The 138,336-nt window shown below is 51.7% G+C and overlaps 7 protein-coding genes across 10 annotated transcripts; 4 read left to right on the top strand and 3 right to left on the bottom strand.

The window, feature by feature from the left end:
• Positions 1 to 32,556: 32,556 nt before the first annotated feature.
• Positions 32,557 to 43,202, bottom strand: MFNG (MFNG O-fucosylpeptide 3-beta-N-acetylglucosaminyltransferase). 2 transcript variants are annotated; one of them, XM_039384901.1, is made up of 8 exons: positions 42,314 to 43,202; positions 37,212 to 37,260; positions 36,590 to 36,692; positions 36,342 to 36,495; positions 35,786 to 35,871; positions 34,290 to 34,455; positions 33,690 to 33,775; positions 32,557 to 32,855 (listed from the first exon to the last, which is right to left on the bottom strand). In XM_039384901.1, the coding sequence occupies exons 1-8, from the start codon at positions 42,650 to 42,652 to the stop codon at positions 32,786 to 32,788; spliced, it is 1,053 nt and encodes a 350-aa protein (XP_039240835.1). In that variant the 5' UTR covers positions 42,653 to 43,202; the 3' UTR covers positions 32,557 to 32,785. The 2 variants fall into 2 exon arrangements, with proteins under 2 accessions (XP_039240835.1, XP_027570861.1); XM_027715060.2 differs by having other exon boundaries at positions 32,557 to 32,852.
• A 4,332-nt stretch (positions 43,203 to 47,534) lies between these two features.
• On the bottom strand, positions 47,535 to 79,962 carry CARD10 (caspase recruitment domain family member 10). Its single transcript, XM_039384900.1, has 22 exons — positions 79,942 to 79,962; positions 78,666 to 78,729; positions 61,304 to 61,522; positions 60,798 to 60,935; positions 60,138 to 60,463; positions 58,133 to 58,315; positions 57,619 to 57,774; positions 57,352 to 57,477; positions 57,028 to 57,222; positions 56,792 to 56,929; positions 55,914 to 56,029; positions 55,620 to 55,660; positions 54,822 to 54,942; positions 54,158 to 54,338; positions 53,229 to 53,352; positions 52,648 to 52,888; positions 52,295 to 52,364; positions 51,797 to 51,896; positions 51,169 to 51,327; positions 49,394 to 49,515; positions 48,638 to 48,753; positions 47,535 to 48,391 (listed from the first exon to the last, which is right to left on the bottom strand). Exons 1-22 carry the CDS (start codon positions 79,960 to 79,962, stop codon positions 48,184 to 48,186), a joined length of 3,165 nt encoding a protein of 1,054 aa, XP_039240834.1. The 3' UTR covers positions 47,535 to 48,183.
• Positions 77,681 to 85,763, top strand: CDC42EP1 (CDC42 effector protein 1). 2 transcript variants are annotated; one of them, XM_027715059.2, is made up of 4 exons: positions 77,681 to 77,858; positions 79,145 to 79,306; positions 81,366 to 82,254; positions 83,311 to 85,763. In XM_027715059.2, exons 3-4 carry the CDS (start codon positions 81,813 to 81,815, stop codon positions 84,105 to 84,107), a joined length of 1,239 nt encoding a protein of 412 aa, XP_027570860.1. In that variant the 5' UTR covers positions 77,681 to 77,858; positions 79,145 to 79,306; positions 81,366 to 81,812; the 3' UTR covers positions 84,108 to 85,763. The 2 variants fall into 2 exon arrangements, with proteins under 2 accessions (XP_027570860.1, XP_027570859.1); XM_027715058.2 differs by lacking the exon at positions 79,145 to 79,306.
• A 1,244-nt stretch (positions 85,764 to 87,007) lies between these two features.
• Positions 87,008 to 104,156, bottom strand: LGALS2 (galectin 2). 2 transcript variants are annotated; one of them, XM_039384895.1, is made up of 7 exons: positions 103,680 to 104,156; positions 100,484 to 100,585; positions 100,181 to 100,251; positions 94,679 to 94,786; positions 88,688 to 88,770; positions 88,294 to 88,453; positions 87,008 to 87,189 (listed from the first exon to the last, which is right to left on the bottom strand). In XM_039384895.1, the coding sequence occupies exons 4-7, from the start codon at positions 94,682 to 94,684 to the stop codon at positions 87,043 to 87,045; spliced, it is 396 nt and encodes a 131-aa protein (XP_039240829.1). In that variant the 5' UTR covers positions 94,685 to 94,786; positions 100,181 to 100,251; positions 100,484 to 100,585; positions 103,680 to 104,156; the 3' UTR covers positions 87,008 to 87,042. The 2 variants fall into 2 exon arrangements, with proteins under 2 accessions (XP_039240829.1, XP_027570907.1); XM_027715106.2 differs by lacking the exon at positions 103,680 to 104,156 and having other exon boundaries at positions 100,484 to 100,804.
• A 3,641-nt stretch (positions 104,157 to 107,797) lies between these two features.
• Positions 107,798 to 116,770, top strand: GGA1 (golgi associated, gamma adaptin ear containing, ARF binding protein 1). The gene is made up of 17 exons (XM_027715102.2): positions 107,798 to 108,063; positions 108,446 to 108,530; positions 108,826 to 108,901; positions 109,491 to 109,589; positions 110,860 to 110,983; positions 111,467 to 111,567; positions 112,525 to 112,605; positions 113,007 to 113,144; positions 113,284 to 113,365; positions 113,578 to 113,685; positions 113,986 to 114,141; positions 114,907 to 114,971; positions 115,113 to 115,291; positions 115,399 to 115,682; positions 115,884 to 116,053; positions 116,299 to 116,409; positions 116,581 to 116,770. The coding sequence occupies exons 1-17, from the start codon at positions 108,033 to 108,035 to the stop codon at positions 116,689 to 116,691; spliced, it is 2,001 nt and encodes a 666-aa protein (XP_027570903.1). The 5' UTR covers positions 107,798 to 108,032; the 3' UTR covers positions 116,692 to 116,770.
• Positions 116,771 to 120,344: 3,574 nt separating this feature from the next.
• On the top strand, positions 120,345 to 128,918 carry SH3BP1 (SH3 domain binding protein 1). Its single transcript, XM_027715103.2, has 18 exons — positions 120,345 to 120,500; positions 122,278 to 122,320; positions 122,693 to 122,797; positions 123,185 to 123,261; positions 123,544 to 123,655; positions 123,747 to 123,823; positions 124,200 to 124,335; positions 124,959 to 125,027; positions 125,418 to 125,508; positions 125,800 to 125,942; positions 126,038 to 126,149; positions 126,240 to 126,321; positions 126,624 to 126,704; positions 126,826 to 126,942; positions 127,381 to 127,472; positions 127,654 to 127,783; positions 127,952 to 128,067; positions 128,521 to 128,918. The coding sequence occupies exons 1-18, from the start codon at positions 120,439 to 120,441 to the stop codon at positions 128,853 to 128,855; spliced, it is 1,980 nt and encodes a 659-aa protein (XP_027570904.2). The 5' UTR covers positions 120,345 to 120,438; the 3' UTR covers positions 128,856 to 128,918.
• Positions 128,919 to 130,095: 1,177 nt separating this feature from the next.
• On the top strand, positions 130,096 to 132,490 carry LOC113984789 (pyridoxal phosphatase). The gene is made up of 2 exons (XM_027715104.2): positions 130,096 to 130,710; positions 130,966 to 132,490. Exons 1-2 carry the CDS (start codon positions 130,134 to 130,136, stop codon positions 131,289 to 131,291), a joined length of 903 nt encoding a protein of 300 aa, XP_027570905.1. The 5' UTR covers positions 130,096 to 130,133; the 3' UTR covers positions 131,292 to 132,490.
• The last annotated feature ends 5,846 nt before the right edge of the window (positions 132,491 to 138,336 follow it).

The raw sequence follows: 138,336 nt of genomic DNA, 5'->3' as shown, positions 1-138,336 counted from the left end.
GCCCGCCACAAAAAGCACAGAGCCAGTCTCAAAGCCTGTTTGGGGCTCTCCGCTGTGCAGCACCACAGCACTGCTACTTTATTCACCCCAGTTCTTCCCTCACATTGAGGTCTTTCCCTCCAGCCCTCTTCAGCTTCATGAGCAGCTCCTGCCGATGCCTTTCCTGCATCCTGCCCTGCAGCTCCGCTAGCTTTCCAGGCCCCACCAGGCATGCAGAGAGTGAGCCCCTGATTACGATTCAAGCTGGATTCTCATTAGGCAGAAATGCCCCTCCAGGAGATCCATTAACAGTCCATAAGGTTAACTTAATCCAGCCAGTCTTGTGTGGTCTCTGCCCAAATTCCCTATTACATTAACAATCTTGAGCTTTAATTAGCATGTGAGGCAGAGGTGGCATTATTAATGGAGATAATATGGAGCATTAGGAATAAACAGGCCAGGCTGTCTCTCCCCCACCATGCATGCAAATCCTCTTCTGTGCAGAAACAGCATGAGCTTCCCCCATTGGCAGCACGTGCTGAGGAGCTGGGGTGCCCCACACTGGAGACAAACCCTCCGGCGTACGGTTAGGCTGGGACAGGAGGATGATGGAAAGGAAACGAGATCCCAGAGAGACCATTCATCTGCTTGGGAGAAGAGGGGCTGCTAATGGGAAGACTACAGTGTGGCAAGTCCTGTAAGGGAAATTCTTTCACTGGGAAGGAGCAGTCACGTCTCTGGCTAATCCAGCCATCCCATCTTTCTGGTAGGCTTGGGAAAGCAAGGGCAAGGTTATGTGAATCTCTGTTCCCTTGCATGCTAGATTCACGCTGCTGTATGTGTGCACATAGGATAACACAATGGGTGTATGCACTTGAACACTGCATGTAAGGAGGGGCTGCCTGTCTGATGGGGAACAGGCTGTAGGAACTGACTGCAGCTGGGAAAGATGCTCCTCTTGAATCTGCTTTCTGACCACTGAGTCCCAGTACGCTGAGAATACAGGACTGGACAGAGGGAGTTCAGGTGAAGGAGAGAAGCAGTCACTTGTGGGACCAAAGAACAAATGGATGGGGGCTCCCACTTGGTGCAGATTGACCATGTGGTAGGGAAGGGACAAGTCCCTTCTGGGACAGGCTTGTGGCTGGCTGCACGGGTAGCTGGTCAAATCAGCTTGGTCATCACAGGTGAAGGGGCAGCCTGCCGCAAACCCTCTCCAGGGAGAGGCAGCTGTTCCCTGGGGAGAAGACACCCTGGGTAGAGGAGGGGAAGACTGATGCTGCCAGCAGCACCGAGGGGCTGGGGGAGCAAAGGGCACAAACTGGTCAGGGATGCACTGTGCGTCAGCTGTGCAAGGAGAGATTGCAAGCCTGACACTTCCTTCTAATACATGAACTTCAAAACCATAAGACAAAACAGGGGAGGAGGGAAGCAGAAAAAGCCAAGCCAAGGAAGCAGAGCCTAATGACAGGACCTCTGGACTGCTAATTCACACCCCCAGCAGCAGTCAGCAGGCTGGGGGTGAAGAGAGAAGCTTGCCTTGGGGACCTGCAACAGCATGGAATGGCATCCTGGCTTGTTCCTGAGGCCTGACCTGTTCTATTCCAGCTGTACATACCTCCACTGTGATCAGTGTGTCCCTCCAGGCTTTGCAGAAGGGCTTGCACTGAGGGCAACCATCCCTGAAGCACAGGGTGATATCCCTGTGCCTGGGCCCTGGAGCACCAGACCAGTGCTAAGTATCCTTGCTTAGTGCAGAGCAGTGCCTCAGGCCAGGCTGCTCTCTCCCAGGACTGCACTCAGCATCAGCCCAGCTGCCTTCACATGCCCAGAGGCGCAGCAGGCAAAGATGGAGGCCCTGAGCAGAGCCCAGCTCTTCCACTTTGCAGCACAGCAAGCTCCCACTCCCCCAGGCCCACCAGCCAGCCCCTGCCAAATCCATTTGTCCAATCTTGCGCTTTCTACTAATCCTGTTGAGCCATCCTTTAAGTTGCTCTGAGGCAGAGATAGAAAATAAAAAGATGCCTTAAGAAGCTTCCCCTGACCTTGCTCAATTCAAGATAAAGGGCTTTGATTTAAAAAATTACAGTGAGGGTCTGTCACTGATCCATTGCGTGGATTAAAGGAAAACAGAGACACAGGATGCAGCAGGTGTTAGGTGAACAGACAGAGGTGGGAAGAAAGGTTACAGCCAGCATGGGGGAGGAGGCAAAACAAAAGAAAGGACTGAAAGTGAGAGGGGAGGAAGAAAAAATAACTTCTCCCTCACCATCTCCACACTTGAGTATTGGTGGAAAAGCTTTGTACACATACAATGTTATATAACGTGTCCCACCACTTTCCTTGGTCTGTAAAGAAGAGCAAGGCAGCAGCACATTCCCATAGTGTGACCAGGCTGGGAGCAGGGGACTGGGACTGGGGGAGAGCTCCTTGCTCTGTGAGAGGCTCACAACGGGGGACTTGACTGAAATCTCAAATTATAAGTGCCTGCTACAGAGCTCGTCATTACTATCTCTCCATCTGATGTTGTTCAGGCCTTTCTGCCTTCACCCCTTAACCCTTCCTTCACACCAGACCTCTCCGCTCATCTCCTCCCCTTCTTGTCAGTGCTGTCCCTCACTCTCTCTGTGGCCTGTCCTCGCCCAGGTCACATTTGACTGCATGTGAAGAGTCTTCCCACCACTTCCCTCAATCCCGTACAGCCACTAGTTCGAAGGTTACTCAGAACAGTTTTCCTTCGTAGGAAATGTCATAAGGACTACTGAGGGCACCTTCTTCTTTCCCTGTACCCTCCAATATTTGTTGCACCCCACCAGGGCCTTTTACTCCTTGGCATGAGCCTGTTTTCTCTTTCTGAACCTATTCAGTTTGAAGACCACTCACAAGATGGCTGATGTTCATTTTCATTCATCTTTTACAGGTATCTTAACCAGAAAAGGAAGGTTAGAGATAAACAATGATAAACAATGCTGGAAAAATGGTAACAACAAATGAGGAGAAGGCTGAGGTACTCAACACCCTTTTTTGTCTCAGTCTTCAATTGCAACATCTCTTCCCACACCTCTTGAGTGGATGGACAGCAGGATGGGGACTGGGGAAGCAAAGTGCCTCCCACTGTAAGTAAAGTTCAGGTTCATGACCCCCTGAACACACATAAGTCTGTGAAGCCTGACAAGATGCATCCCAGAGTCCTGAAGGAATTGGCTGATATAGTTGCCAAGCTATTCTCCATGACATTTGAAAAGTCATGGCACTAAGATGAAGTGCCAGGTGACTAGAAAAAAGGGAAACATTGTACCCATCTTTATAAAGGGTAGAAAGGAGAACCCTGGAAACTAACAAACTGTCAGCATCACCTCTGTGCCTGGGAAGATCATGGAAGATCCCCTTCCTCTTTTTCAAGCCTCCTAAGAGCCTGCCCAGTTCTGCCTTGATGGCCAAGGGCACCCTCAACTGGTTTCAGAATTTTTGCCCAGCTTCTTCATCTCCTCCTACCCCATGCCAGTGCAGCTGACTGAAACGTTTTCCCCTGCGTGGGAACCTGGGTGCAACTCATTGCTGTGATGTGCTTCCCACCTAGGAATGCCCCATGTCCTGTTCTAAAAGCTACACCACTGTAGCCAAGAAAGAGGCAGCTGACAGATGCAGAAAGATGAAAGGTGAAGGGATGCTGGAAAAGAGACAGCAGAGACCATAAAGTGAGACAGGTCTATAAAACCACAGATGACACAGGAAGAGTAGAGGAGAGAGGTGTTAACTGTATGTTCCCACTCAAAAATCAAGGGTCAGGAAATTAAATCAGAAAGTTAGAGATTCAAGACAAATTGCATGTTTATGCTGCAGAAGTTCCTACCATGAGATTCTGAGGACCCTAACTTTACCCAATTCCAAAAATTAGCTGGAAAAATTCAGGGAAGAAACAAATCCATTGACAACTATGAAGTGTACAACAAATCTTCTAGCACCAGGTCCCTCAGACACACATCACTAGAGACTGAAAGACTGTTCAGAGGAAGTGATGTTACGTGGTTGTCCTGTCTGTATGCCCTTCCCTCTTCAACCCACAGTTGGAGATACTGCACTGGAAGGATCTCAGACCTGGCTCACTAGAGTCCTTTTGATATTCCTGTGGCTTTCCAAAGCCAGACTGACCCATAAGTCATGGACAAAGAGTAGCTCTGAGTAACAGCATCATTTTGGTGCATTACATCGTTTTGGAGATGGACAGACAAAGGAGCAAACCACGGAGCCCATTCCAAGAAGGATTTGTTTTCCTTCGACCTAAAGCTTGAAGGATGTCTGAGGTCATTTAAACCAGTCATTCCATACAGATCCTTGCTAGGAATAACATCTCTGCTTGAGCCCTAGCCCAGTTGATGCCTCATTCCAGACTTTTCTAAGACCAAATCCCCTTTGCCTGTTGATAAACACAGAGCTTTTTCAGCAAACCATCTGTAACAGGTCTAACCCCCTTGAATTCCCTTCCATTTCCATGACCTGTCTATCACACTATTCATGGCAGCCTCTCCACACTAATCCTTTTATTGTGATCTCACTCAATTTTCCTGGCCTATGACTGCAATGAGGAAAAAAAGGAGGGGTATTAATCCTTCTGACCTTGTTGTCCCAATTCTGGACCATCTGTGACTAGGAATTTAGAGGAGGGAAGTCTGATCCTTCTGACCCCACTGTCAACCCCTTGCTTTGAGAGGTTCAGTCTGTACTGTCCTAAAAATTTGTTGTAGCAAAGCCCCTTTTCACCCACAGGCACTTCCTACAAGACTGCTTCCTAGACTATCTCTTGAGCCAGAGGTGGAGAGATAGAGGGGAATAATGTCCTCCACCTTCATCAGACTTTGTTTGCTCATTCCTCCTGTATCACCTCTCTGCTCCCTCAACAACAGTGTCTGCAGGTTCTTCCCAGCCATGAGATAGAGAATCAATAAAAGGTGAAAGACAATCAAACATGTCTCAAAATTTCCCTGGTAATGCTGCATATGAAGAAGAGGCCTTGTAGATCACTCCACTTCCACCATTGGCAGAGCCTAGCTTGTTCCTTTCACCCCTTTTCACCACCACGTTTCCTTGCAACAAGCAGTTGTGCCTCCATAAACCTGCCACACTATTTCATAGTTGGTCTGAGCACTCACAACAGGAAGCTTGCATGTATCCCTAAGAGACAGACAAATATTCTCCTCTTCTCTCAGCTTCATCCCATACCTCTGACTTTGCCCCTTTTTTGCCATCTTAAACCATGTCTTCCTTTCCTTGGTGTTTACAGTCCTCAAATATATCTTAACTGTTACTTATCATCATTTACTCAAGCTCTACATATTTTGTTCTTTTATTGTCTCCTCATAAATAAGTACTTTCAGCCCTTTCATAACTTTCATTGCTTTTCTCTGAATTCCCTCCAGTTTGTCACCCTCCTTCAGCTAGTATAGCACTCAGGTTTGAATGCCAGGTTTTCCAGACTGGTCTCACTAAAGCCTTGGGAAAACATGAATTTGGTCTCCCTTGTGCTTCAAGGCTTGATATTTCTGGATGTACTTGAGTACATGGATTTCAGGAAAGCTAGCTCACCTCATATATGTGGCACCAGGTAATACAACTCAAGGCTATCTCCCCAGGGAGAGGAAGAAGCAGATTCATGAGGGATGGGGAGAAGAAGATACATGGGCAGGAAGGACAGATATCCTGCAGCTGAATAAGGAGCACAACTACAAACACACCTATATACTCAAGAAAAGACATCAAGCCCAAGAGATGGAACGGTGAATACACACCCACACACATGTACGCACCTGTTCACTCCACGAATAAACCCACATACAATTACCTGCATCACGCACAGGCACGTACACAAGTGCACACGGGAACACATGGATAATACAGATGAGGCAGGAATGACATACATGTGCACACAGACTTTGGGCAAGCACACACGATCTGTGCATACAAAAGGATGGGACAGATCAAGTCTAGCACAAAATGGTGCTTTCCTGTTCACAAACATACGTGTTCTCATGCATAAACCAACGCTCCCAGAGGAAAGATAGCTCATGGAGTCTCATAGTAACCTAAAAATACACAGGCAGTTCTGACCCATCTGGTCTACAGATTGAGCCCATGAGCCATGGGAAGAATGAATACAAACATATGACACCTTGCTTTAAGACAACTGGTATCACATACATCATACTGAGGCAGAGTCTTCATATCTACAGCACCCTCCATGGTGATTACCTTGTCACCAAAACTATTCAGAAGTGAGGTGAGAGCTGAGGAGCACAGAGGGGAAGAAAGGGACTCCCCACAGGGTTGTTGTGGCAGAGCTAGGGATCCCTCCTCCTACTTTCTGACTCCCTCCCTGTCCCTGTCACTGATGATCCTTCCTCACAACTGTATTTGCTCCATCTCTCTGCTATCAGACTGACTGCTATAAGGCACCTTGTAGCCACTGAGACTACCCAAAACAGTGCTGCCCAGGAACCTTTAAAGACTCCCCTGCAAGAAACAACATCTGGGGATGAAATCCATTGTCATTCATCTCAACCTGACTCCTGGTAGCTTGTTTCCCACCTCTTAAATACCATGGAAAGAGTGACAACTGCCTTTTCCTCCTTCTGTACCTCAGCTGGTCAGCTGGAACTGGGTTTCCTTTTGGCTTATGAGTGTTGAGAAAATGAGGTCATTTCTCCTCAGTGACAGAAAATTATTCGGTGAGGAAAACAGTTCATTTCAGGCAATGACTAGGTACCCCTGAGGTACCCAGGAGACCTTAAAGAGGAGGTCAGGGAATGGCAAAGAAAGGCACCAGCTGGGGAGCACAGGAAAGCCAGGGCACAAATGCAGCTCTGATAAAGTGAAGCTGTAGCTGCTGCCAGACCATCTCACTGCTGAAGCAAACACAACAGCAGTCCCACAGTCATTGTCACCTCCGAAGTGCCAAGTTTGACTCATTTAGGGCTTTAAATACAGCATTCATCTGGTTCACAGCTGTGAGAAACCCATCCTGACCCAGCACAGAGAAAGGGCTGGAGGTGGGTCACAGCCCCTTTATCTGCTCCCTGAGCTTTGCACCCTCCTCTTCCAGCCCATAAAAAGGATTTCAACACCCCTCCCTGGTGAGGGAAGTGGCTCCCATGTGTTCAGTGTTCTCTCCATGCTCTCCTTCACTCCTCTTCCCACATGGAAAGGCATTGGGGTACACTGAGCTCTCCCCCTTCAGAACTGCTCAAGCACCCACTGTAACAGCATCGGGACCAGCCTGGACAATACCCACTGGCAGAACCTGCAAAGCTATCAAGGAAACTCCAGCCTTCCCCATAGCTGCCGGCAGCCCGGGGATCCGTCACTGTTCAGGAAGCTCTGCCCTTCCATGGAGGAGAAAAGCAAAAGCTCCCCTGTTCCAAGAAAAAGGGGAAATTTTGAGGGAGCATATTTGCTCTTCACCTAATCTGCTCTGTCCTACTCTGGTGCCCAGGCATGGGCGAGGACTGCAAGTGTTTTTTATGGTCATCACATCCCTTTACCAGAGCAGGGCACCCCTCATCAGTTCACAAGAGTGTGAGGACACAGGTGTTCCCTGCATGTCCTCTGCCCTACCTCACACTAATAAAAGGAACAACTTAGCCCAGGCCCACGCACAGGACCAAGGGGAAAAAACCATTGTATTTGGGACGAAGGAGAGAGCAGCCAGGTCTCTCTCCTGCAGCAAATGTGCTGATATTTTCTGACACAACTGATAACAGCACTGGAAGGTTTCAACAGGCCTTGATATGACCACTAACTTTTTTCCCAGGTGGGCAGTGCTCTCCACCACTCTTCAGCAGGGTCAGATGAGGCAGCTGCACTCTGCCTGGAGCTGCATCTGGCTTCTAACATGACCCAGGTAAGAACAAACATCACAGACATCATCACAGCTATGCTTCCCTCCCTTCTGCCTTCCCTGTGATTTTCACCTTTCCGATTTTAACTGCAAGCTGCCCCCTCCAGCAAAAACTACACCTTCCAATGCCCCCCTTTCCCAAACACTCCCTCTACCCTCCAAGTGGCTTCTGCTCCACAGCTTAGCTTTGCACCGATGCAGCAGATCAGACAGCATATTCCCAAATACACACTTTTCTTGGAGCTGGATGAAGAGAGGGAAATGCCACACATCCACAGTTCTTCCCTTGGTGTCGTAGTTTTTGATGGGGGGGGAAGAGAAATTAAGGTAGCTTGCTTCATACCTACAAATCTGCATGCTTGTGGGTTGGGTGCCCTGAAACCCAACCACCTCCCAAAGGAAAATAATGGGGTGAGGAGGGTGGCAGGTGGGGAAGGGGTTGGGAGTGGGGGTGGGTATCTGGGTTGGAGAATTGAGTAGGATTAAAGTAGCTGCTTCTCACCCCTGGCACTGCATCGGCACCCCTCCACTCCCTGCAGCTTCCTCACTGCTGCTAGTACCGTCTGCACAGAGGGGGGAGGCGAGAGGGGGGCTGTATTTAAATATATTAATAATGCATGTTCCATGCAAATGAAGCTTCTTTTGAATATTACATTAGCGATGCTGTCAGGCTGCGCTTCTCGGGACCCAGGAGTGACGGGATGTGTGGGGACCCGGGAGGGCGGGTGTGGGGAGGTAAGGCTCCAGAAATCCCCTCATACCTCAACACAGCCCCCTTTCTCCCCCTCCATCCCAGCTCCCCCACATTACACACGCTCCCACTCCCTCCAGGCTCCCAGTGCATGACAAATTCCTTGGCTCGCAGCGTGAAATGCAGCCAGGTTTCCTAGTCCCCTAGGCCCCCTCCAGGGAGATGGACCCCCCTCCTTCTCCCCACTCCCTACGTAATCTTTACCCCCCCTGCAATTTCAGCCATCCTCTCCCTGCTCCACACCTTGGTTTATAGCTCCCTACCTCCAGAGTGGAGAGAAGGGTCCTGCTCTCCAGACTTTAGTGAAAAGGAAGGGGAGCAGCTCCTAAGTCTGGCCTGCACGTGCGCACCCCCTTTGTGTGGACCCACTGTGCTTGCATGAGCCCAGAGTTGGTGCCACTGGACCACGAGCTGTGCACGGCTGCAGGATGTACGCGCCTGCAGCACACGAGCAATGCTCTCCTCCCCACCGACACCTCCTTCCCTGGGTGCTTGCGAGGATGTTTGCGAGCATATTGTTTATGCACAGCCACCCCCGCCCCCGTGCACACACACACATGGAATGCACACGCGTGTGCTCGCAATGCATGCGTGCAGAGGTGGGGGGCACACCAGCACACAGACGAGATGGCATTACGCACAGCAGCTCACGAATATGCTGCCTGCTGCAGCATTAGCAGATTTATGCTGCCTTTCCCCAGCCAGATCCAAACTCTGGAATGGGAACAGCAGGAGCTGTACACTCCTGCCTGTCCTGGGATGAGAATAGGATGCGTCTGTTCGTCTCTCTCCCCACCCCCCCTCTCCTCCTTCCCCCTCCTTTTGCTCCCATTCATTCATTCAGCTTCTCCTCCCCCCATCCCATGCCCCAAAGCAGGAAGATCCTTATGCATAAAAATGTGGGCATGCTTTCTCTGGTGGAATAAATGGGCACGCAGACACCCTGCAGGCAATACATATACACTTATATATGCATTCGAGTAGCTGTCCTGGGCCCCTACGTAAACACCCAGCTCCCACCACCACCACAGACACATTCACACACCCGACAGACACCACGCAATGACTTTTCTGCAGCCAGTCAGCCTCCCAGCAGAGCAGTGTAAGAGCAGAGATTTACTCACTCCCCTGCATGCTAACCAGGCGAATATTCACACACCACACACGGACAGTCACACAGACACACACATCACTGCCCGCAAAGGCTCCCCAACAAAGTTTGCGAAGAGGCAGGGACCAGGGGGCTGTGGGATGAGGCTGTCTCTTTCTCATCCCATAACTGCAGACAATATACATAGAGGTCTATCTGTGTATCTATCTGCACATGCATGTATGTGGGGGGTATATACATTTACCTATAGCTATACCTATATGTATATATGTATACACACACAAAGACACACACACACACATATATATGCACATATACACAAGTCCCCTCTTCTTGCAAGGTCTGAATAGATGCAGATGGGTCAAACCCAGCTGTGTGCAGCAAGCCCTGAACCTATTCAGCATCCTGATCATAAGCAAGAGCACACACTCACACACCCACACACACTGAAAGGGAGACAAACCTGTCTCCAAGCCTCTCTCCCTCCCTCCCATCACCCCATGTAGGCATAATCTCCCCCCTCCCCGCCCCCCCGGACCACTTCCCCATCTCCCTTGCACTCACCCCTCGCCTTCATCCTCAGATCAGAGACATCCACCCCCCAGGGAGAGCGTGCACGAGCTGGAGGAAAAGGGCAATCCATGCATCCTGCCCTTCTCCCCCCTTTCCAATCTCAGCCGCTTCTTCGAGAGGCAACACAGATGACAGCCAGGAGCCGAGGACACCCGAGGCAGCTGCACAAGGACTGCACACAAAAACGTGTCACACATACACATGCACGTACCTGCTTCTGGAGGGGCGATTGCTCCCTGCTTCCATATGGGGCATGACAGAGATGAAGCGGAGGCACAAAAGACCCCTGTCTTCAAGCAACTTGCAGCCCTGCAGATGTGTGTGTGGAGGGGGGGTATCCCCCACTTGTGTCACCCCTTGGAGCTGTACTGTTCCGTGCCCCACAGCTGTCTCATTCCTGGCCGCACCTAGGCAGCACTCCCAGCCGTGCACACGCGCGAGCACGACGGGCGGGGATGGAGCAGCAGTCCGGGGAGGGCACGCACAGCCGGAGGATTTGCTGCCTTCGCCGCATCCGCATCACTGGGGGAAGAAGGCAGAAAGGGCTGTATTGGCATTTAAAACGCAAGTGATTAATTCACCACAGGCTCGGCTGATAGGGCTCTGGGACCAGAGCCGACGGCACTGCTTCTCCCAGCTGGGAAGGTTCTGACAGCAGAAGGACCCTCTCCCATGGAGTCAGTTCCTAGCTCTCCTCGTCTGCACAGCCACTGCTCCGGTGCAGGCGGAAAGGGGTGGGCCTCCACCGGAGACATGAGCACACGCATGCAACAGCTGCTGGGGAACTGCACACACACACGCACACACGCACACGCACACACACAGTTTCCCTACAACAGCTGCTTAAGAGCTACACACAACACACAACAGCTTCCCAGGAAGCAACAGCTGTTGGGGAATCACACACACAGACACAGAGGCTACAGCTTCTTAGGATCAGGTCATCCACATGAAAATACAACAACTTCTAGGAACCACACAGTTACAAGCAACAGCTCCTGGGGAGCTACACACACACACATATATGCATGCCACAGCCATATACCTACTGACACAGGTATGGCAACAGCTGTGGGAAACTACACCTTGGTACATGCCCCCGAGGTATTTGGTAAAAAAACTGACACGTAAAAATATAACAGGAGGTGGGAGAAACGTTTCATCCATACATAAACACATGCGTGTGACTGCTCTGTGTAGACTGTCTTTCATACACCTTCTCAAATCACCACCACAGAAATGCAACAGCTCCTCGGAAACCACCCAGAGCCATATACCCTTATGTACATGCAACAGCTTACAGGAAGACCTTCCACCTCCCTCTCCCCACACATGCCATCACCAATGGATATCTTGCTCACAGTCAGAAACAAGCATCCATGTGCACCAGTGCTGGGGAATCAACCACATCTTGGCCCCCAAATACTGCACACGGGCAAACCTGCTAGGAAACCACCTTACCAAACACAAAGTGACTCTTAAGAAATTACTCCCCAGTCCCTTCACAAAAAGCAGAAGCGCACATGACACACATAAATAATCCCTGCACAGACATGCAAGACCACAATGGGAAGGACATGATGCATCTCTCTCACTCACCACAGCAGTGGAGAGATTGCCTTTCTCAACTTAGACACATGTACACATTCAACAGCTGAAAAAACTTGGGAACATTGGATGAGAGCTGGCTTCCTGGGATGTGTAATCCAGTCTCCTGCTATTCTGGGCAACCACATTATACAGTCTTGCTCACAAATGTCTCGAGGTCCATCTGAGTACTGTGAGACTATTTGCATCCTGCTCAGAAGCTGTTCTGGCCCCTGGCCACCTTGATGTTAGAAGCCTGCCCCAACATCTGCATTTATTAATGTCCAATTCAAACCCATACGTTCCTGTGCCAGCTGACCACATTCTTCACATGGGCATTCATAGAGGTTGCTCTGAAACCTCCACTTCCACCTGAACAGACACCATCTGCAACCCTGCCTCACACAAACATACACAAAAGCAACAGCTGGATGAAGACATTCCTCTCAGCATAAATATCAAACATGCTTGCAACAGCTTTTAAGTAAATAGACACCTAGCCCTACCACCCATAGCCCTCATGTGCACACAGGTACAGATATACAAACATGTAAAACCTCTAATGGGAAACTAATTACTTTCTTCATGCAGTCTAAAAACTAAAGAGGAATTAATCTGACACACACACCCCACTGCAAGCAGCACTGTTATTAAATGTGTTATATTAATGACATTTAGCCGCATCAGGGGAGATTTAGGTTGGATATCAGGAAAAAGTTTTTCATCCATATGGTGGTCAGGCACTGGAACAGGCTCCCTAGGGAAGTGGTCATGGCACCAAGCCTCACAGAGTTCAAGAAGCATTTGGACAATACTCTCAGGCACATGGTGTGATTTTGGGAGTTGTTTTGTGCAGAGCCAGGAACTAGACTTGATGTTTCTTGTGGATCCCTTTTAACTCAGGATATTCTATTCTATTCTATTCTATTCTATTCTATTCTATTCTATTCTATTCTATTCTATTCTATTCGTGGCACCCGTTGCATCTAAAGGAACTCACCTGTGGCCTACCTCTCATCATGCTAGTTAATATTAAGATACAGAACAATGTAGTTGCCCCATCTCCCTCACTCCTGCAGCTCTACAGAAGGAAGGTGAGTTCCTTTGACTGCCCTGTGCATTTTTTTCTCTGTTGGAAGAGAAATAATCTCATGTAAATCCAATCCCCGTAAGGAGAGGACTGCTCCTAGCCTTCTGACTTGCATACAGCAGACTCATGGACAGGACACCAAACCCACAAACACTGTACATGGGGAGGGAAACAATAAATAGCCCTATGGGGATGAGTTGCCTCCCTCGAAATACAGGCAAGTGCAAAGGACCCATCTACAAAACTAACTCCAGGTGTCATACACACACAAAGAAACAAGCTGGTCCACCAGGTACAAATGCACAAGGTCATCAGTGCTATTTGACACATAGGAAGCTTGTTGTGCCCTCTTGTACTCCAAACCTGCAACCCCAAGTGGGAAAACACACACACACACACACACACACAGGCTCCTCAGAAAGACAGATGTGCAGAGCTGAGGACATGCCTGGGCCATCTGTAGATGTCTGTTCCCAGTGGATTAAATGCCAGCGCTAGTCACTCCTCCTGGAATCAGAGGAGAAGGAAGCTTGTCTTGGAAACTATAGGCTCCAGTTTCCTTACCTTTATCACTTTGGGGAGTTATGACTGTGGGGTTTTTCCTCCAAGTTCTTTTGAAGCTAAAAGCTAAAGGAACAGAGACTTGTTCCATATCCCTCTACTTCCTCCAAGGACAGACATTATCTAATTTTGGAGGGTGTTGAAGTAGGAGAAAAGGTTTCCAACTCCAAATTAATGCAGGATTTGTTCCTGCTTGAGTTCCTCCAGGATCATCTTGCAGTCTGTTCGTGATGAGTCTCCCAGAGGCTCTCCTGCTGGCCTACATCCCTTCAGGACTCAGAATTGTTGGGGCAGGATCCCCCAGCAGAGCCTGTGGGGGTCAAATGGTACTTGCTCATACTCCCACTGACCCAGGAACAACACTTAACTCCAGCAGAATAGAAGTGCCCCAAGAGACAAGCAGAAGCAAACACCACATTACCAGTGGTGTGGGACATTTGGGTCCTTGATCTGATTCAAATGCTTATTTGTCCCATTACAGATGATCTAGAGGCTCACCCTCATGTTTGCTTTGCAGAGGCTCTGTCCTTGCCAAAAGCCCTGGAAAGACTCTGTTGTTTTTTCCTTCACAAAAAAAAAAAATCACTAAGAGAAAAAAAAAAAAACTCCTAAGGACGTCATAGATACTTTCAGTCAGCTGCAGAGGTGCCTCATTCCCTATGTCCAGGCATACAGAAAAATAATCACCTTCTAATTCTTTTGTACCTATGTCTCTGAGACCACACCACCTTCCAGTCATGCCTTACCACTCTGCCCCCTTACTGGGGAAGGAAATAGCCCCAAAACCTACTTTGGTTTACACCTTTCTGCTCAGCTGCTGCTCTGTTGGGCTGCTACATCTTCTAAGACTGGAGATGCTGTTAGGGGTGAACAAGGGAGCTGACCTTATTAGAGTAATTCCCTAGTGTTATTCCAACATATGCCAGGGAGCTGTTAAATCCCAGAATAGCCCAGAATCTGGGAGACACAAGATGACAAAACCAATTTTTTAACCCTCTGTGCCCAACCTGGGAAATATCAGAGGAAATGTTCAACGTGGACCTTTGGTACCTGTAGGGAGCAGGGTCTGGGAGTGCAGACAGCCATTCACCCCCTCACTCGTCACCTGGCTCTTGTGCCATTTACCCACACAAGGAAGAGTCAGGCAGGGAAGGCAGCCACACAGTCTGCCTGCACTGCCTTTATTGTGTGCTGCCAGGGAAGGGAGTCTCACTGGGAGCACTTCCAGCTCACAGAGCTGGCGAGTCAGCCTTTCTCCCTCTCTACCTCTTCCCCTGCCCATCTGCCTGTCTCCCACTAGAGTACAACTGGGTCCCACGGCTAGGGAAAACGGGCCGAGGGAGAAGGCTGGGCTCTGCCCTCGTTGCAGTCAGAATCTCTCCACTGATCTATACTGCGGTGAGCAGTGACAGATTGATTTTACAGCTCTGCTTGGAGCCGGCCGCTGGCCCTGGGCTGTGGATGAATCAGCTTTCTCTGGTCCTTGGCTTTTATTTCATTATTTTACTGCAACCTCGCTCACAGGCAGCTAAAGAGGGAGCGACAGGGAGAAAGATGAAGTTGGCAGATTTCCTTCCCTGCTCGTGTGCTCCCAGACTCCCAGCTTGGCTTTGGGACTCCAGGAGGAGGGAGGGAAGGGATTGTTTTCCAGGGACAGACATTTGTCAGGAATAAAGACATGAGGCTCCTTCTACATGCGTAAATGCATGTTGCAGTGGCTGTGAGAGACAGCAAGGGCTGCGGAGGCACACATAGCATGAACAATTCCTGCACTGTTATGCCAACACCTTGATCTTTGCCAAATGGAGGGGGGCCCATTTTTCAATACAAGGGGCAGCATATTTGGAAATAACATGCCACGAGTGCACTGGACACAAAGCTGCTTACAGATTCCAGGGTGGAAGTGGTTCCAGGTTCTCCTCTTATAGCTGTGGATGTAGAGGAGAGGGCAAGGGCTGTGTGCTGCTGTCTCTGTCAGGCTGAGAGGTGAGCATGCTACAGACAGAAGGTTCTCCTAGGACAAGGTAGCACCTCCTGGCCCAGAGTTGACCTTCTTCCCTCTCTTGGATGTGGATATTGTAGACATTGCTCAGGGGGACCCAGACTTAGTTGTAACTCTGTTGGTTCTTGTGCCATCAAGAAGAGCAACAGTGAACTCAGGCAAGGATGGAGCAACAAAATCAAAGGACAGAAAGGTGTTGGATTTTTCCAGACCTGATCTGGAACTACAGTGGGACAGTTCAAGCCCTCAAAGGCCCCATTAGCAGAAGGCACTCTGGAGGCAAAAGAGCAGAGAACAGAGGGACCAACTCAAAGTGCAACAAACATTGGTCTCTACATCCCCTACAACTCAGGAGTGAACAGGAGCAAATATCAGACTTGCTGCTGAAACTCTTTGTCAGAGCTGAAGATCTACTCAGGGGGTCCCTCACCTATGCTGGCACCTGCTCTGCAAGAGGAGGAGTAGCCAAGGAAACCCGACACCAGTTTGATCTGCTTTTTTCCACACACTTACCTCCCAAGGGGGCCTTCACATCACCACGGGTGGTACCTTCATCAAAATGGGTTCAAGATGCCTTGGACCTTTTTCCTGCCTTATCCCAGAGCTCTCCAACAAAAATTACTGGGAAAGGAGGATTCCTCAGAGAAGAAATGCTAGAGTTACTGAAGATGGACAGCTGAGGCATTGTGTCAGTGGCTCCCCCAAGCTCACACATATCCTTTCTCTCCACCTGCCCCTGAGCAAGCATCAGAGAGTGGCCTCGAAGGTGGCCAGCACGGCTAAAACTATCAGAAGGCAAGGGCCTTTTGATCTGCAAAGATGAAGGCGTGGGAGGGGAAGGGAGGGGAAGGAAGACCAAAAAAGCAGGAGAGAGAGGTTTCCCAGTGGTCTGTCCCAGCAAGAGGGAGGGAGGCAGCAAAGTCCATCTCATCCACTTTGTGTAATCTTTTAATCTCTTGGTTTTTAATCTTTCACATCAGGAATGAGACACTTCATTAAGAGTAGAAGAAATCCCAGTTGGAAGGGAGATGGGGATGGTGAAGGAGATAAAAAGTCCTCTTACTTCTAAGCCTTCTGCCTTGTTCCCTTTCTCTATGCCTCTCTCTCCTCTCCTTCCTTTTTCCTCTCTGCTTACAAGCAATAATATAGGTAGTGACCTGACAGACACAGAAAAACACCAGGGGCCTCAGCACCTGGAGAAAGGGCAGTGCCATGGCCTATGTGCAGTGCAGGTCAAGCCCTCCCATGGTGACAGTCCGTGGTGGCACAGATGGACAAGGCCCAGTGCCCCAGTTCCTCTTGAAAGGCTCTTCTGCAGCCAGAGTCAAACAGCAAACATTGCCAGCCAGGTTTCCTTTTATCAGACACAGGGTGACCTGTAGAAGCCAGGCCACCCCTCACCAGAAGAGAAGAGACAAGTTCTTGGAGGGCAAAGGAGGACCTGGTGGCACTGACTGACTTGTCCCACAGCCTCAGGCTGGGCACTCCACATCTCAGCTTCTTCCATCTGTCCAATCCTGTGGATAACAATCCTCACCTCAGAGGGTGATTTCAAGAGGTTAATGAATTAACATTCGTAAAAGCTTTAGATAAAGGGCTAAGGATTATTACTGTTGTTATGCATGGAAGCAACTCCTAACGAGCATTTCCCATCTTCTCCCTCCTGTGAGCCTGGGGGATCATCTGACACAGATCCTGCTACACGGGAGCTCCCCCAGAGATAGAATTATAGGGAGAGTAACAGAGAGGGCTGCAGGCTGCCAGAGTCACTAATCAGGGGAAGAAAAATTGGGGCCACTCCATCAACCAGCAATGCACGCCGGGCTGTGGAGCCAAGAGCCTCTCCACTCACTCCCTAACAACTGGTGACAGGTGCATCCCACTCCTGTCAAAGTTCAGCAGAAAAAGGCTGCTGATTTCTGACCATAGCAAGCCAGCCCCTCCTCTTGCCCTTTTGAGGCTGCCAACTGACCCGAGATAGATGCACAAGGATTTGCTTTAAGGAAAGTTTAATCCCAAAAGGAAACTTCCCTGCTGCTGGCTTGGGGCAATGTTCGGGAACAGGTCAGACAAACATTCCAATCACAGGCATAAGAAGAGGCTGGCTGGGAGCAGATTTTGGTGTCTTAAACCTTGAGCAAAATGTTTTCTAGGCTGAGGATGAGAAATAAGTCAAAGCAGGAGTCTTAATGTTATACATCTCTCCCTTACACACAAGCATAACCTCAAGAGAGAAAAGCCCTCTCTAACTTGCCTACTATAAATACACCAAACCACTTAAAATGGCTACGTTAAAAGAGAGCTGGTAATTTGATAGTGGTCTCCACTTAATTAGATTAGGCTCTTCTTGAACTCAAGGGCTGAAAGCAGCTGATCCTCCTTTCTTTTTCAGTATCTTCCTGTCAGCTGCCATGAAGGAAATCATTATGTGCACCCATGTCCTGGGCAGCTGGATCACCAACCCTGCCAGGGACCACCTCTGTGCCACACAGTGCAGAGCTCTAGATCCCAGAAGAGAGGGGCTGCATCAGTACAGTGTCTTGTTTGGATGGCTTAGTACTGCTGAAAATAAACAGTGCCATGCACAGCTTGGTGACAAAGTTCTCCACTCACATCTGGGGCACAAATCAGCCTCTCTGCACTGCAATGGGTGGGAATTTGCACTTGAGCTAGGCAAGTAGCAAATGGCACAGTTAGTTTCCCCTGCAATAGGAGGCCAGAGGACAGCACTACCTTGGCCTTCTCCTCAGGAGAATAAAGCAGATGTTAATAGACCATACACATAGCCAGAATCTTTTTTTAGATATCTTGTTTTCCTGATTTCTCACTTGGACAAAAGTAAGTGACCTGTGTAGGTTACTGGTGCTAGCTGGCAGAGTCTGTACCTGAACATCATTGATAAGATAGAAAATCACTTAGAAGGTAGAGGTGAAGCTGTTCTGGTCTTAGGACAGAGGATAGGATACTTGGTCAACTCTTGAGGGATTTGTCAAGCTTCCCTAGCAAAGCAGTCAGTCAATCATTACTTTTTGCGTGAGTCCAGACCGTGGTCTCCCTGGAGTCTAATCCAGTTCTCACTAAAACCGAGGCTAATTGTGGTGCTCTGTTATTAAACTGCTGTATTGGACTGATGCCTTTCCTACCCACGTCTTCCTATCTCTGATCAGTGAAGTTTGTTCTGTCCCTAGCAGGGATCTATTCTGCACAAGTTGCCCCCTCCACAAACCACCTTCAGACTTGGAGAATTAAAATTCCCAGACCTTTTGCTCTCCTTCAACAATGAAGGAAGTTGGCTTTAAGGACAGACAATTTGCTATTCAATATGTTCTTAATTAATGTTAAAATCTATGTCAGGTTGTTTAGTTGTGGTTTTGTTTTTGTTTGTTTGTTTGCCTTTTTTTTTAAATCCTCTATCTCTTTGTTATTTATTTGGTTTTGATTTTTTATTTTACCTCGTTAATGTAGTGGTGATTTAGATGCAGTTTCCTCTCTCTGCTGCACTTAATGAGTCGTCAGCTTTATTCACTCTCACCCGCATCCTCATGGGAGCATGCTTTGATTTTCTAGTGGGTGCATGAAAACACAGATTAAAGCAATTAGACAGAAATAATCTTAGGGAAAGGGGAAAGAGATCCAGAGCGCCTAATTATACCATTTTAATCAAGATACAATTATGCAGAGACTTTTATAGATTATAAATTAACCAAACTCCAAAGGCAGAAAAAATATCATTTTAAATATGGTTCATTATGCTTGCTGTTTCTGCCTTGCGAGTTTTCTCAAACTGGACTTCAGGGTTCATTTAGAAAAAATTCTGGGTGGGACTGTGCAGAAATGGAGAAGAAATAAACTCAGGAGAACCTGCTTGCTAGGATCAGGGTCTGGAAATGGCCCCTGAGAGAAGGTGGGGAACCACAGCACATTTCTCACTCACTTGTCTCACCAGCCATTTTTCAGTGAACCAAGTAAGTGCACCTGCTGGTTGGCCAGGCTTGACTGAAGACCTCCAGCTGACTGCATGTGTCCAGTAAGAAAAGCCCCACTTCAGATCTGGGTTTTGCTGTGCCCTAAAAGGCTGTGCCGAGCTGCCAGCGAAGGACTGTGGGTACTGTAGTCTAAAAAGCAATTTCTCGAGCTACAGACATTCCAATTAGAAACACAGTGAGTGGGCAAACAAAACACATCAGGGTGGATGTGTTTTCTTCTGAACCCTGGAGGAACTTAAGCCAGCTGCTCCAGATTTATAGCTGCTCCAGATTTATTGCAGCAAAACCACGAGGCACTCAGGCTCTCAGAGCACGTAGGAAGGTGCTCTGCTCCTGCCATCTCTGCAGAGGAGCCAGGGAGACCCTAATTCCCCAAGAGCTCCAGGGAATCCCAGTTTCCCATGTAGCTGTCATACTAACTTTATGATGGGGAAGGTGTCCAGACCTCAGGTAGAAACAGGAGGCCAATTTAGGCACCTCTGATTTTGTGGCTGCAGCCCAGAGATGACTGCAAGGCACCATTCTGCTCACTTCTGCTGTGAGCGCAGCTCTAGTGATACCTTCTGCACTAGCATATGGCACTCCTTGAGCTGCTTCCAGGTGATAAGGAGACAGGAGAGGGCTCACTGCAGTGACCCTCGACTTCCTGCGAGGTTTGCCAGCAAGCCTGTTTTTGCTGCACTGTGGCCCGCACAAAACACTTCTCCAGAAGATTCTGCTGCCAGGCACCTCTCACAAGGATGTCTCAACCCCATCAGGCTTCACCAGGTCCCTCTCCAATGCTGTGGCCATCCAGTGCCATGAGCAGCAGTGCTGAAATGGCTCCTGTCTTCTCCATTAAGGGCAATGCTCTAATCTGCCAAAGGGCCAGCCTTGACCATTCTCCGCCTGCGAGTCAGTCCTGGTGACACTGTCTGGAAGATAGGGATGGCTGGAATGTGCCTAGAGCTGGTCTATCACAGTGGCAGGGATGTCACCAGGATAGGCAGCTGGGAAAGGAAGGGGACTGATGGGTCCTACTGTTGAGCCTGCGGCTTAGCAGTCCTTCCAAGGAATGGAAGGCAGTGCCTTTCCTCAGCTGTCCCATCGCCTTAGGCAGGAAAACCCTAGGCTGTTTGTACTGTATCTACCAACTGTCTGTGTCTGAGTGATGGGACTGCTGTGGGCTGATGGAGACAGGCATGGGAGATTCATGGGAAAACTCTCCCTTGCATTGCTCCTTACCCATTTTCTCCTTGCCCCTCCTGCAGTGATGAAAACAGCGCTGCAAGGCTGCTACGCTTCACCCTCGTTGCCTCCTTCAGTCAGGGCAAAGCCCACAAGGGCTGTAGGGGTTTGGGGGCAGCCCTGTTCCCCATCTGAAGGCTCAGTCTGGTGAGTGAGCAGTGGTATCGGAGTGCCCTCTGCTGGCCCCATTTCCGGACTATTTGGACTGTCCGAGCCTTGCACACCCCCAGTACCTCTGGAAAGTTGGGTCTCTGCTTGTCCCTGCCATGCCCCAACAACCCCGCCATGGTAGGCACTACTCCAGCAGCTGCCCACGAGCAGCAGGGAGCCCTGCCAGTGCAGGGTCACAGCCCCAGAGGAGCCAGCACGATGGGGAAGCAGGGACAGAAACAGCTGTAAGTCAGTGACCACTCTGAACCACCACGAATGTAACCACCATGATTACATTTGAGTGTTACAGCAGAGATGTGGCAGATACTCCCAGTGGCTTTTTGGGTATGATCCCAATTCCATTGGAGGAAAAGTCCATCCCCTGCATCTTAGTTCCAAGAGGCAAGAAAATCAGAGGTGTGGTGAAAGGGGCAGAGAAGGAGCACACTCTCTCCCTTTAGGCTTGGTGGCATTCAGACGGCTGACCCTGTAAATGAGTGTCCACAGAGCTGGGGCAAAACATCCTGGTCATTTACCTGTTCCAGGTGGCTGGGAGCTTCCTTCATACTGGGATGTACATGCCTTTATTCTTTACCCAAATTTTTCCTGCAGAACTCCCCTAGATATCTCCCCTAGATATCTTCCACAGTAAAACTGGGAGGGAACACTGGAATCATTCTGCCTGGACTCAGGACAACTAGGTTTGGACCTACCAGTGGCTTCCCAAGTTACACTAAGAAATGTCCCAAGGCTGTGCATAGAGAGTGGGGATCTGAAGTCCCTGTGGATCTACACTGATTTACACCAGCAGAAAACCTGACACGCTATCTCTGGGTTCCAGAACTACAGAGGTGACCTTCAATTGCTATCAGCAGAAGAGAAAAGGAGAGAGCAAGATTACAATCTAAGAAGTTCAGGTCCCTCTGTGGAGCTGGTCACTTTGCACTTTGGTATCTTAAGTCATTCAAGCAGGGATCACACTGACCTGACAGATAAGACGATAATCTGTCAGCTAATTAGCAGTGCTCTCTTCGGGCTCCTTCCAAGTTCCAGTGCTGCAGAAATGCTCAATACCAGGTCTATTTACTGTTCAGGGCAACTGTTAGTTGGAAAGAGGTAATGGAAACTGGTTATCCTGGGAAATGGCTTGGGTTGGGGACTGTGGTGTGTGTTGAGGTATTTGGGGGCCTAGGAGGGAGAGATGCAGTGAGGTGCTGAACATGCCAGTATGAGTGGGCCTGACAGAGCAGAAAGGAGTCCCAGATGAGCCCTGAAGGAGAGTCCCTGAGGAGAAACTTCCTCCCACGTCATGGGGGAGGAAGCTGAGCCCTGCAAGTACTTCCATCAGGAACTGCCCTTTATAAATATTACAAAACAGTGGCAGAAAAAAAATCATATGCAGTGGAAGGAGGTTTTTTAAAGGAGATAAAAGGTGTCCCACAGCCTCATCAAGTGTAACAGTGCTGTGCCTTGCACTGGAAGAAGACATTGAAATTGCTTACACATGCAGTCCATCAAAAGACTTCAGCATGGGACTAACATATAGTGTTGCCACCCTCACTGGGACTGCTTGTGGTCTTGAAATGCCATGCATGGCAGCTCCCTGCCAGGGAGAAAGCTATGAGTGGATATCATTCTTCCCTGGTCTTTGTTAAAGTAATGGAAAAAATACGATGACAGCATCCAAGGAGGAGTAAAAATTTTCTTTTCCTTCAGCTTTTCATTAAGCACTGCTGAAACCACTGCCCTCTCTCCCTCTCTGACCATCATCTAAATGTCGAGCCACAGACAATGAGGAGCCAACTACTGCTCCTATTAACCCAAAGTGCTGGAAGAATTGCAGGCCAGAAAAATTTTGTCTGGCAAAAATGTAAATGTCACTTTACAGAGGACAACTGCAGTCTGACAGAAAATCCATCGCCTCTTCCAAATACTTTGTGAGCTCTTCTGGATGCCATGCCATAGCTTGTTGAGCAAGCAAGGTGGAACACAACCGCTATTTTTCCAGACCCATCTACTCAATCTCCATCTGCTGTAGTCCATTTATCTGTCACTGTATGGGCCTGTCCCTGCCACAAGGCCTCCTGTAAAAAAGCACCAAAAGAAAGAGAAAGGCAGCCAAGACCTCCTTCCTTTCTCCTCACCAGACAAATTCAGATCCCTAAGATGTTGGCATCAATCCCATTCTCCATTGTCCCCTGGCTAAATCCCAACCAAAGTGGTGTCAGGTTGGGAGTTCCCTGGGCTCCTGTAAATGAAAATTATTTTCTGCAACTGAAATTGAGATCCCATTATCCCAAACTGGATCACTTCCAAGTAGCACAGAAGCCCTCAGCCTGTTTTCTCACCCACTAGGTACCAGCTCCTACCAAATAAGTCAATACACTTTATCGGTGTCCTGCAGTGGTGTTGAAGAACTGCTTCGGGGACATCTCAGGGTTTGCAGAGCTCCCAGGGAAAGAAGTCTGCGATGATTCCCATGCCATCAAATCTTCTCTCAGGAGAAGAGCTGAGAGACAGATATCTGCACTGAATTTCTGGAATAAGCCCTGACTACAACTCTCTGCAAGCTTCTTTCCCTCAAGGTCTCTATGGTCTTCTGCCCCATTCCCAGGCTGGTTGTTCTGTGTGGGCACAGATCATGTGGAAAACAAAGGCCAGCATTCTTCTGACATATGGGAAATGCTTTTTATCAGAGCCCTATCCAATCCACCCATCCATTAGCCAGTGACTTCCACTGTCTGCCAGACTGCCTGCAGCTTTAATTCCTTCTCTGTGATTGTTTTCTGCTTCTACCACCCTGGAAGTTCCTCCTTAGATCTGCTGGAAGGCAAGGGGCAATATGTGAAACAGTTAAGTCCCCTGTAGAAAATGCCAAGCTCCAGTAGCTGTAGCGGGGTCCCAAAAAACAAGAACACACTAGGTATTTTGCACCTGATCTCAACATGCAGCACTTTAGGGCAGAGAGGGCTCTCTGAGAAACTCGGAGCACTGTGGAAATAACCACAGAGAAACAACCAGGAGAGGAAATGAGAGGAAGAGATATAAAAAGGAAAGCAGAAAAATGCATCCATTTGAGGGCAGCAGAGACACAAAGGGCAATGTGGAAATGCAGAGCAGCAGAAAGTGAGCAGATGAAATGATATTCACAGAGAGAGGCTATAGAGAAAGAAAAGGAGAGAGGCACGTAGAGAGGAGATCACAGATGTAAGGAAAGAGAATACAGAACAGGGAAGGGAAGGGGGAAGTCAGACAGGGAGAAACGGAGGGATCTGGAGGGATTGCCTGATGTCAAATCTGATAGAAAAGAGGATTTATCTGCAAAAATAACCCAGATCTAAGCCACAGCTTCAGAGCAGCTGCGTACACAGCCACAGCACTGTGTATTTGCTCTTAAGCAAGAGCAAAAATGAGCTGGTACAGGTTGCAAGGCAAAGCGGGGTCGTGACATACCAGGAGGCTGCCCACCAGCCTGGACCATGACGAAGGGAAGGCAAGGCAAGAGAAAAAAATACAAGGCAAGGCAGAGAAAGGCAAGGTAAGGGCAGGCAGGGGCGGGGGGCTCGTCCCTGTCCAGGGTGCTGACCAGAGCCCGCCGCCTCCAGCCCCGGCCCCCTCTCCTCCTCTTGCTCTTTCCCGTCACAGAGGGCAGGGGCCACTCCAGGGACTCCAGGCAGTTACAAAAGCAGTGTGCTTCCCGGAGTGGGCTGAGCAGGGGAAAAAGAAACACACGGTCAACTAGATATAAATAGATATAAAAGATATTTTTCCCATTCCTCTCTCCTGCCAGTAATTTCAGCCGTGGGGCTGCATTTTCTAAGGGCAGGACAGGATGACCAGTAGTAAAATGTAAGGATTGGACATCGTCTTCACCTCTCTGTGAAGGACATACCTCCCTCCTCCTCGGGCTAGGCTCTCAGCACTCCTAGCCTGTGTTGCCCTGGGTGTGTCTGGGTGCTCTCTGTCCTTTTTGCTGCTGGATCCCAGGCTCTCAGCATCCACACCGAAAGAGCAGAGACTGAGATGGGAGGATGGACTCACAGCTATACCACCTGCACCTGATCTGTCCAGATTACATGATCAGAAACTGGCAGTCACGCAAGTGCTGCGTGTGTTGGGCCACGTCCACCACCAAGGGAACTTTTGGTGAGGAGGTTTCACTCCATGGTTACAAAAGGCTTAGTCTGAAAAGAGGTCTTAAAACCATGGTCCACCCACAGGGTGGACAGTTGCTCTGTCCCCACAGCAGTTCAAGCCCCTGCTGTGGACTGTCAAGTCATTTTGCAAGATGAAAGGGCTGGAATAGAGCTGGCCTCCTCAGCTCTAGTATGTGTATCTGCCTCTTTTTAAACACGTCCTAGCCTCACTAGGCCATTTTTGTTCCAGAGAATTGCAAATCAGCTGCCCCACAGGGGAGAAAGCAGTGCCCAGGACCCTGACAGAGCTGCTCAATGGGCATCTACAAATGGTGTTGGGACACAGTTGCAGAATAAACCTGTCTTTCCAAGATCAATCTGGTACCAGTGCTTTGCTACCAGCAACCTGATTTTCCAATCTGACACTAATAGTCTGGACCAGAACAACATGTTTTAAGAGTCAGTTGGAAAAACATCTGACAGAAGTGGTATAAGGAGACTGGCCCTGCTGCAGGATTAGACAACCTCCTCATAGCTCAATAACACTACCGTGTTAACTCTCTGTGATTCTAATATGTGACCAAGTCAGAGCACACACTCTCTAGTCACACAGATGCTTGTGCTACCAGAATAACAACACCACAAACAGTTCTTTCCAACACTGAAATCTTGCTTACATTTAACATGTAGCAGAAACTCATAGTGATTCTTTCCATGACCATATAACAGCAAATGCTTCATAAGCACCATTCTCCAGGTCACCGTGAAAGGCAAAATGACCTTCAGGGATGCAGATGCAGGGCATCAGTTGGGTTCCAATCCTCTTATCAACAGAGCAAATCAGGGAGCTTTTAATCAACTGGGCCCACATTTATGGGGATGTGCTACCTGTCAGCAAGTCAGCCCCATCTTTTGGGATGACTGAAGCAAGGAGAATAAACCAGAAAGAGTCAGAACAGAACAGCACAGTCCCAGGTCAGCCAGGATACATTACCTGCCTTGTGGCATCTCCCCCAGTTCTGTTCTCCTTGGCTGTCCTGCACCCAGCAGCTGGCTTGCTGAGTAGCCATTCCTCTCCAGTGGGCCAGTGCCATGTGTCTAAGTTGGAACTTAATTCTCCAGTTCTAGGAAATTGGATTAAGGGTCAGACAATACTGACTGTTATTTACCTTTGATTAAAACCAGTCCTCCTCCTCCCGGGCCGAAGAGGCCAGTGTTGCTGTTATTTACTCTGCTGCCAAACCTGGAGTTCAATCCCTGCCCTGCGGCACTCAGTAAAAGCCAGCGCAGAGGTGGGGGTGTGCAGCAGGCAAGCAGGCAGGGCTGTGTGGGAGGAAAGGGAGTGATTATCCAGGCCACTAAGTCCAGTTTTTTTCTTTTGCAGTCACACTCTGGCTCAGCAAGGACAGGGGTGCTGAAAGTGCCTGCCCCTGTGGCTCACAGTGCTGATAGAAATCCAGCCAGGGTGATCCCAAGCTAGCCATGTTTGCCCCCATGCCTGCCTCTAGTCCTCTCCCCTTACCAAATTCCCACTTTCACACAGCTTCCCTTTTTCTTTATATCCTTCTCTATCACCCTTCTCTCAGCCTCCACCTCCACCTTCACTTTCATCCTCCCCTCCCTGCCTGACCTCCCTGCCTCCCCTTTCTGCCTCTTCCTCTCTTCTGCTCCCACTCCTTCCAACCCTCTCCCTCACCTCCATTTCTCATTCCCCTCATTCTCCTCCTTCCCTCTACCCCACCCTCCAAGCCGCTATTCCAGGACAATAGAGCAGATGGCAGGCTGTTTGTTTTATATGTCCCTTTGGAAAATCAGCTCAGCTGTTGAATCTGTGACTTTTGCTAAAAACAGACACTGTCCAACACTAGCTGAATATGACAGGGTAAAGGGAGGGGGGTACAGGAGGGCCCTTCTCTACCAGCTGCACCAAGACCTTGTCTGTCTGCACCCCACATCACACTTTTGGGAAACAGGCTTGTCTGAGAGCCCAGAAGGAGAGATCTCCCCTGCAAAGTAGGAAAAACACCATCACAAGTGGAGAGAGCTTGGCCAGCTTCTGCAGTCAGCCTTACTCCAGCCAAAGCTGATGGTGATGTGGGAAAGCTGGGGCACTGTGGAAGGGGAAGACTCTTCTCAGCACATCCATTCTGCTCATTGCCCCATTCTGCTGCTTCTCTGGGTGTTCATGAAAGCTGACTTACGTGTGATATGCTCAGGCAGAAGACACGCAGCACAGAATAGAGGCTGATGCTCTTTCCAAGCCCCATGCCTCCTCCTATGCTACTGGGGGAGCCATGAGTGAGAAGCTACAAGGCAGCATTAAGTGTGTGGGTAGGTCAAGACAGTACTTGCATTTTTCTTTCCAGACTTCCTCTATTTCTGTTGAACCCCTAAGCCCCAAGGTACTGGTCATCAGGCCAACACTCATTATTTGCCAGCACAGCCATGAAGAGGATGTAGATTTTGTTCTGGCTCTTTCTCTTATCAAACCACTTTCTTCATCTCTTCCTTCCCACGTGCTTATATCAAATATCTTTCAGATCTGTCACTTCATGGTATTTCTGGGTGAAGAGGGAACTCTGCTCCTGAATTCTGCCCCTCCCTGGCCCAAAGACCATCTTGTTCTTCTTGCTTAGACATGACAATACTGTCTCATGGATCATGTAAGCCCTCCCCTCCTTCCCCATCCTATCTCTGTTTGTAAGTAATTCAGGGTAGGCACCCTGTCCAGCACGAAGTACAAGCTGGCCTTGGCTCATAACCAGAGCTGCTGGATTCGCTGCCAGTGCAATTGCTGGGTATTTCATGGCATATCCTCCATCTGATACACCATGGCCAAAGGCACCAGCTGCAGATTCTCTCTGTGCCCCACTTCTGGGGGTGGGATGGCAAAAGCAGAGTTTCAGAATAGCAGCATCTCTCCCCATCCAATTGTCCTGTTTCTTTTTCCTACACTGCTAAAATCAACACTGTCTTCTTTTCAAGCAGCATCAGAAGGGTCAGGGTCAGCAAATCCACGTACAAAGCACACAGTTTAATTTGTTCCTGAAGTTCACTATGGATCAGATGCAGCTCCCAACAAAACCAAGGGAGGCTTGATCAAGGCACAGTCAGATGTAAAATCTGAAGAGGCTCCTTAGCCTTGCAAAATGCTGGAAGGCAATTTAAACACAAGAGACAGGCAAGGAGCCCATTCTCGGGGTCTGTAATTAATCACATACAGTTCAAATAGGGAGAGAGAGGAGTTCTCAGCTTTCTTGGAGTCCAAGCTGGATCAAGCAGGAAGTGACAAAAATCTCAGGCCTATAGGGGACAGCCTTAAAGAGGCAATGCCATCTGAGTAACAACAGCTCAGCTCTGCATTCCTTTAACCTCCCAGGTATTTGTGTAGAAAGTCTACAGGAAAAATTCCTGCATGAGCTGGTGAGAACAGGCACAATTACTTGTATATTTATGATGGTGCTCTTCTTCCTGGTCTTGTTTATATCTGTGGTAACACTTGCATCCTCTTCAGTGGAGCCATATTATGAGCATGATTTGGTACAGAAGAAAGTCCCAGTTAGTATGAAATTCCATCTCTGGCACCAACTGCTAGCAGGTTCCTCCAGGAAGAACATAAGGATGGTCCATGCCTCTTTGTGACCATGCAATAACTGAATGGAGCAGTCACCCACCCTCCCTCAGCTTTGCATCCATCACAGAAGTGTGTAGAGCCAGCTGTCAATCTCAATTTCAGAGACTGAAGACAAAAGAAATAAATTAAATTAATGAAAGGAGCTGCTGACCCCACCCTGGACTGCCTGAAAAGCCTGCATTGTAAGCAAGGATAGAAGTATCTAAATTAAGAAGCTAAATCTGCTGTAAGGAATTGAGTATAACATTGATGAAAAGACATTGACTTATCTGGAGTGTTATTTAAAAAAAAAAAAAAAAGAGGTTCAGGGCCAACCAAACCACCCCTTCCAAGGTGAACTGACTCACAGGCTGGCATCTTCAGTGGCACTGGTGAGCTGCAGTTGTCCTGATCACAAAAAAGCATCCAGAGCTGGGGGGAGCGGGGAGGGGTGGGGGCAGGCAACACCCCTTTTCCTGTTCTTGCTGGGCAGCTCCCAAACACCATTTTCAATGCACAGCTGAAATTCCCATGCTCTCCTCCAAGGCCCTGCTTAGTGGTTTCTTTCCTTCCAATCTCCTTTTTTCCTGTTCCTATTTCTCATCTTTTGGCTTCTGTCTAATAAACTGCTTGTCTTTTGAAGGCTGCTTCTTTAGCAAGAAGCCTGGGGAGAGAGCTGAAGGCTGCAATCTGGGTACAAGTTGGGTAAATCCCACAGTGGCTTAAAAATCTGTTTTTCTGCGGCAGCAGAGCTGTTAAGAGGAGTTGGCACCAGAGACAGAAGCATTGTCTAGTGTTGCTATTCTTCTCTCTCCCCTTCAAGTCTTTAGCAACAACTGCAGTTTCCCACCTATTTCAACTAACTTCTCTTTTCCCCCTAAAGAAAGGATAGTCATTAGCATTTTTTTTGCACTGTCAAATAGGGGTTTTCTTATAAAAATTCTTCACGCTAAGGGGAAAGTGAAGAAAAGATATTGTTAACATGAAAGCCTCACTTAATATTTTACATTTCAAATACTGTAACTGCTTTTTTTTCCCCCTCCTTCTCCTTTTTCTGAATTTTCAGTATACAGTTTAAACATCATTAATAGTGTTGGTTGCTATGGTGTTGGGCAGGCAGAGGTCTCTGTACTTGAAACCTTGAACTACACTTAATGTTGTACAACAGCAGGGTCATGCCAACACCTTTGACTTTGACCCCATTTTTACCAGTAAAATATAAAGACCACGTCTCTATTCCTTTTCATTCTTTGGAGAGTTTTTTGTGGTTTGTTTTTTTTTCCTGCAATAAGAAAAGGAAGAGTGAGCTAGAGAAAGGTAGAGACATTAAAAAAAAAAAGAGAGAAGAAAAAAATAGAAATTTAATAGACCCAGCGGAACCTCTCCAGAATCTTTGTTACATCAGAAAATCATGAAAGAGAATAAAAAAAGACAGTCCCCTGAAAAGTTTCACATGAGATTGTTTCTCATTTTCCCAAGCAGCTAAACATTTTAATAAACAAGGAAAATGAGACTGTAAAACTATAGCATCTGACAGCAAGCCCCAGGGGTAGGAACCATTCCTGAAACTAATTTTAACTCATGTTTTAACATTGATCAGATTTCATGTGGTGAATGTCCCGTTAAGCTGTCTCTCTGTTCGTAGAGAAAACCTGGTTTCTTTTGTCGACTCTGAGAAGCTATTTTCTTTCCAGCATATTGTCGTCACAGGCATAACAGGATTTTTCTATCATTCGCTTCCCTACAGCCCAAGAGATGCCCTGCCCCAGACATCTCATCTGTTCTGTTTTCTTATAAGACAAGACATTTTCCACAAAAGTGACACTTAACTGCTCCAGCAACGAAGCCCAGTCTTGGTCCCCATGCAGCCACTCAAGGACTCAACCCATTAAACATCTAATCTTCAGACATGCAAAAGACACCAGGTCAATTCAGACCAGCTGAGGCCAGGATCTAAAGCAAGCTTTCAGTTTCTCTGCTTTGCTTTTCCCCAGGGAAGTGAAGCTGCTATACCAGTTTCCTCACATGAATCGCATTTTGCTCTGACTGTCACCAGGACATCTACAGATAGGACTGGCTTTTTAACTCAAAGTCTCTATTAACATCAGCTGAAAGTCTGAATGGGGAAAAAGGATATATCCAAGTAGTGTAGATTTCTCTTGAAGACTCATTTCTTCTCATGAAAGTGTATTTCATCTTCTTCAAACCCAACTGCTTGCCCTGTGGGGCGGGACTTCTTTATGCTGCATCTCTCTTCCAATAGTTGTGTGTCTGTTTTGTGTCGCATGGTTCCTTGGTGAGCTCAGCTGTGTGAGCCAAGTGCTTTGCACAACTCAAGGAATGGCCATTGGCATCAGCTGGCCCCTGTCCCTGCTCAGGACAAATTTCCAGTTCAAAGGCATGTTGTACAACAGAAGAAAGCAGGGGTCTCTGCTGCTACACAAGCTGATTATATGCCAGTAAGAATGACCAGGCTGGAAAACAGCTCTACAGGCTGCTGCCCTCTGCTTCTCTTGACATTAAAGTGCTCGTTCCTTTCTAGATCCCCTTTGCAGAGGTGGAACGTCTTTCTGATGCCATTCCTTTAAACCTCATGTGTGCTGTGTAGGAGATGCTAGTGCGTGGGGGGGGAAGGAGGTGACAGAGTGGCCAGTTTTCAAAACAGCAAAGCCACAGTGACAGTTGCCTTTGGCTCTTCCAACCCACCAGCAGCAGGCTTAGTCACATCAGCAGCATCAAAGCTGAGCAGTTCTTTGGAGAAAGGGCATTTGTCCTTTCATCTGGAGATTACAGGACCTCTCACAGATCCCAGCAGTCTGTTTTGAAATGCTCTTTAAAGAGAAATACCTGTTTGTGGCACCACCTGCCATTTAAAACAGTCTGTTTGCCTTTTAGCTTTCCCTGCAATGCTCTCCCCCGGCGGTTTAACCATATGCATAAGGACAAAATGATGCCAAAGTTCATTCCCCAGCAAGCAGCACTGCCCAGGTTTCACGCCAGGCTCTCTATTGAGTATAGGACTCTTCACAAACACGCCAGAAAGCTTGTAACCTATTTGGGGCCTCTCCTTCTCCCTGTTGCACTCGGCAGGGACAGCAGGTAGGCAGAAAGCTCCTATTAGCCTCTGGAGTAAAGAAACGCAGAGATAAAAAGCTCTTTGCCTTGCTGTTTCCATTCCTTCATGACTTAATTTTTTTAGTCGGGGACAGAAAAGATTATAAAGCTGTAACCCCTAATCCGCTCCTGAGAGCTCCTTCTCCATCTCTTCCTTTCTCCTCTCTTAAAGCCAGTTCTAATCCTTTATGTCTCCTCTCACAGACAGGAGCTGGAGTCTAATCTCAGACGACAGGTTGGTAATTAGAGCAAGAGATTATCCTGACCCCACATCAAGAAGGTAAAAAGAGAGGAATAATGCAGCACCATACAAGATCAGACCCTCAGTGTTCAATCCGGGAACTGTCCTCATCTCCATCAGTCTTCTCCTGGCTCCGTTTCATTCTTCCTCTCTTGTCCCAGCAGAGCAAGGGATTCCTGATTCTTTGTACTTCCTGTCCATCTCCCCTGTGCTGAGCAAGGACCACGCTTCTCCAGGATTCATTCAAGACAGAAATGGTCACATTCCATTTCTATAGACCTTGACTAGGCAGAGACTCAGCAGGGCAGTGGCTGCAAGTAGGGAAAGCACAAGCAGATGTGGAGGAAGAGGCCCTGCTCAGAGTCCGGAGCAATGACATGCTGCCAGCCATCCTCAGCTGTGCACTGGTTACACACACCCAGGGACTTTCTAGTCAACGAGATGCAGCCACAGCACAGAGCAGCAAGTCCTCATCTTTACCAAGATACCCAGCAGTTACTATTCAGTCCTTCATCTGCTCAGAAGGCATACTGCTCCCATCCCAGCACAGATGGGAAGCTCATCCATGTGTCCAGCCCATGTTATCCATCTTTGGGACAGATCCTGTCTCTTGTCCTGTGTCACCAGTATTGAGCAAGGGCCAAAAAAGCCATCACAGAGCCCCACGACCACTGTAGAAAAGGCAAAATTGAGGACACCAAGCTTCTTCACTGTCCCATCCCCTACAAGGTGCATAGGTATCACTAGGACCAACTGTAGCTGAGGCTCAGGCATCACCAGCCAACAGGCTGCAGGCACCAGGAGGTGTCAGGATAGAGATGACAGTGGAGTGATCGAAACCTGCTGGGGAGAAAGCAAAATAAGGTCAGGTAAAAGTTTTTACACCAGCACACAGCTGTAAAATGGAAGACCTTTTCCTCACATCCCATTCCACATCAGGTGCCCAACCTGCCCCACAGAGCTCAGGACTGGTTGTTCGCTTCAAGATGTCTTTTCTCAGCAAAGCTAAGCAGACAAGCCTCCCTCTGATACCCAAATCCAGCTCTGGCCCATGGAGCCCAAGCCCACAGCTCACCCTGATCACAGGCAGGGAGATGGGTACTGCACTAGTCCCTGCTACATGGTTCTGTTGATGCTCTTTTCATCAACCCAGCTGCTTCCCACCCCTGCTATCTCCAGCCAGGATCTTCCTATCCGTGCTCTGCAAATAACAACTTTAGGTTTGTTCACTCAAAGAGGAGAAGGTAAATCAAAGAACAGTTTTGTTTGCAGTCAGCCCAAAGTGAACCTTTTTCTTTTTTCCCTTCAGTTTTCTCAGCAAAGCATAAAATGAAACAGCAAGCAGAATTTCCTTTCCTGAGTTTAAAAGAACATTTGTGTTCCTGTCCCTGAGGTAAAGGTTAGCTTGTTCAGCCTCAAAATGTGAAAAACTGCAATACTTTTGGATTAGATATTGTCCAAATAAAATGTTTTGAACGCTCCTTTTCCTCCCACTCATCCAAAAAGATTTGCAAAGTTTGTAAGCATTCACAAACAGCTTACTGCTGGTGTGCACCTCACCCAATAAGCCATGTGACTGTAAGGTTTCTGTCCCTCACTCTCTGCCTCCTGCATGCTGCTTGGCTGCCCTCCCCTTCCCAACCTATTGTCTGAGGGCTCACACCACATGCCCCATACCTTGAGGGATCCTCTTGTGGAGAGAAGGGGCCGCTGAGCTCAATAACATTGAGTTTGTTCTCAAAGACACCGTAGCTGAGGGTGACCTACAAAGTGGTGGTGAGAAATGAGCAGGGAGTAGAGGTGAGTTGAAGAGCAAGGAACTTGCTTTGGGTGACAGAAGGTCCCATTCTGGTTCTTTCTCTGCCTTGCATATCTCTCCTGTCTTCCTCCCCATGGAGGACCCTGCTAGTCCTTTGCCTCTCCAAGCCCCCTACACCCCACACAAGGTAGACATGGTGCCGTGTCAAAGTCCCTTTCCAAGTCAATCATCATTTCTGCTTGTCCTTGTGACACATTCTTCCAGGGATGCCCTCAATCCTTCCATCACTTCCCATACTTGTGCTCCCCACCACTGATCCCAGGACACTGTGCCTGGCAACTGTGCTGCAGGTAACATCCGCTCCATTTCAAAGGAGCGTTTGTCAGGAAAGCCTCCCCAGAAGAGCAGATGATTGATGCAATGCACATCAGTGCCATCAATGGAGCAATGTGCCTGTAAGCTCCCCTCCACTTCGCCTTCCTCACACACCTCCCTCTTGCTCCATTTCCCCTCCTCACCTGCTGGATGAGCTGAGAGGTGGGGATGAGCTGCAGGTTCTCCAGGTGGGAGTGGAAGAGGGCATTGGGCAGCAGCTGCCCACCAACTTTGCACTCAATGATGTAACCCATGGTGCAGTCATCCGGCAGGCGGATGAGCTCTGAAGTGGTCAGGAAGTTCCTGCCACTGGAAGAGAGTAGGATTGTGTGGGTTAGGAAAACGGTAGGGGCAGATATAGGCATCCACTTGGGTGGGAGATTACTGAAAACCAGAGTAAATCCTGGAACTAGGTAAGAAATCCCTGAGTTCCACCTGCAAAGATTCAGGAATGTGTTTGCTCTTTGAGCATTCGCAGCCATGCTGTCCCACAAATTGTCAGGTGCTGTCCCACGAATTGTCAGGTGCTGTCCCTGATATGTACCAGCTCCTCAGTGAGCTGATGCAGAGAACTGACAGACTTCAAAGAGTCACTTCTCCTCCTGTTTGGTGAGCGGCGCTGAGCCCCTGAGGGCTCAGAAACGGTGGGAGCACACAGCCAGGACCAGGAGAAAGAAGAAAGAGTTTTGCAGCTTGCATAAGCCATCCATGGCTCCACTGTAATGTAACACCACATGCTTGGCCATCCTTTGATGATAGGCTATACCCAATTTTAAGGTCTCTGTAACTGGAATCAGTTACGCAGCATGAAGCACTGTCTACTACAACAACGCTCAGCTAGTTCAAATGTGTTCTAAGCATTTTAAAAAAGCAGTGGCAGACTTTTTGCCAGGTTAGGCATTATCCTCTGTGCCACTTTCACTTTACACTAGATCACAGATCATCCTCCTCCTACCATAAAATGTGTATCACGGGCTTCATCTGAACCAGCCACCTGGTGTGGATCAGATCTGTCTTTCTGGGTATGCTCAGATCTGGTTACAGCTGGCAAAGCCAATGCCTACCAGTATATGTGCATACAGCCTGTGACATAACCTAGGGTATCATAGAATACATCATCTTCTTGTAGGCTGCACTAAAACAATACCATGGGACATACCTCTGTTCTCCATGCATCAAGCTGAGGAAATGGCAATGGCTACTCTAAGAAGCTAAAGAGGGTTTGGGGTGAGGGAACAGAAAATTAGCTTAGAAGGGAGCTTAAGCAAAGAGGCAGATGAAGGGGAGAGGAGATAGGCAGACAGGGAAAGCACTTAGGAAAAGAGTCAGAGGAAGCTGAAAGGGATGGGAAAGAATGTGGGGAGTAACCAAGAGCTTAAAGGAGAGGAGGAAAGGGATGTATATCATCCTATGATCATGTTTGCTGCTGTGCCTGCTCTTGCCTGTTTTCAGTCAAGGGGCAGACCTACCCACTACATCTTTCCTCCAGTCCCACATGCTTTCAGATGTGTACGATGTGGCACTCTGCATCTTTGCAAACACTACATGTACAAATCTAGATCTGACACTGCCAGGAATTAATGTGCAGTCATGTTGCTCGTCCCTGATGGCTCCCATGCTCACCAGCTGCGCAGCTCACCTGGCCCACGGCACCATCTTGCTTGCCAGCTTGCGGCTGATGCAGAACCCAGCCCCTCCTGTGGCAAACCAGAAGCGCACAGATTTCTGGAGAGAAACACCAGAGAAAATCAATGGCAGAGGCTCAGACAATACTATACTCCCAGAGATGGTAATGTTGGAAACCTGGCTTTGATGCCAGGACAAACATGGCCCTATTGTCATCCCAGACCCCTGTCTGCTGCCCAGAAGCAGTACAGCATTTATTCTGACCTCCTCATAATTGGAACGGCCAAGCTCCTGCTGGTATCAACACGTGGGCAGCCCAGGGCAGGCTTATCTGCTGTCAAACAGGCAGCCAAAGGCAGAGCAGCAATGTGAGACTCTTCCCCTAGGTTGATCAAATTTAGTCAACACCTACAACCATGTTCAGACAAGACTGGCGAGTTTTGCTGTTCAGCTGTTCAGCTGTTGCCCATTGCTCTTGGGACCTGTCTCTCCTTGCAGTGTGTCTACAGCCCATGAGCCAGAGCACCAAAATAACCCACTGGCCCCTGCACCACCACCACAGGCTGTACCGTCTGGTTGTTTGGCAGTGTTTCAGAGGCCCGGATGGGTCGGTTCAGGCTGGGTTTCCCCAGGTAAACATCCCACGTCTCAGAGTAGGAGGACAAGAGCTTCAGGAGGGCCTGAGGGTTCAGGTAGTTGTCATCATCCAAATGGCAAAACCAGCTGGGGAAGATAGGAAAACACAAGAGGTTTGTGGCAAGGAGGGTGCCTCTTGCTCTCAGGGAAGCAAGAGCTTCCCACACCAGCTCTGCCTCACCTCCGGCCGCTGACCAGGAAGGCGTCGAACTCAGCTGCCATCTTGCAGGAGAGGGCCAGATGGCTGTGCTCGGCAGAGCAGTTGGTGAAGATCACGTGGTCACCTGCCAGAAGAGGGAAAGCACTGTCACAATGGAAAGCAGTCACAAGGACATCTGGGCAGGAAGGAAGGGGTTTGTTCACAGCCAGCCTCCTCACGGCCTCCCAACAGGCACCCCAGTCCATGGTGACATGGGTTCCAGCTCTCCCCCACCAGGAGATGAAACCTGGACAAAGCCAAGTAATTTGGCCAAGACTAGAAGACCTGTCATCCGCACTTCCACCCTGCTCGCTGCCAACCATGATGTAGAGGTTGAGGGGCTCTGTCATGGGCAGCTTCCACCCACAGATGCTTTAAGGCAGGCAGCACCCTGCCTCCAGTTGCCTCTCCTGGGGCAAGACAAATACACCAAATCATCACCACCACAGCTTGAGGTCCTCCCACAGGAAAGGCAAGGGACATATTTCAATGGGCAGTGATGGTGCAGGAGAGCCAGCCTTCATGCCAGACCCCTTCTCAAAGCTGTGGCCGTTCAGAGGCTGAAAGCAGGGTGGAAACGTGGTATTATAGGATAGATCATTACCCATTCTCCTTTTCAAGGCATCATCTTCTTCATCAGTGAAGACGTAGGTCTGAGAAAACAAGGAAAAGAGGTTACTCTCAGGAATGGACTGGTGGTGCTCCTGGATGCCCACTCCTTTCTTCCACAGCTGGACACACACGATATGGTTACTCCGACCCCATCCTCTGCTGCTGTAGCCCGCTCCCAGGCAGCAGTTGAAACAGCAGTTGACCAGAAGGAGGGCTATGCTCCCCCTTCCTGCACAGCATAATCATCAGCGCTTTTGTGGCTTCATTTCTGCCCCCATCCCACTGCCTTGGGAACGGGGGGCCCATGACACTGAGTGAGGGGGTGAGGAGCCCTGGCTTAGGTGTCAGTGGTAGAAAAATTAAAGCATTGTGGTTAAATGATGCTTGGATTAAAAAGAGAACATCTGTCTGTGTGTTAAGTGCGCACAGCCCCCTGCCACTTTCTGCCCCTCCTCCTCCTCTTCCTCCACCCCCAGGCTTCTCTAACCCCCCTCGCTGCCATTATGTGGCACATCTCCCCCTCTTCAGGGCCTGGCGAGGATCAGGGCCAGTGGAAAAAAGCTTTCCTCAGGCAGAAAATGAGCTTTCATGAAATCAAAAAGGAGTCGCGAGCGGTAAACAGTCTCCCCACCAGCTGCCCACAGGCTGGTTAAACACAGCACCTGCACAGGGACAAAGGGAACAAGGCAGGCAGACAACAGCCCCAGGAGCCATCATTTCTCCCAAAGGCTCTGGCAAGGAGACAAGAGTCTCTACATCTCCCCACACCCACCCAGCATTTGGGAGATACATCCCTATCAAGAGGACACAGCAAGAGAAATGTTCCGTATGTGAAAAGAAGGCAATGAAGGACACTCAGAGATCACCTGGCTCAAGCAGAGGCAGCAGGATGTTTTCATGGTCTCAGATGTATGTGCCACAGTGGCTTGGTGAACTACTCTCCCACAGCTGAGCTGCAGCAATGGAACATGCACGCATTCCTACCTCCCCCACCAGTAAAATCTCTTAGTTAAAATCACTTTCAAGATAATCATGGGACAAGAAGCAATTAGCTAAGTTTCAGGTAAAAGAGTTGCTCTGGATCAGGGGACTATATCACAACCTTCAGGCAAGGCAGGGATTGTCAGTGTCATGGGATTTCCCTTGCCAGCATGTCAGTGTCAGAAATTTCCACTATGACAAATATTTCATCTTAAGAAAAAAAAAACTGTTGAAACTTTCTGACATTTTCAAAAAACCCCAAGAAATATTGTTGCTGGAAATTACTTGCTTACAGATATAAAACCAACCAGAAATCATGTGTCTACCAAACATCACATCTGATTGACTTAAAATAACAATCTGCATCTTTTCCCAAATTTTCTAATTCTGAAAATATTCTGAGATTCCTACTTTTCTCTTGATGCAAGATGGGAAATGTCTTTTTACAGACACCCAACACGTTTCTTTGGGAACCCAATGATGAAGGTACACTGTCACCATGAGCAACACTAGACTGTCCAAAATAACTTGAAAAAGGGAGTTATGAGTGTGGGGACTTGGTAAATCTGATTTTTCTGGCTCTTACAAACTGATCTCCATGGCAAAACTGGCTACAGTACTCTAGAAATGCTAAAGAAGATCACAATAGCTCAGGCAGTTGCCTCCATCCTTGTCTCTCCATCCCTCACACCCCTGAGAGTTGGCAACCTGGAACAGCAGTTGCTGCCAGCATCCAAGTGACCACCACCACGTGTCCCTCAGCAAAGCCACACACGATGGCTGGGATGGAAGAGAGAGAAAACAGCCCTGCCTGGAGACCATTTGGCCCAGTTATGCAGTTCCTTCTCAAGGAGACACCAGTCACTGTTGTCCATACTAATGGGAGTCTGGAAGAGATTTAGAAGGTCTCTCACCAGACCTACTCCACCTGCTGGGGACGTGGGAGCAGAAAAACACCTAATGTCACTTGTGCCCCTGCAGGCAAATGGGTTAGACAGGAGTAGCCTCCCCCTCATATCTACTCTTCTGTTCTTCATCAGACCATCTACAGGGCCACGCAGGATCTCCAATCATGGTGCCTCTGCACACAGACTGGGCCAGGACAGCTGTCAGTGCTACAGCAAGACAGCCAATCTGGGTCCGAGGAGAGATGAAGTACAGAAAGTGTCCCTCCATTCTGGAGTGGACAAGATGTCTGGCTGGGAAATGATGTCTGCTCAACAGCAGTGCAAGCAGTGATATGGAGCCACTGTGTCAAACAGCTTTGCCTGGCAGCTCTTCATGAACATAAGAGTCCATTCAATGGATAAATACTATGCTCTGAGACCTCCTGACCCCAAACTGGGAAAGCAGGCTAGCAAGGAAAAAATAGGAAAAGGAAAAAAAGATGTGGAACCTGACAATCCAAGGCCAGGTTCATCTCCCAGGCTCACAGGGTATCCCTTGCCTGTGAAGAATCCCCCTCCAAAATGCAAATACCTCAACAGGGTTACTGTTGTGTCCTGCCCAGAGTACAGACTCAAAATCTACAATGCATTCACAACACTGAAAATCTGAAAGCCAGTTCAGATGGGTCATTCAAAGGTTTCATTTCATTTGGCTGGATACGTGGGCTTCTAAAAGAGGGGGAGTTGCTGGAATTGGTTTACATTACCAAACAAAATGCCATTTCAGACCAGAAAGATAGACATACCTCCACCAAAACTACAGGGGCCAAGAATGTAAGTGACTCCAAGATTCTGTCCAGCCTAAACAATCATCAAAAACAACATTTCTATTTAAATTAAACTTTTGCTGAGGAAAAGGCCTTTTGCTAAAATGACTTTCATGTCAACCTCCTGTGGGGACTTTGTCATGGATCAGTTCTCAAGAGGCAGAGCATGGTCCAGCAGAGTGCCCATCTCACACTTCCCCATCTCTCACCAACTGCACATCTTCTCTTTGAGCAGTGAAGCTTCAGAGAAAATGTCTCTCTCTCAGTGTCTACCCCAACAGAGTCCAACATAGAGGACTTTTAATTTGGCTCCCATACAGTCTGTCCTAGCAATAAAAACCACAGCTGTTCCTGCCTCCTGTTACAGTCACCTAAGCCCGACCTATGAGGTCTGGGTTGCTTCCTCCAGGAGGACACCACGCAGGTAATGAGCTCTGAAGCCAGGACGGGCATCAGCAACACGGCCAGCTGCTAAAATTTCCCTGCTGGCCACTGATGGAGAAGGACTCACTGAATTGGTCTCCTGCCTTGAGTAAGGGCAAGTGAGACAGAAAGATGCTGGGTCAGCCTTAGGAGGAGGCAGTCTTTGTCCATCAGGACTTCTTAGACCTGGATCTCTCCAATATTGGCTCCTAAAACCTACACCTCTCCATAAGAACTCAATAATAGGTCTGGTGCGCTATCCCTTTCCCCACAACAGTTACATGAACTTTGCAAACTGAAAACTTTTTCTTTTTTTTGCTAAGTGAGGTTTTCTGTATTGTAAATTTTTCAAAACTAACCTTTTCCCCTAAATTTCAAAAAACCCCTCAAGTAGGAATATATTAAAAAAAAAAAAAAAGGGGGTTGACTTTCATGTACTTCTCTTTATCTCTCTTCCTGTTCCCATTCCCCTTCTCTCAAAGCCATTTAGTAAAAAGAGCAGAATAAAAACATGGAAAATTGAGGAGGGGAAGGAAAACGCTGAGCTTACAACAAAAATTGGTAACACTGAAAAAACACGGTTTAAAAGTGAGTGATGCTCCCTCTCTATCCTTCCTTTCTATTTTCCTGCTCAGTCTGTGAAGGTTTACCAGAGGCTGGCAGCAGCATGGAAAATTCAACACCTCTTCCCAGGTTTGGACATCACTTACATGCCAAACAGAGAGGGTCAGATGAATATGGGGAGCTAGCATCTAATTCCTGTCATCAGCAGAATGGCCAGGTTTGTCAAACACATGAGGAAAGAAACTGTCCCTTAAAAACCCACTCCAAAGGCCCCGGTAACAATATCTTAATGCCAGTGCAGCCACGTGGTTGGGTTTGGTTTCTCCAAAGAGTTGCTGGGCTGAGGTTGGATAGAGAGAAGTGCTTCTGGAGGAGGAAGCAGGGCACCTCAAATGCTGAGAGGGACATGCAGACAGGAGAGGAAGCGTGCTCAAAATAGGACACGGCTTCCTGTGACAACCGCAGCAGACCAGACAGTTGCAGCACCATGAAGTGGAAAACCACCCTTACCCAGAAAACCCTGCATTGCTTCAAGCGCTCTCCTACCCAGTTACCTCCGCCCCCATCCCCCTTCCTCACTGAGGCCTGAAAGTGCCTTCTAGGCACCTATCACACAGAGGCAGAGGCAAAAAAGCCACCCCTCAGGGCAGCCACAGGATTTCTTTTTTCTTGAGGAGCAGCTCTGTGAGGGAGGGAGAAAAGCACACGGGCTCTGGGGAGTACTCCTGCCTACCAGCAAGCCAGTCTGCACAGCACCACTAATGTGGTGACCCACATCAGCTCCTCTAACAGGAAGGAAACGCTTCAAACACGGTTTTAGCAAAGGCTGGAAACATCAGACCCCCAGTTAAAAGAAATATTTTAAAAAACAAATATACACCCTCATCACTTCAAGATCATGCACCTAAAAGCATCCACCCAAGAAAGACAGGAATGGATTACACTGATGTGCCGGGGAGCGAACAGGGCTGACTCCAGGAAGTCTTCCAGGTCCTTCTACCTTGTTCTCCTGCCCACTGCACTCCACTTTCCCAGGGTAACGAGTGCCCAGGTGCAGTGCAAGCATCCTGATGAAGGGCCAGGAGAGCAAATCAGCTCCAAACCTAGCAAACTCATGGCACTAGGAGGTAGAAAACCACCCTTTCATGCAGCCCCAGAATGGTCAGTGCACTCAGTCTGGTGCGGCCTCTCTGCCAGCCTTTCCCATGAAGCAGCTACTAGTGAAACATTTTGCTGGGTAGCATCCCCCTTTCAATGTGAAAAGAAGTGAGAATTACAGAAAACGAGGCAAGGTACTGAGTGGGACTACAGTGCCATCCTCCCCTTCCTTTGGCTTTTATACCCCTACCCTGACACTCCATCCCTGCCTCATTACCAAAAACCTTCTCTCTAGTTCAAATCCAGATGCTCACCTGCTCACTGGCCTGCGATATCCATGTGTCCAGAAGCAGCTCCATCCTGCTCTGGTGAAATCTCTTGGTTGTCTTCACAGCTATGAAAATGTCTCCAAGTGTTAGGCTTCTCTCAGTCCTGTATCCCTCCAGAGAACGGACTTTGAGGTCCTTCTGCCCCCTGCCACCAGCTTTCTCTGCGCTCACTTTGCTTCGTTGCTCTGGCTTCTCCAACATCCCCTCCCTGAGCCTTGGATACCGAGCTGTTTCCTGAGCCCCACGGTGCCGCACGGAAAGGAGAGCCACACTGGCAAGGAAGATTGCGGCTCCAGAGAGACCATGGATGAGCCGACGGCCCATGGCTCCCAAACTGTTCCCACCGCAGTCGGTATCCTACTGAACAAGGACAAACTCTCCCTGTACCTCCACGTGAAGCTGTCCGCTCTTCTCAAAGCCTCCGACACAGCAGGATCAGCCAAGAGCAAGGTCTGAGCAGGGTGTGGTCAAGGAATAAGGGGGGTGAAGACCAGGAAGCCAAAGAAGCAGGAGACCTGGAGGATACAGGTCAAGCAGGGGGAATTTTCACAGACTACAGAGGGCTCAACGACCCAGCGAGGCAAGGAACACATGATGGGAAAATACTCCGAGGCGACTGGCACGTGGCTAGTACAGCCTGCCAGGAGGAAAGTGGGCATCCCCGCTCCCAACAGAGAGACCGAGGGTCCTAGGCTGGGTGTTGAGGAGCCGGCAAAGGAGATCAGAGCCATCGGCGGTAAGTCTGGATCGAAGGCATCAGTTCCCCAGCAGACACCAGCCCAGCAATCCGAGGCAGGGGCTTGGGCGGCAGGCGAGCGGCGGACGCAGGGCTGCAGGAACGGGGCCGGGGGTCCAGCGTGCGGCTGGACTGCCTCTCCACCTGCTCTCTCCCGCAGCTCTTGCTCCCTGCCAGCCCCGGTCCCGCCTCCGGGCACGGGGCGGGGCGCCAGCCCCAGGGGAGGAAGAGGATGGAGCGGGGGGAAGGATGGAGAGCGGGGAGCCCTGGGTCTGACAGTGGGTTTGTCTCACCAGACGTCTCACCTGGTGTCCCCCACAGTCTGGGACACCTCCGAGGTGACAAAGAACAGATCTGGGAGGACAAACCTGTTGCTTGACTGTTTTCCCCGCTCCTCTGTTTCAGTCCAGCCCGATCTCTGCAGCCCTGCTCAGCCCATTGCTCCTGAAGGAGGAGGAGACGGTGGCATTGATGTGGGCTCTGGTGAAGGTGAGGTGCAGGGTCCTGTATTGTTCTTGGGAAGAACGTTTTTTACCCCAGGAATTCCCTCAGCCCCAAACTTTTCCTCTGGACACAGGTCTGAATTGCTGCCCCTGCCCTTTAATCCCAGCCTGCCTCCCCAAAGCAGGACAGTGTGTCCCCTTCTGCCTCCCCCCAGCCCCCAGAGTCTCAAGTTGGGGTGTGAACCCCACTTCTGCCACCCATCTCCCAAACCATGATCCAGATACTCTCTGATCTTGAAGGTCCTTTTTCCTCTGCCTCCAGCCACACAGTCCCCGCCCTCCACTCCATCTCACATTCCCACAGGATGCCCACGGACATTCTGCTGCCCAGGTGACTGCAGAACCAGTGACATTCACAGGAACAGGTACACCAGATAGTGTGATGGAGAGCCTGCTGCCTCCCTTTCAATCATAGAATCATAGAATGGTCTGGGTTGGAAGCGACCTTAAAGATCATTCAGCTACAAGCCCTCTGCCATGGACAGGAAGACTTTCCACTAGTCCAGGTTGCTCAGAGCCCTATCCAACCTGGCCTTGAACACTTCCAGGCAGGGATGGGGCTCAGCCTCACGGCTGAGTTTATATCCCACCCAAGTCCTTGCTGCTGTAGCAGGGCTGAGCTCAGCAACTTGTCCTTTGTGGCTCTTGTGTTGTCCATGATGAAGCTTCCTTTTCCCCTTTTCCCCTTCCCCTGGGCAAGGAAGGGGGGTGTCTCCTCTCTTTGGAAAACCCCAGAGACCCATAGGCACAGCAGCAAAATGTTATCTCCAGCTCCTTCTTCACTGCCCCCCTGCGCCATCGGACACAGGTGTGCATCTCCCCTGTGTCACCCTCACTCCCAGCCATCTGGTTGCCAACAAGGGATAGGGATATCAGAGACCCTCAAAAGGTATGAGAGCTCCTCCCAAGACAAAGACCACCACAGAGGGGATTGCTGCATTCTGTTGCTGGTTCAGTTTGATATGGGGTTGATGATGACCATGCAGGTCCCCTTCACACTACCTGTAGGCCACTCTACAGAGCAGCCAGGGGGGTACAGAGAGACAACCAGCCCAGGAGGGGGATGATATCCTTACCCCCACCCCAGCTTCTCTGTGGGGGGACAGCAGGATGGTAGTGCTCTACATAAGCTGCCAAAATCAGAGCACCTCCTCAGGGAGCTGCAAGCTGTGGGCATCCAATCTCAGCATACTAAAAAAATAAAAATAAAAAGTAATAAGAAGGGGGCCCAGGAGAAATGGTGGGGGTGCAGAATGGCTCCATGAGAAAAAGGGCACCCCCTCCCTGTGCACATGTCAGACCATAGGACCTTAGAAAACAGGGGCAGGGCAGGGATCAGGGTCCCTCTGTTCCATGCTCCCACTGTGTGTCCGGACGTAGACACTTTCCAGGCGCACAGGGAAGATTGCCCCACAGGGCTAAAACCATGTGCTCCGTTTCCCCAGGTTTCAGACACACTTTCACCCTAGCCTTGTCCCTGGGTACAACTTTTTTCTTTTGTAAGGAAGAAACCACTGAATCCACTTCCCTCCCCCACTGTATTTCTCCAAGTCTCTCTCTAGCCTTCCCCTGAAGCAAGAACATCTCCAGAGCATCTCCCATATCCCTTTGGAGGGTCTCTGCAGGTTTTACTTTTAGATTCCTTTGAATAGTGATGCTTACATGGGGCAGGGAGGGGGAGTCATTCACCTTCAGGCCTTACATTACTGCAGGGATGTGAACCTGGTGTGACTGATCCACTGCCTCTATGCTCAATACTGGGATTGCTCCCACAGCTAGCCATTGCTCCTGAACCAGAAATTAACTTCCCTGAGTGTTCCTGCCACACTCCAGCAGCCCCAGGCAGTTGCAAAGGCAGCTTCCATGGCTCCCAGGCATCCTGCAGCACTTCCCAGCCTGGCTTAGGAGATCATCTGGGAGGGAAAGATGGGACAGAGGCAGAGGAGCCTTAGTGATGTCCCCAGATGTTACAAATATAATTCAAAGCTACCTTGTACAGAGCATGGTGCCAGAAAGCTCTGCTGGGACAGGGGGCCAGCATGGACAGGGCTGGTGACTTCCCAGGGTGACACACATGCTGCCATGCCGATTCCCTCCCTGGAGGGAAAAATAGTGTTCTTGGTGACTCTTTACAGGGGCTTGCACAAGGCTGTTACAGCTGGTAATTGGTGCCCAGGGCTGCTAATTGCATTCTGCCTGTTACCTAACCCATGACTCATTCCTCCAAGCAGGCAGCCACCCTCCCAGAAGTACAAAGAAGGTGGTCTGGGGCGTGCAGGGCAGTGGGAAGGCATTTATGTTTGCCTTGGAGCCCTCTGCCCTGCTTCTCACCTGTGTCCAGAACAAATTAAAGCTGGATTTTGAAAGCCTCGGGGAAGACAAATTGGATAAAGAGAGAGCCTGGAAGAAGCCTGGAAGCAGGCAAGGCAGTGCCTCCTGCTGCTCAGCTACCTGAACAGTGCCAACCTGCCTCCCAGCAACCTTCTTTTGCCTCCCTTTCCCTCCAGCTGATGGCCCAGGGAGGTGCTGGGGGACATGTTTCTTTGGGCGCCAGCAAGTGCTAAGCTGGGAGCACAGCTTGACTCCCCAAAATGGGAGGGCTGGCTTTTTACCACCTTCAGCCTAGGCTATAGGGCTGGGACTGGCTCTCAAGTGACAGCAAGGCTAGTTGGAATTTTCAAGCCCCAAGTCAGAGTGCCTCATACAGAGTGTTTTTCCTGGATACTCAAGCACTACGTTTTTTTCCTGCAAAGTTGCAAATTCTAATCTCCAGACCCATGACAGGATGGATGGGAGCTTGTTTTGGGACTTGTCTTCTCATCAGCTCAACAAGAGTCCCACTTTGTTTGCCTGCAGGGCAAGTACCCTCCCAGGGGGCTGGCTGTGCTGGGATGCTCAGGCTGCATCCCCCAGAGTGGGTGTCACTTGGGAGCTTTCATCTGGAGCTATGTGTATGCCAGTTCCCCCTTCCCTGAGAGGAGAGTTGCATGGCTCCAGGGCAGACCTAGGATTTTGCTCTACATTTTAGTGACTGCAAGTTAAAATCTTCATTTTCTTTCCTCCCCCCTTCACTGTTGTCCTCATAAAAGACACAGGCAACTGGTTTAGAGCCTGAAATAACACCTCACAGGGGACTCGTGAACATCAGCAAGTTAATCTTTGCTCAGAGCTTTAAAAGTGCATGGTACTAGCAGTGCCAAATCACAGGGGCAAGGAGGACACAAAGAGGACTTGACTCTGGTGCCCATCTTCTCCCATTAACCTCAGAATCAGTGGACACAGCTCTCTGCCTGACCACACGCCCCACGAAGTCTCACAGAGCCACAGATTTCATTTTCTTCTTGCATGCCTCAGGAAAGACCACCTACCACCACCTCTCCGCGGCATGGGTATCCCAGCACCCCTTTCCCACAGTGGGTCTGATAATGGCAATTGGTCAGGAATCATAGGTGAGCACTGCTGCAGCTACCCAAACCCTCTGTCTTCCCTCTGCCAGAGTCTGAACCCATGCTTGGCCCCATGTTAAGGTGAGAACCACCTCTTTCAGGGGCACCATCCCCCCTTCTCTTAGCAGCCTGGCTGGGCTCAGTCTCCCTGTTGTCCCTCAGGAGAATGAGGTAACTGGCTCGTCACTTAACACTAATCAGGGCATGGAGGGATGTGAACCTCTAGGGACTCAGCCAGACACATCAAGTGAGCTTTTCCCTGACTTTCCTAAAGTAACCTGGCCAACGTCAGCGCTGGGGAGAGGCAAGGGACTGAATACCAGGGAGCAAGTAGAAAAGAAAGGGGCCTTAGTCAGTGGCACACTTAGCCTGTCCTCTACCCACACCTCTTGCTGCCCTACCACAGCAAATTCAGTGCTCCCTCCTTCCCCTAAAGGGCTGGCCTAATGGAGAAGAAAAATATTCCATTGTGCATCAACCATACCTTCCCAGTAACACACAAGCCCACAGCCTGCCACCCATTCCCATTATGAATGGTATTTAATTCTCCTTTACACACGGTTTGCCAATAAAAGGCTCCATTAATAATTTACAAGCAATAAAGAGTACAGCTCCTATAAAACGAGGGTTTGTTGCAATCTTAGTGTCACTCCAGCCGCAGTGAGGCATAGGCATATAAGCCACGCTCCCTGTGCCCTGGGGCCAGAGGTGAGGTAGACAGGGGAAGAAGGAAGGCAGAGCACACAGTGCCACAGGGCAGGGGAGATGGTGGCGATGGGAGAAGGACTTCAAATGCGTGTGAGAGATGCTCCTACACAGCCTGATCCCACACTTTTCCCCTGCGTTCCCTATCTGTCAATCTGACCACGTACCAGAGACAAGGGCAGCCCGAGGTAATGGGGAGCAGCCCAGGAAAGTGGCTTCCACCGTGATGGCAGAAGACATCTCTCCAATAAAATACAGAAGGCTCAGATGGGGGAGGCAGTACGTGTTACTTCCCAGTTCTTGGTGGCCCTCAGGGGACCAGAAAGGCTACCCTTGGGGGCCTTTGCTGCCAGCATCCCCTTGAGGGGGAAGAACATGCTACCTGGAGGGGTTCAGGGAGGCAGGGACCTCCGAGAACAGCTCTTAGGGACAGTAGCTGGCAGTACCCGCTCTGCTACCCCTAGCTCAGTCGTTGCCCTCCTCAATCCACAGCGGGCGGGTTTGCTCCTGAAAGATGCATCCACGAACAACCTTAGGCAGCTCCTCAGCATGGGTCCAGGCATGGGGCTCCACACGGGCCCAGGAGCACGGCAGAGTGTGGAGAGCCTGCTCCACACCACGGCACACCTTCAGCACCTCAGAGTCCCGCTGGCCCGCCTTCTCCAGCAAGCTCCTGGGGAAAACACAGGGACAAATGTTACCCTTGGCACAGAGAAATGGGGTGACAAAACCACCCAGGAACTCCCTCACATGTACAAAAAGCCAGTTTTCCTGCCTTTACTCCCCTCATAGCAGCCAACCCCAACACACATATCAAATGCTCTCACCTGATCCTTGTTCTCCCTCTGAACAGAGCCAAGCCTCTGGACATCTCTCGTCCCGTGATACCCTTCATCCATGCCACTCTGTCTTTTCTTACCTGAGTCCTCTAACATTCTTCTCAGTGACCTCGACATGGATAACGATGGGGTATATTTCACTTTTAATTAGATCCCTCACACCCTGAACTCCCAGCTGTAGCAGGCAGTGTTTATTCTGGAAGGGAAATTGAATAGATTTACTGATTTAAATGGAGAAAAAATAACCCCAGCCCCTGACAGTTACATTAAATCAAACCCCATACTGTGTAATATCATTGCTTTTCCAATACTAATTCCATTAAAAGTGAGATTTATGGACACTATCAAGTGGGAAGGGGAGAATTAAAGAGCAGGGTCGCCCATTCCATCACTGCCAACCCGATCCAAGAGCCCACTGGACCCCTCTCTCAGCCACAGCCCATCTTCACATCCCCTTTGTCATTGCTGTCACCCACAGCCTCACACTTCTCTGTCTGCCCTGAGCAGAGCTATTGCCACTTTGGTGAAGATGAGGAATGTGAGAGCAGGCAGGTCATTTCTGCATATGGCACGTCCCACCACCTCCCCCACGAATCCTCATTTGCCATTTATTTTATCTGAGCTCATCAGAGACTCAGGGAAGGAAATGTCCATATCTGCTGCTCCACAACTCCACAGCACATGGATCTAAAACACTCTCCAAATTACACAGCCCCCAAGCAAGCAGTTCCTTCTCTATCACCACACAACTCTCCCTCCTCCCCTGTTCTCCTCTTCTCCAATCTGAATGAGGTGACCCATCCTAGCTCTCTCTCTGCAGACGAAAAGCTCAGCACCTTCTCCATCGCCTCCCGGATCATGCGGATTTGCCAGCTCTCCCTTGGGTCCTGCGGGGCAGTTCTAGACACAGAGTACTCCTGAGCATGGGTAGCGCTGGGATCTCCTCCTGCCAGCTTCTCTGCGAGCCAAGAGGAGACATGAAAAGGGAGACGTCAGTCCCTTCTCCCTCTTGCAATACTTTCTACCTCTGATCCTGCACGTTTGCTGTTGAGCAGGTGTTTACTGAGTCCAGTGTTTATGGATTCTGGAGAGCAAGTCTAATTATACAACATTATGTGCTGGCATGGATTTCCTGCAGCTTTCTGGTATGGAACAAACAAGATATCACAGCTGAAGACACCTTTCATGGCAAGAGTAGCACCTTGTGTTGCACCAGAGCAGCCTAAGCTGGTTCACGGACATTATCCACCCTCCTCCCCACTGCTCCACCATCCCAACCCTCCCAACAACGTATGGCAGAAAAATAACCACTCTCTTTTCCCAGTTAGTTTTTCTGCAGGGTTTGAGAGCTACATGGCCTCATAGATGGCTCCAGTGAGTAGCACGGCTGTGGGGAGGTAAGAGGAGTGTGCAACTGGGCATGGAGAGTGGGGGGAAGATGGGGAGCAAGTTGAACCTCCTTTTGCTGGTGGCAGCCTGAGCCACCTCCCCTGCTCAGAGGCAGAGGGAGAGCACCCAGCAGCCGAGCCAGCGCCAGGCAGGAGAGCAGCAGAGGTGATGCTGAGACAGAGAACTGCAGGCAGAGCTGGCAGTACAGCAAGCTGCAGTGTGGTCAAAGCAATGACTGCCAGATGCAGTAACTCACAACAGAAGCTGACACAATGCACACCTGGCTTGGGAGCCACAGGCTCTGCAGCCCAGTGTGGCTGAAGCAGGTGCTGGGCTTTACCTGCTGACCATGCTGCTCTAGGCAGCTGCTCACACTGCCACGGAAATACAAGCAGGGAATATAATAAGGCTTTTAGCAGCTGCTCATTCCTAAGATAGAAATAAAGTAATATATTTAGGAGAAGGCATGTTTGGAACTGGGTACAGAGAACGTTTCAGTTATCCCAAGGCCCAGGCTGGCTGGGCATCCTCTGCTACCTCTGGCTGGTGGCACAGGTACTTCCTAGGTAGACATGGATCCTACAAAGCCCTGTTTCCTTTGCAGGCAGCAGGCTCCTGTGGAAGATCACCTTGCTGAGGAGTTCTTCAAAGGAAAACAGAGGCAGCAAAGAAAAGAGATATGGCTTGGGTCTCATAGATTACTTTCCTTCCTATGAAGCAGGCAAAACTGGCAGGGGAGGACGGTTTTTGCCCTCAGTGTAAATTCCCATCTGCAGTAAAGGCATCAAAGTGGGTCCCCATGCAATGTGAGGGGGACCCTGCAGAGGGCTCAGCAGGACAGGATACTTGGCCAACTCACTCAGCTAAGAAGCCCAGTGGCCAAAATTTTCAGAGCCATGCTTTTTCAGCAAACCAGAGATTTTTCAGTACCTTCATAATCACCCCTCCAAAAAATATACTGACCCATTTTTCAGTCCTGCAGTTGGCAAAAGAAGAACTCTAAACACTGGGAAAGGAGAGCAATGAAGAAGTGAGGAGCAAGAAGGAAAGAGGGAGTTGTCATCTTTAGGCAACATCTTAGCTTCCCACTGTATGGCTAAGAAGTGGCAGGAGATAAAAAGGGAAAGTAGCCTTTGGAGGTAGGAGACTATCGTTCTTTACCTCATTCAGCCACAGGCTACTAAAACAGCCCTGGATGTGCCAACCACTCATTTGTGCCTACCTGCTGGGCATACATGGAAGTCCAGGCGAGAGGTGGGCAAGTCCAGCAGGTTCCTGATGAGCCGTGGTACAATGCAGTTTGGTGACAGCACCACAGGACGGGGTGCCTTGACCACCACAGGGCGCACCAGGCTGTAAGGCTTCAGGTTCATGTCTGGGTCTGGCAGACAGGAGCGAAGAAGAGAAAGCCAAAGGTGAGAACGAGCCTACAGATCATCCCATTCTTCCTGTGCCACCCCCTCATCTTGAATTATGTAGGTACCTACCAACCACCTCACATGCCAGGAAAGATCCTACCCCAGTTACAACATTTGCTCATGGGCAGATACCCTAGATGTGGACCCCCTGCCCACTTCCTGGGACTCCCTTGAGTTACACACCAGTTTATTCTCCATAAAAAGTTAGATGACCCCAAGAATGACAGCAGCAATGGAAAGCCCCAGAAAACCAGGGGAAAGGGGCAGAGACTTTAAATATGCACAAACTTCTCAAAATTCCATTACCAGAGTTATAAGAGGGATCCTGGGCAGAAAGACTGAGGCATCTCAGATGCCAGCGTCCCTTCAGTGCCCACAGGGCACAACTGCGTCTCCAAGAATGACAGGGCAGGTGCAGGGCTAACAGCTCACCTGAGCAGGGGTCCAGCCACAGCTGCTGAGGGGGCTGTTCTGGGCTCCTCTGCGGTTTGGATTTCACCAAGCGCAGTTGGTCCAAGGCCCGTTTCTTTAGCTGAGGAGAAAGTGAAGAGAATAAGGCTGAGAACATTGACCTTTTCACACACACACACACACACACACACACACACACACACACACACACACACACACACACACGCACACAGAACTGGCTGCAGAACACCCTCTGGCAAAAAGGATGGAGCACTCTTACAAAAAGTATGGGCTTGGATCTGCTGCCCATTGGGTTCAGCCTGAGATGTGGGGAAGTGCTAGAAAAGCAGCCACAGAACAGTAACACTGCCTGGGTTATAAGCCCCTGCTTTGCCTTCTAACCCATCTGCCACCTCTGTATGGGTTGCTTTACCATAAGAGTGGGGCAGATTGCATGCTGAGGTGGTGGGATGGCTATGAGCACACACATGGCTCTCATCGCCTGCTTCTTTGGCTTACGTTATTTCTGTGGCCTCTCTGCTGCCCAGGCATCTGGCCCTTCTCCTGGATCTTCAAAAGCTGGTGAGCCCTGAAAAGACAGACAGCTTGCGCTCAAGCAACTCCAAAGGCCCCAGGGACCATAGCCTGCTGTGATCTTCTTCACCAGCCCTATAGACCTGCTGAAGTATAGGCATATCACTCAACCTCCCGGTCTCTCAAGGGCTCCCAAACACTACCGCACTGGTCCCCATGCAAGGCTTGGGCATCCCACACCATTGAGAGGCCAGTCTGCACTCCTCATGACTGCTAGGGGATGTTCACCACAGGTAAATGGAGCAGGTACCCCCTGCCTTCCTCCTCACCCTAGTTACCTGCTGTAGTTGGGCACTGTCCCCTTGTCCAGGTCCCGCATGGTCAAGGGATCAACGCGCGAGCAGTACCACTCCAGACGCCCTTTGTGCATGGTGTCCGTGACATGGAGGATCTCCCGACACTTCACACACAGTGCATACGGGTCTGATGGCTCCAGGAGGGACAGGTTGGTGCGTACGTAGAATGAGTCTCCAGAAAATTTCTTCCCTTCTTCCAGGGCTTCTCGCAGAGGATGGTATCCTGGAGCACAAAACAGATGGTGACACAGGAGACAACCATCATCAGTAAGATAGGCCAGTCCCCAGCACAGTTGTGACACTACGGATTGGGGTGGGGGGGTGCAGAGGAGGCAAACAGACAGAAGGTCTGTACCTCCATCCAGTAACTCAGAGAATGCACAAGTCACACCAGACAGGGAAAGCTACTGGAGCTATGGCCAACCCGTGTCAGACATGGTGGCCTAGGACCAAACAGGAGAGGAGAGAGAATAACTGAGATTTATCTCCAGGGCTGGGTGGAGGGTCTAGAAGGAGAGGCAGAGAGCTCAGGCTCAAAGGAGACCCATCTGCTAGCACCTTACCTTCCAGGTCCAGCTGAAAGATGAGATTAGAGGGCTCATCCCAGTGCAGCAGGCTCAGGTAGGCAACCTCTCGTGTGCAGTTCTCCAGGGAAAGCACCTCTTCCTTCAGCGATGGCACCCTCAGCTAGCAAGGACCCAATGCTGTTAATCATAAGGTCTGGAAGAGCAGGCTCTCCCCAAGCTTCCTCACCCATCAGGGTTACATGAGAAATGTTACAGAGTGAGACCGGTCTGGGAAAAGCTATACCTGAGGGCAAGGCATCCTCAGTCTGCCTCTGGCTCCCTCTTCTGCCTCTGAAATACCTGCTGTTGGCCACTACCCAGTCTGGATGCTGGACTGCCATGAATGGAAATGCGTGTGCATGAATGCATGTGGGAGCAGGAGCACTGGTTTGTTTTCAGTTACCAGTGGGATATTAATTCAAGCAGTGTAGCTGTATTTCAAGTAGTGTCATTCTTAGCAAAACAAATGCCCTTCCTTCCCTCCAGAGTTTTCTTCAGAGCAATTATTCTCTGTAGCTCAGGAGGGTCACAAAGGTCTGAGAGATCGTGCTCTGAAATTGATTGCTTTGCAATGGGCATGTGCAGGATGCGAACCGCTCTGAAAACCTAAAAGGTGAAAGACAACTCCAGGGACATACACATCTTAATCGTGTGACTCCTTTTTGTTTCTCCCCGCCCACAGCTCAAGGAAGTGTTTCAGAAGGTCTCAGCATTTTTATATGCACAGGTACACTCGAGTGCCATGAGACCTGGATGGGTGTTTGTGCTGTATAAAGCTCTAGGCAGGGAACAGTCCTGGGAAACAAGAGAAATGGAGGTGGACTTAAAGTTGGGTAGAGGTCAGCTTGCACTGGGGATCACTTCACACCCCTCGCAACATCCCAGGTGCCTTGCAAACCCACGAAGTGAGCCCTTCCCAGACTCACCTCAATAAGCCGGCACCCTTCCCTGAGTCCTGCATCCTTGACCCGTGAGCCTGGCTTGACCCACTGGACATAAATCCCTGTCCTGTTCCCTCCAAGGATGGAGATGTCTGATCCGAGCCTCTTCTCCTGGGGTGAAAGGTTGCTGGGGTGACCCACACTAGTGAGCTGTACCACCAGTGACCTGGCAAGGAGAAATGCCAAGTCTGGCAACTGAAGTTTACTGCCTTTTCTAAGAACCAGTCCCCCATGCCTTGTGTCCAGCTACAGGGTATTTACTGCAGTGCAGAGCTCGTAATTCACAGTGTACCCATCACCAGGGCACACAGAGCTTACAGACCCACACAGCCCTTTCCAACCCACCAGCCCCAACACTGAAGCCAAGCTGGGCCCCCATGGTCCTTTCCCTACCTAGACATATGCATGTCCAGCCCAGGGCAACATCCCCACACCCCTGCCATAACAAATGGGACAGTACAAGAAATTGAAGTCCTGCTAGGAAGCAAGGACTGTAGGGTCTTCATTTCTCTCCTCTCTCACTAGTGAGAAAGAGCCTGCAAGGGGAGAGGCAGAAAGGAAGGGTCTCCCAGGCATGGTCTCCTGACACCACAAAATGCCCCCTCAAGCAGCTGGCAACAGAGTGCCTAGGTTAGAGAGCAGCAGTCACCTCCTGGTGACCTCCTTGTGGCTGGGAAGCGTGGACAAGCAGATCTCAGACTTCACCCTGGTGTAGGTGCTGCTGGAAGAAGAGGAGGAGGCCCCAAGCAAGTTGCTAGCAAAACCGCTGCCTAGGAAAGAGCAAAAGGGAGAGAGGGAGCACATAACCTCTCCTAACATTGCAAGGAGCTAATGTTCTCAGGGTGGCAAGGATCTGTCACCATCTCCTGGCTGTTTTCTAGCATCTAACTGGAAAATTGAGGCTGCAGAGAGGCTTTGAACAGTCACCCTCATGGGAAGGACTTTCCAACAAGCAAATCTTCATTCCCTTCGTCAGCATTTTGGTCAGAAGGCAGCAGCAGCCTGGGCCACCTGGATGTGCCCAGAGATCAGCCACCAGTGCCCACCACAGGACCTGCCAGCATCAGGAGCTTCACTCCAGAAGATTTACAACCCATCACCCAGGCAGTAGCAGACAAAGGGAATATCCAATAACAACCCAGGGCAAGGGCATTTCCCTCTCCTGTTACCTACTCCCCCAAATCCACACCATCAACATAGTTTTCGATGAATAAAACAGAGCTGATAAGCATAGCTACCTGCTCTGCAAGGAAAAGCCAGCTTTTCCAGCTGCTGTGCCTGACAAGGCATGGGGGGATGGGTGGGTCCATAGCACCCTGCTACAACTGCAGAGCCCTCACACTGAGCTGCACAAAGGTGTGAGGGAGGGTCAGTTGTCCAGCCTCTCTCCCCACAGCTACCACTTCTTTTTAGCTAACCCCTTTGTGGAAAGCCCCCACCCTGGTACCTGTTCCATCTTCAATGCTGCTAAATGAGCCACAGGACAAGCTACAAAGGAAACACAAAATGGATCTGTAAGGCCGCAGCTTTTCCAAAGCCTGTTTGCATTCTGTTCTCAATCCCACCTCCACAGACTCCCTCGCCACCTACAAGCACCCCCATAGCCAGCACACAGCTCCCAGCCAGCCTTCCCACTCTCAGTTCCCACTCCAGGTTCTCTCCTAACCGTGCCAGGCAGCTCTCCCTGGCCCCCACAAACCCCACAGAGGAGACCCAGACTCAAGTAGCTCCCAGCAATCACCTTTTGTAGGGCATGCACCTATCTTCCCGCTGCCGACGGAGGATGGAGCCAACGCAAGGAGGGAAGGGGAAGGTGGAAAGGCGGTTGATATCCTTCTCACTCTCAGGAGTCACATCCTTGGGTAGAGTGAAAGAGAGATGCTTGCTAACATCAACTCAGCACCAACTCTCCCCTCCCATCAGGCCAGGTTGCAAACAACTCCTTGGATACTGCATCCATCTTTAGGGATAACCTACATCCTTCCAAACTCCCAGGGGCACCTTGTTTTCCCAAGCAGATAGCTCAGAGAGAGATCCATGGCTCTGCATCCCCATCTTTTTGCAATGTACAAGCTGTGGGAGCAGTAGCAGATGAAGAGAATATCCAATCTTGCCCTTATATTTCACTTCTAGCCACTGAGCACCTAGAGGTGTGAGTAACCTGTGGGACTGCCCATTTGTGGGTGCTCTAGGATGATAGATCAAGGAGTCAAAGGAAAGAACCCGACTCTCTTAAAAACAATGTGATGCTGCTACAGGATTCAAAAGAGCTTGGATTTCTCCCCAAGCATGCATAGATTAAAAAGTATTTTGGGGAGGATAATATATTACATAAGACTGTTGAGTTCTAGCATGTCATACAGGACAAAGAGAGTTTTCCTTCCCCCTCTTCCCCACTCGGTTGAGCGCTGCACACTTTGCAGCATAGGCCAGTTTGTCAGAGACTGAGAGAGCAAAGCTTTGCAACCCAGATCTGTTCACGCCTTACACACTATCCCACGCCCAGCCTTCCACCAAGTCACAGCCCCATGATGAACCCACTCCAAATGCCTCTCCTGAGCAGTGTGGGTCTCCGCTGCCTTCATGCTGAGGGTCAGCCTCTCACAGCCAAGCACTCACCATGCTCTGAACAGCTGAATCCCCTGGGAATGGGGTAACAGAAGTCCCCAGAGCATCCATGAGTCCAGTCGTCGTGTTGTCTATGAGACTCCAGGTGCTGCTGAGGTTGGAGCAGAGGGAGTAGGAAGAGCTGCACATCTGGGAGAGAAGGGACTCCATCATCCCATTATATCCCTCAGAAATGAGTTCTGACCCCTCTGCCTTCTCTCTTCCCTCTTCTTTCTAGCCACTCTCACCTTGCCCAGGATGCGGCTGCCTTGGCACCGCTGCAGCTGTGCCTCCAGCGTACTGTTCAGCCCTTCTGCCTGGCTTAGCTTGCTTAGGAGTTCATCCCGCTCCTCCTCTAGGGCCCGCACACGTTTGCGGTACTGGTCCTTCTCAATCAGGCTCTGGGAATATTGTAGCTGTACCCCATCACGGCTCTGGATTGCCTGCAAGGAGCTAGAGTGAGAAAAGGCAGAGAACTCCCACCCTGGCATGGATGGACAAGATTCACTGGAGAAGGAAAGGGTATCCAGAGCAGAGACAAATGCCCTGCTGGGAGGTGGAAAGCAATTTACCTGGTCCCGCTCTTTTTCGATCTCCTCCAGCTGCAGGAGCACTGTGTTCATACGATGCTTGTAGAGATCACAGTCCTTCTGCAACGTCCGGTATTTCAGCTGCAGATCTTCCACCTCCTGTAGGTACTAGTAACAGCAAGCAGCAAGCATTAGCTCTCCTGAAAGTGACTGCTGTGGCTTCACAGCCCCCTCCCTTCCCTCTCTTCCAGGCCCTGTTAGGTGTTCAAGGACGGGGAATGGTGATGGGGGCAGTGATGGATGCTCTACCTTATCCCTCAGCTCTTCAGCCCACTGCAGCTCATTCTGCAGGGAGTTGAGTTTCTGACAGAGATCCTGCCGGTCATCTTGGGCTTCCTTCCAGTCATGCTCCAGGATATCCAGCAGGATCTGCTCAGAGCCTGGCACTGGACCCTCACCGGGTGTCTAGAAGGTGAGAAGGCACTGTCACTACACCACAAGCACCAAGGGAGTACCAGACCAGGGCAACGACTGGCAGATTGGCACAACTGCCATCATCACTCCTGCATTGATGTACTGTGCACTCCAAGGCACTAAGTCACACCTGTGAGCACATCCAAGAGTTACAGGGCTGGAAACAAGGACCCATCACTACCCAGACCTGGAAGCAATGGCAGCCACCACAGCCAAGCAATATGCTCAGAGGACAGGACAAGCCAGCCCAAAATAATGATTTCCCCCTCCTTCCAGTGCCTATGTAACCAGCACAGGGGGTGGTCCAGGAAAGGAGGTGACTTGGAGCCTGCCCTGCCCTGCCAGGTACCTGCAACATGCCCTGCAGCTCCTGCAGCGATGCCGTGAGGCGCTGGTTCTCAGCCCACAGCTCAGACACAGCGTCAGGGTGGCCCTGCTCCTCCGCCTCCTGCTGGGGTGGCGCGGATGCCTGTTTCCGCAGCAGGCTGCACTCCTCCTCTAGGCTGGAGACTTTGCATTTCAGCTGGTCCACCTGTAACCCAGGGAAGAAACACGGTCTGACACACACAGCTCTGCACCTCTGCCTTAGCGGGAGAGTGCAGCAGAGAGGGCGCTGGGCAGAAAACAGGCCGAGAGGTGAGTAAAGCAAAGGCTGGGCAACCATGTGAAGGAGTATCCTACCGCTGGGCCAGGGTTAGCAGCACAGCTGCACAAGAAAGCTTTTCCCTCAGGGAAAGGAGAACAACGTACTTGCGTGAGCACATACAGTTTCAGGATCCTCTCGGTACAACAACTCTCTTGCTACCCTGGGGCATCCCCAGTGACCTTGGACATGGTAGTCTACGTGTGGACATGGGACCTCTGACGTGCTGCCAGGGCCCGCAGTTGTGAGTGTCTCAAAGGTTCCTAGAGCAGCTGAGAAACAAATTCACAGCAGAAAAATCCACTGGAGGCTATTCAGTGTGGGGAGGCCACCTCTGGCCTGGGAAGTGTTTGAAGTTCAAGCTGCCAGAGGCTGCAGGGTACCACAGGGGCATTCTCACACCCTGGCCTGCTTTCACACTCCTCCATCAACATGTCACTGGCAACAGTGGAGGTCAGTTACTGTTAGGAGGAAGAGAGGTCCTCACAGACCTATAACTGATTTGACTGATCAAAGAACAGGAGTTTTACATCTAAGTAAGGCTTTGAGAGGAAATGGGGCAAAGCCACTAAGAAGCACTGCCAAAATTGCCAAGGAGGGATTCAGGAACTGAATTACTTCTGTAAATCTGTATAAAAGATCTAGAATGACTTTTGGGAACCAGTCATTTCTGAACCCCAGAGTCAGGAGGGGAGGGCAGGTTGCGACCCTGCTTCCAGGGGGATTTCTTCAGCCCAAGTTACCTACAAGTGATTCACCTCCCTTCTCCACAGAGGCCCTGGAGAGCTGGCATTGTCAGGAATACCAGATAAAAGGTAAGGGAGGATCCCAGCACTGGCAGAACAGAACAAATGAAAGGTAATCACAAGGCTGTGTGAGAGGTCCAGGTCCAGACTGGTAGGGGGAATGCCAGGAGGCAGCAGAGCACTGAAAAACGTCAGCTATTAATAGGTTCAGGGTAGGGCTGTCCTTGCCCAGGCAGGAAATGGGCGAATGTTTGCTGGAGGTGAGAGCTTGGCAGCTGGAGTGCAGTGTCACGAATTCCTTCAGCTGTGCAGGGCATGAGTCTTACAAACGTCATGAGAGAGATGAGGAGGCGGTGGGGAGCGGCTGGGGGGATGGAGTCTGGGCCAAAAGGCTCCTAAGATCAGCAAGGTGGGCTGGGCAGCTCCAGACAGCACACAGGCACCCAGCACAGCTGCCTGCACAGCCACCATCCTCACTAGAGAGAGGAAAACGCAAGCCCTTTCCCAGGGAAAAGGTAAATACAAGCACACAGCTTGACAGAATCAGCTGCCTGCCTGTGCCGCCTGGAGAGAGCAGGCAGCACAGGGCAACAAGTGCAGGTAGGAACAGACAGGGCATCTTGTGGTACCAGTGGCCAGGCTGAAAGCTGAGAGATGCCAGGGAAGGCATTACCCCTATTTCTGGTTCCTCTAGGTAACATACCTCCAGCTGTGGCAGGAGCTGGTGATGTATCTCCAGCTGCCCCAGGGCAGTGGTGAGCCTCCTGCACTGTGCCCATGACTCGGCCTCTCTGCAGGGCACATTCCCATCAAAAGCAGGGGCATGAGCCCCAACACACGTCCCTCCTGCCATCAGCTCCTTCACACTCACGAGCCACCACGTGGGGACATCCGTGTGCATCCTTCTCAGCCACCAGACCCCCACCACCTCCCACTGCCAACCCTTGCGCTCCTCAGGATCATACCACCAGCTGCAGGTCCCTGCTTCGCAGCACGGCCATGTTCTTCTCCTCGCAGAGCTGAGCATAGCGCATGGCCATCATGTAGTTCTCATCCTTCAGCCTCAGCAGCTCCACACTGTTGGAGTCCCACTCTTCTCTAAGCCGCTGGCAACGCTCCTGCACCTTGAGAAGCTCCTTCAGCTGCTGCTCCAGCCGGGTCTGCTCTTGCTCCAAAGCCTGGTTCTTCACCTGGAGCTGGTGTTCCTTCAGCAGGTGCTCTTTCCGTTGAGCCCTCACCTTCTTCACCTCCATCATCAGGAACTGAGTTAGTCCCTCAGGGCCTTCTTCATCTGGGGGGAGACAAAGGAGGATCTGTTCCTGGTTGCTGAAACAGGGGTAACCCCAAAAAACAGATTTGTCCAACACTGTCTTCCACCAAGAGGTGCCAAGCTCTCCTGTCAGTTTGCAGCCATTGTTGTCCCAGGCTTACAGCACCACAGTCCGTCACACCTGTATATGTGGCCCCCTTCCTGACAGTTGCAGAGCACAGAGCTGTCAGGGCTCCTCACACACTGGTAGCATGAACCTGGTTTTTATACAGGCACATGCACATGCACCAGCACAGATTTCTGGCCCTCCCCATGCAAGCAGCAACTGAAGGGAGAACAGAAGAACAGCTCCTACCCAGGATCATAGAGCAGCGCTGGGCTGGTTCCCTCCCCGTTAGCCGTGTGTAGTGCTCTGGGTAGTAGAACTCCAAGGATTCCAGGAAGGCTTCATAGCCTCGCTTTCCACGGCGCCGAAGGATGTCCATCAGGTAACCTGGAAAAAGGGAAGGAGTTAGGATGAATTCTGTGCAAAACAGAAAGAAAACAGCATAGCCTAGCTTCATGATATGAAAGTAGCATCTCTACCAGTTCTACTTCCATCCACAAAAATGGGAATGGCTAGAGGAGAGAATGGGTTGAGAGCACTGCCCTCATCTGTGTGCATGCAGGGGGAGGCCCACAGAGGATGAGAGGGAGGTCTGGGTGCAGAGCATCTCAGAGAACAACAAAGCTGAAGTAGCAGAGCAGTGGGAGGGAGCAGAAAGCCACCACCACATGCTGGGTAGCCTTCACTGTCCATCAAAAACAGGTTGTTCCCCACAAACCAGGCCACACTAAGTGCAAGTTTGTGTCTTCCCGCACCTGTCTGGTTGCTCTTGCAAGGGAATCGGCAGGAGTTCAGCACCTCCTCCTCATCCTGCTCATCTATCACGCGGCACTGGCGCAGGTATGGGGTGAGCTTCGCTGGGTTCAGGGAGCGGGTCAGCTGGTGTCGTGCACTCTCGATCTTCTCCCAGATGGAGTCTTCTTCCTCCTCCTGCTCTGAGAGGCTGCAGGCTCTGAGAGGGGCATTCTCCACGGCTGGAAGGATAAAAGGAAAGGATAAAATGACAAGAAATGATGGAGGAGCACAGAAGGTGTGAGTAGGCATGGGAAAACGTGGGTCAAGGTATGAATCTGCAAATGATTTGTTAGTCTTGCAAATGGGACTCAGATACATTGGAAGACATTTTACATACAAATCGGTTCAGCGGGATCTTGAGTGTCCACCTCAGGCCTTAGATATGCAGAAGGCAAGTGGTGCCTTAAGGGAGGAAGTCTACTGCAGGAAGTCCAGGGAAGATGACATCTTCATCCCTGAAGCATTTTTAAATTCCCCCCAACCATCACACATCATCCCTTTTTCCCCGTCCCTGAGAATGGGAAACTTTCAGGACCAAGAGTTTTCACAGCCTGGGACGTGCTTTCTCATAGTGGGGCTGGAAAGGCTCGGGAATGAATCCCTCAGGATTCATTTGCCCTGTGTATGCCCCAAGCATCAGTGACCAAACTGAAGTTCTCAGGGACACCATTCTAAAGAGCAGCTTGGCTACAAGTATTGGAATCAAGGGGGAATCACATAAGCATGTCTTTCACATATCTTCCACATAGCAGTATGGAGTCCTGAAAATACATAGCAACAAGGCAACCACTCTGCCAACCAAATAAAACAAGAGGGACCCTCAAGTCAATGGGCTGAAACCCCTCAGAGCCGTGATGAACCTGCTCCATTAAGTTCTACAAGCTGTGATGGAGCAGGTATGTGCAAGGAGCTCTCTCCCCAGCTGTGGATCAACTCAACCAGTATTATCTATTTTCACTTGAGAAATAAAATCTGCTCCACAGGCCAGCACAAATCCTTTTAGCTGTCAAGGCAAAGCACAGCAAAGATCTGCTGAGACTTAGAAGCCATCACTCCTCCAAAGCATGCACGGTCACCTGCCACTCTGGTGCTGGCATCAAATCCAGCTTTCGTACCCTAGGCACACAAACATCACCGGGGCAGTGTAGAGGTTCATGTTGCATGGGGGAAGGAAATGTCTCAATCTTTGTCCTTTTCTTTGGCTTTCGGGGTTGTGATTTTTTCTCTTCTTGTGGTGAGAATATCATGTTATTTCAGACAGACAAGTAGCACAGCAAGGAGGATGGCTGAGAGAACTGTGCAGAAGTTAATCCTCCAAATACAAACAAAGGAGGCTTGGGGTCTGGTGGATGAAGAACATCATGAAAAGAGAACTGTTGATTACACAAAAAATACTCAAGTGTCTCATTTCCAGCATCTAAGAGCTTAAGAGCCTAAATACAGATACAGTTCTGGATTGTCCAAGGTTGAATAAAAACAGTGTTTCTTGCAGAAACTAAACTCTCATTTGAGACAGGGTCGCTTGCCACACGGACACAAGTACGCAGGAGGAGGACGCAACGGCAGGACGCAACACAGATTGTCAAAACAGTTGCGCTGTTTTGAACTTCGCTTCTTGGCTACAGATTTATCACTATCAAAGTGTTTCTCCAAGAAACTGGAAGCAGCGACCAGCTTCTCGGCAGGCAGGCTCGGCGGACAGGGAGAGGCGAGAGGGTGGCGGGGGTGGGGGCGGGCAGAAGGTTCTAGGAGCCAGTACCCCCCTCGTTCCCGGGATATCCCCCTCGTTCCCCCCTTCCCGCCCGGAGTACTCCTCTCCCGCGGCGGGGCAGGCGGAGGGACACAGCGCTTCCCTTTCGCCACTCCGAAGGCGCTGTTCGAGGAATGCCGAGCCGGAGGCCATTCCTCAGGAGGTGGCCGAGGAAGAGGAAAAGTGGCGCAAACATCCCTCCGACCGCCCCCAGCCCGAGCCCACGCGAAACCCACGCCCTGGGGCGATGCCGATGGGCGCGACAGCCGCCGGCTCCGCGGGAGAGGGGGCACAGTGGGGCTCCGCCGCCCCCGGGACCCCGCTCCTGGGCGGAGGCTCGCCCCTTACCTGCCATTCCCGCCGTCGGGAGGGCTGCTTCCCGCTCCGCTCCGCGCCGCCGTCTCGCCGCCCGGCAGGTGTGTCTGAAGCGCTCTCCCCACCCCGCCGCACTTTCCCACCCTCTTTCCCTCCCTCCCTGCCACCCTCCCTCTTCCAACCGGCTGGGAGGGAACAGGCAAACCCCTGGGCTATGGACAGCCTACCTCTGCCCACCGGGGGTCGCGGGGGCACTCACCGGCGGGGCGGGGGCGGATCCCCGTCGGCCACTCCCGGTTTCTGAGAGCCTCCGGCCGCTCCTCACCTGGACGAGCCGGGGAAGGGTTCTTCTCTGCGTGTGTCCCGTCCTTCTGACCCCCCTTGGTCCCCAGCCCCGGGATGGAGCTGCTCCCCGGAAGGATGTGGCTCGCTAGCCACTTCTCTTCCGAAACTCACCCGGCCTCACCTCCCGACAGACGGGCGGGGGAAGTGGGGGGTAACCGGCTTGGCCGGGGCTGTGCCCGGGCAGGATGGCCGGCTCTCTGGGCAACGCGCAGCCCCCATCCTAGCTCTTCCTGCAGAGAAGAGGTTTGTAAGGAGGGGCTTTTTTTGCTTAAAGGGCTCCAGAAATTGTAGCCAGGTCACCCCAGGTGTAGGGCTGGCTCTGTATGGAGGGGGAATCCAAGCAAGGGGAAAAACTGAGGGTGCTGGAAAGAAGCCTGATCCAGGGCAAGAAAAGGTCCCACAGGCTAGATTTTGGTTCCAGTCCTCAGCTGTGTCCGTGGGTGGAACTGGGCGTGGAGGCACCCTGGGGCAGTGTGTCAGAGATGTACTCCAGGGCATGCAGGGGCTTGTAACCCCCAGCCTGACCCAGCACTGAGTTTCCCAGGGGTGCGATGCAGGAAAGCCTTCCTCTGGCCCGAGTGGACTTGTGTGTCCACACAGCATCCCAAAGAGTTTGCACAGAGTAACATCCAAATCTGCCATGTACTCAGTTGCTCATATCTGTGCATACCACTGGGACAGAGGGCTCTGGAGAGATGAAATTGGACACCATGGGCCAGTCCTAACATCATATGCCTCCCCCTTCGAGGCTAAGGTGTTTTTAATTTTCTCTAGCAACCCTATCTCACTCTTATTTTATCCCTTTCAGCTGTGTCAGACCTCAGTGGCCAGGGCAGACAGTGCAGGCTCTATGGAAGAAATTCCCAATGCAATATCAAGCTCATAAGAAGTGGGAATTCCCCAATTTCACCCAGCCTTTGGGTCAGCCCACAGGGTAGCCCAGAGTACTGCTGAGCCCTATATTGGTCCTGCCCCTGCCAACACACTCCTGAAAGGGAGGTGCCCTCAGCACCCCAACAGTGCAGCTTCTAGACCCCACCTTGGCATGAAAATCTTTCCTCCTTCAGATAAGTGAAGAAATGAAAGTTAGGGGAATCTGGAACAATCTTGAGGTATGAACTGGACTCCCTTCCCTAAAGGATTCCTGCTGCACCCAGGTTGAACCTCTTCATTTGTTTCTCCTCCAGGGCCAGTGGCAGATTCATCCCCTCTGGTCCCCACAGGCCTCCTGCACCAGCTTCAGTAAGGTGATTTGAGGGAAGAGAGGCTTTAGCAAAACCCTTTCCCGGTGCTGCTAAGTTCTTTCTAAGATCAAGCAAAACCACCACCTGAGAACTGAGAGTGTACCTGTGCAATGCCACGAAGCACATGGCCTTTTTGTTGCAAAATACACAAAGGTATTGAACAAACACCGGGCACACACACGCACGTGGGGCTCTCAGCAAACTGCTCTTGAATGGCATCCATCCCAACAGGCACTGGTTGACACCCTGAGCACATGAATTTTCTGTTGACTCACCTCCCCTGCAAGGGGTCCCAACAGCCCCTTCCCCTCCCTTGTAAGCCCAGCACTGCACAGCTTGTGCCCAAAGAGCACATGCTAACTCAGGACCACTAGCAGCAGTGCACAGATCCTCTCTCCAGCCCTTACCTCCAGCCAGAAGCAGCCAGCTTAGAGATCAAAAGCAAGTACAAGCAAGGCTGCCTGTTGGGAATCTGCTCTGACTCAGGCCATGTCAATTTTTGCCTGCTAGTTATTCTCTCACAAACAACTCCGGTCTCTCTCCCTCTCTAGTGAAAAGATTTCCTGAATTATGTGGTGATAGAAGATAAGATCTTCTCAATCCTAATAAAAGTCCCAAAGCAAGAGTTGGTTTCTCTCATTCACGCAGAGAGAGACAAACTCAAGGCTAATGACAAAGAAATCCTCTTCCTCCACCCACCCTGACCCCACAGGCAATGGCTGCCATGCTTTGTGACTCAGAGCACTCAGACATCAGACACAGCAGGTCCCATGTCAAGAACTGCTGAAGAAATATCTTCACCCTAGCTTGCCCACAGAAGGGTCTCAGATATCCAAGTCCAGGAAAAAATAAATAATTCAATAATTGAATGGTACCTCAATAAGGACAGGTCCTTAGACTGACTAAATTACTAATGTCCTTTATTTTCTTACAAGCTCCACTAGCTGTTCTCCTTCATGGAGAGTCTCTGAGCTCAGCAGGTACCCTAGGAGCCAGCAGACCACCCCTAAAGGCTCTGTTGGGTAGTGATCCCAACAGATCAGACAGACAGTTCCTGAGAGGAAGAATATGTTCCATGCCTGCTTTTTGGCCAGGGTGTGGAGGCACAGAGATGCAAAGCTCACCCTTTTTAGGGAAGCTGCAGTCGTACAAGACAAACCCAATTTGTTGGAGATACACAGTCCCATCAGACTGTAGGTGCACACAGCCAGGTATCACAGTTCCAAAATAGCTTTACCAGTAGCAGTCATTTTTGTGCTGGCACACTTGAGTTCATACTAGGAATGTCATTGGTGTGTTTGGGTGTGTTTTTTGTTGTTGAGTTGTTGATTGGGTTTGTTACTTTTTTTCAAGTCCTATCCAAAATAGTCACACTGGTAAAACTTTCCAAGCCACATCAGCTCACACAGGAAACCTACGACAAGCTAGCAAATGGTGAACCCCGTGTCCTTTCCACCACCAGAGGAAGGGCTTAGCACGCATGGCCCACAGAGTGTGACAGGCTTTTGGGTTTTCTGCAGGACCTTGCGGTGTGGGATTGACCGATGGCACTAAGGGATCAGTGGGATCCCTCCAAGGTGAGTGAGCCAGTTCTGCTCAGAGCAGGGCTGAGTATGCCACAGTACTGCATTGTTTGCCCCCTCCTGGAAACAGCTTTAGGAAGGGCGGGGAAGGAATTCAGTAAATTCCTGATTGTGTGGCTAAAATGCCGTCAGCATAAAGGTCAAGCTGCAGCTACAGATGCTGAACTTGGATGCTTTGTAAAGTCTTACCCTGGGTTTTGGGAAGCACAGTATCTTTACTGTGATACTGCCTACCCACACAGTGTCCATAACGTGAGCTACGCAGAACATCTTCAGCGATGTATTCCTTGCTTGGTCTTTTTTTTTTCCTAATCAAAATATGCCGTTCTTCTTGCAGCCTGGTGATTTGCAAAGACTTACAGCTTCCAATGAATTTTTAGGGGGAAGGTTTGCTAAAGTCTCCAGGGTGGTTTCCCAAGTCAGCTGGAGGAAGCAAGTTTGAAATAATCCACCCTAATAATAACTTCCACCCTGCAATAGCTGTCCCAACATGATTTGGTGTAGTGAAAAAACTCTCTACAGTTTCTGTTCCTGTGTGGAACAAAAACAAATGCCAAAAATGCAAAAGAACTCGTGAAACAGAATTATCGACTTCAGCCTGATCTAATCGGCTCATACGCTGCTTCACACCAGATTAGTTAATGCACATGGAAAAAAAACCTTTTCCTAATGACACTCATCAAACTCAATGTTTATATTAACAACCTTTGCAAGGACTTTGACTGCCTTCTCCTCAACACTTTTCATAGCAGACTTAAGACTGCTGTGGCATACTGAGAGTGGTTTATTCCCTTCACAGTGGTGACTGCAGAAGGGAGGAGAAATGAGGTCCCCCCTCAAAAAAAATTAGTGGCATTTATAGCAGGAAGGAAATGCATGTGTGTGGAGATAGCAAAACAAGCAAATATTTCCTTCAGCATTCCTCCCCCTCACCACACGAACACACCCATTGCCTGGAGCTACAGGAGGCAAAAGCACGTGGGATCTTTTTGGTAAGGTATTGGCAACACATCTCTGTCTTCATTAGGGCATCAGAGGTGTGCAGGGTGGCAAGGAAGACCTGAATTAGAGCAGAATGATGGGATTAGAGTCACTGGGATGAGCTTTCTCACTCCAAAGCTGCCCACCTAGCCCTGGCAAAGGGGTTCCAACTCAGCAGGGCTGAGCCTGGAAGTCTCGTGCTTGGCTGCCACCTCAGCAGCTGTTGCCTTATTCTTAAAGCATTATCCCTACTGGATTGGTCCCAGCTTTTTTTTCCCTCTGTCTTCAGAATATGGGCCAGCTGGGAGTCCATCTCACTGCTCATTGTGAATCCAATCTGGTTGGCTGCTTCTGCATCACACTTCACAAGAGGACCACTAAAGTCTGCCCTCCACTGCGTAAGAAGGGTCTAAACACACAGAGGTTACAGTGAATACAGGGGAGCAGTGTCTGCTCTCTCCAGATATGACCCACGCTGTTTAGAAACCAGGAGTGAATTCAGCTCTTTAACAAAGGACCTGCCTTTGTTTTCTACTGGTGTATGTTCAAGCAGAATTTGTTTCTCAGGGAGGGGAACCACATGGACTGAGGATGTACACACAAAGATGGGTAAATCACACCTGCTTTGGGAAGAAAACAAATTACTGTCCAAGAGGCAAGGTGATGGGGGTTGGAGCCTAGAGAAGCAATAAACCCAGCGGCATTTCAACTGCAGCAGGCAGCAGCTCACCAAACCCGCCCCGTTTTCCTTGGTGCCTCCTTGCACGCCAAGGCTGCAGCCACCAGAGGTCAATGTGATCACACCAACCTCACCCAACTGTTGGGTGCTGCAGAGAGCCCCCTTTGAAACTGGGACGTCAAACAGAAATATGAAGTAAGAAGTGTTTTCCACCTTTTAGGACAAAATTTTGGGGCAGATTTGCATGTAAACCAACATTCAAAGCATTAATCACAGCATGACCTCATCACTATCCAGGAAAAAAGGTCTTGAGAATAAAGATCCTGCAAACACTCAGAATTGAGACTCTGTTACTGCCACCAAGGGATTAGCTGCTGAGCTGGGAGCCCTGCTCAGCCTAGTTCAAAAATATTCTGGTCCCTCATGCAGCTTCAATAGGAGGAAAGGAAGAAGCACAGATAGAAAACACCGCTTCCATCTTCCCTTCCTCCTCTCTGTGATAATCAAAGTCCTGTATGGCTCCTCTCCTGGGCTGGTACATAAGCATGCCCCAGGGTGTTTGGCTGCCAGATTTCCCTGAGTCACTGTCAGGCTGAGACTGGCCAGATGCTGATGGAGAAGAGGCAGGAGGGGTCATACCATCCCACAACACTTTAATTAGACTAAACATGTGCCATACCAAGGAAAGGGACAGGATTCATGTGTCAGGGAAGGAAGCTCCTGCTCTTTCAGACTTACCAGCAAATTTGCTCCATAAGCAACAGATAACATAAATGAAGTCCCAAAAAACTCCCTTCTGCTACAATAGTTGAAGCTTCGAGGGCGCGGGTTGGTGGTGCATGGGAGAAGGCATGTTGGCTTTCCAGTCTGCAGTACATCAAAGCTCCAGCAGCCACTGTCAGAGAGCAGATCCTGGTTCACCTGTGAACCTGGTCTTGTAGTTCATGGTTTGGGAAACCAGCCCAAGCTTGGTGGTTTTCTAGACCCAGGAATACCTGACTGTCCTTGGAGGGCAATGCAGTGGCAAGAGAGGGAGGCATGCTGAGAATTCTCTGGGGTTTCAGTAGGTCAGGACTACACCAGAACCTTTTCCCCTTGACTGGAGAGCAAACCTGTCCAGCTCATGGACAGGGAAAAGAGCTGAATTCAAAGCCTCTCTGGAGAGGGCAAAGAACAGCCAAGTGCCACCAGCACTTGTAACACTGCTCCAGGGCCATAGGGTGGCACCACCGCACCATCCAACCCCGTGGGGAAGGAGGTGGTTGGGCAAAGCCCAAACGCTTTGGGTCAGCGTGGCCTTAAACTGGAGCCCTTGCAAAGGAGCCAAGGGCTGTGCCTGTTCCTGCCACGCAAACCTGCCAGGGCTCCTTACTCATGACTGCTGAGGCCTTTCCCAAGCCTTTTCATGGAATAGCTTCAAACTGATAGAGGGCGGATTTAAATTAGGGAAGAAATTCTTTGCTGTGAGGGTGGTGAGACACTGGAACAGCTTGCTCAGAGAAGCAGTAGATGCCCCATCCTTGGAAGTGTTGGATGGGGCTCTGACCAACCTGGTCTAGTGGAAGATGTCCCTGCCTATGGCAGGGGGGTTGGAATTGGGTGAACTTTAAGGTCCCTTCCGATCTAAACCATTCTGTGATTCTATGATTCTGTGACCTACACTGGGCCCAGCTATTCTTATCCTACAGCTGACTGGAGATTGCTGCTGCACTGAGCCAGGCCTGGGCTTACCTCTGGGACAGCAAAGAGGCTATAACTCCCCTCTGCTCCTCTAAGTGTTGTCTAATGGTGTGTCCTCCAGGACATCTGTCAGAGGTGGCACAGAGCACCCCTCAACCCATGCTTAGTGTGGGCCAAGGACTACAAACCAAAGCTGAGACACAACAAATTTGGTACAGATATGACCTAAGCCAGAGCAGTTAGGTGCCAGAGGTGTAGACAAGAGCACAGCATCTTGGATCTCATTTCCTCTTCCACATACCACCACGGCCACACCAAATGCCCTGCAGGATGTGACCCTAGATAATGTGGGAGGTCTTGCAGCCCTTCTGTCTGCTGCATGGGATCTGTGCTGGAGCCATTGTGGCTGAACAGGCTGCGATTTGTAACCCTCCCCTAGGCACCCCTCCATGCCTGGCACTCCCAGAGATCCCCATTCCTCTGTCCCAAAGCTAAAATACCCAGCTACCTCCTCGTCTTGGCCTGAGTGGCTCTTTGCCCTTCAGACCATCCCAGAGACCAACATCAGCAAAAGTCAGAGAAAACCACAGGAGGATCAAAGTCTGGGGTGTAACAGGAGCTGTCCCTCACTTCCCAGGAAGCTAACTGCAGCCTCCCCTCTACACCAGAGGTTTTCAATGCCCACGAATGTAACCCTAGCCCTCCCTGGAGCTGGATGCCTGTTTCCCCTGGGAAGAAGTCACACCCTGCCCCATAGATGCAATCCCTGGGCTAAGAGCCACAGACAGTTGCTTGCTGGAGCTCGCCCAAGAGCAATGAGCTTTCCAAGTCCTTTCCCTTTCTTGGGGGTCTGGTAGTCACATAAACAGGAAGAGCCTGGCCCTCTCCCTCCGCCTTCCACGGCTCTGCCTCCCTCCCCTCCTCTCTGGCAGACGCCACATGATGCAAGCCCCAGCGTTGGGCTGCTTGGCCTCCACGGGAGGAGCTGCCAGCTGGCCCCTGACCTCCAGGCTCCGCATTTCCTGTGGCAGCCAGGGAGGGAGACGAGGCCCCTTCTTCCAGACGCTGGGGCTGGGCGTAAAGGGGCCTCTGTGGGCCGGCCTGTGGGGGAAAAGGAAAGGTCATGGTGGTCCTTTGACAGCAGCAACCTGAGGTCGGAGGAGGCAAAGATCTCTGCTGCCCTGGTAGAGCTGGGAGCATTGCTGGGACAGAAACCTCCACCCTAAATGACAGGGTGAGGGCCATGCTTATTTTTAAAAGCTTTGTGGCCTTTCTTCCTAAAACCAAAGGCAGCCACACCAGGTCTGGGCTGCTGCCCAGGACGGACCAGAGCCGGTGCCTGCAGGAGAAGTGTGCAGCTGCAGAGCCCAGTGCTGCTAAACCCAGCCGCAGGAATACGTGCCCATCCTAAAATGAAAAGGCTGGACTGCTGCCTAGGAGGGTGTTACCCCTTTCCCCCAGGTCCCTCTAGGGAGGACTAAGTTGAGACAGGCATCCCCTGCCCCTCCACACATCTGCCATGGGTCATTATGGGAAACAGGACTGAGATCTGTGGAGGGAAGGAGAAAGAAGAACAGAGCCTTGCTGAAGGCATTCAATTTGAGAGGTAGGTCCCTGTTTCTGGGGTCCCCATCCATGCTTGGGCTCTGTGCCAGCCCTGGCTTTTAAAGACACAGGAAGCTGGCCAGATGTGATGCCCGCTCTTCACAACCTGGCAGGAGGTGCCAGATGCCTGGGGAGAGCAGGGAGGGGGGATGGCATCCCAGATGGAAACCTCTGGTATGCCTCTGTGCTGATCTCCACTCTGCCCTGGAATGCGCCCGCCAGCAGCATGTGGGAAAGTGGAGTCAGCAGAGACCTTGGATGTGTCAGCTCCCCGGCTGAGTAAACAAGAGGAGCCCTGGCAAGCATTCAGCCCAAGTATCCAAGACCTTGAAAAAAGGGGGTTGGAAACAGGGAAGTTCTTCTGTCCCCTCCTTGCTCACCCCTTGCAAAATATGTCCTAACCTCTCCCCTACCTCAGGTGCTAACACCACCTCCTCTCACCCCTAGCAAGCCTGGAAAAGTGTGGGGACAGACTTTCCCTGCGGCATTTCCAGCACCATGCTGTCAGATCTGACATCCAGGAGAGACACTGACACAAAAGGAGGGTCTAGAGAAGAAAGAGGTGGGATAAAAGAATTTATCACCCCCCACCATGCACACATATCCATGCCCCTTGGCTGTCTCCCAGACAGCAGGGAGCACAGGGCATGGAGAGAGCTTCCACCAGCAGTACTGGCACTGCCTCGGGGAGCACAGTGACAGCCAGGACAGAGGCACAATACAGCTCCCAGATAAATACCTCCCTGACCCCAGCTGGGGACATTCCCACTGGGGGTGCAAGCTCCAACCGCACTCCAGATTTCATAGGCTCAAGGAGAGGCTGCAAAACAGTGCATTTCCCAGTGCTGGTTGGAGACATGCTCCCACCGCTCTCTGAGTTGCCAGTATTGCCTCCCTTGTCTCCTCCATAAAGTGCATCCACCAGAGTCAGCCTCTCATTCCCTCTCCAACTAGGCACAGGAACGTGGTTTTGAGTCTGGAGAAGAGGAATGGGCTGGGGAAGGTCCCCCTGCATCCCACCAGTGGACCCCATCATCTTCTGGGGTAAAAACTCCTGCAGCAGTGGCACTAGGAGGCTGTGCTCGCCTTCTGGCCACCATCCCACGTCCCCCCTATCGCTCCTCGGCAGGCGCAGACTCCCAGAGAATGAGCCATTGTTCCCCAGCCCAGCAGCCTCTTCCTGTCCCTGTAGGGCTGTGAGACAAACAAAAGCAGAGCCAGACGCCATGGGGAGAAGGCTGGACCTGCTCCCCTCCTCCAGATCCCGCAGCAGCCCCACAGGCAGGCAGGCAGACGGATGCCCGCCTTGGGGAATGGGCAGGGACACCCCTATTTTTAGCTCCCTCTGCATTCCCACCCCCTTCCTTCCGTGGGCCAAAAATACACAGGCTGGATGGACAGGCAAAATCATTATGATGAAAGAGCTGTCCAGGCCTCATATTCAACCATTCCCCTGGTTTTCACTTCTTCCCTTTGACCAGGACACATTCCCCAAGCATAGTCCCCCTCTCCCAACATGGATGACTTACCTCTTCAGCCCCAGCCCTCATTCCCTATATCCCCACGTCTTCTCTTCACACATCTCACCCTTCCTCATCCCTGCACCCCGCTCCACTTCTGCTCTATGGATGCATACCCCATTCCTTGACCATCCCCTCTCCCATGCCACACCAGCCCTGGGACCTACTCCCTTCCTTTGAGATCTCCCAGCTCCTCCCTTCCCCAAAACACCTTTTCCCACCTCCTCATGCAATTCATCTCCAAAAGGGTCTTTCCACCTAGAGGCCTTCTGTTTCCTGCTCCTCACCTCCATTCCCTGTGCTTCCTCCTTCCTGACCGCATCCCTTCTACCCTCAACATCTCCCCCTTTCTCTCCCAGTCCCAACAACCTCTCTCCCAGTTCCAACAACAAGCTCTTTCCAGCCTGCAAAGGCTTTAAACTCCTGAAGATGTGCTCCCCCTTCTTATCCTGCCAAAGGAACATATTGGGGGGGGAAAAGTGACCCCCAGATGCCCACACACACAGAGCTGCTACTCCAAGCACCAAACCGATATCTAAGCCCTCTCCCCAGTCCCTCCTGCATAAATTTTCACAAGGTCTATGAAAAGTAACTGGAGAATCAAGTGGGGGGGAAAGGGGGTGTTCTGGGGAGATGTAGTCTACATACGTAAATATAAATATTAATACATATTTACATCTCCTTTCCTAGAACCTGAAATCACAGAGGTGTTTCCAGGCCACAGGCAGCTGTTCCTGGATTGCTTCTGGTTTATGCAACATCCTCCCTTCCCTCCCAACCACGTACCAACCCCCCCCTTCCCTCTCCTCTGTGCCCAGGGGAAAGTCGGAGGGAGAACATAGATCAGGGTTCTGATCTGTGTCTGGGTCTGTCCCTCAACCCTCTAACCCACAATACCCCTACAGCACCCCACATCCTTGACCAGCAAACAGGACTAGCATACCAGGATGAAGCTGGGAAGTCTGGGGGGAGGAAGAAAGACGAAAACATTTGGGATAGGAGGAGATGGGCAGAGGGAGGGAGGCAATCCGCCAACAAGCCTGGGAACTCATCCGTACCTCCTCCTGGGCTTTGGCAAACCCTGAGACTTTGAGTTCCCAGCCCAGCTCCCCAGGGAAAAGCACACATTCCCCCTTTGCAAATCCCACAAGCAGGACATGGTCAATCCCATTCCTTCAGCCTCCTACTGCTCCAGGGGAGGGGAGCTGGAGGAATCAGTGGAGGAAATTAGAAATGGGCTTTTACAGAGCTTGATCTACCCCTCTTCTAGCATGAGTGGGTCTAACTCAATGCTGCTGCCTGCCTGGTGGTGCTCACGACAACCCACCCACTTTCCTTCCCCAGTGCAGCACAAGCATGCTGGGAATCGGACCACTCTGATCTCTTTCCCTGGTTATCTCAAAGGCTGCAGGTACAGTGTGGGTGACCCACAGCACAGTCCGAAAAGTGGGCTGAGCCAGGCCCAGCACATGCTGCCAGAGAGAAGTCATCTTGATGAAGAAACCATAGGGCATGAGGAGTCCAGTGCCTACAAAGCCAGAGCTGGCATCAGACCAGAGATGCTCTTGGCAAGACGCTGGGTGCCTTACACCTATCCCTTGCCCCAGGGTGTCACCTCCTGCCACCACCCTGGCTTATTCACTCTAAAACTGGCTTTGCCTTCAGCTCATCCCCAGGGCAGCGAGACGTGGACTGGAGGCAGCACTGAGGGCCACGGGCTGGGAGCAGGGGGGGGACCTGACAGCACCAGGGTGAGGGGGTAGCTGGATGAGGCCATACCAGGATGTGTGGTGGGACAAGGGAGCCCCCTCTCCATCATGGCAGGAGTCTGTCCCCGACCCCAGTGCTGGCAGTATTTCCCATACCCACGAGGTATGCACACTGATGGCCCCTGTGAGGAGAATGGAAACATCTGGAAGTCACCCGCAAACAAGCAGCGCTCTCAGTTAATGAGGAAATATGAGCCAGAGACCCTGGGCAGCAACAGGATATCTGCTTCTTGTGCACTGAGCAAGGCACCCCCTTCCCACTGACCTCATCTGCAAGCTGGGATGCCCTCATTGCCTTCCCTCGGTTCCCCTCAGGCACTGGGGAAAGGGAGAAGAGGGATTTTTCTTCACTGGAGGGGAGTCCTGCATCAGCCTCCTTCAGGCATTGGGTCTGCAAGCAGAAGGGACTACAAAGTGAGATAGGAAGAAGGACTGAGCACCAGGAGGTGTGGGGCAGAGACTTCAGCCCCACACATCCCTCCCTTCCTCTCTCCATCCTCATCACACTCACACACCCATAAGACCTCAACCCCATGTCAGAGGGATGAGTTATGGGAAGACGAGAGGATGCAATTTGCACAGCCCAGTCTTTGATATTGTGGTAATCAAAGCAAATCCTTCTCATCCAGGAAAGCTGCTGGGTCACTTGTCTGCTCCATGATAAGCCCAATGGCCAGTCTCACTGTAATGGTGAGACTGGTACTACTGCCTGGGGCTTAGGGTTACAGACGGGATGAAAGGTTGGGGTGACTGAAGGTAAACAAGGTAGCTGGGATGGGACAGGTCCAGGCATAAGCTCCTGCCCAGGGCACACATGAGTGGTACAGTGGCTCTGCAGCACTGTCCAGGCTCACAGCCACTTCTCATTTACCAGCCAGGGTGGATAACTAGGCCAAGAGGTAGGATTGGACAGATTCACGTTCCAGGCAGCTGTATATGAAAGAAGGGGGTATCGGTGTAACCAAGCAGCCAGAGGCCAGGATGGGTATGGAGACCTGGAGCTAGCACACACCCTGGAGGTCTCCAAAGCACTCCAGGGCTAGACTCAGAAGGACAAAAATCAGAGCCTGGCTGGCATGGCCACAAAATCACAGGTTTGGGGAAGAGTGATGAAGATGGGGGATTTCCATCTGCTTTCCTGGAAATGGAGCCCATCCTGACCTGTAGCACATAGATGCTTGGAGCAGGAGTGAGGAGGAGGAGGAGGAGAGAGTGGAGAGCCGGCAGCCCTGCAAGAAGCAGAATGTGGCCCCTGTCCCATCTGGAAAAGATTTGTTCTGCATTCCCCAGTGGAGACTGCTGCTGTCGCTGGGCTCTGCTCCCTGACACAGCCTCTCCTGCAAGGGTATGGGGATGGAGGTGAGGGGAGTGAGGGGGAGCCCCTCAGGCAGGGTGGGGGGAGATGCACTGGCAGCAGTGCAGAGGGGGAGACCCAAATAAAGAGTCTTTTCCTGCCTCTCTCACCACTCCCATTAGCTTCCTCTGAGCAGGACCTGGGGGAAGGGATGCCTACTATACCTCTGACAAGCAGGGAGAATGCAGGTCATGATTTCTCCTCCTTTCCCTGCTGATGGCAGAGCTCCCCCCATCAGAGCTCAGCTCCCATCTTCCTCCAAGACACAGACCCACTAAAGTACCACCAACATGCACAGTCCATGTGCTCTTAATTCCCAATGGGGAAGACTTCTACAGAAAACCCAACTTCCGTTTCACAGAAGAGGAGCCTGAGGCTGAGAGGCTGAGAACAGTGCCAAAATCCTGCTACTACTTAGCAAACCTTTGAGCAATAAGGTGCTGCTGCCTGGGCACCCCAGTAGGAGCCATCTGAGCCCAGCAAGAGGCCAGGCTCCATTTTGACATCTCCTCTGCAGACATCTTGTCATCCCTTTAGCCAGGCCCTACTTAACCCCAACAAGTCTTGTCTCGCCTTCACCAGCAGAGACACCTCCCTTCTCCTCCAAAGGGCCCTGAATAAGTGCTTGTGCTTGGCCAAGTGGTCCCCAGCAGAGCCACTGAGTCTCGCCTGAAGGCCATGAGGGTCACTGATGGCACTGGTGAATCCACACCCACCAGCAGGTTGCCCCTCATAGGCACTTATAGGGTCTTCTGCCCTGTGACCAGCAAGGATGGATGAAGCAAAATGCCAGAGGGATGTGGTGTTCTATGTGTGGGCAGAAATTCTCCCTGGTGCCATCAAAGAGCACCTCCTTGCATTTATCCATTGCCACCCCCTCACCTTCGTCTGACGCACTGCCACTGATATGAAGCTTGTCCCAAACCTGTGACACTTGTCTTTACTATGTAACAAATGCCAGACTGGCCCACGTGGCCTTCAGGGAGGCTGTTATCCTGCTAACACCCAACACAATGCTACCGACAGGTCCTGGAATGACCACCCACCCCCCCCCATCGCAGTCCTGACTGGCACTACTACACCACAGACACTGGTGGGGACTTCTATCCAATATGGGATGAGACGACCCTATGTGATACCGAGGGGTCACACACACACAGAGGTCAAAGCCCTTTCCTTTGTGCCCCACCAGGCTCCCCTAACCAGGTTAGCCAGCAACCTGGGCTTCCCCCTTCCCCCAAACCCATTGAAGCGGGCGCCCGGGAGCGGGAGGCAGCAAATGCCGGCAGACGGGAAATGGCACTGGGGAAGTGGGGAGGAGGAGGGGAGCGGCAGAGAAGTTCCTGAAGTTTTCTGTCCTGGATAGTTGGAATAAATCTCATTTTCTCTGGTCTTCTTGCCGAGTCGAGGATTGGCTCGGCAGTGCTGCAGCCCGCCCTCCTCCTTCCCACGTCCCCTCCCCGCCAGCTTCGCTCCCTCTCTCCCGTGGCATCAGGGCGTCAGCCTGGGAGAGCCAGCCTTGAGGGGACAGCCGTGGGAAAAGGGAGGGGGGACATGCCTCCCGTTTCCCCCCCCCTCCATTCCAGGACGCAGCACCAGTAGCCCTCGGAGCAAGTTACAGGGGCCCACGGGGCGTGTCTCGCAACTTTTCGTCCGGAGGACGGGGAAAAATAACTCTGGTTCGAAAGAGGTAAATCGTGAAAATTTTGATTGATCAGTCTGTAGAGCTGGGGAGGGGGAGGTGTTGGGAGCAGAAGGAAAAGGGTGGAGAGGGTGGTTGGAGAGGGGAGAAGCGGGGCGGGGGGAGGGTGGCAAGGGGATAGAGAGGGGGAGGATGGCAAAAAAGAAAGGGACAAGAAGGCAGGAATGCAACAGGAAACGGGGAGTGAGGAGAGGGGACGCGGGCCAGGGGAAAGAGGCAGGAAAGAAAGGGAGTGAGAAGAGGGTCCCACAGATGGGGGAAGGCAGTGGGACACTGGCTTCCCAAACTCTGCTCTGGATATCCCTCAAAACCCTGCAGGCTCGTGGCGCCTTGATTTCGGAGGCATGGAGGAAGAAAGGGAGCACTTTATCGTAAGAGGGCAGGAAAGGGATGATTGGAAACTGCCCACCTTCATAGTCTTGACCTCCCTCTAAGTCCCAGCACGTCTACTTGGAAAAATATCCTTGTTATACTGAGAGATATCACTATGGATATATATAGCAGCCAGCAGCACAGGAGTTGGATTTAGGCGTCTGCCTACTGCCCGGCACGGCTCCAGGGAAGCTGGAGGAGGCCCAGCCCAGCCAGCTAAGCCCCTTTCCCCCTTCCCCAAAAGCCTGTCCCTGCTGGCTTTCCCCATCCCAGAGCAGTCACTCAACAGGGGAACCTCTGCCTCCCTTCCTTTGGGGAAAGGGAGGTTTTTTGGCACTTGGGAAGGCTGGGAAAGCCTTCCTGGCCATCCACAACAATTTCCACCCGCTCTTCCCACTGTTGAGACCACCCCAAATTACTCACCCTCTTTTGGAGTATGTCCCCTTTGGGAGAGGGGGGTGTAAGGAGAGGAGGAGGAGGGAAGCGGCTGCTTTCAGCAGCTCCAGCCAACTAGACATCTGGATTATTTTCCCCCCCTTTCTGGTTTCCGCTCTTCCCAGCAAGCAGAACAGCTCAGGCCATTCCCGGCTAGTGGAAAACCAGTGGTAACCAGCTGAACTCAGGGTGGAAATGGGGGAGGCCAGGCTGGAAGTAGGAGGAGGAGGTGCTGGTCGTGGGTCTTTGAGGGCAGGGGGCTTCCCAGAGGAGGCGAGGAGGGAGCCAGAGAGAGGATGCCGGGGAAGGGGAGGTCGTGATGGGCTGTGGGCTTTCTGCTGAGAATCGGCGAACACAGAGGGCTGCCAGATGGAAGCAGTGGCACCTGGACAGACAGATGGCCAGGCAGAGTGGTTCCCTTGCCCAGTGGAGGAAAGGACAGCACACAGGTCACCCTTTGCCCGCAGAATCACGAGTTTCCCTGGCACGGAGGAGTCTGGTTGGGTGAAGGAGAGAACTCAAAGGGGCACAGTCTTCAGGGAGTCATACCAGGGGCAGAGAAAAGGAGGAAAAAGAGGAGACTGGAAGGAGAAAAAACCCAACAGGCCTGCCAGAAACCTGCCATCCAGGTAGGGTTGGGCACCAGCTGCATCGCTCCCTCCCTCCCTCCCTCCCCTCCCAGTGCCTGTTGCCTGCCAGCAGGCAGGTAGAGCCAGGGGCCAGGTACTGGCTTGCTTCCCTGTCATGACCAAGGGACAAGGAAGGAGAAACTCTTTCCTCCACCAAGCTCCCCACTCAATAGTTGTCCAGACATGGAGCAAGCTCTCCTCCCACATCCCTCCTTCCCTTGCCACCGCATCCCAAGGTGTGATGTCCCCTGCAAGGGTCTGCAGGGCACCTCTGCTGAACAGGGGACCTGGGGTGGAGTAGGGGAGTTCTCCCCTCAGAGCCCTGGCCAGTGCAGCACAGGCTGAAGGGCAGAGTCCCCACTTTGTGTTTTTCAGGGGCTCCAATGTGCAGAGGGAAAGGAAAACTTGAGGGCTGTAGCTCACCTAATCCCCTCTTCCAGGGTCATGTGCCTTCCTGGAGACCCTGGGGACAGCTCAAAAATGGGATTGCATCTCTCTCCCTGTGGTCCCAAGACCCCCATTGTGCTGCAGGGACTACCCTAGTAGTTTCCTTGCACTCTAGGAGAGCCTTGACCCAGTGGCTATGGGTGGGCTTCTGCCAGAGAGAGGAAATAGCTTCCCAGTCGTCCTCTCACCCCAAATCTACCATCTGCCATGTCCCGGCTGTGAGACAGCATTGCATGGCCTCTGTGAGCAGGATGAAGACTTGAGCTGCATGAGCTAGGGAGCTGGGGGCCAGCAGGAATCCAACCTGCCCTTTGTGCCACCCTCCGCTGCCACCCCGGGAGGCAGCCAATGGTGCTGGGCACTGCTGAGGGAGGTTTGTTTTCCCTTCCCCAGACATTAACCCCTGGCAGATAAGAGGGGCCCCAGGTGAGCAAACAAGGCCAGGGCAAAGCAAAATCACGTGTAGCCAGCCAGGAAAACTACTTCATGTCCAGGACTCCCCTTCACCAGAGCCTTTGCCACCCTGGCAGTGCCTGGATACTCTGAAGTGACACGGGGACAGGTGGGAGAGGCAGGCAACATGCCAGGGGGAGACAGACAAAGCCATGCAGCAATGGGGGTCCCAGCATATGAAGATCAAGGGATGTGAGGCTTCTGCATCACCCTTTGTCATGCTGTCCTCCAAACCAGCCCTGATGGAGGGACCCAGTTCCATCCTGTTCCCCTGGCCCCAGAACTGACCCCAGGGAGGGACATGTCCCCAGGTGGCTACCCAGAGCACTGATACTCGGAGATGCTCCGTATCCAAATCCTCTCTTTTCCCCAACCCACTCTCTTCCACCTGCCCACATGCCAATGGGGAATCTGCCCATCTGAGTGTCCTTCTCACTGACTGGGGAAGTCATCGCCCTGCTATCATGCATCCAGCTGCTGCTTCCCGCCTGCTCCTCAGTGCCTCCAGGACCCGCCTGAGTGCAGGGTCCCATCCCACCTTCTCCTCCAACCTTGAGCAATCACCTCCCTTGCCATGCCTCAGTTTCCCCTCCCTGCAAAGCAGCTGCTTTCTCCACACTGCCAGCTCCCTGCTTCTCCAGCATGTCTGCCCAGTACCTGGGGACCCAGCCAGTGAAGGACAAACAAAGCAATTTACAAATATTGCATTTTTGCGTCCCACCACTCCTTCTCCCTGAGAAGCACACAGTCCCCAGGCCTCACCCTCTCCTCAAGGGTTCATCTGAATAGCAAAAAGGAGGGAGAGGTTTCTCACCTCAGGAGCCGGGGCAGCCGGGCAGGGCACTGCTCTGGGAGGTTCTGCCTGGGAGGGAAATCCTCAGCCTGTGTTGTGGCATGGGTCTGGCCAAGCTGCTTTGCAGATGGGGGAAACTGAGGCACACTGAGGGAGGTCAGAGAGGTGAGGGACAGCATGTGTGATTTGGAGGAAAGCCTTGTTCTTCCTTCCAAAGAGGAAGGCCAGGCAAGGGGGACAGCCAGTAGCAACCTCCCCATTGTCTTATACATTGCCTTTAATCTCTCCAGACAGTTCAAGGGGTTCAGTCAATATGGCTGGGAAAATCCTCTCCAAGGCTTTAACTGTTCCTCTTACCTTGTTTAGGTGGGAAACAAGGGGACCAACTCACTTGCCCTGCCAGTCCACTCCAAGCTCCCATTGTCACCCGCTGCTTCATCTGTGACTGGCTTCCACTCTCCCAGCAGTGGCAGAAGACAGAGGATTAACCCCTAAAGCCCACGGCCAGACACAGCTTCCAGCAGCCTCTGCAGAACCAGGATTGACCCAGACACCCCCTGGGGACACCTCAGTGCCACCACTGTCCTCACCACTGAGGAAGTACCCCCTGAGAGTGATTTCATGAGTGCGACATAGTGCAGAAAAGCAGGAAACCTGCTGGAAGCCAAAGTGACATGAGCTGTTACCCCAAGAGAATCTGTGCAGAAGCAATGGGAAGCTCAGGGATGTGACAGATCACCTCAGTGCTGGAAGCCTATTGAGGGCTGATTTTTGGGGCTTTTCCAGAGGCAAGGGTGAGGTGAAGGGTGCAACATGAGCCTGGGGAAGCTGCCAGTGCTCAGCTGGGTGTCAGGCTCCCATGGCAAGCGGCGGCTGAAGTCGGAGCTGACGCCAGACATGATCAGCCCACCACTGGGGGACTTCCGGCACACCATGCACGTGGGGCGCGGCGGGGACGTCTTTGGGGACACCTCCTTCCTTAGCAACCACGGCGGGGCTGACACAGCCAAAGCCAACAACTTCTTCACCCGGACGCTGCGGCACGTCCGCCGGACGCCACTGAAGAGACGGGGCAGTGGGGGCCAGGCGGGGGCATCGCCCGCCCCCCCGGCCATCTCGCCCATCATCAAAAACGCCATCTCCCTGCCGCAGCTCAACGAGGGGATGTATGACGGTGGCGGTGGACGCGGCTTGACCAGCAAGTTCTCCTTCAAAAGCGCATCCAACAGGTTCTCCAAAACGCACCAGGCCTATGGTGAGTGAAGCGCAGGGCAGAGGCTGGCACCCAGGTACTGTGCATCCTCTGCAGCCCTTCTCCATTGCACCATACCTCAGTTTCCTCCCCACTGAGGGACTTCAGGCTCTCAGGAGAGATGGAACATTTAAGAGTCCCCAGTCCTGATAATCCCTGTGAGCAGATAACCCTAACCTTGCTCTGAACCATGGTCCTTGGTCCTGCCCTTGGAGGGTCTCCTCCCAGGGTGTCCCCCAAAGTGGGGCATGGATGGTTTCTCTGTTTCTCCCCCTCTCCCATAGCCCCACACAGCTGGCAGCCTGTGTGGAGTAGTTGTAAGGCAGTGCCCTCCATCTAGCCCCAGCCCTACACCTTTACCATAAGCAGCCTCCCTGAGGAAGCTAAGAGGGTGCTGGGACAGTGGAGCAATGCCCACTCCAAGGTTACAAGGTCAAGGAGACTCATGGCACGGCTTCCCCACCTCCACACAGGTGCTCTAGCCGCTTGCTTGGCAGTGCCAACCTCTACATCTCCATGTGCTGCTCCTCACAGGACTCCATCCACTCTTTTCCAGCCTTCCCACAACCCTCCCTGCCAGCCAGGGTCTCCTTTAGGAAAGGGTTGTGGAAAGGATAGGATGGTTCAGCTATGTGCCTCCTCTCCAGCCTCACAGCACTGGGCTGTGGCTCAGGTTTTCCCCAGGGAGGGAGGTCTGGAGCAGAAGGTCTTGGGTCTGGGGGGGTTGATCTGGGGGGCCTGCAGCAGCCAGGGGAGGTGGCCTGGTTCAGAGGGAAAGGCAAGCTGACGCAATGCTGCCATCTCCTGGTCTCACCTATCTGGCTCAGCCCCCGCTGCCATCTTACCAAGCCCAGAGTGCACCTGGATACCCTGTGCTGTACTCTGAGCTTTGGAAATGTCCACAGAGACACTGGCCTGTCCTTTAGAGGTCAGTGCCACTGACGGGAGCGTGACCTGAGCCACTGTGGCAGAAGTGTCCCCTGTCCCTGCAGAAGTAAGGTAGGCTTCCTCCCACAAAGCCATCCCCTCCCCTCACCAGCCATCCCTTCTGCTTCACAGGGTTGGAGTCCGGGTTTTGCACCATCCCTCGTGTCCCTCGCTTGGAAAAGCCCCAAGAGAGCACCTTTCCTGGGGAAGATGAGCTGGATCGCTCAGACTCCCTACTGTCCTTCCGCCTGGACCTGGGGCCCTCCCTGATGAGCGAGCTCCTCCAGGTGATGAGCTTCTCTGAAACCAATGGGAATGAGGTGGGGGAGGATGGCCCACACCTCTTGTGCGGTGAGGGGACCAAGGACAGGGTCCCTCCAGCAGTGGGTGCATCCCACGAAGAGGACAAGTCAACATCCAGCTTCTGGGACCACTCCAGGCAGAGCAACCTGTCAGGGGCCAGCTCACTGCCAGGTCTGTCAGTCCATGCCAACGGAGAGGCACATGCCATCGAAGGTGCTGGAGCGGATTCTGTGTGGGCTTCGGGGCCGGGGGCAGCGCCCAGAGGGACCCCGTGGCAGGGGCACTGGAACGACTGCACCATTGAGGCGGGAGAATTTGATCGAGCGACCCAGGTCCTGGCCCGCCATTACGGTGGGACCAGCACCCCACGGAGCTCAGAGAAGGGCGAGGGTCCCCGGCAGGCCCGGACACAGACCCTGTGGGAGAGCCCCAGCAGCATCTTGTGGCGGTCACAAGTGACAAAGGAGAGCCAGTCTCCCGAGGCCAGCTGGAACCAAGGAGAGGAGGAGGAGGAGACCAAGCTCTCCAGCCGGCAGGAAAGCTACACTGGTGTCCGAGGTGGGCACAGCAGTTCCTTCGAGTATGCCAATGAGGAGGAGGAAGAGGATGATGAAGTCAAGGTGTGAATGGCCACCTCTCCCATAACAGGCCCCACCAGAGACACTGGTGCTGGGGTCTTTGCCCTCCTCCCCATGCCCCACCCTCAGGTGCCAATGTCACCGGCAGACACAGTGGGTGACCACCTTGCCAAGCTGGGGACACTGGGTGGGCCGGAGAGGGGCAGGAGGAGAGCCTATCTCGTGGGGGGCTCCCTAGGTCTGGGCCAGGCTGCTGCAAAGGGCCAGTGAGCACTGCAGTGCCAGGCATCACGCCCCTTCTCTGGCCTCACTGCCATTAGACACCAAAGAGACATTCCCATGTGCCAAAGAAACCCCAAACTCCTTCCTACCCCATCCCATTCTCCCCAGTACCATCTCTCCCAGCCCTTGGCCTGGCCCCACCAGCATGTCTGCGGACATACCCCATCCTCCCACTGAAGCCCCCAACCTCCCCCTGCACTGGCATGAGTGCCCTCCCAGAAATATTCCCACCAATAGCTCTGGCACGTAGGGGATGGGAATCTCCCCAGCTCCAGCTAGTGCAAGACCCTTCAGTATAGCACATCTGTCTGCTAGGGGAGGTCAGCTGGGGACCCAAGGGGCAAGCAAAGACCTAAGGTTCCTCTTTTCCCCTTTCTCCCAAAAAAGCTGTGTGCTCAGTGTTCAGGAGGTGAGAGCATGCACAGAGATAATTTCAGGAGTCTTTCCACTTGCCTCCTGCTGCTGGGCATCACTCAGGATGGCTTCTTTCCTGACTCCAACCCCTCTCAGCAGGGAGGGAAGAAACTTCTTGGCTGGCTGGAAGCAGAGGCAGGTTGTCAGGTCACCAAATTCTGCAGTTCAGATCCTGAAACTCCCTTCCTTTTCCCCTGCCTCAGAACAAGGAGACTCCTCCTCTGAAGCCACTCAGTTTGTGCCACCATCCTCATGGTGGTGGCAGGCATTTTGTGTCTCCATCCTTGCCCCTCTGCCCATTCCCCATGCACACACCCCTCTTCCCAGTACACCCCTTCCCAGGGGTAAGTGTGGACGATGGAATGTCCCTCACCAAGTGGCCCTGGGCGACGCAGCCACCCTGGAATGAGCTGCCCCCCACGCTGCCCCGCGTGCAAACTGGCCCTCACAGAAGCGCCTTTGTGCCATGGTGTGGAGCCAGCATGCTCGGGGTCTGAGGTCACCAGAGGGACCCTCACAGGACCCCCCTTGTTCTCTGGGACAGGAGGGGGTGTGCAGTGGGGGGAGATGCTGGGCCATGGCTGCAAGACTCTGCTCCCACGCAGTTCAGCCACGACCTGGCTGCTTTTGGCAGGGAGCTCTTCAGAGCAGAATAAAGAGCTCCGGTGTGCACACATATTGCTCATGCAAGTGCCACTCACAGTCAGGCCACCGAGGCTACGGGCAAGCCCATGTTCCTCAGCCTCCCTGAGGGGCTGCCTTGCACCAGCCAGCAGCACTAAACTGGGGCAGGCACCAGCTTCAAGAAGTCCCCAGCTCTGGCCACTGATACCCAGCAGGATCAGCCTTATCCCCACTTCCAGGGCGGGGACCCAGGCTCTCAGGACAAGCTCCCCTCCACCCTCTGCTTTCCACACTGTAACACAAGCTCCAGACCAAAGACCCACATCCATGGAATTATCCTTTCTGCCTCCACTCTGTATGCCATGCACTTATTATTGTCCTTATTAAAACAGTTTTGATACTAACTTCTCTGGTGCCTCCTCTTGGCTGCTGTGACCTTATCGTCTTCCTTGCTACGTCTGCTGGTGCCCCAGCCACCAAATCCTGTCCTCTTTACCCTCAGCAGGATGTTCCAGCTCCTCTGGGATCCCTGGATTAATAAACCTGGTACTTTGTGCCGCTCTCTGGGGCACACATAAAGCAACATCCTATCCATCTGGGCCCATGTAGCACACAGAAGGGTGAAAAGCTTCCTGTCCAGCTCTGCAACAATTCATTTGCAGCCTGGAGCAGATCAGTACCATTCCCAAAGCTGGCTCAGGTACACCTGTCCAGCCCATCAGGCATCAGACATCCTCAGCCTGTTCATTCAGGCAGCAGCAAGTCCCTCCAGCTTGGGCAGCAAGGAAGTGGAGAGCAGGGGCAGGGGCAAGGGTACTGCCACCTTCCCAGGCTCTCCATTACATCCTTTTCTACTCTGTTCCCCTCCCCCCCAGCCTACAGTGCCCTGACATTTTCTGTCACACATCAGTTTCACTTTAGACTGGCGAGGTACTTTTCAATTAGAGCAGAAGCATAAAATAATCAGGACTTGCCTGTAGTCCTGTGCAAGGGACACAGACTTGGAGGTGTTGAGCCACATACTTCAGTCCAAACCTCACTGCCTCCCCTGCCTCACTTTCCCTGAGTAGAGTTTGCTGTGGAAATGTCAGAGTAATGGGTAACCTGACTGGAATGTGCCAGCAGATAAGTGAGGTGAGGTAAAGACGAAAGTGGAGGAGACACTCTCTTATCTATGGCAGGAATGCTGGCTGGAGGCACACCTGTGCTGCCCTCCCCACATCACCTAACTTTTAATTAGGTTGCTCTTTTGTGGTGCAAAATGCCACATCAATCACATCCATGCTTTTCTGCCCATTCTTCTATCCCTCCCTCCCAAAAGCTCAGGTGCAGGAAGAAACGGAGCACTGTGAAGAGATTACACAACCATTTCCCAAGCAATCATATAGTGACCTCCTCCTCCTCCTGAACCCCACCTACAGCCTGCTTTGGTTTATCTACTACTCATTCAACCCCACATCCTCTTCTGACCAGGAAAGTATTTGGCATTATCTGGGAGCTATTTCCATCCAACAAGAACTCTTTTTCTGTTAGTGGGAAAACCTTGGGCTTTGACAATGGCTTACACAGAAGCAGACCCAAAGATCTCAGAGAAGACAAAGCAGATGGAGCAAGCAGTGTTCCACTGGCTTAGTCTTTTATTAGAGCTGGGAAGTGGCATCCATCAGCTCAGCTTGAAGGAGGTGATCTTGAAGCCTCCCATGATGTTCACGTAGTTGATCTTGCGGTAGCTGTGCCGGTTGGAGAAACACACTTCATGCCCATCTGGTAGTTTCACACGGAATTTGTCTGTCAGCATTTCAATGAGGAACTGGGAAAGGGAATTGAGGACAAGGAGGGTATTCAGAGGTCAGCATCTAAGCAAAAGACCTGACTGGGAGGGTCAAACCTGTTCACTATAACCTTAATCAAGGTGCTGGGGGTTGAGCTGAGGGTGATTCAGGAAATGAGCAGTTGATATCAAAGGTCTAAGCTGGTATACAAACTATGATCTGGGGACACATCTCTCCTGAGACTGTTTCACCTACTGAGATTGTAAACTCAGAGCAGCTAAACCCAAGTATGTCTTTACATGTCTTTATGGAATGTATATGTACATGTACACATGGAATGTATATGCCACTGTACTGCTTTGAACAGGGCAGATTAAACCTGACCCCCCAATGCCCTCAGCAGCTCACTGGGACCTGGAAAAAGGAACTTTACTGATAAACACGCACAAGCAGACAGGACGAGAATGCATCACTGATCATTGCAAACCAAAGGGAATGTTCTCCAAAGCCATCATCTCACTACCCCTCCCCAAGAGCCCATCATGCCTGAGGAAACAAGCTTTCTCTCCACAGCAATGGAAACTGGACTTCTCCTAAATTCAGCCCTGTCAACAACTTGGGACATCAGATGGGGTGAGACAGCAACTAGGACAGCATCCCTGGCAGGAGAAGAGAGAGGACAGATTGGCAGCGTGGATCCAGGAGTAATGAGGACAGAAGAGCTGATGGAGAGGTTTTTGGACTTTGCTCCAAACTCTGGGTTGCCTTAAAGCCTGTGTTTACACAGGACGGAATTAGGGAGAGAAATAAGGTAGAGAGCAGAAAGATCCTGCTCCTTGGAGACTCCTTTTAACTTCATACATGCCCCTGGTACACTCACCTGATGGGCAGGTAGGGGGGTCAGGAAGCACTTACAAAGCCTGAGACAGACAGGGCTCATACAAAGTTCCCAGAAGCAGCACTGGGATTTTGAAGGAGGAGTGGAAATGACAATCAGGACCAAAAACCAGAGGATGACAGGCTGTTGTGAGGAAGCATGAAGTATTGGATGGGACTGGGAAAACTAGGGTATGGGAATCTGCTAACCAGGGGTTTCCCCCCACCACAGGCACACCCCCCAACACCCAGCACACACTCCTCACCTTGACAGTGCAGCCCCTGAAGAAAGAGAAGTGTTTGTCACGATGCTCTTTCTGCCACACATTGGAGCACTTGGAGTTACAGACAATGACAGACTCATTGAAGCGGGGATTGAAATGAAGTGCCAAATCTTGCAAGCTGGAGCCAAGATTGATGCTGAAGCTGTGGATGAACAGGAGGAAGGTCAGCAGCATGCACAGGAGAGGGTCTTGGAAGACTTGAGATCCAACACACATCTCTGCACCCAGTTCCTCCATCAGCGTGGCAGGTGGTGGCATAGGGGTTCCTCTAACACAGATATGCTCACACATTTTGTATCTGGGGACCGTGGAAAACCACCTACCTCTACAGCCCACCTTCAATCCTGGTAAGTCAAGGTGGTTTCTTTGTACTTACCCAGAAGTATCAGCAGATATTTTGCCCTTGATCTTCAGGGTGTTCCCAGGCTTCATATCGAGGTTTAAGATTTCAAATGGATCCTAAGGCAGAGGAAAATAATCTGTGAGGCTCCTTCAGCCATTCTTCCTCAGCCCCCGTAAGTGAGAGGGTGCTGCTTGGAGAAGGTGCCCCAGCCAGGTGAACATCTACTGCTCTCAGCTGGTGCTCCTCTCATGGCCAAAACACCTCCATGCTGGAGGTCTTGCATGAGCTTCTCTCACAGTGAGGGAAGAGTGGGCCGAGTGAAGCCCACAAGAGAGAAAATACATCAGAGAGAGAGAAGATGAAAACAGGCTTGTCCTCAGCAGAAGGAAAGGAAAGCACGACAGCAGAGGTACAAAGAGAGTTCAAGCAGAGGGGCATTACACAGGGTTTGGTGGAAAGTCAGTGTTGCCCAAGAAATGAAAGTGGTGAGAGTGGGTGTGACATGCCGGCCCCTCACTCAGCCTTGCTGACTTGAGGACGCTGGGTGACAGAGGACAGGAGCAGCAGCCCTTACAGACATCTTCCTCAGAGGGTAGAGTAACCAGGCAGGGAGGCAGTTTAGCCCAGAAATGCTTTGCACAGAGAACCTAACATCCCTAGACTTCCTTGTGGCTTACACATTAACATGCCCCTTGCCTCTGCAAAGCTCCAATGGCTGCTATTAAGCCAGAAGACTTTGATCCAAAGAAAAAGCTTCCTTATGTACACTCCTCATTAGGGACTTCAGGAGATTTAACCAATTTCCAGCCTCTTTGGTGGGCTCCCAGTGGAAGGACTACTATGCACAACCCCTAGAGGTGCTACTTCAGACACCACACAGGGCAAGCATCTTCCCAGCTGGTCATGGAGGTGTGACCACCATGTTCAGTCCTTTTCTGTGTGTAACAGCTCAGCCAAAAGAAGCATCCCAGTTCCTTCCTTTTGTGACAGGGGGCAGCTCCCAAAATCCACACCAGTACACCAAAATGGTCTACCCCATCCTTCCCCACAGTGCTCTGAGGAAGGGCTCAAAGGGGCTTGGAGGAGAGGGCAGCCAACACATGCCCTGTAGATGGTACAAACTATGAACAGTCCTTTGCAGGAGTGACATAGTGGCATCCCAGCTCCTTCCCTTCTTGTGGATCTAGATTCAGCCTCAGCTGGATGGACTGCAACAGCAACATGTGGGACTCTCTGCAACCCCCCATCCAAGCCTCATCAAGACCTAAATCTTTTAGCCTGAGAAGCGATGTTTATAACGTCCAACAGCCCCATCCTCCCTAACCCTGATACATGGGAATGTTGTCCTTACAGAGGAGTATCACCCCTGCTGTCTTCTTCCCAGGTAAAAGCTACGATATAAATCAACAGACAGTATCACAGATTTGTAAGTCTCCAAAAGTCAAGTGGAAAAAGGAGAAGAAGGAGAAGGTCAAGTCTCAGTAGACCAGCAGTCTCTCAGCCGCCGTCCACAGTCCTGCAGAGAGCAGCTGAGTGCAGTCATCCTGCTGATGCACAGCCAGCTGGTAGACAGCTTCTGCCCTTCCCCAAAACATCCTGAAGCAAGAAGTGCTGATAAGCACTCCTTCCCCAGAAGTGTTTCCTATGAGCAGGTCATAAAACTCAGCAGGCTTGGGGAATTTGTTTGCTGTTGAGGACACTGAAACCATTGGTGAAATCTCCCTGGGCTGATTGTGGAACCAGCAGAAACAGGTGCTGGTGATGGTGTTTTCTGCCATTGGGTCTCTTTACCATCACGCTCTTGTGTCCACGACACACCTGTACACACCTTCACATCACCCTGCTCCCCTGCAGCCATCCCAGGGAGAACACAGAACTGAAACCTTGTTTCCTCTGTGGTTTGTGCATAGGCACCCATGACTTTTTTCCTGAAACAAATTTTGCATATACTGCAAAGTCATTAACCCTTTCCTTATACTACCCCGTGACTAAATATCAATCAGCAGTCATTGCCTTCAATCGTCGTCTTTGTCCACAGTGGTGATGTGCACGTAGCAGACAGAGGGAGAAAAGATGGATGAAGCAGAAAGGATAATGCAAGAAATCGTACACTGAACAACTGCAATTCCAATCATTTATCCACCAAGTAAATCTAATTAACAACATCATTCCAATTCGCACTAACCATGATCTCAGTGACCAGACTACACACATTAAACAAGAGTTGGGGCTCCAACCTTCAAACCAGTCATTAGGTTTCATGGATTGGAACAATTCTGCAGTTTGGTCAGCTGTTTCTTTCCTTTTGTCTCGAGCTTCCTCAATGGAAGTAGAAGCATTATAAATTCTAATACAACATTCAGTATCTGTTAAATTTAACATTCCACATACACTTTGCTTTTTAAGTAATAATGCTAACCGATTTCGTAAAGCTATTTTTGACACTTGTTGGACTTGCAAGTTAACTCCTCAAAAAAGATACCTTGTCCACTTGCCATATTATATTTTCTAATGCCCATTGATGTTGTCTGATAACTAGATAAGGTGTAAAAATTATCTTAAATCCCAAAGCTAACTTTTGTCCTACCATATAATAATCTGTGGCACGTATATCAATGATCCATTCTCAGCTGTGTTCAGGAGAACTCAGCTCTCATCATGTCCTTCCCACCAATAAATAATGACAGACACACGATTTGGGCAAAAGGACAGGAGTACCATCCCACATCTTAGACCAGTGTGCTGAGTTAGGCTTAACCACAAGTTAAAACTTTCCATCAGAACATCCTCAAGCTAATCCAAGTGGTGCAGGATAGCTGCTATTCCTACAAGTCTAGGTGTTGTTACAGTCCATCAAGTACATTTGGGGAGGTGACAGGATCAGAATGTTCTTTTATAGGTAGTAGGTGCAAGGGATTCCAGAATACTGAACCCGTTGGATGTGGGCCCAATGCGTCTTGAAATTAGCCACAGAATTACACAGCAGGTCTTGATTTTTAAATCCCATAGAGGAGTATCCCCAACAGGTACACATGCCATGTATTAAAACACATATCGAAAAATCTATAGGTAATACTCCTGCCCTGCTGGGTATTTCTACACACCACAAAAAAAAACTTTTAAATATATGGCGCTTCATAATAATCCGGTTGTTTTAGCAGACGAAAAATGGGATCAAAAGGGAAATATTGACAAGGAATCCTATTAGTCGGGGATTTGGGACATCCCTGGTAATAGCGGACTTCCCCTGATCATCCCAGGTAGGTCAATCTCTTCAGAGTTTAGTGAGGAGATGGCTTCTGGATGTGATGCATTACACATATTCCAACTCTGAAGTCCCTCTGTGTTATTGTAGTATGCAAAATATGTATCACTAAGTCTCACTTGGTGTGGGAACCAGGGGCATTCAAAAACCGTAGATATTCCCTCAATTAATAGGTAATGGGCCCTCCATTTCAAAGGTAATTTACTCCCTAACCACCAAGGGGTAGGTACCAGAATATAAGATCATTTCCATAGTGGGGGGTCACTTAAATTGACTGGTAGATCGTGAGTGTTACAAAAAATCTTGGGCCATACTCTGCTGATGTAGGGAAAGCTACACTTATTCCTTTGTCTGTTTGATTCCAAAGACACACAAATCACAAAACTCCCATATGAGGTTGATAGAATTAGCACTTCTGTCCCCTGGGGTTGATTTCCCCGTTTCAGCAGCGGACATAATCATTTACATAACAGCACAAACATGCTAGTATAATAACTATTCCTACTAATAGAAAAACAAAACATATGGCATAAACTACAGCAGGAATTCCCTCTTCCTCCTTTTGGCACCTGGCCTTTACCTTCAAAAGATCAAATAAACAACTCAGCTCAGCTTTGAACTGGTTCAAAAGGATGGGATAATCCACTGAGTATTAATTTTATGTTCCTTATTGTGATCATCTGCAGCTATCCAGACATACTTATTCAGTGGACTTTTTAAAATCAGTAGCATTTTGGTACTGATGATGGGAAAACTGAGTGGCTGGTTAAACTGCACAGTAATTTGTTTTTTATTTGAGGACTAAGGATTCACTATCTGTAGGATATCCCAGGTATTCCACAGTCCTTGTAAGAATACCCATTGGAAGGAGGCCTTCTACAGATTTAGGCAAAAGCAAGCAAGCAGTAATCACTTATTTTCATTAAGTATAAACATATTAAACCAAGGCATATCTTTCCAACACAGGTTATAAATGCCACACTTGTTAATCTTAATTACTTAGTTAAATTTGTAAACAAAACTTACAGATACACACACCAAAATATACAACCCCCAAAATATACTACACATAAAAGCAAACAATCCCTGTGGACACTTGGAGTTGGTATAAGAGAATCTTCAGTCTGATTTCTAACATGCAGGATACCTATAACCTGGAAAAACCATAGAACAGAATTGCTTGGTCTCTGTCTAACCAGTGCACAGTGGGTTAAAAGGAGGGCACTATCCATCTGATACTAATTTGATGGACTTTTCAAGAAATATCTTTTACTTCTCAAGGGTAACACAGAAAGCTTTAATTTTGTGACCAACCCGTCAACACCTGCAGTAAGGGGTATATAATCAAATCGTGGTTTAGCTTTTGGCTTTGGTGTGGTGGTATAAATTTGACATACTCACTTGGGGGTTTTCTTCCCAGAGGTCACTCCAACCCATCCTATTTCCTGGATGAATTCATACCGAGTAGGTATGTGAATTTGGTCTCTAGGTGGTTTTGCTGCTGCTGCAGCAACTTTCATGATCTTGGGCATCAGATACAAATATTTTCAGGCTATCTGGAAGGCCACAAAGGAGAGGAGTTAACCTGGCCAGATCAATGGGAGCTACTATAGGGGATCGCCTTAATTGACATCTTTCATACATTGTTTGAATACATGCTGCCTTTTGCACAGAGGCTGCCAGATCTGAGAATCCTGTAGTCTTAACAGTAGTAGGCTTTCCTCTGTCCTGTGGGTCTATGCCTCCAGCCCAATAAGGAGGTCTGGCAGTTAATGAGTAGTTATGGTTACCTGGAGTAGTAGTTAAAAATACTTCTGCCTCATCTTCACTCAGCAAGATTTGGTCTCTGCCTGTAAGGGAAACTCACTACACATACTCAGGTTCTGATTTCCCTGGACACTTGGAATATTTTTCTTGCAATTTACCTAACTCTGTGGGGGACCAGGGAACAGTATAAACAGTAGTGTGGGCTTCTCCCTTCCCCTCACCATCAGTTTCAGTTTTAATTAAAGGTCAAACTTTTACTAGTGCTGGGATAGGGTCAAGGTCTTCCTCTAAATCATCAGCATTGTACCAAATGTCCCCATCCCATGTTTTGGGATCCTAATTTTCTGACTTCAAAGTCATATATTCTACATCTGCAACTCTTTCAGGTGGCGGGGAGCTTTTGATTTCATTTTGCATGCAGGATAAACAAGCTACCAAAACTGCACAAATAACTTACCTTTAATGAGTAACTTACCTTTTCCTCTTCCTATTTTTCATTCGGCAGGCAAACTAGTAATGTGATCAGCTATTGCCTGTACATTACCTCAATTAGTTTGTGCCCATTCCGACCCCAGGGGAGAGGGGTGACTATCAAACTTCTCCAGGAGAGAGAGTAAAACATTACGCTTACACTAGTCACCCTGGGTAACCATTTTACTTCAGTCTCCCTCAGAGGCAGACAATTTGTAACAGTAAAAGTTTGGTGAATCTCCTTCAGAGAGAGACAGGGCCCACCAGGCAGGAAGAAGAACAGTAAAAGTTTGGAACTGTTAAACAGCACTTTGGGTCAGAGAACAGTATATCCTGTCTGTGATGTCAATTAAAATCTTATGATTTGATGTTAAAGTCCTCTCCCCAAATTAAGGTGCAAACGAGCCCAAATGCCAGTTCAACAATGCCAACTTTATGTTACAAAATTAATTGTACAGGGAAAAGAGAGAGAAAGAGAGAGAGGGAGAAGGGGAGAGACAGTCTAAGTAGAAGATAGTCACCGCCATGGATCCAGCAGCACCCCGTTGGTCCTTCAGTGCCCTGGGCTTCTTGGTAGTGGGGTCCGAACCGGTTCACTCCAAGTCATTTTTATGCAGTCCCTTATATAGCTGAAAAGCGAAGGTACAAGTGACTTTCAGTTCCTCATTCACATGAAAGATGAGAGCAGGCATGGTTTCAGTGCTTGTCCGGGATCTATTCTGGGGGTTGTGCAAGAAAAGTACCCCAAAAATCAAGTGTCCTACCGGTGACCCCACTTACTGCACTTGTGCAATTTTTCACTTGTTACTCACATACTGCAGTGAAACTTTGACATGAAAAGCAGGGCCAGAACCAAAATCGTTTCCTTTGTGATTTGTGCATAGGCACCTATGCCTTTTTTTCTGCACCAAGTTTCACCACCATGCCTGTTTAAGGCATATACTGCAAATGTCATTATCCTTTTCCTTGCAGCTGCCCAGGAGGGAGAGCAGTATGTGTCTTTTACTTTGTCCAGTTCTGGGCTCCTCAGTACAAGAGAGTCATGGAGCTTCTGGAGTGGGGGGCTACTAAGAAGACTAGGGACGTGGAGCATCTTTCTTACAAGGAAAGGCTGAGGGGACAAGGCCTGTTCATCCTTGAGAAGAGATGACTGACAGGGGACCTCATCGATGTGTATAAATATCTAAAGGGGCATGCCAAGAGGATGGAGCCAGGCTCTTCTTGGTGGTGCCAACCAATAGGACAAGAGACAATGGGTAAAAACTGATGCACAGGAAGCTCCGCCTGAATGTGAGGAAGAACTTTGCTGTGAGGGTGACCAGGCCCTGGAACAAGTTGCCCAGAGAGGTTGTGGACTCTCCCTCACTGGAGATATTCAAGAACCATCTAGACATGATCCTGTGCCATGTGCACTAGGATGGTCCTGCTTGAGGAGGGAGGTTGGACCAGATGATCTGTGGTACCTTCCAACCTGACCCATTCTATGATTTTGTCTGAGGGATGAGGAAAACTACCCACGCAGAGAGTTGTGCGCAGAGCCATGAGTACCACAGATGTGAGAATATGCCAAAAGGGAGACGAGCAGGAAAGAGGCATGAGCTGCTCAGAGAAGGGCCATGAGATTTTATCAAGATTACATTAACCCCCTTCTTACAATGCTCAGCAGGGGCGTTCACCCCCCTTTTATTTGCCACTGGGAACAATAGTGGGAAACCAGGCAGCAGCTCTGCCAGCGCTGGCAACTTCCTTCATCTGCTGAGTTGAGCCTCCACATTGTCAGACACCAGCCCTGTGCTGATTGCCTCTCTCATGCAAGGGTATGTGCTCCCCATATAGGAAGGGGATGAGACTAGGGACCCCAGAAGAGCCAAAATTCTCCATTGCAGTTGGAGGTGGCAACTGGGATGATGAAAGGAGGGTGGCGGGGGCAGGTTGATACTTCCCTGCTGACACTGCAAAGCAGAAAGCCTGCGGAAACAATGATAGCATGGGAATGTAAATCCCAAAGAAAGAGGAAATCCGGCTAAAGAGCATCTGCAAAAGAGGTGGAGGGTCTGTGCAGTAAGGAAAACATAAACAATAGCTGTGGAAGCTGGCAGCCACTGGTGCAAAGGATCCAGGAACCCTTCGCCCCTCAGAGATGATCCTATAATAGGGTACCAAACTGGGAGTGCCCCTCCAGGGCCCCACAGAGGGCATTTGGCCTGTACTAGTGTGGGACACCAGAGGGCATTTGGCCTGGCCAGAGGGCATTTGGCCTGTACTAGTGTGGGACACCCATGTTCACACCACTGATGCCAGAGGAGGATTTGCTGCATTTCCAGAGGGATGGCAGAGACCAAACAAATAGTCACTCAGTGCGAGGGTGGGGGCATATGCAACCCAGGGGAAAGATGAGTTTCCAATAGGGAGCAGGTCTGCAATTTTGCATGGAGAAAATAAAGAAAACCCAAAACCATATTTTAAGGAGGGAAGAGATTAATTGCAATCATCTTGGCTTTCAGCCAGAAGGGTGGCAGGGCAGGTCCTCTGCAGAGTATTTTCACCCCATAAAATGCAGCAGTTCTATTTGCAGAGGTCCCATACAATAGATTTCAGTGTTAACAGTCCTTCCCGGCCTTCCTGCTAGGTCCTAAGGAGATCTCAGGCCACCAGGAGCATTCATAGGATCTCAGGATCCTTGGGATCCTCCAGACAGCAGTACCTCATGTACCATAGCCTAGAGCTGCCACTTCTACCACAGGGCACCCACACAGCTGTTGAGAACAGACTGAATGCCACCCTCCCCAGCAGGCTGCCAAGATCCTCAGCAGCATCATTGCTGGCAGCAGTATTTATTTTGGTTTCTCACTGGGGCAGGAGATAAGCCAGCTAGGTGTGAAGCCCTGAGGAAAACCACGGGTTTCCCCACTTCCCAGCCAAAGTAGCCAAACTGCCTCAGCTGTCAGAGGTTTCTCAGGGCCTTTTGTGGCAGGGGCAGCCTCCAAAATCCACACCAGCACACCAAAATTGTCCCTACCATCTCTCCCAATGGTGTTCTGAGGAAGGGCTGCAAGGGGCTCAGAGGGGAAGGCAGCCAACACATTCTCTCTAGACAGCATGAGCTATGAACAGTCCCCTGCAGGACCGACATGGTCATCACCAGATGTGAAGCTCAGTCCAGAAGGAATAAGGAAGAGAGGGAAAGGCAAGGCAGCCACGCCAGGTGCATGGATGTCCATGCCACTGACCTCACATCAAACCAAGCTCTGCAAAAAGAGGAAAGAGATTGCCTTAATACCCCCGTGGAAGGCTGTGATTTCAGCTCAGTGCTAATTTGAAACCAAAGAAGCAGCACTGGAGGACAACAACATTGCAGAGGGGATAAGGTGCCTGTCCCATATTGCACTCAAGGCACCAGAGAGCCTGTGCCTTGGACGAGGCATCAGCATCTGCTCAAGGCAAAGGGAACTGGAGAGACCAACCATGCATTCTTTCTTGGGGTAGCATCTGCTCACACTGCTATTATTTCCTACAGCTTCATATAATTTGTACTCCACAGCAAGCTATTGTCCCTTTCCACTGGCTATTTATTTCCTTGAATAGCCTCTGGGGAAAGATTTCAGTGCGGGAGTAAAGAAAAAAGAAAGACTGCACACAATAAATATCAAGTAGTGACCTGATTTAAACTGTGTTCTCTGACCTCATCTGGACCCTGGTTGTGGTTCCTCCCAGCAGTTGTGATTAAGCCCTGTTTCTGCCTTGGTGTCCCTCATTCATGAGGCCTAGAGGGTGAATGCCCCCTACCTTAGAGGACTGTGGGGTGGATTTTCAGCAGCCAGGGCTCAGGACACGACTGAGAAGCTTCCACCACCTCCTGATGGAGATGCTCAGTCCTCCAGCTTCCAGTCACAGAAATTCCCAGACAGGTTTGACAGAACTGATTTCCCCTTTAGTCAAGAGGTGTTGGTTGGCCTCTCAGCAGACAGTGCTGCAACCTTCAGCCAACCGATCCTAAGCTCTGAAAGCCAGCCAGCTTCCTAACGGAGGAAAACCAAGAGAACAAAGTGTACTTACCTCAGCCAAACTGAGGGAAGCAAGAGACTGGGTAAGCAGCTCTGTGGATCTGAAGGGCATGTACAGGAGAGGACTGTCCAGGAGATGTAGAAGCCAAAGCAATGATGAGCACAAGGAAACTAGTGCCCATGAGCACTAAGCTCCTGCCTAAGAGGTTGACCAGAGAGGGGCTGCTCCTTTAGGGAAAGCACTGAAGCCTCTGCATTCAGATCAAGTAAAATGGGAAGGAACAAAGGACTGGAAGAGAATCTTCCGTCACCCTTCCCGCCCCAGCTACCTGATAGTGGGAAGTATGGAAGTAGCATCCATGCTCTGAACCTGAAGGCAAGAGATTAGAGGCCATCAGCATCCAATAGGCTCTCCACAAACATCATCCCCCTTCAGCTGTAGGGGGCAATTTCTCTTCCTTAGGATGTGGGGAATAAGGAGGAGGAAGGAAAAAGCTAGCTAAAGAACTAAAATGTGGAAAAAACCCACACCTTTCTTCAGGGCTAGGGGCAGCAGCAAAAGAGGGAACCTGCACCAAGAAAGCAGATCAAGAGCACAGGGAACAGATTCCATCAGACTCCATCTCTCTCTTCCCCCTATCAGAAAGGTGGTGGTGCAAGAGTGACTGGCATCTCCCATCTCCATGGGGAGTTCAAATGTGCTCTGCTGGATGGTTTCCATCCCCATAGCCAAGTTATGTCCTTATACCTTTGCAGGGAACCTCTCTCTCAGGCAGCTCTGAAGTCTGTGGCAACATTTTTGTATGGTATGAGTTGTGCATGAGGAAGGGGAGAAAGGTGGTTCGTTTGCAAGGAAGCTGGTTCATAAGGCACCAGGGCCATGTCATCAACCCAGGCAGCCAGATGAGTCATGTCTTCTGAGTCCCCAGCTTGCCTGAGGGGCAGGAGAATGAACAGAACTGGCACAGGGTGGGGAAGGGAGGTCAGAGGACTGATTACATGCCACCCAGTTCCATTTCCAGACTTCATTTCTCTAATTCTTTCACTCATGGGTGCATGCCAGGAATGTGGGTTGTGGGAAAGGCTTTCAAAAACATGCCTGAAGATAAAAATGCACTTGTGCTGAAAGCTTCCCTACTGGCAAAGAGATGTATAGAAGGCTCACAGCTTCCCCCTCTCTGAGACTTTTGGGATCTCCCAAAAGTCTCTCCAGCTTCACCCAGATCTTCTGGATGAGATATTATTAGCTTAATGAGAAAAAGATCTTCCAAAGAGCTCTCCACAAAGGAACAGCTTCATGAGGTCTTATGCTCCACTTGCATCTTGCACTCAAAGATTAACATCTCCAACAGTTTTATCTTACCATTGAGTAAGGCAGATAGCAGCTCCCTCATCTTGCACATGATGAAATTGAGGTACAGACACCCACATTCACATCCAAAGCCAACTCTTCTTTGCAAACCTCTGCAAGAACCTAAAAGGATGCTGTGGTCCCCTAGCTGATACAGCTGGAGTATGAGAGATGCTGATCTCTGGTCACACCATTTACTACCAGCAGGAGGTATTGAGGCATTCAGTGCCTCTGGAAAAAATTAGCCCTTGGGTGGCTCCAATTAAGTCTGAAAATCAGAGGCATTCAAAGAACAGAAGCCTTCCAACAGTGGAAGCCGGGGGACTTCCAAGATGCTCCAAGCCCAACTTTGCTGACTGCAAGGGGATCATTTCCCACAACAGAGACAGCATGAGACCAGTTGGCTGGAACTACAATAAGCAAAATATTGCACCATACACAAACGGTCCACGGGGACCTCTCTGCTCTGAGCTCCAAACAGCCATCCCAGACTCAACCCCACAGGACAGCAAAGGCATGAAGTGAGAGTGACTGCCGAGCCCCTGCGCACAGCACTCCATCCCACACAGGGAGAACAAGGCCACTGGCACTGCATGACTCGCTTTGAGTGTGTTTCTCACGGGTTCCAGTGCTGAGCTCAGGCAGGTTGGACAACTATGAGGACTTACAGGAATCTTCAGACAAGCAGAATCCATCTGAGTCACACGCATGAGGCACAATGCCAAGGGTGGCTCTTCCACTGGAAAAAAAAAAAAAAGAGAGAGAGAGAAAGAAATGCTAAGGGATAAATAGCAAGTTTTGAAAAGCCACAAGAATTAACAGCTCATGGGCTGGAAAGAATGGGAGGGAAAACAAAAAGTCTGTTCTCCCATGCTCACGTCACTAAAGCCAAGTATCCCTCATCCCCACTGGGAAGCAGCAAGCCACCTTACCACACATCAGCTTTGAGAGGGTCTGAACAGGCAACCTACCCTGGATCTAAGGGCATGGCTGAGGTCTGCAGAAGAAGAGGTTGTCAAGTCAAAACTATCTGTTTCTCCAAAATCAGCTTGAACAAACTTCCTTTGATGGCCCTGCAAAATGAAATAGTAAAAACCAAACCAGATGAAAATGGGAAAGAAAAGCTGCCAAAAAAAAGGGAATCCAAATCCCCAAATGATTGACTCAGTGCAGGAAATGGGCATCTAAAGAGGGAACTGCAGGCATCTAAAGGAGACCTAAGAAAAGATCAGGCCCACACGAAGGACTCTGTATTCCTTTCCTCACACCTTCCAGGAGAAGGGCACCAGAAATATTCAAACCCATGGACCTTCAGAGCAACATACAGGGAAGAGAACTGAGCCTGACCTGCTGCAAGAGCTCCAAGCACAACCAATGTCCAGAGGAGGTTCCAGCTCCCACCAGCGCAGGGAATGTTAAATTACTTTTCCCCTGCTTCCCAGTGAGGAGTTGCATCCATAGTCTTGCTTAGAGTTGTCACCAGGTGAAGGAGCTTTCAAAGCCAGCATTAGAGCCCAGAGATCTTTCATCTCCTCGAGGTACCTAAAGGAGCGGGGCAGCAGCTGCTTGGAGCTGCTTTGCACTGTTGGGACACCTGGTCTCCCTTTCCAGCACTATACTGGGCACTAAGGGACACCCCATCCTATACAGGCATCCTGTCCCTTCTCTGGACTGCGTCCATGAACTTCTACCCCTTTTCTGATCCACGTATCCAGTAGTACATAAGCCCTCACTTGACCACAGTGAATATTTATTCCCAACAGTCATGCCAGACTGTTTGGTCTCTCTGGTTCTCTTTCCATTCCTTCCAGCGTGTGGCTTTTCTGCTGTCCTTTTATTCCTCACCACTGGCCAGAACCTGCCTGCGTCTCTAGCTGCCCCCAGGTTTCCTTGTGCCACTCTCCTCCCCTCCCCTCCCCAAAAGCCCCCAGCAGCAGAGCACACACCAGGCTTTAATTGCAGTCAGATTCCTGGATGGAGAATGGTTGCTCCAGAGAGGGGAAAAGAGTATTAGAAACTAAATGCTTTAAATGCAATTCACCCCAGACTAATCTTATCATATCCCAGGCTGAATAGCCTGAAACACATTGCCAACAGACTTGCCAAGCCAGGGGATCTGATAAGGACAATGTGAGGATGACAGGCAACTGCCAGGCAAGTTCCCATCTGCAGGCAGATAGCTTATCTCTTCTGTCAAGATGGGACACACATCCACATCTGCTGCACAACAGTGGGAAAAGGCTAGTGGAGACCTGCTTTCTGCTCCTGAACATGCACGTAGCACTCCTAACAAGACCATCCCTGAGGAACATCTCTATTACTCACTCGGCCTCATTAGGAAAGGGGTGGAAATCTTTCCTGAACAGCTTTGTCAGAGACACACCTCCCCAGAGGTCTGGCTCAGGATGAGCTGAAGAGTGCCTCGCACTAGCTCTGGACACCAGCAAGTGGCTGCTTGGCTGCAGGAGCAGCACAGCAGCAAGACAGCAGAGGGAAGAAGTCTAATAGCCCACTCTGGAATCACACTGTGACACCACTTTTAACCCCATCAACTCCCAGTGCACATCCTCCTCCGGAAATTCAGCCAGAGTGCCGCTGCAGGGAAGCAAGCTACTCAAGATGCAAAGCTACTCTGATCAAGGAGGGACATGGAAAGAGAAGCAGCCTCTGCTGGGAACATCTCCTTCTGCATAGAGGAAAGGGCTTGGGCTGCAAATCAGGGACAGCAAAGATGCAACATGTTTGCGTCACGCCCCACATGCAAACAGTGCCTTCGAAATGCTGCTGAGCTGAAGGGAACAGTGTGTTGTTTGAACACAGCCCCTCCAGGTAAATACAAAGCAGAGGCTGGTCAAACACCCCCAGAGGTGTTCACCTGATCCTTCTCCTGGCTGGCGAACATGTCTGTCAGCAACACATTAAATGGGGGATACACGAGCTCTGCCCCCATTCTGCTCCCTGAGTTCCCAAACCTGATGTAGTTTGGGGTGGCAGGGGAACCAGGACAGAGGTGTGCACGCACGGGAAGCTCTTGCAGAATCGCATGCTCCATAGGCTCCTTCTCCTGCCTGCTCGAGGCAGGAGATCCAGAGGGGCAATTTCAACACGTCTGTGTGTCCAGGCCTCTCTAACCCCCTGCATCCAGGAGCTGGTCCCCACACCCACATGATCTCATGTAATTGGGCAATGTTTTCTCATAGCATCTCTCCCACCCCTCATGGCAGTAGGTCAAATACAGTGATCCATAGCATGGGTTGTAGGACACTGAGTCACAACCCAGTGTTCAGCTGTAACCAGCAGACAGAGCATTAGCATTTCCCAGTTTCAGTCTGGCGCACACGCTCCCATCCCACACACTCACCTACAACCTGTTGCATGACATTTCCCATCTTCGAAGAGGGAAACAGTGGAAAATTAGGGGGTAAATACACAGGCTGCAGGCAACTGTACTTCAAAAGCCTGCCTTCTAAGAGACCTGGGCTTACAGGGTTTAGTCGTTTCACTCTTGGCCCCAAAAGCAAGGAGCAGAATGCAGCTCCCATTTATGGGGTTAAATGCATGGTGACAACAAGGCTCTGGTGGGAACAGTCCCCAGTCCACCCTGTCCCCCAGCTGTGCCTGGGTGCTGTGGCACTGCTAGCTAGCACTGCCCAAAACCAAGGCAGGGAGGTTGCTAACAACTGCACAGCATGAGCCAACATCCTGAGGCAGTGCTTAGGCCCAGCCATGCTCCTGTAGTGCTTACTAGGACAGATGAAACCAGAGGGACTAAAAAGGAGCCTGTGAAAAGTCAGGTCCTTGGGAAATCTGCGTATGCAGACTCTGCGTCTCCCTCCTCCTCCTCTTGGGTCACAGTTTTCTTTTCATTCCAAGCTTCACGTCCACCATGCCCCAGCACTGGGATCGCTCTGCCCTGCTGATCCTCACCGTCACCAACCCGTCACCAAAAGCTAAGGGCAGAAGCTGGCTGCAGTGCTAAGCGGCAGAGACTGAGCAGCCTGGATGGAGGGAGAGCGCCACCGGACTGCCTCCTCTTGCTGTTTCACAGTCCCGACTTAAGCCAGCACTGAAGTTTCCTAGGGAACTTGAGGCAGCTGCAGCCAAAGCAGGATTGCTGGCAGTGAGAGATTTTCAAGCCCAGGCCAAAACCCATCTATTCAAACTCACCAGCTGCCACACTTGAGCCAGCTGCACAGCTGAGTACACGTGCATTCGGCACTGGGGCACCCTGCAGCAGGAATACCTCCTCCCTGTGCCACGTTGTGAAAGAGAGGCTGCACACGGCTGTGCCTCTGAGCTCCCCGGGGCAGCTGCTACACTAAATATTCCCAGCAAACACTAAGTCACACTTTGCTGTCACCGCAATGCAGGGATGTATTCATCATCCAGGCTGGGGGATTTGCCACAGCTGGGCTCCCTGGTTTGCTTCAGGATGCCTAGTTTCCTGTTGCCAGTCTCTGCTCAGATCATGCTTGGATGCCCCTCAGAAATGCCTTTGCAGTAGGGTTTTTCTCCTTCTCCCTCCTGCTGTTCTTTAGAGCCAAACTATACCTCAGCAAAATTCATGCTCTTAAACTACTTTTTCCCCCCAATACTTGTGCTTTCTAATGATGCCCCTTCCATCTGTTAGCAACAGCACAGCAAGTGAGGGTTAGAGCAAGAATGGGTGAATCTGTTCACGTTTTCTAATGCCTCTGTTGACTCCTGAGTCCCGAGTGCACAGTATCAGTAGCGGATCTGTTCCAGTCTGGAACTGATCTCATCAGCAGTGCTGTGAATAACTCCACCGAGGCTCCCCCTTGCGGGCTCAGGGCCTGCAATGCTCACTTCAGCCCCATAAATTTAAGCAGCTGTCTCTAACCTGGCAGGTCTTCCTCTCCCTGTTCAGATTTTGGCTCACCAGCTACATAACCTATCAGCCCCTAAGACATGGCTATGACTAGGGCTTCCATTCTGTCAGTTTTATTTCATCACTGCCTGCTGCCAATAATGTTCCTCGGCAGCAAGAGCATTCCCACATTCTCAGAGCATCCCCTGAATGTCCTGGACTCTCTTGGGAAGAAGCTTTCAGCAACAGCAAACCCATCTGAGCCTTCCCCAGGGTGTAAGGAGGCAATTTCACTCCCCATACTGTCCAGAAGGGCACTGCTGCCAGCTCGGTCAAGGGATCGAGACACCCCTTGAGCTGCCCAGTTTGGAAGGAGAACTCAAACACCAGGAAGCAGCAAGCTGCACAGCTCACCTCTAACTCTGGTATTTGCTTCTCTCACTTGTCTTGCTGAGCCAGTTGCTCTAATGACAGAATCAACATGGAAAGGAAATTTGGTTTACCGAGGTCAAGGCAATTCCCTGAAGGAAGCAAATGCAATTACCCCCACGCTAACAACCAGGGAAACTGAGGCAGTGAGCATAGCTGAGCATTTCCCTGAGTCTTGCTCCAAGACATGCCTAATTGCAGAGATCTAGCCAGCAGGTTTTCTGATCCCTTATCCAGCATTCTGTTTCCTCATTCTGCTCCTATAGTTGTAGAAGGATGCCTTTGATCACACAGGACAAGTCTTCCTACAGCTGAAAGGGAAACTGCTGAAAGAAATGGAAGGGAGCAATCCTGGTGGATGACTGCATACCACAAGAAAGTGCTGCATATGAAGGAAAGGAGACATTTCCTATTAGATTAAAGGAGCTCAAACCTGCTCTCCCTCTAGAGAAGTATGCAACTCTATACTTGTCTCTCTAATTGCAACCTTCCACTGGGAAAGATGCTTGAAAGTATTGCAAAAGTATGGAGATTAGCCAAGGTCAAGGAATGGCAGGGCTGTAAATCCAGAGGATTGCATAAAGAGGTGCATGGTCCGAGACGATGTCAGAAGAGGTGCTGCCAGCCTGTTCCAAGAGAGAGTAGCAGAGTTAAAACTGAGCCAACCCCCCAGGAACTGGCTGCTGCAGTCAGCCAGAGCAGGAAAACAAGAAAAGGGAACAAAAGATGACGGTACCAAGCTTCAGGAAAGTGAAAGGTCTCTGGCAGAACGCCTTGCCAAAGAAAGAAGAATGTGACAGGGGGAAAGGGAAGCTCACGTCACGGGTCAGAGCCGACAATCCAGCAGGAAACACACAAAAGCTCTCGCTGCCCCACACAAGCGCATCTGAAAAACATGGCAGGGTTTACATAAACACACACGGCAGAGAAACCAAACCAACCCTGGGACAGAGCAGGGGGTGCCAGCGTGGTTTTGGCTGGCTGAAGACGAGCTGATGGATGGAAAACCCCTCTCCCAGGCGACCCGGCCACTCCTGCGAGGCCACCTTCCCTTCCCGAAGGACTTGGGGCTTGGTTTGCTCGGCGATTCACCTCGAGTGCACGGGCAGCAAGAGCGTTTGCTGAGCCCGGCTACTCAGGCAGGCGCTCCCCTGCCTTCTGGTGCCCTCTGCGGACGGCTGCTGCAAGGCCTGCCCAACTCGGGACCTGCATCCCTCTGCTGAACCTGGGACCTATATCCCTGTGCCAAACCCGGGACCCGCACCCCTCTGTCCCCGTGAGCTGTGCTCATCCAGGCCTCTGGCTTGGCGTCATCACTTTCCTCCGCATCTGGCTATAAGCTAATTATAGTTCCAGTACTTTCCCTCTGGAGCGGTGTTAATTACCACATGGAGCGCCTCACGCCGTCCAGACCTAGTTGGAAATTCCATCTGTCGGTAAAAATAAATCGAGGGAAGTGAGAAAGCTTCTTCCTCACAACATCTAACCACTGTTACAGGGAGCAAAATTCAGACTCCGATCTCTCTTTCTTCTTCAGTTGCACTTAGGGTCCTTGTTATATGAAAAGCAGATGTAACCAAAGGGAAAAGAGACTCCTAAATCTATGAGAAATAAAGGCAAGGTCGCTGCTGACAGGACTGTTATGCACGAGTTCACTCGCCATTGTTTGCAACCAGCTGAAAAGTGGGTGCAGCCTTCCATTCATCCTGGACTTGGCTAACTACTGGGTGTTGCCAAAGGTAGGAAAACAAACAAGCTTGAGACTCAGACAGACCGAAACCTGAGCAAAGGTAAAACACCAGCCTGCTAAACTCCTCCTTCAGAGGCATCGCTGTGGGGGGTGGAGAAGAGACATGCATGCCTTCTATGCAGATGGTACATGACCTGGAGGGCTCCTAAAGATGACTTCAGGATTCTCAGAAAAATCAAAGAGGTAGTACTGACAGGCAAGGTTGACTCATAAGATTAAAATAACACGTGTTAAACGTGCCTGAACGGAGCAGAGGGAAGGATGTTGCAATTTTCTATGAAAGGTGCTTAAAAAGGGCTTTGTGATGCAAGGCAGTAACAGTTAAAAAAAGAACTACATTCAAGCGCCAAAATAAGTGCTTTTTAATGGCCAAAAAATCCCCACCGAAACAATGGCTATCCATAAGGAAAAGCCATTAGGTGTGACAACAGGGCAGTTCCCTCGTCAACCATGGGATTAGCACTGTAAATGAGTAACCCAGCACGGGACGGCTCCGGCTCAGACGCCTGTCTCCAGGATCAGACGCTGGAACGCCGAACAGGCTGCATTGTATAGGCTGCATTGTGCTCTTATCGCCGACGTTCCCTGGCAGCCCCAGCCCCAAACACCACCGCCGACAACCCAACAGGGCACTCCTCACACAGGGGGAGGCTGAGGCTCCCCAGAGCTCGCCGAGCTCGTCCCTTCCACCAGCGCTGAAGTGCAGGAAAGTAAACAACGAAGGCAGCGAGTCGGGGAGAAGACGCGCTGCTCCTGCCAGGGCCACTGGAGCAGAGAGCAAACAGGCGGTGTCAAGTGTCACAGCTGGCGCTGGCCTAGATTGCCAGAGCCACGAGAAAAACGAGGGCAAACGAAGTTTGTTCTCCTGGAACCCTCCAGCTCTCTCCAGGGCTCCACCGACATCCCCTCACACGCACGCTGCTCAGCGAGGCAGAAGGTCAGGAGATCACCTGCTACTTAAAGATCACGGCAGGGGAGCTCGCTTACTAGCATTTATATTATATTTATATTTATTACGGGCCGGCACCTGGTCCCCCTCCATCTCCGGGGCGGGGGCGCACTGCGCATGCGCCGCATCCGGCGAGCCCGTGTCCTTTGAAAGGACGCCGCGCGCCGCCAGCCGGAAGTGCCCGGTCTTTTTGCCGGAAGTGGCTTCACCTGCCAGTATGCGGGTTGTTCCGGGGAGGGTCGGCCCAGTGGTTTCCGCGCGGCGGCCGCTTTCCGGCGCCTCGCCCCGCCCCGCGCTCGCCTGCCCTCCGTGCCCTTCTCCGAGAGGCCCTTCCGCTTCCTTTCCCGTCCCGCGCCTTTCCTTCCCCCGCGCGGGTGAGCTCCATGGTGGAGCGGGGGCGCGCACCGGCAGGGGGCGCGCTGGCGGCGGGGCGACGCTCTGGGCCGCTGACTTCCGGGTGTCAGTGGCCAGAGGGATCGGGGCCCTCCATGGCGCGGCCGCGCCGGGCCCGGCGGGAGGGCGGCGGAGCGGCGCTGCCCCGCTGAGCAGCCGCGGCCCCCCGACATGGAGCCCGAGACGCTGGAGGCGCGCATCAGTGAGTGCGGTCGCGACCGCCCCGCCGCTCTCTCTGGCGCGGCCGGCGGGCGGGCTGTGAGGGAGGGGACGCCGGGGGTCGCGCGTAGCGGGGTGTGGAGGGCACGGCTCCGGGCAGGTGCGGGGCCCGACGCGGGGGGTGGGTGTGGGCGCACCCGGGGACTGCGGTGAGCCCGGGGCGGGCGGGCGCGTGGGGGTCAGCGGGGAGGAGGGGGCGAGAGTTTGTGCACAGGGCAGGGAAGGGGCGAGGGCACACCGGCGTGTTTCTCCTCCCTCACCATCCCCCGCCACTGCACCTGGTGGAGCTGGCAGGGAGGGAGTGGGATCGACGTTGCCCCTCGCCTGGGGAGGTTTTTCTTACCGTCCCTTCCTCCGGCCCGCAGACAAAGCAACAAACCCCTTGAACAAGGACCTGGACTGGGATGGTATCAATGCGTTCTGCGAGCAGCTCAATAAGGAGCTGGAGGGGTAAGTGCTTCGTCCTTTCCAGGTCACGGGCCTAGTTGTGATCCCTCACACAGTAAAATCCAGTGGGATTGTCCCAAGAGCTGAATAGGCACAAAGGCCCTCAAGGTAAGGGTAGGTGGGGGGGGTCCTGGTCCACTAATGGAAGGTACCCCCCAGGTTTTGAGGTGTCTTGGTGCCTTATCAGTGTCTTCAACTTGCGACATGCTTTTCACCCCTGGATTCCAAGACAGGAAGGCAGGGACCAGGGTTTTCATCAATAACTGCCTAGCTTTTTTTTTCCCCTCACTCCTTCCAGTCCTCCACTTGCCACCCGACTTCTTGCCCACAAGATCCAGTCTCCGCAAGAATGGGAAGCGATCCAGGCCCTCACGGTAAGGGCATCTGCAGGCTTGTAGAACTAGATGGAGGGGCAGGGCCTGGAGATGCTCCAGCTTTACTGGAGAAGTATGGGAAGCTTTGAATTCCCTCTAAGAAAGCCCTGGAGCACCTGGGCCCTTGGGTGGGAGAGGGAGCAAAGGTGGTTCCACAAGTCAGGAGAGGTTACTTGGTTACTTCCTAAGATCGTATCCTGTTGATAGGAAGCTTTTTGTTTTTTGTTATGGTGGTCTTGGCAGTGCTGGGTTAATGGTTGGACTCCATGATCTTGATGATCTTTTCGAACCAAATGATTCTATGATCCTTAATCATATTGTGGATCCACACTGTGAAACCCTGGTATGACTTCTCTAAGGGTAGCCCTTTCCATGGGCTGTTGAGCCATGTCTGCAAAAACTGGCTCCAAAGAGGAAAATCTTGTTTCTTTGTGGGAGGGTGCTTGACCACCCTGGGATGGGGGGAAGGGGATGTTCTTCTGCTGCTGTGACAGGAGCCACGGGCCCCACACCTGGTGAAGGAGGAGGGAGCTGCCTCCTGATCCTGCTGCTGTCCCCATGCTGGGACTCACCTGTCCCCTCTCCTCAGGTGCTGGAGTCTTGCATGAAGAGCTGTGGCAAACGCTTCCATGACGAGGTGGGCAAGTTCCGCTTCCTCAATGAGCTCATCAAGGTGGTGTCACCCAAGGTGGGTCTCAGGGCATCGTGCTAGAGAGGACTCCTGGTGACAGGATGGCTTTGGGAAAAAGTGGTGGCTGAGCAGAAAGGCCAGACAGCCACTGGAATGTAGGGAAAACAGGACAGTGTTAATATGAGATCTAGTCCTTGTTCCCTGCTGAGTTTCCTGGTTGGAAGGTGAGTTTTCACCCCTCTGTTCCAGGCTGATTGTTGATGTAGGAAGCTGAGGGCCAGCTAGACATGATGCAGCCAGCGCTTGTGAGACAGCTGAGCTCACGTGCGGGCCTGGAGTCACCTTCTCTGCATTGCTGTTGGGCTCTGTGCTGCATGTGCTCGGGAACCTCCCCCAGCTCTGACATCTGACCATGTCTCTCTGGGGTGTCCCAACCTGATTGAGACACTCAGGGAGGACAAGCCCAGGCCTGGTCAGTGGTGTTCTGGCGAGTCCATCTGAAGGACCAAGTCTTTACCTGCTCCTCTGCTGATGCTGCTGTTCCTGCAGCAGAACAAGCTGTGTGTGCTCCCCTATTCAATCAAGACAGTGAACACCAGCAAGTGTAGGGTTAACGGAACAAAGACTATGACTAAGGAAAACATTTGTCTGCCAGTCACAGCTTGTGATCTGCAGTGATGAATAACCAGGAACAGTGACAGCAGCATCCTAAAGTCCTCTCGCTTGGCACCCTAGAGCATGTCCTCCACCTTAAGCCACTAGACTCTGGTGGTACATGCACTGTTTCTACTACCGGAACTCCCAGCAGACCCACAGGGGAAGGGTGAAGGATGATTGCATGGCAGGAGGAGAGCTGTAGCATTTGGATATCTCCCTACTGTGTACTGGTCATCTGGGGCTCACCTTGCTCTAAAGGATGCCAGGCACTGGGCCCTGCCTTGGAGACCATTAACCACAGTCGTTTCTCTCCCAGCCTTGCTGTCCCCTGTTCTCGAGGGCTCCCTTGCTGAGCAGCATCTGTTGGCAGGACCCTTTTCTTCACAAGGAGGGGACAGAGACCTGCCTGAGCCTTCCCACCTATCTCTGTGTGTTGCTAAGGGGCTGCTGCTACAGCACTTCTCACACCTATTGTTTTCCTGTTGTGGAAACCAGGCACAGCATAGGATGTGTTGCAAGGCCCTCATGAGCTTCCCTACTTGCTTCCTCTTTCCTCCTCCTTGTGCCGTTGGAAATAGTCTCACTTCTCCTGGGGAGTGAGAGGGGAGGAACAGGCCAAGCTTGCAACGGCTCAGATCAGCTTAAAGCCACCTTTTTTCTGTTCCTCTAGTATCTTGGCAGCCGGACACCAGAAAAAGTGAAGTCAAAGATCCTGGAGCTGATGTACAGCTGGACACTAGGGCTGCCCCACGAGGTGAAGATCTCAGAAGCCTACCAGATGCTGAAGAAACAAGGTCTGGAAGGGGAAGGTGGATGGATGGTTTGCCCTCCCTTGTTTTTTGTCTGGACAGAATCTGAAATGAGCTCTCCCTTCCCTGTGCCCAGACCCACAACATCCATCGGTCTGGCTCAGCACTAGGATCAGGAGAAGGACTGGGTGTCTTGGGGCTCCTAGCTGGGCAGAGGGAGTTGCTGGTGGTCCAAGTTGCTGGGTGGGAGGACATATCTGCTTGCTTCTGTGGGAGATGGGGCCCTGGAAAGGTCTGGGGCTGAAGGGCTATGAGTGCTTTGGCAGTAGATGCTGGAATTTTCTAAGAGAGGATATTTATGGGGAGTTCTTGTGAAAACACTATCCAGGGTCTCGGGTAACAGGAGCAAACCCACACACCATCAGTCCCAGCTGGATTTGGTGGGCCACTAGGGAAAGAAGACCTGGGTGGCGGTGCCATCCCCAAATGGGTGAATTTTGCTGATCTCTGCCTTGGTGTCTACTGTAGGAATTGTGAAGTGTGACCCAAAACTGCCCGATGATGCTCCTTTTCCACCGCCACCCCCTCGGCCCAAGAACATCATCTTTGATGATGAAGAAAAATCCAAGGTGAGGGCTCTGTGCAAGGAGAGGGACAGCAGGCAATATCCTCCTGCTCCAGTATCTCATGTCCCCCTAATGTGGAGGCCCCTGTTCCACATGCTCTCCTTCAGAAAATTGCATCACAGGAACGCTGAGGGACTGCTCCAAAATCATGACAAAGGAAACGGACAGAGGTGGGGCATATGGGTCTGTTTGACCTTTGACTTAGCTGAGTTACCTGGCCACAAGGTCTAAATCCAGCCCCAGATGCTGCTGGTGTTATCTCTTCCCCACCCCAGTACTGCAATCTGCTTATTGCCTAACTACTTATACCCTCCTGGACTCATCCTTTGTTGTCTTTCCATTGGAATTGTGTCAGGCAAACTTCTGCATTATCAGTGCTGATACATTTAAACAAGTATTGAGCTCCTCTGGGTCTAGTTCTGCAGCCAGTTTGCTGCAGGTGACACCTTTTGCCTCCATGGATCAGAGTCTGCAGATGAGGATTTATAGGTGGCCAGTGGGACTGTTCACTGACTGTGGAGAGGGAGAGAAGGTGGGAGCTCTCCCTCTTCACCAATTGCACCTGAAAAGAGGCATGTTAAGAGGTCTGAGTCCATTGCAATCCCATGGTAATTCTTGCACAAACCAGGCTTTCTCTGTCTCAGTGCTAGTGCTGCTGCACTCTGGACTCTCTGTGGTGGGTAACAGGCAGGTAGGAGCAGGGTTTGAATGCAGGGAATCTTCAGGGAAAGACCTATCTCACATAAACAGAACCATAATGGGAAAAGGAAGGGCAGTTTTATTTCTTCTCTCCCTGGTCTCTGATAGCTCCTGTGGCTGGGCTTTGTAAACAGCTGGCATTGTCCACTGCTTCTGCCAGATACAGGTTTGGGGCAGGGGGAACTACTGGCTCTAGTGTAGCAAGAGCGACTCTGGCTGCCGCCCCTCAGCTTGGGCTCAGAGGTACCTTCTCTTTTGCAGACACTGGCTCGGCTCTTGAAAAGTTCCCATCCCGAGGACCTCCGGGCTGCTAACAAGCTCATCAAGGAGATGGTTCAGGAGGTGTGGCTGGGAAAGGGGGAAGCTGGGGGGACATGGTCTGGGTCGTGATGGTTGGCACTAAAGGAGCAGTGGCTCTATGACCTCATGCAGACATACAGAGCTTCTGCCCAGAATTTTGCTGTAGCAGCTGCTAAAGAGTCCATGTGTGGTTTCTGCCATCCCTTGGCTTCTTGGAGGAATGGCTCTGGGTGCATTCTGTGGCCCAAGCCCTGTTGCAGCACTAGATCTGCAGCAGTTCCTTCTGTTTGGCAAGTTATGGCCCAGAGATAACCTGGAGTTTTTCAGTGGAGTGGGAGCTGTTTTGAGGGCAGTATTGCTGTGCCTTAGACCAGGTTGACTGGCTTCCTCTCCAAGTTATAGCCAAGAGCAAGGACATCCTTCCCCATGTGCTTCCCTTCCAGGACCAGAAGCGCATGGAGAAGATCTCCAAGAGAGTGAATGCCATTGAGGAGGTGAACAACAATGTGAAGCTGCTGACAGAGATGGTGACAAACTACAGCAAGGGGGAGACAACAGAAAGCAATGAGGACCTAATGAAGGTGAGGGAAGGCCATCCCAGCATCCTCCCTGGGCATAGCAGAAATGGGTGACCCTTATCCCCCTGTCCTCCTGCCTATTTTGTAGCCCCAGCTGAGCGTCCTGCTGCTTACCTCAGCACCCCTTTCTCCTCTCCTCCAGGAGCTGTATCAGCGCTGTGAGCGCATGAGGCCCATGCTCTTCCGCCTTGCCAGTGACACAGAAGACAATGATGAAGCTCTGGGTAAACAAATCTGGCCTTTCTCATTCCTGCTGAGACTGCCGTGGAGGTGTCAGTGTACCCTGGTGCATTCTGCAGCAACAATGGCAAACACCCTCTCTGCAGTGGGTTGTTGCAACTCCTTGGGCCTTGCTTTGACAGAATAGACAGAATCAGGGTATAAAAGTCACTCTCTTGACTGTTTTCAAACTTAGTTCCCACCTATTCCATTTCAGCGGAGATCCTGCAAGCCAATGACAATCTAACACAGGTGATCAATCTCTACAAGCAGCTTGTACGGGGAGAAGAGATCAATGGGGAGACAGTGGCTGCTCCCCTTCGAGGTGAGGAGACTTGGGGAACTGGGGACAGGAACATCAAGCAGAGAGACCCTATTGCTGGTTTCCTGCAGTGTAAGAGGAGATTGAGAGCAGTGGAAAGGTGAAACCTGCAGCAGGTCAGAGTGGGGCTGGTGAGATGAGAAAACAGCATGTGAGGGTGACTGATGCATGAAGAGAGGGAACTGGAAGGGAGAGCAGGGCATTCTCCCTCTCCCAGGTGTGCGGAAGGATGGGAACTGGCCTCAGCACACTGTATAAGGACCGGGTAAAAGTTCTTGATTCTCAGTTTCTTTTTTTTTGCAGGCAGCACCTCAGCGCTTCTGGATCTGTCTGGCCTGGAGCTTCCAGCAACATGCCCTTCCTACCCAGCCTTGCCCACCGTTTCAGGTGGCTCAGCAGTCCCCATGCCTGACCAGGCTGGCTCTGTCTCCTTGCTGGATGATGAACTCATGTCTTTAGGTGAGAAATCCAGAGCAAAAGCTCTTTATTCTCTCCTTGACTTTGGATAGTCTGTATGGGTGGTTCTTCTTGTGGCAGCAACATTAATAAGAAAGAGCTCTGGGAGAGGGGAATAATGAAAGACAAAGAGATGTCCGTCATTTAGCATGAGGGAAAGACCCTGCTATGACTCTGAACTTCAGTCCCAAGGTGTTTTCCTAGCTAGTCAGAGAGAGCCTGCAGGGATGCCCCCACTGATTTGCTCTGGGAAAACTGACCTGGCAGGTAAATCAAGCATGATGCAATGGCCATCCCCAGATGGGATCACAAGGGTGGGTCACCCTCAGCTCCTCATGTTTACTGCTTGGTGTTGAAGTCATGAGCTGACAACAGATGCATGGGACTTCCAGAACTGTTCACATGGAAATCTTGTGAGGACCCAATCCTAGAAGGCTTTAGAGTCCTTCTTTGCCCAGCAAGGTGTCTGTTTGCTAAGACGAGTGTTTTGAGTACAACAGCATGAAGTAGACAACATGGTCAGCCAGACTTGTCAGCCCAGTAGTATTCACTTTTCTGCCAATTGCAGTGAGAACTAGACTGCAAATGAGGATCTCTGGACAGAAAAAACTACTATCACCTTCCAGGCTCTCCCCCATGCAAGGATGGGGGCCAGAGATGGAGACCACGTTGGTGGTTCTGCCCTGCTTCGTCTCTCTTATTCAGGCCACGTTTATTGGTCTTACCCACTTGATAGCTAAGCTTCATGTTTACTTTTACTCCTGGCAGGCCTGAATGACCCAGCACCACATGCTGCCCAGGCCAGTGACACCAGTGGCTGGAACAGCTTCCAGGTAATGCGCTGGGAGCCATGGCAGAGGGTGGGGAGGGTAGTAAAAGCAATAAATGAAAAAGTAGGGAAAGATCCCAGATCTGATGGTTGGTGCTGAAATGCAACCCTGCTTTGAGGGCTCTCCTGTGCATTCTTTTTACAGTCATCAGATAGCAATGAGCTCGGTATCACCCCTATCACAGCAACACCACCAGTCAAAGCAGATGCCGGTGCATCCTCCCCCAAACCTTCTCCTAGCAGCAGTGGCCTGGATGACCTGGACCTCCTGGGCAAGACTCTGCTGCAGCAATCTTTGCCTCCAGAGTCTCAACAAGTGCGATGGTAAGCAGGGGCAGTGCAATCTCGCATCTCTCCCCATCTTTTCCCGTTCTGGGGTGCTGGACACAGCACTTCAATGCCCTGTTCCACTCCTTGCTCTTTCCCTACAGGGAGAAGCAGCAGCCACCCCCTCGGCTCACCCTGAGGGATCTGCAGAACAGGAGCAGCTCTGGCACCACAGCCCACAATTCCAGCACTCCACCTGTGCTCCAGAGTGTTTCCCCTAACCCCACACTGCCCCTGACCTCAGAGCTGCCTGCCCCTGCTACACTTCCGAAAGCTGCCACCACACCAGCAGGAAGTACTGCAGTGCCACCACGGCCTCCTGCCACTGCGCTGCCCCAGGAGATCTCGCTGGCCAACATCACTGTGCCTCTGGAGTCAATCAAACCCAGTGAGCTGGGGACAAAGAGGGGGGCAGGCATGGGGGGAACAAACACTGCACACATGGAGGGGAAGAACGTGAAGAAACTTCTTGCTTGTTGGATTTTGTGGAGGTTGAGGAGGAATGCTGTCTCTGTCACTTGCATGGAGTTTGGGTGATGGGGCCAATTCCCTCCTGGCTGACTGCTGCCTGTCCCTGCCTTTCCCACAGGCAGCATTCTCCCTGTGACAGTGTATGATCAACATGGCTTCCGTGTCCTCTTCCACTTTGCTAAGGATGCCCTGCCCGAGAGGCCTGATGTGCTTGTGGTGGTGATTTCTATGCTCAGCACGGCCCCGCAGCCCATCCGCAACATTGTCTTTCAGTCTGCCGTCCCCAAGGTGAGGGAACTGCTGGGGCTGAGGTCCCCAGACTGAGCAAGAGCGTGATTCTACTTCTGCAGGAAAAGCCGGGTGGGTTGAGAGAGCTCTGTGGGCGTGGGAGCAAGTTGTGTTGCCTTCAGATTAGCGGGAACTGGCACAATGTTTTTCTCTTTGACTAGACAGTGGAAGCTCCCCAAGTACAGGAGCAGAGCTTCTGGCTGCCAAGTCACTCAGGAGTGTGGGATGCTCTTCTCTCTCCCTAGGTAATGAAGGTGAAGCTACAGCCTCCCTCAGGCACGGAGCTGCCAGCGTTCAATCCCATTGTCCACCCCAGTGCCATCACCCAAGTCCTGCTGCTCGCTAACCCGCAGAAGGTAATGGCATCATCCCTGGGGCACGAGCAGAGGCTGGTTTTGGTGCCTAGTCAAAGCCTCCTTACCCTGTCCCCGTTCCCTCTCAGCATTGTCTGAGAGACATAAATGGTTTGTGCCTCATGCCTTTCTTCCCCTCCTTCTGACTGCTTATCCTTTCTCCTCCATTTCCAGGAAAAAGTGAGGCTACGGTACAAGCTGACCTTCACCATGGGAGAGCAAACCTACAATGAAATTGGGGATGTGGACCAGTTTCCCCCACCAGAGTCCTGGGGAAACCTCTAGAGCCACATGTTGCAGGCACTACACTGCAGATTCCTCGGGAAGCCAACCCTGCAGGGCTGGAGCAGCCTGAGGAGATGGGAGGGTGGGTGGGGGGCTGCTCCTCACGCTCTGTTCTCCAGGCAGTCAGGCGAGGGCCCGAGGGAGCGTGCCTCGAGGAGGAGAGCAGAGATGCCAGGAGATGTTCGTCCCACAGGACTAGGAGCAGAGTGGAAAGCTTCGTGTGTGTGAACAGTTGCCTTCCCTGCTCTTCCGAAGATGACACTCCCTCCCCAGTCTGTCCAGCTTCTCTTCTAACCCTGCTTTCCTGCTCTAGGTGCAGTGGGGAACAAGGACAGGGAGCTTTAACAGCCTCAGCCCAGGGCAAGGGCTAGCAAAGGAAGATCCTTTTCTGCTCCCTCTGCACTTCCCAGCTTTTCAGCTACTTCGTGCTCTATGGTGCTCCCTCTTGTCCCCCCTTCTCCCCTCCTTGGAGCTGGGCCCCAGTGTTTCCCTATCTGTTGGGATCACACTGGTATGGAACTGGTATGGAACAAGGCTGGACAGAGGCTAGGTATCTCTCCAGCACCAGAGAGCAGGCAGCTGCCCTTGCTTTGGGGGGGCCAGGGAGAGTGATCATCACATCTCTCTGTCTTAGAGATTAGAGAGCTGCTTGTGAGAGGTGAGCCCCAGGGTCCCACCCTGGGGGCTGGGAAGGGCTTGCTCTGTGCCTTCCCAGCCCCTTTCAGCTGGAGTTCTGAACCCCCACAGCGGGATGGCCCGCACTCTTCCCACATTTTATCTATCATAACAACTTTAAGAACAGGGGCTGGAGAGGGGCACACTATAGGGGGTAGTCTCCTTGCAGCCTCCTGACAGATGGGGAGAGGAAGCAGCACTTAGTCTTCCTCCACTTTGGCTGGACTGGAGAGCTTGGAGGTGTGGGGAGCTTTCTCAGCTCTTCAGTGTCTTTTCGCAGTGGGGTAGGTGATGGGCTGGGAGCCAGGGAGAGACGGGAGCCCAGCCCATCACCACTAAGCTCTTCACAGGGGCGTACGGGGGGGGGGGGGGTTCAGCTGTGCCTTGCTCACCTTTGCCCACAGCTGAGGGCAGGCCTGGCTCCCTGTGGCAGGGAGGGGGCTAACTCCAGCCACCTAATCACTGTGACACAAGAGCGGGGATTTGCAGGCACGGAGGAGACTGGGGAATGGCACATCCCAAGCAATCCTGATTCCTCATGGGACATGAGACCACGGGAGCTGCTTCCCATTTCTAAGCTGGTTTTGAGAGGGCCTGAGCATAGAAAACAGAGGCAAGCTGTGCCCTGTATTGGCTTGTCAGAGCCAGAAGGAGGCTTCTGTGAGGTGGAGACAAGTGGAGTGCCTTGCACTCTTGGCTCGGGGCAGCAAAGGTGATGTGTCTCAAAGCTGGGCACAGCAGGCAGTAGAGGACAAGGGGAAGCAAAGTCTTTGTGCTGGGGTTCTGCTGTGTCTTACTTCCCTTTCTGGTCTGTTAAGGGTTTTGTATGGGTTTTTTCCTTGCAGATCTTGTTTGGTTCTTGAATAGACTTGTATATATTTTCAGTGCAGAATTCTGTAAATGAAAGAAAACAAACATTTAAAATTAGACGCCCGGCGCGAAGAATCAGCTGTATTTATGGGAAATAAAGAGTTCTTTCCTGATCCTGTCCCTCTGCCTTTTGACCCAGGGAATACATTCTCACACCTCACCTTCCCTAACCTCTGAGGAACTGTATTGCACCCTGCCCAGGGTCCTTTCCAGCTCAGATTCTGCCCCTGCAATCCTGTAGTTCATCCCACCGTCACCCAGGGAGAGCCTTGCCGCAGTGATTTCCCCACTCCTGTGAGCGGGGAGCTGGGATGGTGGAATTCCCCCAGCAGTTCTCAATTCCTTTTTTGAGAACAATCACTTCTAGGCTGCAAACTGGGTGCTGCTTACTTCCCTCCCCACTGAGAGGCGGTGGGCAAGGGTCTGTGCCCCACAGCCCATGGGAAGCAGGGGTTGACCTCGCTCCCATGCCCCACATGACTTTTTGCAGCTTTACTGCTGATGGTAGCAGCACTTCCTCCTCTTCCCCCAGGCTGCCTCTTGGAAGCAGTTCCAGGGGTGCAAAGAGGGGAATCTGCTCTGGCAAACAGCAGCCTGAGGCTGGGAGTGGGTCTCTTGACACTGCAGGGGAGGAAGGGCCTGGCCACCGACTGAGGCAGCCAGGGAGAATCTGGGCAGGGCTTTGCTGCATCTTTGCGATAGGTGCTGGAAGTGGATCAGGGGATCAGATGTGCTCTGCCACAGGTTTAGAGCAGCCTAGTGTTTTGGGCAGGGAGAGTGGTGCTCCCTCACCCCATACCTACTTGAAAACAGCTGCCAGTGCCACTTTGCCATACACTCACTGGAGACTTGACTCTTACCAAGAAGCACAGCCCAGCAGCTCACAAATTACTGCTCCTTAGGCTTTGAGGCACAGGCAGAGTGGCCCTTCTGCCTCTTTTTCCTTTTCTGCTTGCCTGTTCTGCCCACAAGCAAACCGCTTCTCATTTGGGCTTCGTTTGCTACTTCCTTTGCCAGCCATGTAACCCAGCCAACAGCAACCTCTCCTCTCTCTTAGAGTAGGAGGAGGAAAGTCCTAGGTGCAAGTGAGGTTTACATTTCATAGAGCCAGGGCCAAAGGTCATGGTGGTGTGAGGGGGATGCTTTTAGAAAAAGGAAAAAAAAAGTGTGAACCTTGTTGCAGCTCTGCAGAGAGCAGGAAACACCCGAGCCTGAGAACAGGGAGGTTGTGGTCCTCGTGCAACTGTGCAAGTGCTGCTGCTCTGCACTGGGCCCACCCGCCCTGCTCGGAGGAGCTCTGCTGGCGGAGGGGGAGCGGGGAGGAAGGGGCCTCCCCAAAACACAAGGCAACTGCCGTTTGCCACAGCTTTGCAGTGGTTCCGGAAAGCCTCAGCGAAGGCAGGGAGGGAAAGCAGGGTGAGGGGCGCAGGAGGGGTTGCACAGGTGGCTTTGCTGCTTCTCCTGCTTTTGCAATGACAGGGGGGATATGTCACAGGGGAAGAGGATGGAGCACCCATGAGCAGGGAAAGGTGCCTGAGGAGTGTTGGCGGAGTGTGGGTGACCAGGTAGGGCAGGGAGTACACCAGGCACCCAAGTGAACCACACAGCCAGCTGGCACCGGCACGGGCTGCCCCGCAGCACAGCTGGTGGTGGGCAAGGCAAGGGGGGGAACCACTCCAGCTGAGACAGAGAGCAAGAAAGAGAGCGTGGGCTCTTCGCTTGGGCTCGGCAGTGGCATGTGCTTGTCCTGCCTTGTTTTGTGTATGCTGTAATAATATTTCCCCTTTAAGGCTTGGCTGAAGTTATTTTTACTTGTGGGGTGGTGACAGGAACACAGAACGGAGCAGGAGCCCTGAACTGCTCTTACCTGATCTGCGGCAGAGAGGCGGACGGAGGAAGAAGGAAGCTCAGAAAAAGAGAAGGAGCAAGAGAGGGGAGATCAAGGGAGGAGAAGAGAAAGCAGGCAGGGCATCCCCAGAGAGAGACTAGGGAGGGGACCAGCTGGGGAAACTGAAAAAGGGGGAACGAGGAAACGAGGAAGAAGAGGAGTAAGGAGGGAAAGGTCCTCAGGAAAAAGCAAAGAGCAAAGCAGCTCCTGGGAGCCGAGGGGCTGCCGGCATCCAATGCCAAGCATTACTGAGGGGTGCTGAGCAGGTACAGTCAAGCAGGAGTGGCTCTCCTGGTCTCCTCTCAGCTCTCAAGATGATGAAAAGACAGTTTAATCGAATGCGGCAGCAGCTCTCCCATCCCAACATCGCCACCCGGTAAGGATTTCTGCACTGCCTGTACCAGAGGGCTGAGAGGGAGAGGGACATGGGTTCTGGAGGGTTTGCGCCGGGGCTGTACTGACTTCCTAGTGACAGTGGCCCCGGGAAAAGGGGGAAATAACCCTGACTTTAGAGCATCTTCAGCATAAGCCGAGAGGCTGTGGCCTCCTGGCACCTGAGGGGCAGTGGGAAGGAAGACTGTGCTGGTGTTGCACAGCAGTGATTTGATCCCGAAGCCCAACTACCTCTCCCAGGACCCACAGGTGCTGCATCCACCTGCAAACAGGGCTTTCCCAATCTTGGTTTCCTCAGGATATGGGGCAATGGGGAGGGACCTTCCAGCCACATGTCCTCGGCTGTGTGGTGACCAGAAGGGTGTTAGGAGCTGGGGCTTTCCCTCCCCCCTGAGTCTGGGGTGTCTCATGACTCTAGGCAGCCCAGCAGTATGGGCATCCCGAAATGCCCTTTGAGGAGAGGAGTGGGGATCCTCAGAGGACCTATGGAGGACTTACAGTTTAACACAAATCCATCTGTCCCCATCCTACATCTCCCGCTTCCTTATTTTTCTTTGCCTTTCCAAAGCTTTCCCCTTGCAAAACCAAGAACTGAAATTACAGGGCTGGGCCCTCCCTTCCTGGCCCCCCACTCCCTCTTTCTTACTGCCACCTCCACAGGTTCCCCAGTGCTGGGTGGCTGAGCAGGACCAATCATGTCCTCTGGACCACAGAGGTCATTCAGCCAGCCCAGCAGATCGGCCACAGAGAAGCAGCTCCTATATCCTGGTGGCCTCTTGATCTTCTTGCATTCCCCAGAGGGGAGCATAACCCCCTTTCCAATCCCTCCTCCCTCAAGATTTCTCATCTCCATGTTAGACGCACCTCCCTTTTGCTTAATGCGAGACAGGCAGCTCGTGGAGTCCAGGAGAGTTCTTTACCCTCTGCAGAGCCTCTCCTCCGTGGGCCACGACCTCATGTGATCTTGCTTGCCTTCAACCAAACCACCCACATTTCCTGCAGCTCCACAGCCTTGTCCCATATTGGCTTTGGCGGGCAGTGAAAAGAGAAACATGAACTGGAGAAAAAGCAGCAGCAGAGGGAAAGCAAACAGGGTTCCCAGGGCATAGCAATGACAGCAGGCTGTTGAAGCAAGTCTTCCTGTATGAGAGGCATCAGGGAGGTGTGGGGGTCACGGTGGCTGGTGGGTTTTGAATTTGCTTTTGAGAATTTTATGCAAACCATAAGTTTCCTTTGTCAGATTCGCTGTGAACACCTGCTGCAAAATCAAGCAAAAGCTGGTTTTGTGGGGGTGTTTCTGGAGGGGCTAGTGTTGGTCTCAGACCCCAGCTTGACCACAAGGATATCCTTGCTCTGGCACAAGTGGTCTCATAGCCAGTGGCTGCACTGGCCTGCAAAGATGTGTAGATTCACCTTCAGGGGAGAGGTGAGCAGTCAGGATCAACTCCTGTTGTGGCCCCCATCTCCAAAACCCAGGCCACATCTGGGCATTTTTACTGAGGTGCTCTGAACTGGAAACTGTCTGATGGGGTTGTCCACCAGTCAGCAAGGTTGGCTGCCTTTGCCCTGCTTCTGCTGCTCTTGTCCCTGCAGGCTTGTTTTACCCATAGCATTGTGTCTCGTGGTCCAGGCTATAGCCAAAGTCTCCTGCTCCCAGGAGCCCAAAGAGAGGCAGGTAGGATGCATAAGGACCTGCCTTTCCAAGGAGGCTGGTGGAGGTCATCCCCATTTGCTGATGGTTCTTTCTCCTTCGTCTGCAGAGCTCAAGAAGCAACTGAGCTCCTGTCAGAAGATTTGCTGCAGGTAAGGCATAGGCAGGGCTGGCAGGCGTGTGTCTGCTTGTGTCTGGGCGTGGGAACCTGTCCCACTCCCGCCTGCCATTCACCCTGCCAGCACATCCAAGTCATGGGGTTGGGATCCGCCTGTGTGCCGCAGGGTGATTTCAGGACCATGGCGTTAAGGGAATGGCAGGCTTCTGCCACTGGAAAGGGCTTCTCAGGTTGCCCACAGAGGGATGAATCCTGGCCAGGAATTATGTTCCCTTTTCCCTGGACCGGGGATGCTTTGGGCTGTAACAGGCAGGCCACCTGCACCCAGAGCTAGGTAGTGGGGAAATGGCCTTGAAGTGCCCATGGTTGATGAAAGGGCTTCTCCAGTCCCACCTTTCTGCCCCAGATTGAGCAGAGGATCGAGCCAGCCAAGCGAGCAGCTCACAGTGTGTCCAAGAGACTCCAAGCCTGCCTGCAGGGGCAATGTGGCTCTGAGATGGACAAGAGAGTGGTGAGTAAAGTCCTCCCACTGCAGCCTGTGCTCACCCCAGCTCTGTCCCTCACCAGCAAATGGGATGCCAGGCCCCAGCTTTGCCAGATTTGTTGAAGGATGGCCCAAAGCTGTGCCCTGCCTAGGTCCCATTGCTAGCAGTGACCACCAGCAGCCTGGGGTGAGCAGTGCAGGGCAACGCTTTCAACCATCACTAACTTGGGACACTCCTGAAGAGAGACAGTGTCTTTGTATTGAATAACCCTCCAAAGCCCTGGTTGTCTATCCCCCTTCCCAAACCCCTGTGAATCTCTGGCACCCACTGATGCCCTGTGGTGAGCAGCACCACAGTGTGGCCAGGCACAGTTGGTATCACCACTTCTCTCCTGAATCCTTGGCTCTGTGCAGAAGAAGCTACCCTTGATGGCTCTGTCCACCGCGATGGCTGAGAGCTTCAAGGAACTGGACACAGAGTCCAGCCTAGGGTAAGTACTGGTGGGGAAAAAGTGCCAGGGTGACCCCAAAAGATGCCAGACTCCGGTAGTGACACCGTCTTGGGTCAGGGGCACCCATGGCTCAAACCCTGTCCCAAGAGCAAACGCTGGCATTGGAGTGGGAGAGGGGACAGCCAGCACCTTCAGCCTCCCATTGCAGAGTAGGGCCAGGGGCTGGCTCAAGGTCCCACATGGGTGCGGCTACATCAGGGTGTTGGGTCAGAGAGGGGCATGGCTCCAGCCCACAGTAATTTCACCTCTGTCCTCACACAGGAAAGCTCTGGAGATGGGCTGCTGTATACAGAGCTCGCTGGCAAAAATCCTGGCTGAGTTTGAGATTGCACTGGAGCACAACGTCCTGCAGCCACTCAACAAGCTCAGTGAGGTAGTTCTGGCTGCCCTTCTAACTCCCATCCCACCACTCCTTCCTGTGTTCCCAAGCCTCTTCCATTCACTCTGGACACTCTATTCCCCAGGAGGAACTTCCCATCATTCTGAAGCACAAGAAGACTCTCCAGAAGTTGATTTCTGACTGGAACACAATCAAAAGCAGGTATGGGGCCCACTGCAGCTTGGGTGGCCAGGGCATACAGAGCACAGCCCCCTGACAGGTTGGGGGAGAGAGGAAGATGACTGCCCTGGGGAGTGAATTTCCAACAGCTTTTTGGGAGCACCCAGTCAGACCCTCTCTGCAGGTGCATCCTTGCTCTGGGTTGAGCTGGTTCCACGGCCCGAGAGAGAAGGGCAGTGCCACTGCCAAAGGCAGCAGAGTGCCCCAGTGCTGCTTGGTGCCACTGAGATTGTCCGATTCCAACTCTTGCCAGTGGCAGCCTGTGCCATGCCAGATTTCTCTAGAGTCTGCACAGCTGTCCCACCCCATGTCCCTGGCACTGAGGCCATGAATGTGCCTCTTCTCTCCCACCCCAAAGGCTGAACCAAGCTGCCAAGAGCTCCAGTAACAGCACTGGAGCTGGTGCTGGTCCAGGGGCATCTTCTGCTGCCAACAAACTGGAGATCTTGAAGGAAGAGGAGGAGGAGGTAAAGAGGAAGGTGGAACAATGCAAGGTGAGAACGTCACTGCTCTCCTCCACGGGGCAGCTCCAGGGCTGCAGACCTGCTTCCCTCCACCAGTCTTGTCCGAGGTGACCCCATGGTGAGATGGGTTGCAGCCAGCCAACGTGTCCTGCCCTCTGCAAGCAAACAGGCTCCTCAAGCAGAAACAGAGAGATGCCCCGAGCCCAGGGAATAAAAAGTGTAAAGGATTCAAAGAGTAAAGGATTCTGCTTTAGAGGAGGCTCCAGGGGCTATAGTGGGGAGCTCCTTGGGCTGGGAACCAGCTGAGCTAGAATCTGCTCTGGGTGGCAGGAAAGTTTCACAGCAACTTACTCCTCTTCTGCCCTGTTTCTCTGAAACGCCCAGCACCTTGTCTGGCAGAAGCATGAGCTCACTGGAGCTGAAGGTGCAGGGACCTCTTATCCCTGAGCCACTTGTGCCAGGACCTTGATCATAGGGCAGGTTGCTGCCACTACCCAAATGAAAGCAGTGGAGGCAAGGAGGAATCCCCACCACATTCAGGGACCCTGTCTAGACAACTCACAGATGAGATGAAAGACTTCATGAAGCGGTCTCCTCTTCCTCGGGTGCCAGAGGGGATGGAAGATTGCTCTTCTCTGTGTCTCCCTTCCCAGGATGAGTACATGGCTGACCTCTACCACTTCTCCACCAAGGAGGACAGCTACGCCAGCTACTTCATCAAAGTAAGTCCTTTCTCACACTTCTCCTTTGTGTGTGAACATCTCCTGGGGTATGTCTGAGCCCAGCCTTGTCCCCATCCGCACCAAGTCCCCCACCCAGGACAAGGAACAGACAGGCATCAGCAGATGCCTATAGCTGGCCTTGCTCCAGGCACTGCAGGTTAATGCCGCCACTAGCACTAACTGCAAAGAGTGGCTTGTCCCAGTGACCCCCCTCTCCAATTTACCCTCTATCCCTCACTACAGATATAGTTCCATGGACCTCAGGTGGGTTCCCTTTGCAGCTCCCTCTTTGCCCTGCTTGCATGAGGGTACAATGTCCTGGTAATGGGTGTCTCTCTGAGAGGGGCTGGTGCCAAACTGAGTGCTGTCTGTCTATACCCTGTCTGGCAGCTGCTGGAAATCCAGGCCCAGTACCACCGGCAGTCACTGGAATCTCTGGACACAGCTCTGGCAGAGCTAAGGGAAAGCCACAGACAGTCAGGTACCTGCTGGCTCTCCACACAGCCCAGAGAGGGCTGCAGCCGAGCCTGGGGGATATAAGTGTGGCCAGCAAGACTGGAAAAGGCCCATTTTCCCTCCCTAACATCTGCTGCTCTCTCCCGTGTTTGGCTGGTGGGTTGGGGACCGCAGCCTGAGGTGAGCTGGGGATGCTGCCTAACCTGTCTCTGCCCCCAGCCAGCTAAGTTTGGATTGGAGTGAGATGTTGCCATGGCCAGATGCTGGATGGCCCCAGTGGCCACCATCCCTCTTGACATTCTCCTCCCTCTTCCAGAGCCCTCCTTCAATGCAGACACCCCAGTGGCAGGGTACTATGGTGTGTCCCTAGAGACCCACCTCAAGAGCTTGGGCCGGGAGATCGCACTGCCCATTGAAGCCTGTGTCATGATGCTGCTGGCCTCTGGCATGAGGGAAGAGGTAGGGAGTGCTCCAGACCCCCTCACCACTATCCCCCCCAAAAGGCACCCCTCTCAAACTCGAAGTGCATCCCTTCCCTCTTTGCCTCATCCCAGGGTCTCTTCCGGCTGGCAGCGGGTGCGTCAGTGCTGAGGAAGCTGAAGAGCAGCTTGGCCAGTGGCTCCAATGCCCTGGAGGAGTTTTACTCAGACCCCCATGCTGTGGCTGGTGGGTGCCAGTGAGGCGGGGTGGGGGAACATCACTGGGCAGTCCTTGCCATCCCCCAGCTGCCATCAGCCCCCGCTGCTCCCCTCCCAGGCGCACTGAAATCCTACCTGCGGGAGCTGCCCCAGCCTTTGATGACCTTTGAGCTCTATGACGAATGGGTCAAAGTGGCCAGGTGAGTCCAGACATTGGGGTGGAAATGCCTGGCTGGTCTCAAAAAGGCCCCAATCAACCCCCTCCATCCTTTCCAGCACTTGAAGCAGGGATGCTCAGCCTCATTTGCCATGTCAGGGGTATAAAAACGCAGCTCCTCCATGGATGCCTACCTTAGCTGCTCAATAAAAGCAGGACTTCTCCATCCCCAGGGCTATGGCCTACATGAGGTGGCCAGCACTGGCCTTCCTCCTTGCCCACCGTGTCCCTCTCTGCCATAGGGAGCAGGCTGAGCTCTCCATTCCTCCTCCTTCTCTCTTGCAGCTTAAAGGACGTTGACAGCCGTGTACAGAGCCTGCGAGACACCTGCAGCCGCCTGCCCCAAGAGAGCTACAACAATCTGAGGTGTTTTGCTGAAGCAGGGCTTCCTTAGCCCTGCAAGGAGCAGGGCAAGCAATCACTGGTAGTGGCCGTTTCTTCCCCAAATCCATGCCTACTATACCTTCACCCTCCTTTCACCCCGCAGGTATCTGATCAAGTTTTTAGCCAAGCTGGCTGAACACCAGGAGGTGAATAAAATGACCCCCAGCAACATCGCCATTGTGCTGGGCCCAAACCTGCTGTGGTCGCAGCAGAGCACAGGGTAAGGTCCAGCTTGGAGGGATGGGATGCAGTTTCCCAGCCCCAGCTCGGGTGCCTTGAATACAAATGCCATGGGAAAGGCTGATCCAGCAGCCTTCAGGCCGGTTTGAAGCACCTGCACCTCTTCCATTCTCAAGTCCTGTGTTTGTTCCCAAGTTGCATGTCCCTTGTGTCCTCTTAGCCACTCTGCAAAGCAGCAGAGGAAAGGGCTGAGACCTGAAGCACTTGTGACATGGATGGCTTTCAACACCATTGGCCTCCAACACCAAACCAGGGTTCTCAGGACAGGGAACAAGGCCCATCTCCCACCCTGCCATTCCCCTCGGCTGGGCTGGCTTCCCTTCAGGCTCTGGCCCCTCAGAAATGAACACCAAAACCCATTTGGGGTTATTGCCCCCCAAACCCCTTTTCTGATGCCTACCCCATTCCTGTCTCTCAGAGGCCCCATGCAACTGGACTTGGCCTCAGTCTCCTCCATCCAGGGTGTGGTGGAAGCCCTCATCCAGAACGTGGACACCCTCTTCCCCGGAGGTAGGGCTAAGGCACCACTTGGTGGGCCACAGCACATGGTGAAGGGTAGAGGAAGAGAAAGGGACATTTCTCCATCCCCAGGAGGAGGGATTTAGGGGCCTGCTCTGGCTCCCTGCCATGGGGTCATTGCTCTGGGCCACAAATTCTTCCTCACAGGGTCTCCTCCCTTCTCTCCACCTAGAGGTAGAGTTTAATGTCTCAGGATTGTTCACACTGCCTGCAAATAGTGGACTTAGCAAGGCTGCCCCAGTGGAGGAGCTGACCCCTGAGCTCCCTCCAGCCAGCACTCCCACCCTTCCAGATGGAGAGACGTAAGTCTGCTGGGAACTAGGGGCTCTGGCTGTCCCACCTCTCCCTATGTTCTCCTCCCATCCCACCATGGGATGGCCAGGGGCCATAGCCTCGCAGGTGGATGCCTGGCCTCGAGGCCAGGACCGCCATGCCCAACCAAAGCCTGACTTGCCTTGTTCTCTGCGCAGGACATCGAGGGACACCGAGGCCAAGTCCCAGCTGGCATCCCCAGCACTGACCAAACCATCTCCTGAAGTTGCAGGGCCAGCAGCTCCAACAATGACTGAAGATACCAGCCGCAAAGGTAAGGGTGCCCCAGATGGCACAGTGCTTGGGAAATGACACCCCTGAATGCCACCTCCTGTAGTTTAGCCTTCATCCTGCTGTTCCCTGCAAAAAAGGCCACTGAGAATGTCCCTGTCACCAAATGAGAGGTAAAGCCTCTGGCCAGGGTAGCATGGCCAAGATCCAGCTGAGGTGGGACCAGGGGATGGACACAGTATGTCCTCCAGCGTTGGGTTGAACATCCCCTGTAAGGAGGTGTAAAAACTCCTGGCCCTTTGTGAGGGGAAGAGGAAAAACCCCCAAAAGCTGTTGTGCACTTGGGTCTCCAGTACGGGAGCTGGGCAAGGGCCAGTTTGTCCATCTGTCTGCCTGCAGCCCCCCTGCCTGACCCATGGCGGGCACCACAGCCCCCTCTGCCCTGCGGAGACACACCAGAGGAGGGTACCCCAGCCCAGCCCAGCTTTCTTTTCAGGCAAGCGCCCGGCTCCAGCCCGACCCACGATGCTGCCACCGCCTGTGACCCAGTCCCGGAGTACAGCTCCTGCCCCGGCAGCCAGCCCCAAAGCCCTGCCACGACGGATGGCACCCAGCCGAGCCCCCTCTGTCCCACCACCGCTCCCACCACAGCCGGCACCCCGTCACAGCCGAGATGTCCCGCTGTCCCCCAAGCCTTCCACTGGTGAGGCTGACACAAAGGCTGCCATGGACTGTGTCCAAGGAACCATAGATGAAGGGCAGCCTCTGCCTGCAGGAGAAAGCAGCCCCTTGGCCATATTGGCCCCAGCAGGACAGCCCACAGAGAACTGAGCAGGGCGTGGGGGAATCACAGGCTGGGGAGACGAGGTCTGGCGTCCATCCGGGAACCCAGCAGGTGCTGTGGAAACACCAGGGTGGTGGCCTGAGGGACTCCTGCACCTCCACCTTTGTCCCTCAGCTTACACCACCTGGCACGCTCCACCTGCCTCCCCTTGCTCTCCCGCCTTCACCTTCCCCCACCACCCTGTCCCTGCCAGGGCCCAGCTCCCTGCCCAGCTCCTCCATCGCGGGCCCAGGCACTGCCTGCAGCTTTTGGGCCAGCGTGGGCAGCTTGGCCTGGCGGGGTCATTTGTGGATGCTCAACCATGACCCCAGCCCCATTTTGCCTTAAAACGTGTTGCCCCACCCAAGAACATACAGACGAATATATATAAATACAAATAGATATGTGTATATATATATATATATATATATATATATGGAGTGCGTGTCCTGTGAGGAGCAGCTGAGCGAGCTAGGGGTGTTTAGCCCGGAGCAGGCTCACGGTAGCCTTACTGCTGTCTACAACTGCCTGATAGGAGATTGTAAACAGGTGGGTGTTGGCCTCTTCTCCCAGGCAACCAGAGACAAGGCAAGAGGACATGAGGAATTTCTTCCCTGAAAGGGTGATCAGACATTGCAACGGGCTGCCCAGGGAGGTGGTGGAGCCACCGTCCCTAGAGGTGTTTAGGGAAAGACTCAGTGTAGCACTCAGTGCTGTGGTCTAGTTGACGTGGTGGTGTTCGGACATCGGTTGGACTCGACCATCTCGGATGTCTTTTCCAACTTAACTGATTCTGTGTTGGTTTGCCACTATTTGAGGAGCTGGTGTCAAATTCACAGGCAGGTGTGAGCAGCTGCTGGAGGCCGCAGCCCTCGCGGCCGCAGCGGGAAGAAGGTAAGGGGGACACGGCCGAGCCCCGGGCCGGGAGAGCGGGGGGTCGGCCGCTGCCCACAGCCAGCGGAGACGAGCGGCCGGGCCGTAATGGCGATCGCACCGCCCTCACGCCCCGCCGGCCAGCAGGGGGCGCTGTGCCGCCGCGCGCCCCCGCGGGGGGCAGTGGCCGGGGAGGCGCCTCCAGCCAATAGGCAGCGCGCCCGGCCCCGGCCCCGCCTTCTCCTCGTATCGTCACTGTGGGCGCCGGCCCTCGGCCCCGCCCCGCCCTCTGGAGGCCGTCAGGGTCTCCCATTGGCGACAGCGCGCGGGCGGTGGGCGGTGATTGGCGGCGCGGCGGGGCGGGCGGAGGGCGGCGGCGCGGCGGGGCGGGCGGAGGCGGCGGCGGCGGCAGCATGGCGAGCTGCCGGCGGCTGAGCGGCGCGGGGCTGCGCGAGGTGCTGGGCCCGGCCCAGGGGCTGCTCTTCGACTGCGACGGCGTCCTGTGGGCGGGCGAGCGCGCCGTGCCGGGCGCCCCCGAGCTGCTGGAGCGCCTGCGGCGCAGCGGCAAGGCCGCCCTGTTCGTCAGCAACAACAGCCGCCGCTCGGTGGCCGAGCTGGAGCGGCGCTTCAGCCGCCTCGGCTTCCGCGGCGTGCGCGCCGAGCACGTCTTCAGCTCCGCGCTGTGCTCCGCGCTCTTCCTCCGCCAGCGCCTCCTGGGCGGCGGCGGGAACGGCAGCGGGGCCGGGCGCGTCTTCGTGCTGGGCGGCGAGGGGCTGCGCGGCGAGGTGCGCGACGCGGGGCTGCGCCTGGCGGGCGAGGGCGAGCCGGCGCCCGGCGAGCCGGTGCGCGCCGTCCTGGTGGGCTACGACGACCAGTTCACCTTCGCCAAGCTGGCACAGGCCTGCAGCTACCTGCGCGACCCGCAGTGCCTGCTGGTGGCCACCGACCCCGACCCCTGGCACCCGCTCAGCGACGGCCAGCGCACCCCCGGTGAGCCCGCGCCCCGTCCCGCGCCGCCCCCGGGGGGAAGGGGCTGGTGGCGGGGGTCTCCTGGGGTGGGGTTCGCTGTCCCAGGCCCCGGGCGAGGCAGGTCCCTGAGCGCCAGGACGGGCAGGGCTGTCCTGGCGCGTCCCTGCCGGCTCTCGGAGTCGTGCTGCCAGCGCCTCGCTTGCCTGTCCTCGGGCGGGACCCAGCGTGCTGAGCTGCCCGCGGCTACTTCTTTTTCTCCTCCTTCCCCCCCCGCAGGGACTGGCAGCCTCACAGCCGCGGTGGAAACTGCTTCGGGCCGCAAGGCGCTGGTGGTGGGGAAGCCCAACACGTACATGTTCGATTGCATTGTGGAGCGTTTCGGCGTCGACCCGTCCCGCACCCTCATGGTGGGAGACCGTCTGGAGACAGATATCCTCTTCGGCAAGAACTGCGGGCTTGCCACGATTCTCACCCTGACAGGTGTTTCCCGCCTGGAAGAGGCGCAGGCCTACATGGCCAGCGACAGCGCTGCTGCTAAGGATCTGGTGCCCAATTACTATGTGGACAGTATTGCAGACTTGATACCAGGCCTGGATGAGTAGCAGTCTGTATGTGTGTGGGCAGAGGGATCAGGTTCCCCATCCCAGATCTCCATCTGTTCCTGTTTCTCTCTCACTGCCCTATTCCCTCAATTCTGGGTTTCTTCACATTCCAGCATCCTTCTTCGGGGGCAGATGGGAGCAGAGTTGGCAGGAAGAGACAGGCTTTGAGTTGTCTCCTTTCTGCTGAGAGCTATCCATGATGGACAGAGTCCTTCTCTCCTTCATTGCCAGCTACCAGCATCACTGAGAGAGAGCTGGAGGTCTTGAGGCTGACAGGGGGGTCAAATCAGTGTGTCTGTGTGGCCTCTCCCCCTGCAGGAGTTAGGGACTGGCTGTCTTAGTATTATTTTTCCCTTGGATAACCAGTGGTGGCCTTTCACTGCTGTCCTTTGGCTCATAACTCTTGACTTCTGAGCTGCATCCCTGCAGTCCTTTTGGTAACCTTGCGGGGGGGGGTTATCACCCACCTGGTCTCCATCAGTGCTAGGGCATGTGGAAGGAGTGTGCCAGAGCTTTGGAGTGATGAACAAGAGCACCTCTGCCTCCCACAAGTGAAAGAGAGATTGCCTCATCTCTTTTCTCCCCCCATTCCTTAGAGATGTTTCCCCCACTACTGCCCTGACGTGACTCGGTTAATAACTGTGCCAGTGTCTATCTGAAGGACAGAAGAGACTGGTTTGAGGGGTTTTTGTGCCAAACAGACAAGCTGTGACTGTGCACAGTGGGTCTGCAGTTGTACCTTGTTTTCAAGTACCCTTTCTGAAGGGGCTTGTGAAGGAGAGAGGGCTCCTAGATCATGACAGCACAGTACTAGTGAACTGTATGACTCCCTGGTTCCCCCTCCTCAGTTGGATTTTTTCATAGTACAGTGAGAGAAAAGGGCTGATGGGGGTCCGTGCTCCAGCTGCTGGTGTGCAGGTGAGATGGTGATGGTGTTGTCACTGCTGTGAATGTGTCACAGTCCTCAAAATCATTCCTTGCTGCTTTGTCTTTCTACGTTTTTTTAATTTCTTGATTTAATTTATTCAAACTTATTTATTGTTCAAATACTGTATTATTTGTATAAAGTATGCTGATTGGTTGCACCAAGGGGACAGGAGGCAGTGCCTTTGGGCCTCCCATACTGTCTGTGTCCCATGTTGATGTTCTTACACTCACCGTGTCTCTGTATATAATAAAGTGTGAGCGTAGGCTGGAAATGGCCTTCTTTTTTTGCGTGTGGTCCCATCAAGATGAAACTGCCCTAGGTATCCTTGAGCCCTCAAAGATGAGGACGGGGCAAGACCTTTCCTCACTCAAGGGGGTGCTGCTGGGTAGACAAGACGAGTCGCTAATGTCTTGTGAACAGTGTCTTTGAGCTGTTTGCTGCTGTCTCACTGGTGTCTCAGAACCAGGGTCGAGGGTGGAGGTGGCTGGTGGGGCTGTGGCGTAGGGCAAGAGGTGAATTGGAGCAGGGAGTGATATGATCCTGCCTTTGCATTTCACAGTGCGGGTGATTCATGGAGAACAGTGACTTCTTGTGCTGCGCCTGAAGGCTGCCCACTGCTAGCCAGGGGGATCCCAGGTGGATGATCTGTGTGGTCCTGCTCAACAGTGTCTGGCTCTGCTAGGGTAGAGGTGAGGTGCCATCTCTGTCACTTGCATATAGCTTGCAGGGGGATGAGAGCTGCCCAGGGAAGGTTTTGCTGTGACCTCTCCCAACTACCCTCAGCTTTAAGTGACACCCTACCCCTGGAGTGACCTTCACCAGACTATAACTTGCCATGCCCTGCATCCTCTCCCTGGGTTTGGCTGTGGTCCCAGCCTGGAGGGGCAAAACAGATTGGGTAAGAAGAGCTGGAAATCACTCAAATGTATTTTGCCTCCCTTCCTCATAAGGGAGCCAAATCCTCCCCTTTGTCAGACCCCTTTAATGGTAACCAAGCACCACATCTCTCACTGGAGAGATCAGCTGTTCAGCTCAATGACCGTTCTCAGTGTAAGTTAGTGCGGTGTCAGCTCACGTGATAGAACTGGTTGACTTATATATCCTATAGACTTATTGTCTCTAGGATAATTCCAGGTGCTGAGTACCTTTTTTGCTTTTTTTCCTGCCTCCAAAATAACTTAGGAAACAGCCTTCCAAAATAAAAGAAAATCCAAAGAGCTTTCTGAAGACTGCCTGTCTTTATCAGTCCCCTTTGTATATGCCCATCTCTCTCTTTTGTCCCGTGTCCAATTAGACTGCCAGAGAACTGGAACTCCGTTAATGAGCACTTGACCAACATTCGCATCATCAAGCAGAGTGAGATCGAGACCTAATGTGTCTGCTAACTTGGGCTGCCAATCTAGAGATACTCATTTATTTTTCAGAGCTCTCATTATTGTATCAGGCTGAAATTCGAAGTGCTGTTGTTGTGACGTGGGGCCACAGCTGGGAATGCTCAGCACACTGGTAAACTGAGGGAATTCAGTAGCTAGTCAGAGTTTGGGCCCTCTCCAAAGAAACTTTGGAGTTCATCCTTTGGATCCCAAAAGATGAGACTGCAGTGTAGGTTTTCTTTTTCCTGTGACTGAAAACAGAGCTCACCAGAGGTGATGGCTGATCCTTATCTCTTGTGACCACATAGCTTCTTTTCATCTGGTGCAGCTCTCCATGAGGACTTTGCTATGAAGCAGAGGTGGACTTGGAGCAGAAGGGAAATAGGTTTACCTGTCCTTCCCTTGGTTCTTCACATAGGTGAGGGCACCAGGCAGGGGTGACCTCTGTCCTGTAAATGTGCACAGGGCTGTTCCTGCTTTGGATGGGAACAGAGCAGCTCTGTAGGCGTCCATCAGGTCTGCTAGGCTTTTTACTGCTCCTGCATGTAATGAATGTGAGTGTGAGCAGATCTTATTAGAAAACTAGACTGGAAGGGCCCCTGAGGTATGATGAGTTCTCCATCCAAACCTGTCAGACATCCGTTCAACCACTGTCAGTAAGGGGTCTGTGATCTTCATGGGAGGTCAGACCTTGGTTCTCTCTGGGTTAGGCCTGGTGGGGCTGCAGAGAACATCTGCTGTTGAAACTGGAAAAAGTGATGGCTCCTGCCTGGGTAGGCTGATTGCTTCTTGTCTAATGCAGTCTTTCTTCTTGGGTTGTGTGTTTAAGGAAGCAGTGTAGTTGCCAGGGAGCACAGGGCTATGAAGAGTAGAGCTGTGGCAGCACGTGGGAGGGTGGAGCAGATGGGAAGGCCAGCTTGGTGTAGTGTAGGGAAGGGTATTTATTTTCTCATCTTCAGAAAACTGCACAGTCCTTTCCTACTGTGCAACAGGGACAACACCCAGGCGGGTGGCAGTCGTTCCATTACCCCAGGAATCTCCTATCCTTCATCTATAAGTGCAGTTACTGTGGCAACCGCTGGCTGGATGATGTAAGCAGCAACCTGCTGAGCATCGCCTGCTCTGGGAAAGGCTTCAGTCTCTTAGTCATCTTCATGCCCCTTCCCTGGACTCTCTCTCCAGTATGTCCATGACTCTCTTGTACTGGGGAGCCCAGAATTGGACCCAGCACTCCAGGTGTGGCCTCACCAGTGCTGAGTAGAGGGGAAGGATCACCTCCCTTGATCTGCTGGGAACATTCCTCCTAATGCAGTCCAGGATACTGCTAACGTTCTTTGCTGCAAGGGCACATTGCTGGTTCGTGTTCAACCTGGTGTCCAACAGGACCCCAGGTCCTTTTCTGTCGTGCTGCTTTCCAGCCAGGTGGTCCCCAGTATTTACTGGTGCCTGGAGTTATTCCTTCCTGGGTGCAGGACTTTGCACTTCTCCTCACTGAACTTCATGAGGTTCCTGCCAGACCATTTCTCCAGCCTGTCAAGGTCCCTCTAGATGGGAGCACAACCCTCTGGTGTATCAGCTGCTCCTCCCAGTTTTGTGTCACTAGCAAACTTGCTGAGGGTACACTCTGCCTCATCATCCAATTCATTAATGAAGATGCTAAATAGACTCAGACCCAGTATTGACCCCTGGGAGACACCCCTAATTACTGGCCTCTAGCTAGACTTTATGCCACTGATCAGCATCCTCTGGGCCCAGCTGTTCACACAGTTTTCAGTCCACTTCACTGTTTCATCACCCAGCCCATACTTCCATTTTCTTCTCTGGGAGGATTATATGGGAGACAATACCAAAGGCCTTACTGAAGTCAGCGTAGGTGTCCACTGCTCTCCTCTCATCAACCGAGCCAGCCATTTCATCACAGAAGGTTATCAAGTTGGTCAAACAACTGGCACTTCAGGAAGTCAACAAATGGGCCCAAAGATATTAATTGATGAGTAGGTGCCTTTAATATGAGGAAATAGTGATCATCCTGATGGGGAAGCTGGAAGTAATAGAACTGGGAGGATCTGGAAAGTGTTGGGACTGGCAGGACAGAGAAGGATTTTTTTGCATGGGAAAGTGCCTCCAGAGCCAAGAAAGGATCATGATCCTAGGAACTCACTCGATACTTGCCCAACCTGATGTGAGAGTCCCCGTTTGCCAAGGCAGGCAGCCCTGGCGCCACCCTGTCCCGCAGCAGCTGGAGCAGGGAGGAGGAGGAGAAGATGAGGAACAACAGCCTGTTACTGCCTGCCCAGGAGAAGCAGCCAGCATTTGCTCTTCCTCCAGCAGCAGCGTGGGTAGAAGTCCCTCCTCTGCAGCACAGTTTCCCACTCCTTACTCAAGGCATTGTCCCGTCCACCCCATAGCATGGGCTTTGCCATCCCTCTATCCTTTTCTGTTTTTTATCTTCCTTACTGCTGCCTCATTTGCTCTATGAACTCTGACGCCAGCAAACTCACCAGGCAGCCCAGGAGAGTTACATGGCTATGCACATCTAGGAACTGCTGCTGTGTGGTTGGACTCTGCCTGGGAATCGTGTGTGGATAATGTATTGGAAGTGCCCCTGGCAGACAGCTGTTTTGGTGCTCCTTATAATCCCTGGGAGATACTGAACAGCTGAACTTGCTGAGAGCAATTTAATAATTGGTGGAGTTCTTAATGGTTTTTGAGTAATACTGGGTTTTGTAGCCTCAGTATACCATCACTGGACTGATGCAAAGCACTGTCAGCTCTGTAAGCCTCCAGCATGGAGACAAGGGCAATGTGATGCCAGGAACATTCCCAGATCACAGAGCAGCTGCCTGTGATGATCCAGGTTGTTCTGCCCCGTGATTTAGCCTGCTAGATGTGCAGCTCCAGCAACTAGCAGTTTCCAGTCTGTATAGGATATTGCTGAGCACTGAGATGCTCTCTTCATGCATTAGGGTTGAGAGAAACCTGTCTTTTAAATGGACATGGTTGTCTATCAGGTCACCCAATGCCCTTTGCCAGCCCTTCTGTTCACCAGCCCTTGCTGAACCTCTAGCCTGGTTCCCACAGAAGCTGCACAGAAAGTGGTACCTGGATAAAATTCAGAGCATGAATTGCTTCCACCTGTTTCAAGCAACCTGAAACAACTCAGATACAGTTTTCTGTTTCCTCCAGGTGTACTTTGCTGTTGTACTACAGCTGCCTGTAATTTATTCCTGTGGCATGGAAGCCAGAGGAAATTGAGACTGTGGGCTGCAGATGAGAGATTTCCCACCTGCCAGGACAGCTTGATTATGGCCTTGGCAAGGTGCCCTTTCTTCATGAAACAGAGGTGTTCCTGACTTGCTGTCCTTCTCTGGCCTAATGCTTGGAGACTGCTGATTGAGCTAACTTTGGGCAGAGCCTAGGAGTGTAGGAGTGGCACAGAGCGGTGGCAGTCCCTATTTGTGCACTTGCCAAGTTTGGGGGTGGAGGTGTGAAGGCTGGCAGTATGGTGCTGTTCAGCACTTCAATATGACTAGAGGACCATGTGCCTGCCACAGCCTTGGTAATCTGGAGATTGACATGTCTTGTGAGACACGGTGGCCATACTCCTTCAGTGGAGAGTGTAGGCTGTGCTTATGTTGAACTTCATGATGCTCACTGCCTTGCAATCCACCACAGTTTCATTAGTTACCTTCCCACAACAATTTCAGGGGTGAAAGGGCCTATGTCATTGAGCAATCCACAATGTGTTTGACTCCTGTTTGGCCACAAGCAGCTCTGAATGCCCTTGAGCCAATGTTGCTGAAAATCTACCTGTTGGTGCACGTTTTTGAACAGCTTTCTTGTTATGTGTTTGAGCAGCATGATATTAAGGATTCTTACGAGAACTCTCTACAGGCCACTCCTCTTGGTCACTTGTCACTTGCTGATGACCCAGCAGCAGCAGAACAGTCATTCCTAGTGGAGCATACCTGATCTTCAGGTCAACCCAGGGATGGATATGGCTGGTCATTTCAAGTAGCACATGGTCCTGGCAGGCACATCTTTTAAGTGGCAGGATCTGAGGCAGACCCCATGGTACTGCCTGCTGATGCAATACAAACGTCTGCCATTACTCCTTTGTGTGTGTTGTAAGCTCTCCAGAACAACATCTCCAGCAGTGGGATACAAACAGCAGCAGGAAAATCTGTCTGATCCCTATAGTGACTTAGGAAGAGATACAACTACCTGGAAAAGGATTATGTGAGTTACTGTGGGACTCCTTCTAGCAGCAAACCTACAGGCTCAAAACAGGGAGGTGTCCTGTCTAATACTCATATTTCCTCATCTTACCCAGGCAATGTTCTGCAATGCAGAAGAGTAAGACACCTGCAAAGGATCACCCTTATCTGCTCCTTGTCTCTTGAACTTGGATGCTCTGCCAGGTCCAATAAGAAAATTAGACAACTCCAGTAAGGCATCTGTCTAGGGATCTCATTCTCCCATCCCCTGGACTATTGTTCTTTAGGCTGAAAATAAATCTAGAAGAAGAAGGCTCCTGTATTGTGTTGCCATTATGCTGGCTGTAGTGAACTGACACCAGATTTTTCTTTCATTTCATAATATTCATGTCAAATATTCTCTTTCCTTTTTTCCTTTCTATTACAACCACCAGAGGCTCCACTGCCTGTCTGTTCCTTGTATAACAGAGTGTGAGTTGTGCATCCCTGCTACCATCCAACCCACAAGGACCAGTTGTTACCCTGTC

The sequence above is a fragment of the Pipra filicauda genome, unplaced genomic scaffold (genome assembly GCF_003945595.2).
Source record: "Pipra filicauda isolate LSUMZ 115617 unplaced genomic scaffold, ASM394559v2 scaffold384_size681814_pilon, whole genome shotgun sequence".
Lineage (NCBI taxonomy): Eukaryota > Metazoa > Chordata > Aves > Passeriformes > Pipridae > Pipra > Pipra filicauda.
This window is presented reverse-complemented; position numbering and strand designations above follow the sequence as displayed.

What these genes read in the sequence shown, in the direction of transcription:
- MFNG (XM_039384901.1), bottom strand. Translation starts at nt 42,652, where the DNA reads ATGGGCCGTCGGCTCATCCATGGTCTCTCTGGAGCCGCAATCTTCCTT. An exon ending in CCTCTCAGCTCATCCAGCAG is followed by an intron (nt 33,776 to 34,289) that starts GTGAGGAGGGGA and finishes ACCACTTTGTAG; the next exon opens with GTCACCCTCAGCTACGGTGT. An exon ending in CCACAAGAGGATCCCTCAAG is followed by an intron (nt 32,856 to 33,689) that starts GTATGGGGCATG and finishes CTTTCTCCCCAG; the next exon opens with CAGGTTTCGATCACTCCACT.
- CARD10 (XM_039384900.1), bottom strand. Translation starts at nt 79,962, where the DNA reads ATGGCAGATGGTAGATTTGGG. An exon ending in GCGCTGCTCTATGATCCTGG is followed by an intron (nt 60,464 to 60,797) that starts GTAGGAGCTGTT and finishes GTCTCCCCCCAG; the next exon opens with ATGAAGAAGGCCCTGAGGGA. An exon ending in GCAGCCGCATCCTGGGCAAG is followed by an intron (nt 56,930 to 57,027) that starts GTGAGAGTGGCT and finishes CTTCTCTCCCAG; the next exon opens with ATGTGCAGCTCTTCCTACTC.
- GGA1 (XM_027715102.2), top strand. Translation starts at nt 108,033, where the DNA reads ATGGAGCCCGAGACGCTGGAGGCGCGCATCA. An exon ending in AAGCGATCCAGGCCCTCACG is followed by an intron (nt 108,902 to 109,490) that starts GTAAGGGCATCT and finishes CCCTCTCCTCAG; the next exon opens with GTGCTGGAGTCTTGCATGAA. An exon ending in AGACAATGATGAAGCTCTGG is followed by an intron (nt 113,366 to 113,577) that starts GTAAACAAATCT and finishes ATTCCATTTCAG; the next exon opens with CGGAGATCCTGCAAGCCAAT.
- CDC42EP1 (XM_027715058.2), top strand. Translation starts at nt 81,813, where the DNA reads ATGAGCCTGGGGAAGCTGCCAGTGCTCAGCTGGGTGTCAGGCTCCCAT. An exon ending in CAAAACGCACCAGGCCTATG is followed by an intron (nt 82,255 to 83,310) that starts GTGAGTGAAGCG and finishes TCTGCTTCACAG; the next exon opens with GGTTGGAGTCCGGGTTTTGC.
- SH3BP1 (XM_027715103.2), top strand. Translation starts at nt 120,439, where the DNA reads ATGATGAAAAGACAGTTTAATCGAATGCGGCAGCAGCTCTCCCATCCC. An exon ending in GGAAGGTGGAACAATGCAAG is followed by an intron (nt 124,336 to 124,958) that starts GTGAGAACGTCA and finishes CTCCCTTCCCAG; the next exon opens with GATGAGTACATGGCTGACCT. An exon ending in GGACACCCTCTTCCCCGGAG is followed by an intron (nt 127,473 to 127,653) that starts GTAGGGCTAAGG and finishes CTCTCCACCTAG; the next exon opens with AGGTAGAGTTTAATGTCTCA.
- LOC113984789 (XM_027715104.2), top strand. Translation starts at nt 130,134, where the DNA reads ATGGCGAGCTGCCGGCGGCTGAGCGGCGCGGGGCTGCGCGAGGTGCTG. An exon ending in CGACGGCCAGCGCACCCCCG is followed by an intron (nt 130,711 to 130,965) that starts GTGAGCCCGCGC and finishes CCCCCCCCGCAG; the next exon opens with GGACTGGCAGCCTCACAGCC.
- LGALS2 (XM_039384895.1), bottom strand. An exon ending in ATATCTGCTGATACTTCTGG is followed by an intron (nt 88,454 to 88,687) that starts GTAAGTACAAAG and finishes GTTCATCCACAG; the next exon opens with CTTCAGCATCAATCTTGGCT. An exon ending in TCAGGGGCTGCACTGTCAAG is followed by an intron (nt 87,190 to 88,293) that starts GTGAGGAGTGTG and finishes TCCCTTTCCCAG; the next exon opens with TTCCTCATTGAAATGCTGAC.